This window comes from Leptosomus discolor, chromosome 4 (genome assembly GCF_034619465.1).
Source record: "Leptosomus discolor isolate bLepDis1 chromosome 4, bLepDis1.hap2, whole genome shotgun sequence".
In the NCBI taxonomy this organism is placed as follows: Eukaryota; Metazoa; Chordata; class Aves; order Leptosomiformes; family Leptosomidae; genus Leptosomus; species Leptosomus discolor.
Genome location: NC_141394.1, coordinates 24,709,722 through 24,832,911, shown reverse-complemented (window position 1 = coordinate 24,832,911; position 123,190 = coordinate 24,709,722). Strand labels below are relative to the sequence as shown.

The following is a 123,190-nucleotide window of genomic DNA, read 5'->3' as shown; positions in this document are numbered from 1 at the left end:
TTAAGAGAAGAGGAGACGGCACAATGTGATGGTGCATAGGATGGACTGCACATATTAGAAACCTGTGTTTTGACCGACAAGTACATATAAAGTCTGTATGGTCTCTCATTAACTGCTACTCTAAGTCTGGAATCCTATCTGAATAAAAATAGTAGTGATTTGCTTTTCTGAGACATTCAGCATTACAAGCTCTGACTTCTATGGAAGCTGCAAGATCTGAGATGCTTTTGAAAGTCTTGCCAAAGTTTCAGGGGAGGAAAGCAGAGATATCACATTACCACTCTGCTTTTATCCATCAAGGCAGGACCATGGGGCACTAGGGAAGTGCCTTCATTGCCAAACAGATCGTGTTTCCTTTCAGAACCCTCCCACCCTGTTCCTCCCTAATCCTCTTCTGACAGGAAAATTCTGTAATACTGTAAGTTCTCTGAGAACTGTAAAAGTGTAGATCCGTAGCATTAAAGAAAATACGTACTGGTAGAACTGAGACACATGATCATCTGTAGTAATGATGACTAAATGTTGTGATTTCACAAGTTTTAGATCAGAATTTTCTTACCTTTAGATTCAAATGGGTGAAAGAAAGCTGAGGGAATGCTCTGTGAGTGTTTCTTGGGTTAGAGAAGGGGAGAGCTCTTTGGGTATGCTTCCTTTGTAGGGGATGGCTTTATTCCTCAGTACTGCCTGTGTCACTACACCCCTTGCTGCTTAGAAGACACAGCCCTGGCCTGAGAGCCTGCTTGAGCTGCCTGTGAACTACATACAACTGAAGAACCACTGGTTGCTCATCCTTGTCACTTTTATACCCAGTATGAGTACAAAACTGGAGACAAAAGCTGTATGAAGGGGAACTGGTGGGAAATACCTTCTTTGATTGCTTATACTGATACTGCCTATAAGCTCTTTGGGCAAAGGCTTATTGCAGTTCCTGTTTATGCAGGATTTTGTAAAGGGTCTTTACTTTTACTGCTACAGAAGAAAATATGAGCTTCTGCTGCTCAAGGCTTTGGAAAATGCTTAATAATTTTCTGGCCAGAAATATGCTTTGGGAAATTTGCCCAAAGTAAGCTTACCTGTGGGTGTTTGGGAGAGGGAAGATGTTTAGACTTGTAAGGCGTATTCAACAACCGTTTTCTGCAGACCAGAAATGTAGCAATTCTGCATTTTAGAAATGTAGCAATTGAGTTTTCTGAAAGTTTTCCTTCACTTTAGAAAACACTGGGCTGTGTTCTTCTCATGTCTGTGTCAGCTTGAGAGTTTAAAGTCTTGAAGAAGTAGGTCTTTAAGGATTTGAAGGGATGGACTGTAGAGTAAGAGTGAATTTGTTTTTAAAGAAATTGACATTTGTGTCTTAATGTCGTGCAGTGATTTTGTGTGTTCACTGTGATGATGGGAATTAATTCCAAGCCAGGCTGATGACCACTGACCTGAGCCAACTTTTGTTGAGGTTTTGGAAGCATTGCACAAGAGGTTTGAAGGAAAAAGTTTGGGGGCATGTGACAGTTAATCTCTTTAGCAGTAAGAATGAAGTTTAAGCATACTGTTGGAAACGTACTTGGTTCTGTGCTGCTCTTTGTTTTAGTTAACAATCTCCTGCATAGATTGGGAGTGTAAACTTCTTTGCACTTTAGTCCAATTAAATCGTGCTTGGAGGCTCTCAGTGGTGGTGGGAACTCCTCCCTACCCCCCTTGTTTCAATTGTTCAGTGAGTCTGTTGAATAATGAAAGAATTTGCCTGACAGGGTTTTGTAGTGTTTCGTCGTCTTGATGAATTATTGCAGAGGATAGACGACAGTCTATTTTGTCCAAAATGCATTGGAATGATTCATCCAATTCCTCAGAAAGTGACAATGAAGCTCATTCAGCCTTTACACAGACTGAGCACAACATAGTTGCAGCTTACTTAATAACAGCAGGTATGGGCATTGGCAAATTGTTGCGTAACTTTTTGAAATAGAACTGTAGATCGGAATGCTCATTTTGTGTAGTAACAGCGATGCTATTTCATTTTGTATTACACAAATGTCTGATGGCTTTTCTCCATAGTTTGCTGACAAGTTAGCAGTCAGCAAGCTGACTGAAGTGTGCAAAAACATCTAAGTTCTCTATATTTGAAGGTGGCGTTGTGTCTCAAAAAGTATATTTTGTTAATATGTAATTATAGAAGAGAGTGAGAATTAATTTCTGCCAGCTTGCAAAAGAGATAAAAATAGGGCATAGCAGTCACATCTTGCATTTTTCTGTGATGTGCTTGAAGCTATCTTGAGATTTCTCCTGGGCCACATGTTCGTAGTAGTATATGTGTAGTCTGAGCATGTAAGCGGGTGTCTGTCAGGGGGATGTAAGGGGAAGGGTTGGAATGTGACTTAGAGGGAGGGAGCTGGTCATTAATCAGAGAAGAGCAGACTCCAGTTGCAGCTGTATTTTTCACCGATGACACATTAGAAAAAGCACGCTGGAGGCTTGACATCGTGTTCATTCCCTGTGACTGCAATGGCCTTTGGCTAAACTTGAATGATTATGGAATTATTCTGTTTTCCTCGAAAACTTTCTCACTGATATAACCACAGCTGCTTCAGTAATGTTTTTCTGAAGCATTGAGTGATATAGCAATGAAATATGAACCTGACCAAAACCTGAAACCTGCTATGTTTAAAAACAGACCTTCTATACCTATATTATGGAAAATTAAATCAGTTTATAAAGACTTATTCATAGACTGTACAACACATTTTCTATGTTATAATTAGCTTTTAAAATACTTTAAGAGATTAATATACTTCAGGTTTATATGAAATAGTATTGCTGATGGTTGCATTTTATTTAGCGTATCTGAAGTGTGATCAGTATCAAATTGCTGTTCTGGTAAAGGGGGTATTTTTGAATGCAAAGGCAATACTTTATTTCAGGTTTTTAGAGAAATTGGTAGAACAGCTGCACAGATCAGTAGACTTGTTAAGAAGCTGTGGAAATGGATGGTGGTCAGGTATTGGCAGGCTAGATACACCCTGCAGTACTACCACAGTATTTTCAGGTGACCGGATCTGTTAGGTGCTGCAAATATGAATGATACTTGTTACATTTTAATTAAAATTGATTATGTTGTATGTAACAAGGTGGTCTTTTCGGATAGTTTGATCACTTGTTGTTAGGGATCAAAGCTATCATAGGTGATCAATGGGATTAGCCAGAATCAACCCAGCTCTTCTTTCTTAATCTTGCTTGAAAGTTAAATGTCTTGTCTTTTTTTTTTTTTCCCCCCCTCAAAAGAGGTTGGATGACTTTGTGGGTTTTGGGGGTTTTCTTTCCTTTTTTTTTTTTTTTTTTTTTAATTATAGTTGGGGGAGTCTAGTAGATCTTTCACCTGTAGCTTGGACTTTGCTTTCTTAACGAGGAATGTTTTTGATAGTAAGGTCTATAACATCTTTGAAAGTATGAATGATTGCTTTGCAAATGTCTTACCACAGCAAATCTCACATCTGGAAAATTTAAGCTGTGTTAATAAGCAGATATCTAAGAATAAGAATGAAGTACAGCTACTGTGTTCATGATTACGCTGCTTTTTAAAAGGTTTGAGTGCTTTTCTCTTTTGCAAATAATAGCTTTGTTTTCTGAGAAGGAGGTAATTGTTAAGTATTACACTCTACAGTGGTCAGTGTATTAATTTTAGTGATGACAACAGGGATACTCAAGCTGCGGGAAGCAATACTGCCTCATGGAAATCCTTGAGTTTGTAACGGTGAAATGCTTTCGTGTCGTTTTAAGATGCTAACTGGAAAAGTAAATTCCATGTTATATGCGGACCAAACCTTCGTTGTTTTGATGCTACTATCCATGTGTCTTGCTTAACTCTGTTAGGGCATGTATTTGCATTTTGTCTGCCTTTAGTATTCATTGCTTCTCTGGGAAGAAGGAAAATAAGAAATTCTTATGCTCTTGATCAGATGATGAGGTTTTTGTCTTCATCTTCACAAAATTACAAGGTTGAATTAAAGAAATACGGGAATAGTTGTCTAACCCTAAGATGCTTCACAGGCCAAGTGGCAGCATGTATGTGCTTTTTCTCAATCATGTGAGTTCTTCCCAGCTGATGATTTCAGGTTACTGAAAGTCTTGGGCTTGGTCTGCTCTCCATGCCCTCTTAAGAAATCATAGAATCATTTAGGTTGGAAAAGACCTTTAAGATCATTGAGTCCAACCGTTAACCTGTCCACCACTAAACCATGTCCCTAAGTGCCACATCCCCAAGTCTTGTAAATACATCCAGGGATGGTGACTCAACCACTTCCCTGGGCAGCCTGTTCCAATGCTTGACAACCCTTTCAGTGAAGAAGTTTTTCCTAATGTCCAAACTAAACCTCCCCTGGTTCAACTTGAGGCCATTTCCTCTCGTCCTGTTGCTTGTTACTTGGTAGAAGAGACTGACACCCACCTCGCTACAACCTCCTTTCAGGTGGTTGTAGAGACTGATAAGGTCTCCAGGCTCCTCTTCTCCGGGCTAAACGACCCCAGTTCCCTCAGCTACTCCTCATAAGACTTGTGCTCTGGACCCTTCACCAGATTTGTTGCTCTTCTAAGGGGCACTGCTTAACTGCTGCCTGGCGAAGCTTTGTTCTTCTACTTGAACTGATTGTCAGAAACGGGTAAGAGAGTATTTCTTGAATCTACATGGTTTTTCTCACTTTCTTCAAGATGGAATCCATCTTCTTTCTTACATTGTTGCTCCCTAGAACATTTTTTTTTTTTTGGCTGTATTAATTTATTTTAGTGAACTAAAATGTTTGAGAAATATAGGCTTAGCAATTTCCCACTTTCTCTTCCTTGTTTTGGTTTGGTTTGGTTCTCTCCCCTCTCACCCCACTTTATTTGAAGATTGGGCTCTGAAGCACTAAATTTGTGTCTAGCAGGATCTTTCCTTCCACCTGAGTATATGAGTTTACAGTCCTGTTGTATTTCTGATTTCATTCTTGGTAGCTGTAATATCTGTTAAAGCATGCCTCATAAGAAAACTGTACAGGTTTATAAACGTGTAATTCTATTTTGCTTCCTCTCTCCTGAGAGATGACATACTACCTGTCAACAGGAGAGCTGGCAGAACTGGCACTGAGAGGGCTTTTACTATGATATTGGTTTCAGATCAAATATCCAGGTCCCTGCTTTTGTTCACTTTAAGGGCTTGTAGCATCACAGTGTCATTCCTGAAATGTGTGAGTATATAAATGTGATAGGTGATGGCATCTGTGTGGCTATGCACCTCCAACATCACCTGTAATGTAATGTTTATGTACTAAGCAGGAGACTGGCACCTGGGAACAAATGTGCTTGGTGGTTTTCAAATGAGAATGGAAAGAGAGATAGCCAAGAATTAATTATAATCTTGCCTCGTTTGATTTTTGAAATTACCGAATCTGTTAAGAGCATTTCTGTAATGTAGGAGATTGGAACTGATTGATAAAATGTTGCAGTGAAACTCCTTGTGTTAGTTTCAGATACAATAAAAAAGGAACCAATTTACATAATTGGAATGGAGAAACTCCATTTAAAAACTGAAAAATCGGTGTTGTCCTTAGTGTCAGTTATCCAAAATATCATCTTTGTTATATTTTTATGTATGGTATTATGATTGCACTGGCTTGCTTTCTGCCCTTTTTCATGTCTGACATGGTATTAATGTAGCTCTTGCTGAGCACAGTGGTTCAGATGGTACCTCTGATGTGGATTTGATTCTAGAATGTCTGCCTCAGTTTAATGGACTGGGGTGTGTGCTGGTATTTGTAAATCTATGGATTCTGTTCCTGTGGACTGCCAATGATGGAGTCCACAGGACTTTCCATGATTTGAAGGAATCTTCATATCGATAGCAGTTGAAATCTTCAAAATTCAGCTGTAGAACTGAAGTGCTTGAAACTGATTCTTGCCCTTAGGTTTTCTAACCTTGCTGATTTGAAGTTAGTTTTTGAACTGCAGTATGTTTGTAGTCTCTTTATAAACTGATGTTAGAGATTTTTAACTCTGTGCTGCAGCATTGACAGTAATAGAAATGGAAGAACATTGTGTAATACTTAAAAACCTTATTGCCGTTTCTAAGAGGCGTGTCAGCAAAAGTTGAACTGTGCGTGTCAGGTTTTTGATGGAGCTAACAGAGGAATAGAAATCCAATCAGAGAAGGTGATAGATTGCCAGGGGACTGGAGCAGGATGGGCAGTGACTGTGAAAGAAGATGGGTCAGCTTTTGGAAGTCCACATTCAGTATGACAGCCATTCACTAAAAGTCCTTGCAGAATTATGCTTCAGATCTGTGATGATGAAAACTACGGCGTTTTGATTCATAGGTGAAACTTTCCAAACAAACAAACAAAAAAAAAAAAAAGAAAAATTCTGAGGGACATTTCCATGAATAATGTGCTGTTAGACTTTTACCAAAATAACATTCCACTTGTAATTTAAGGTGCCCAGGCTATACAAACATTTGTAAGTTTAGGATTTGGTGCAGTGATACTGTAACAGCTGTGCTAGACTAGGAGTCTACAAACAGCTTAAAAATTCCTGTTATTGTTTACAAATTACTTATTTAGTGTTGGAATTCTCCATTTGATTGATAAGACTGTGAGTCTTTCTCTGCTGAGGTGCAAGGGGGAGTTTTTAACCTTATTAGCTATTTATTAATGGCTTGTATTAATAATGGGTTAGTAAAAGTTTAGCGGATGGGAGTTTGCTCTGGGTATCTCTGCAACAGGCTAGAGTCTGAAGAGAATAAAACCACCACAACAAAACCCCCTGTTTTTATGGGAGTGCTGTGTAAACTCCCTCCAAAAGCCATGCAGTAGGCTTTGGCTAGGAAGGAGGAATAGCAGGAGAAGAGGAGGATCTGGAGATTTTAATCTAGGTCACCAGAATCAGAAAAAGCTTGCTGATGCACAGGGTCCTGAAGAGTGTCCTGAGCACCTTGAAGAGCATTAAGTCCAATGCAAATTTCAGAGGGATTGGACATGAAGCTGGGAGAAGGTACATTTTAGCTTTAGTACTACATTTCTTACAACTCTTGGTCTGCTGACAATTTCTTGTGTTGCTTGATAGTAGACTTCAGACACAGTTTGAGTCAAGCCAGACCAAAGAGACTTAAAAAACACAGGTTAGCAAGGCAGGAGCAAGTTTGGTCCAGAGCTGGACTTTTACCATGGCTGTGACACAGCCCTAGAGCTTGTCAGGTGGAGGAAATAGCTTTGGTGCAGGCCACTGCGTCAGGCTGTGCAGATCATGCAGACTGCTTGACAAGGCTTAGAAAATACAATTTGCAGCAACCTGAGCCAACTCTGATGCTTGCAAAGAATTGGAACCTCATGAGCAGAGAGGAGAATTAGTCTGGGATAGTGGTAGCAAAGTCAAAGCTTCTGTATTCCTTTTGCCCATGATTATTGTCTGAATGCACAGAGGAAGCTCTTGGCTGAGAAAGGAAGCTCTTGGGTGGTGGCAGGGGCTTTCTACTAGATCAGGAGCATCATAAGCTCCACACTTTTGCCAGTCACCAACCTGCATTCTTTTTGCCATGGAAGACATCACTGTACTTGGTGGCTGGAGTGTTTGAATTGTAATCCTAGATGCTTTTGAATTTCTGCTGTGCTGCTAAGTCCCAGGTTCGGCAAAATGCTCCACTTTTGACCATTACTGAATCCAAGTGAAAGTTACCTGATTGGAAAAGCTTTTCTCTCCTTCCTTCTTGCCTTGCAAAGAAATGTCTATTCTCTTTGCAAAATTGTGCTTGACTGAATATAAAACTTTTTAGGACTTGGGTATTACAATAGGCTGTGTTTTCTTCTGCATGTGTATACTAGCTGGTGTGTATCTTTTGTAAAGTTTCTCTTTTTCTGTTTTTACAGGAGTGATAAGCATTTTCAGTAACATTGTTGTGTTAGGCATCTTTGTTAAGTACAAAGAGCTTCGGACAGCAACCAACGCAATTATTATCAACTTGGCTTTTACTGACATTGGTGTTAGTGGCATTGGTTACCCTATGTCTGCTGCCTCAGACCTGCATGGAAGCTGGAAATTTGGATATATTGGATGCCAGGTATTGCAATTCAGTCAGAGATAAAGTTTTGAGCACTTAAAAGCACTCTGAGAAATAAGTAGTAGCTCTACCTGATATTAATTCTTTTAAGAGGTAAGATGGAGATGCAAAATTTGACTCTAGCCCTGAAGTTGATGTTTTGTAATGTCAACAATTTCTGGATATAGGATTTCATGGGAATTTCATTCCAAACTTACATTTATAATCCGAAAACGTTAAAGTGTAACCTTATATTTATCCTTTAGTGACTTAAAAATAGCTTTAAGAAGGCTTAGGAAATTAAATCCCCCAAATGAGGAAGGTTATAGTAGCACGTGCACATTTGATGACTTATTTGATAGTTAAAAGACTTTAGATGTGGCTACTGTTTTGATGAAGAGCTTGACAGATCTTAATGAGTTCTGCTTGGCAAATACATGTTCTTTTGGATGGGACTATCAGGATATCCAAAATGAAGGCCTGCAAGGCTATTGGTCTCCATTAAAGATTTAGCCTAGTTTTAGCTGTCTATTTTTAAAAATAGAATGACTGAAAAATTATACTTCCATAGCAGAGAGATGGTGCCCTTTGCATGTTGCGTACTGTGATTTAAATCTACTTTTTAAAAAGACTCTTGGGCTTAAGTGCCTGGGAAAATGAGTGGTAATGTGAAGGTGGATGCTGAAAATGTGACTCAAGGAGCGTATTAGCAACACTATACATTTTAGACCTTTATATAATGGATGTTTATAACAATCTGACATCACTTGGGTACACATTCATTTAAAGCTCAAAATTCAGTCACTGTTTGACAGGAAACCTTACTTTTAACATCTTTGGATCTAGACTGACTTGTAGTGGGTTGAAGTTGATGCGAAATCTCACTACCAATGCTTTGGGAGTTGAGATCACTTGAAGCACAACTCATGGCAACATAAAACAGATGAATCCTGTGAACTGAGGTGGCGGAATATCATGTGGTTCTAGTACTGGCAGCACATGGCCTGGCACAGGGCTCTGTATTTCTGGGGTGCCAGTGGAAACAGCCCTCCCAGTCATCCTTCCTGGTCAGGCTGCCCATGGGATGACTGGGCAGATGCATTTAGAGCATGTTGGGATTGCAATGTATGCCACTCTGTTCAGTAGATCTGACACATGGAAAAATGGGGGCCGATGAGGAAAATCAGCATACCGTACTTGTGGAGTAAGTGTGGTTATACAACAGAGGAAAGAGGGACAATTCAGGACCTCACTTTTGCTGAAGCTGTAACTTTTTTTTATGAATCAAACGCTCCTCAGGTTTCTTTAATGTATGTTGAGAACATGAAGTGATTCCCACCCAGAACTCTTTATCTCTGAATCACAAAATTTACTTATTGAAGTATGGTGTTTGCCTTTTAGACTGCTGTCTTTAGGATTTCTGATGTGCACACAAGCATGTTGCTTTTGAAATGTTTAATTTTGAGTGAGCCAGCTCCAAATTGCCTGCATTGAATTAGTTCCTTCAGTACCTTGCTTATGGAAGAGAATACTGACTGAATGTGATGTATAGTAGTGCCTTTGATTCAGTCCACAAATTTGTGCTTATAGCTTTGAAAGATTTCTCAGAAAGGGTTTGTTTGTTTGTTTGTTTTAATTTCAGATCTATGCTGCCTTAAATATCTTTTTTGGCATGGCGAGTATTGGTTTGCTCACTGTTGTTGCAGTTGACCGTTACCTGACGATCTGCAGGCCTGATATAGGTACCGTACTTATAGTCAAAAATTGTTTGCTATTTGGCTTCTATGAAATAAGATTCTACCTGTATTGTTTTTTCATGAATGACTCCATAATTACAGGGGTGGGCATAATCTGAATTGAGGGCATGATCCTATAGTACTTGGTTAAGTAAATTGTCTAGTTGGTATGGGTGGTACTGCTTGTGAAAGTGAAAATTTCACAATTAGGCTGTTACTGTGTTTACAAGTTGTATTTTCATGGCTGTTTCCAGTCTTTAGAGGACCACATCTATCTACAAAAGCCTCTAGCTGTGGGAGGTTTTGGCCTCTGCCAAGCAGGTGTGTGCCTCTAGTGTTGTCTTAACGCCATACTGGATGTTTTTCTCTCTCCTCTGTTACAGCTGTATTGTAACAGTTAATTCCTCCTCCCGCAATTGTGCAAAGATGTACTTGAATGCATTGTTGCATAATAAGCTTTTTTGGAATGGGGTTAGGATTAGACATTGCCTGTACGCTGTGGGTTGGAATGGGTGATGGTATTTAAGTGGCATTAGAGGTTGGAAAGCTTGGGATGTCATTCAGCAGAATGAAACAGGTATGCCACAGTGTTCAGGGGTGTTGGCCTTTGAAAGGATCATTATTGACCTGGTATGTGCTTGCTGGAAGCCATTTGTCATTGAAGTTCAACACTGGAAAGAAGCAAAAGATGACAATGTTTTGTGATTGTATGTGCTTGGCCACAGGAAGAAGAATGACTACTCGTAGCTATGCCACTCTAATCCTTGCTGCTTGGATAAATGCAGTCTTTTGGGCTTCCATGCCTACTGTAGGCTGGGCTAGCTACGCTCCGGATCCAACTGGAGCAACGTGCACAGTAAATTGGAGGAAAAATGATGTGTAAGATTCCCTTTCACCCTTTCTTTTAAATTTGCTGTCTCATTGGAGGCTACAACTATTTAATTCACCACTATATGAGCATAACTTCTTCTTTCTGAAGTATGAAGCCTAATTTATAAAAATAATTTTAAAACAATGGAAATAATACAGAGCAGTTCTAGAAAAACGTAGGAATTGAGCCATGCTTGAAAACTGCAAGACTTGTAGTTGCTAGTAAAAAGCCTGAAGCTGAAGAAAATTTTCCTAATTCTTTAAAAGCTTGTTTTAAAATTTCATAATCAAAACAAAGTATCAAATTCTTTAGTAACTTATCCTGGTTGGCTATTTGTAAGTTACTGTGTTTTGTTTTTCTGTCTTATCAGGTCCTTTGTTTCCTACACAATGAGTGTAATTGCTGTTAATTTTGTTGTACCCTTAACAGTCATGTTTTACTGTTATTACAATGTTTCCCGGACAATGAAACAGTATGCCAGCAGTAACTGCCTGGAGAGCATCAACATAGATTGGTCTGACCAAGTAGACGTGACAAAGGTATGGTAAATAAGGGCATGTTTTGTTTTAAGAATGTTCTTTTGTGTTAAATTTTTGGGGGCAAAAGTAACAGCGCAGCCTTTTAAGCATTTCTGTTTCCTACATTCCCCCTTTTCCACTACATATTAACTGAAATTTAGCCTTGGTGAAAACTCTTGTCTTGACTTATAACACTAGATTCTTTACTTTTGGCCTAATACTCTTTCCAGATGATTAGCTACTTTGAAGGCTGGGAACAATGTGAGCTTTCCTTGCCTCTGCCCTCTGTCATTACATAGAAATGTACCTCAGAAGTGTCCTAGGAAGACTTTCACTGTTTGTGTCTGCAAAGTCCTTAGGCTTTCTGCTAGGTTCATGGGTGTACCTGGTCTGAAATGGATTGGCCAGCTCTAATTTGAACTCGTGGCCTAGAAATGAAACTGCCTTTCCAAGCTCCCGAGCTGTGTGATTCTGATCCCTTGTTCTTCTCACTCTGTCGAGCTTATCTTCCTTATGTAAACAGTAGCAAATGTGAGTTATGGCATAAAATTGTATTTCCTGCCTGGAAGGTTGACATTCTTTTAATGTATAAAAGTCCTTGAGAAGTCTTGAAGTTCACTAGCTCCTTTGATTCTGTGTAAAGGTATGATTTATGTTTGGGCATGATAAAAATGTGACAGAGAATTGGATAGAAGAGTATGTACATATGCTTTTGAATTACTTATCAATGCAAACTTAACATTCCCTGTGCTCTTCTGAAGAACTTTCAGAGTGCTTGAAATTGAGGATTCAGTTACAAATTTAGACTCACATTTGTGAAGAAAACGCATTTTTCCTGTTTTGCAGTTGCAGACACTAAGTTATATTTAAAAATTAAAAAACAAAACAAAACCTGAAGCTTTTGGAGTTAAGCAGTATCCTTCTCTAGAACTGGACTGCTTGCTTTTCCACAAATTAGCATCTTCTAAGCTTTCTATGCACCGAACAAACTTCTAAACGAAGTGTTCTTTCTTTACATTGTTATCAATAGGTATTGAGTTCATATTTAACTAGAAATCTTCTGTGGGGAGGGTCACTGCTTGTTTATTGGTCATACTCTAGAACACCTCATACAAAGTAGCCATTTACTTCTTGTTTCTCATTTTGTTCATCACCGAAAGACTGAATAAGGGGATAGGTAAACAACACGAGGGAGTCCTGTACATACAAAAGTCCTGCGGTTTGGTTTGATTTTTCTAGTGATTTGGTTTGTCCTCTCAATTAATTTGAGATTTCCATTCCAGTTTCCATTACTGATTCACATCCCTGACAAAAGACAAAAGCCTCTCCTACCCTCCCACTACCCCCAGTTTGTCACTGTTCAGTTCTAGCTGTGGCATGGAGTGTTCTGGGGTGTGAGCCCCAAGATGCCCAGATCGCTCTCTCTGACAGGCAGGCAGAGAAGACATAACTGCTCAGATATCTCCTCAGTATGATGCTTGAACATGGCTATCATGCTTCATTAAACCAAGCAGATGCCTCTGGGTTCCTTAAGTAAATGGACTGAGCCTTTGTGTCCTAGAACATTTACTTTGGTTTATTTAACTGTACCATAGTTAAGCCTTATGAAACATTTTTATTAACAGCCTTGTTAAATGTTTGGCTTAGATTTTTCTCTCTGTTCATATTTATTGTTTGTAATAGCACCCCAGAGTGACCTGTTATGGTGGTCATAATTCATGTGCGAAGTTCTTTCTGACCATTTAAACTTCTGATGGGCAGATTTAACATGATCAGTAGTGCTGACTGTGAAGGAAGATTGTATGTAATGAAATAACAGCATGCCAAAATACATGGCAGTGTGATGTGCTATTAAATACCCAAAGTGACATTTCAGTAGAACCTGTCAAAATTTGTCAGATGTGCTTGGTTACTTGTTGCTATTTGGTTCTGGGTAGCTGTATTTTCACACAGATGCATGTGCTTTTGAGGTTAGGTCGTGAGGTCTTCATCTTCAGGTAATACTGGTTATGTGTCTGTTCCTCTTGTTTTACAGATGTCAGTTGTGATGATTGTAATGTTCTTGGTGGCATGGTCTCCTTATTCTATTGTGTGTTTATGGTCTTCCTTTGGAGACCCAAAGAAAATTTCTCCTGCAATGGCCATCATAGCTCCTCTGTTTGCAAAATCTTCCACATTCTATAATCCCTGCATTTATGTCATTGCAAACAAAAAGTAAGTGTTCCTAATTTAGTACCAATCTACTTCATGATTTTAGCATATCATCTAACTATAGACTGATCGTCTGTAAAATATGACAAACTGATTAGCAAAGAGATTAAATGGTAAGGTCTACCAAAGATGACCATTTGGGCAGGAAAGCCTGAAAACATTGCTTTGATCATCAGAACATACTGAACTGATAAAGATTTTTTGAGAGCACATTAACAGAACTCTTGTAAGAGTTTTGAAAGTCCCTTTGTGGTTTCTCAAAGGGACTCGGTACAGAATTTGGGTTGCATTAGCAGTAGACTAGTTTTAATGACTGTGGCCAAAATGCAGCTTAGTGACATGTAACTTTTGCAGATTTCCTTGCTTGATTTGGGATGTGTCATATTCTGATTAGGATGGATTGACACTTTCTGTTAAAGTAAATAGGCTAAGCCTGTCCTTCTGTTTTGAGAAGCATATCAAATGCTCTAACCAAGCCAGTGCCTCTGACTGAGAACTAGGTTTTGCAAAGAGGTGTCCTTCCTTTCTGTACTACCAACTGAGAAGCAGAGCCTATGATCTCTGTCTAGGTGAACTTATCTGATCCTGCTGAGTCACTGAAAACCCATCTAATTTTTCCCACATTCTGTAAGTTTGTCTTTGTCATGGGTATACCCTGTCCTGAGATAAGCAAAAGCTTCTGTGACCCCTGTTGTAGAAGAAACACTGAACTTAACTGAATTATTCCTGTACATGGAAATGAAAAATACTCAGGTCCTTTTGAATTCCAAACACACCATTTTTTATTAAATTTTACTAAAATTGAAGGCTGTTGTAATACTTAAGGCCAGCTTACCCAGTTTTTCTTCGTATTTGGCTCTGCAGCTAACAATCTTTCTGCTTTCCCTTCCTTGTCTTTTGCAGGTTTCGGAGGGCAATACTGGCAATGGTGCGCTGTCAGACAAGACAGGAGATAACTATAAACAATGCCTTGCCCATGAGTGTATCTCAAAGTGCACTGACATCATAGAACTCGTGTCATTTGCCTGCATAAGTTACATGGAAAGGAGTGAAATCTGGGTTGAAGTTAATTAATCTTTTGGAATAGTAATCTGTCCCAGCCAGCCAGCTGTTTTCTGTTAATGACAGTAATCTTTTTAGATAGGTTAAGAAGACAAAAATACAAAACCCACAAAGACATTAGCTTTTGAGAGTGAGGTTTGTTGGCCCAATACGTCTGCCCCAAATAAAAAAGGCCAGTGAAGTGGTCGCTGTGACTCTTAGAGGGTTGGACAAGGTGGCACAGGGGCAGGGAGAGACTGAAGCAGGACGTGCTTAGGTTCAGTAGCATAGATTTTGCACCTGTAATTCCTTCCATGAATTACTTTCTCTCAACTTCCCTTGAAAGTTTTCCAAACTGGAAATATTCTGGATTCTCCCTGTGTAAATATATTTCTATACCAATTGTCCATGTTGATATGCTTTGCAAAGTTCTGTTTCTGTGAATATGTTAAGATATCAAAATATCTAGCCAAACCCTAAAGAACCTGTTATCAGCTTTCAGGATTTTGAAGGGGTTTCAGATATTTGATGTATTTTTAAAGTTCTGGCTCACACAACCAAATGAATTTGTAGGAAAATCCACTTTTATTTTAGTAGTGGTACATTTCCAGTGCTTGTGACTGCACAGCAAATCCTGGAAATGAGGCAAAGTGCACCCTAAAGCTTGACTTTCTGATCTTTTCTTATAATTTCTAAGTCAAGCTCGTGGTTATATAGGTCTGTTGTGTAATTAAAAAAAATACCTTTGGTGATGTGAGCGGTGGATTTATTGAGGATGGAAAAGAGGCTGTGTATAGATCTATTTATGAATGGTAGTATATGCACTCTTGATGATTCTCAGATTTTGAGAATAAATATCTTCTGTTATTATGTATGCATGCATCTGAAGTTTGGCTTTGCAGTGTGTAACTTATTTAAAATATATGTGGGTTTTTTTTGGTAAAAACCTGTTTTTACAGGATTTTTTAAGCGCTCTGGAATCTAGGCTTCCTATTAATTTGTAATTTTTAGTATTAAAGAAAATGCCATGCAATATCCTCATGCTGTGCTAGATTTCCTTCAGGAACCTTGGAACACTTTATGGACAGTAACTGATGCATTGCCTCTTGGAAGGAGCAAAGAGATATTTTATTACATACTAACCCTACAAGCTACATGTTAAAACAGCCTTGAAACATGCTGGGTACGATTTGAAACGGAGTGTGTTCTTCTGACAGAATAAAGAATGAGCTGGTTTAACTGATCCCTTTCAGGATACATTTGAAGGTTAAGCAACTACAGATCTCAGCTAATCTGATGTAATCTGCTGTTACTAAATGGATGTCTACATTCACATTTGTAGCATACTGCACATGAGTGCCTAGGAATAAAGTTTTCAAATTTTTTCATATCAGTTCTGCTGGGAGGAAGCCATGTATCTGTTTATTTTCTTCTACTTCCTAATGAGCTTTTTCGAAGAAGTGCATGGTTTTTGTCCTTCACAATGCACTTGCGTTTACCATGGCAGAAGTGATGGCACTGGAACAAGGTATATATTTTATTGTTTGCTATACAAGGCAATTTATAAGGAAAAGGGTTGAAGGAATTGGGAATAACCTTCACGTACATTGCAAATTAGTTCTAGCGTAGTTGAAATAAAGGTGTATTTTACACTGAGGTTATATGGCTAGCAGCGTTCCTGAATAGGAGCAGATGGTGATTATGGCTTTGTACTTAGCAAATAGCTACTCTAAATCTACAGTTTTTGCAGAAGGCAATTTCTTTCTGTTCTATGATTTTCCTACTATTGTAATGTTCTTTCTATTTCTACAAACTGGTTTTCTACTGTAAGATGATTCTGGTTGAAATAAATACAGTAGGTTTTTTATTATTATTATTTTTATTTTTTTTTAATCTGCAGCAAAATCATAATTTTTGGTAATAAAGAGGTTAATTTGAAATTTTGTGATCTGTGTATTGTCATGATGGGATGTACTTTTTGTCACTGCTAGATGTTTTGTGACAATAAGTAGTATAAAACTGCATGAGGAGAAAGTAAAGTAGAGGAAGAATATAGGGAAAAGGGGGAGAAAATTAAAGATAGGCTTATTGAGGGGAGGGGAATCTTCAAGCTGAAATATGCAAACAATATACCCCAAAGAAACGGAAACAAATCGATTGTTGATAGTGCTGGGAAATCAACGGGAGCAGAATGTTCTTAGCACCTCTAAAAAGCAGGTCATTTCTATGTAGACACCAGAAAGAGGGCTAGAAAGCTCTCCTTTAGAGAAACAAGCTAACAATTTCAATTTTCAGTCTGTTCTGAAAGGTAAATCTAGACACATACTTTGAACTTTCATCATGCAGAAAAATTAGAAATTAGTAATCCAATATTCTGAATTTTAGTAAATCAGATGGCAAGCAGTTCCCACTTGAGATACATGCATGTGTAATTCCTTATACAACGACTTCTGTTTTTTGGTTGTCAATAGAATGATGTGCGGAAGATGGTGCTTTCATGCTTTAGAAAAAAGGAAATCTGGATTTCATGCGAACGTATCATTGCTGTTTTGTATTCTTTTTTTCTTTAGAAACTCCACGTTTGTCTTTTCAGTTTTTAAATGCAGAGGACTGATCTTGATTTCACATTGTTTATTTTGCTAGTAGTGTTGCAGAAAGTAATAGCATTTGCATTTAAATCTGAAATACAAAGTTCTGATAAAGAAATGCCGTGTGCTGTCTCTTTTTTTTTTTTTTTTTTTTTTTTTTTTTTTTTACATTTTTTTTGATGCTAGGTCTGTGCTCTGTAATGATCCTGACATGTATGAGATCCCTGTGAATGTTCCTGTGGATACTGTAAAACTTCGTATAGAGAAAACTGTCATACGAAGGATTCCAACTGAAGCCTTTTACTACCTAGTAGATCTCAAATACCTGTGGGTAACTTACAACTGTGTAGCCAACATTGATATCAGCAGCTTCTATAACTTGAAACAACTGCATGAGCTACGGCTGGATGGTAATCTGCTCTCGACTTTCCCTTGGGAATCACTGGCAGAGATGCCCAACCTACGGACTCTTGATTTACACAACAATAAAGTGACCAGCATTCCTGCTGATGCTGGCCGGTACCTGAGAAACCTCACCTACCTGGACATATCCAGCAACAAGCTAACCACCTTGCCATCAGACTTGATGGACATTTGGCCCCCCTTCTCAGAAGCTGTCCTGTCCAAGAACACAGACATTGCAGTGACCCAGAGAGTCATTTTGGGTAGGTTAAACAGCCTGTCTCATTCCTTATTAAAAGGTGCCTAAATGTTAAGCTGCAAGTGAGAGCAGGTAGGGCATCAGCCTGGGATTCAGGAGAGTAAGTCAGTCTTCTGGTTTGTTCTGTGATTATTTATTTATTTATTTTCTGTTGATGACAGAAAACTATAGAATGAAGATAGTGGCCTTCATGTTTGTTGTTATCTCAAGGTTATAAAACTGAAGTAAAATCTATGAGATTCTGTTCTACAGGAATACAGGCCATATGGAGCATTCAGTATCCATGTAAATGCAGGACTTACAAAAGTTGTGGGTTTGATGACATTTCCCTCGTCACTGTATAAGGTTACTACTGCAAGCATATCCATTTGCAACTTTTTTTTTCCAGTGGCTCACAAGCCAAACAAGTAGTTAGGGTTGATGCTGGTATGAAGCCTGTTCTGAGACACAGTGCTGCAGATAGTGTTGGTGGCTCAAGAGAGGGCAACTCTGCTCTCCGCATGACTCCTGTTGAACTTGCTTTGCTTTAAAGCTGACTGATTATCCCAATTTACATACTGAAAATGAGAGAGAGAATAGGAATCTGATCCCTACAACTTCACAGTACTGTTTATAGTATTTAAGGTAAGTATTTAAGAATAGTTTGGCCAGACTCTGATTTTTATTTTTTTTCATAATTTTATTCCATCTCTCTAGTATACCATCACCTCATTTCTGTCTGCGACTTTGTGCTTTATCTTACACTTTCTGTCCACTTCCTAGTCTTGCAGGTAACCCCTTTCTTGTCTGCAATCTCAGAACATGACTGGAACAGCTCTATCAATAGTGTTCTCTTCTGTCACCATTTATATATAAGTGCATCTTTTGATATTTTTGTAGTGTAGCGTAGCAGGTGGAAGGGAGGAGAACCAGCTGGTTCTCTCTGCTGCAGTAGTTCTATACACACTGGTAAAGATCTGCCCTGCATTGTACCACCCAGTATTTCCAATTTCTTGATCTAAACCCCCTCTATTCAGTGTTCATTTGTTCAACTGCTTTGTTTCACAACAGAAGGTGCAATTTGAAACTCTCATTCAGGTGAGATTGTATGTAACTTAATAGATGCAAGTAGGCTGAATAAGTTCCACACAGAGATGGTAACTGCAGGTTTGTAGAATTAATAGGATCTTTATTTATTCAGGATTTAAAAAAAAAAAAAAAAAAAAAAAGATGTAAAAGTAAGTCCAGCTCAGCACCCCTTTCCCTGTCCCCATACCAAAGGCTACGGGATGCACTAAATTAGGAGCTGACTGTGCTAGATCTAATCCTCCTGATGATCTCATGTGGGAGTCCCAGAGGTTATTTGGTTTCCTTGTCTTACACAGCCCTCAGCACTTAAAAAAAACCCAACCCAACCCAAAAGAAACAAACAAAAAAACCCCAATACAACCCCCCCCCCCAAACCCATACACACTCTTCTCTTCTTCCCTTCCTGTGGCAACTATCTGCAGGCTTTGTTGGTGCAGGCAGTTTACTGGCCTCCTCTAGTCCTGGCAAACCCTCTGGTGCCAGCACTCAGTTCTCTAGATGTGTGGGATGTGATCTTTGAGTCATTTTCATTTATGAACTGCAACTGCGTTTGAACACAGACCTCCAGAGCTGGGTCCAAACAGCACCTTGCTTTTTTTTTTTTTTTTAGTGTTACGTGCCAAGAAAGGCTCTGTGCAGTCATTATAGATTTGGATTTGAGAAGGCAAAGTGCCAGGTAGTGCTTTCATTGTGGTGTGTTGACTAACTCTACCTTAGCTAAGCTGTGAATAATTAGCTGTATTTTCTTTCATTGATATCATAGCCTTCTGATGAGCATATCTCAATGCAGACAGGCTGTGCTTGCTCTATAGGAAACTCTGTAGTGAATAAGGAAATATCCCCTTCCTCTGGGGTTAGAAAGCACAGTGCTCTTTATGTCATGGGTTACTTTGACAAGCTTACTTAATCTCCACTAAGTGTTAGTTTTATTACCTGTATTACTGGAGCTTGCAAAGTGTAGATATGCCGCTCTCACTGCCAGAGGCTCATCCTTAGGTTGCTGTTGATGGACTGTTACAAAGCAGTTGATTTTCAGGAATGAATGGTTGATAGAAACTATCAGGCTAGAAATATGACCTAGGAGTTGAAATGTCTCTATAATGCTCCAACCATAGGAGATGTCGGCTTAGGACAACAGGGCCAAGATGTGCTCTGTGACATTGCTTCCTCTCTGACACCCCTTCTTGTCTCTACTGGATTTGCTGGGGCCTGAGGGGGGAGAAATGTATCCCATAGATACTCTCCTCCTCCTCTTCCTCCTCGGTGTAGATAAGAATCACAGAGGTATGTGACCAGGAAGGATTTTGAAAAGGCCTCTAGCCTCCTGGGATGCAGATCCAGGTGAACTGAACCGTTCTGGTTAAGTCAGTGCTGTTCTTAAAGCCTGTGGTCAGACCATTCCAGAGCTTTCTCTGGTAACCTCTTCCAGTGCTTATCTATCAGGATAGTGAGAAAGTTTCTCTTAATATCTAACCTCAATCTCCCTTACTGCAAACTAAGCTGATTATCTCTTGTCCTACATGAGATGGATATACAGAAAAACTAATTACTATCTCTTATAGTAACCTTTCATGCCTTTTCCTTCCCTGTTTGCCACCTTAACTAATCACACCATTTCTTTCACCAGTTTCTTATACAATGAAAGGGGTTTTTTGAAATTTCCTACCATAGTTAATTTTTCCCTTTGAAGTCCTTTGGGTTTTTTAAAAAAGGTTTCTCTTAAAATGGGATGCCCACAATTGCACACTTTGGTGCTCAAGAGTGTCCCATGTGCTCCAGCTGTTCTCTGTGGGAGCATTCAGGCTGACCTTTGTGCTGAAACCCAGAGCAAATAAATGCTGTTTTTGTCTAGTCAGGAAAACAGCAGTCCGATTCTACTTAGTATAAGCAGTTATAGCTTGAGCTGGTTTCTTTACTAGTTCTGGCAAAACAAGATTGTCACTTGTATTGAATTAACAAGATCAACAACAGCAAAGACCCCAACTCAAATGTTTATGCATATGCATTTTTTTAACACCAGGAGGCAATTTTATCTTCAGTGTCTTGACTGAGCATCAGGAAGGTTGCATGTAAGAGAAAGTTCAGTTTCCCCATGTTTACTTCAAGGACTCTTGGAGGAGCCATGGACTACTTTTGCCAGGGGACTGGCAGGTTAGCATTTCCTTATTCCAATTCATATTCTCTGTAATTACAGGTTTGGTTTTTTAATTACCTCCTGCTGTATGATGTTTCTCCATGTGGATACTATGCAAAATTAAAGAGGGTCAGGGAAGGATTCCTGGCCCTACGGCCAAGTGTCTCACTCTGACTCTCATCCACACAGTTTAGGGCCAGCTCTCTTTAAAGCTGTTTGCCTGTTCCACGCTTTGTGAGATTTAGCCCTTGGTTTTCCGTGGGCTCTACAGGGTGCTGCAGTGATCTTAAAATGTAACTGTGTGGGTGGGGGTGTCTTTTCTTCAGTTCAAACTGCTTGAAGTAATGTGAGAATTGTACTGCAACCCATAGAATTGTGCTTTTCTAATATAAAATAGCAAGGGTTTGTTGTATACCTGGTGGACTGACAGACATGCAGGGTAGTTTGGAGGATGCTGCACTTATGTTGGGGGCAAGAACAGGATAGAGAGAGCTGTCCTTGGTGTGATCTCATCCGTAAGCCTTTTGGGGACCAACCCCGGGAGTGTGAACTGGCCCTGGAGCCACGTCTGGCTTTGTGTTGGAGAACAAACTTTGGAACAGTTCAAAACAAAGCTGTGGAGTGAGCTGGCAGTTAAGCAGTGGAAATGATTGAGAGTCCAGTGTGTGAGTTCATCCGTGGCCTCTCTTGGTTACTTCTGGAGCTATAGCCTAATACTTTGATCAAAATCACAGCTAAGTTTCAGCATTGGCTGCTGTACAGAGATGGAAATTTCTGGCGTGGATTTTCCATATGGAAAATTGTATCTAGTGAGTCACTGAGAGGAACAGAGGAATCCAGGATTTGATAGAGTGACAGTTAGATGAGATCTTGCCTCTGTTGCATGTAGAGGTGCCAAAAATTCAAAATGCTGCAGGTCCGTCAGGCTCCCAGCTGTTATACTGGGCCACTGGGTAGATGCTGCTTTTCCTGAAACCACTCCCTAGCAATTACTATGTGTAGGAAACACTGGGACCACTGCGGGAAGTGGGCTTTACTGTTTAGAACCATGGATCAAAAATTTTGCAGCTTCAGTTCCAAGAGAGCCTTGGGTAGGTTGGCCCAAGCTATGGTGAATATTTCAATATTCAATATTTCATATACTGCCATTTTACAGCAACTGAAAAGCAGATTATTATACAAGTTATGGTCTGAGACTGGTTACTGATTTACAAAGGAAATTTCACTGATAGCTATTTTGAATGCTAAAGTCCATATTGACACAGCATGGGGAAACCCTGCTTACTGAGAAGGCTGCAAAAATATGCATGCACAGACACACATATACATATATTTGCCATTGTACATGCAAGCATACATATAAATGTGTGAGTGTAAATTTAAAATATGCTTGATCTAGGATAAAGAAAGTTTTTTAGAGTAATTTATAATCCATATTTTATGTTAAAATACACTGCATTGGTATATTGCAATGCATAAATGTTTGTTTTGCTTTGGTTAGTATTTCTTTCTCGGGTCAAGAAGCTGCCTTAATATTTCTACAAAGAATCCAGGATTTATAAAGACTTGGTGTTCCATCAGATACACATGCTGTTGGAGACTTATCATTATTTTTATTTTCTTTTCTAAGGAATTTCTTCTCCTGAGGGGATTCCATCTCATTCCTTTATTAAAGTGCTCAATTTTTTCCAATTTCTTATTTTTTTCTTTTTTTTGGAAGATTTTCTTCATTCTTTCATGTGTTTGTTCTCACTTTTACCATCTTGTAAACACAAGCTGTTGAATTTCAGAATGCCCTTTGTAGTTTGAAAACTAGGTTTACATTCCCATTTCTATTCTCTTCAATAGCTAACTGAAATGTAATCAAATTCAGTGTTTTATCCTTGCTTCCAACTCAATAGTGCTTTCATCTTTTCATTTTGGGAATTCACATGACTTGATGACTTACAAGGGCTGTACAAGTTTACTAAAAGTAACGTGAATACTGTCAGATATTGGCAAGACACAAGTAAATAGAAGGGATGAGCTGTGGAGACAAACAAGAAATTCCTGTAGCTGTATATATTATATGTATTTGTATAAGTCCTCCTTCTTTAGCCACTTGCACTGGGAAGTATGATGGGTGGGGGAGATGAGGTGACTAACTGAAATAAGTCTTTCTTTGCACTAAGGCACAGAAATACAGAGTCTTCTGGGACTACAGCTTTCTTCTGAAGCTGAAACCAGGCTTTCAGAATGATCTCTGATAGTCAAACCTGTGTCCTAGACTGGACTAAACAACCATACAAGCTAAGAGCTGTCCATCTTTGCTTCATCATTCCTTCTATTCTGTCAATTTCTGATACTCACTGTAGCAACTTTGGTTCTTCTTTGAGACACTGGGAGAATATGAAAGCCATGTATTTATATATACTAGGAAAAATTTCTTCACCAAAAGGGTTGTCAAACATTGGAACAGGCTGCCCAGGGAAGTGATAGAGTCACCATCACTGGAGATGTTTAAAGGACGTGTAGATGTGACACTTAAGGATGTGGTTTAGTGGTGGACTTGGCAGTGTTAGGTTTACGATTGGACTCTGTCTTCTTAAAGGTCTTTTCCAACCAGAATCATAGAATCGCAGAATGGTTTGTGTTGGGAAGAACCTCAAAGATCACCCAGTTCCAACCCCCCCTGCAATGGGCAGGGACACCTTCCACTAGATCAGGTCGCTCAAATCCCCATCCAATCTGGGCTGCTAGTAGTATTAGAAACCATAATGAACCCCATCCTTTCCTGCAGTAAAGCTTATAGGATGCAGAAAGGTTGCAGAAGAAATATTTTCAGTAGTATTCAATGTAAGGGAGAATCTGCTGCCTGGTATGTGGGATAGGAGCCCCACTGATGCTGCAGATCTGTCCTGATTGACACTGTGGACCCAGAGTTCCTGCCCTGCTGCCTGCTTGTAGCACAGCTGCCTCATGCTTCTGTCCTTTAGATAGCACTGAGGCCATGCTGGGGGTTCACGTGCATTTTAGCAGCATTCCTTACGGAGGAACCCTGGAAGTTGAGGCCTTGTTTCAAGGGGATCCTGTCTTCCCTCTTACACCTTAGGGGAATTTAATTTTTAAATGCTCATATAGTCTCCTTCTTAACATAGTGAGGAAAATTGACCCCTTACAAACAAGTGACAATAAAAAAAATAAATTACTGGAACATTGTCTCTAACTACAGACTAAAGCTTGCCTAATTTAAAAGATGAGCAGAGATAGTTACATACATGTGCTTAATTGGGCAGAATTTTTATGAGCACAAACAGTTGATGTGCCTAGACACATAGAAAACAGTCAGATGGTATTTCTTTTGCTTATGAATATGTGTGAAATTCATACAAGAAAAATTTTTATATTTTGGAGGTTATTTTTTCTTTTTCTTTTTTTTTTTTTTTCCCAAAGAAAAGCAGTTGCTGCTACAGTTTCCTTGATTTCTCCTCCTCTGTTCCAGCAGGCAATAAGTAGTGAATAGATGCAAAATCTCTTATGTCTGGAAGGGGTGAAATTGGATTGTGATGTCAAAGTCATGGAATCTCTTCAGGTCAAGTCTTGTTTTAAAGAGCGGGGATTAATTGGGGTTTACCACAGTTTTAACCAATCACTGCCATCATGCTTAAAATAACCTAATCTTGGTCAGGCGATAAAAGGAAGCAGTAGTTAATTATTCATGTATTCTTTCATCTACAGGTTTCTTCTGGAAAAAAAAAAGCAGAATTTTTCTGTTAGCTGTTTTGATAATTCCTAAAAATACACACTGAACAATATTAGCAGTGTTTCAGGTTTTTTTTCTTTTAATTTTAGTTTAATTAATATGACTTGTCCACTGCACTGATCAGTAAATTCAATAGTGAGGGGTTCTTGCATACCATCCCTTGTTTCAGACTGTAAGTTCTGTTTATTGTTAATATTAAAAAAAAAAATGAAAAAGATATGCCCCGAAGTATAAGTCAAGTGAGAAAATATTAGAACTCATGAGTGAAATGCTTTTACTTGGTGAAGCTGCTGGTGCTCTATGAAGGTCAAAATAGCAGAGTAATCAATACCAGCTGAGGATTTAGACTTACATTCCTCAGAAATGGCTACCCTCTTTCACCATAATAAGTTCACCAAGAGGGAGAAGCCTCTCATTCTCAAAGACTTTGGAATCAAGAACCAAATGTTATAGTCTCTAATAGAAGAGGAGAGATAGCATTCTTGTGTGCCATCATAAAAATATTGTAGTCATCATCTTTTTCCAGGGTCCTTCCAATTTTCTACTCTTCTGCTATTCTTTTTGAATGTATTTCAGAGGTTGTCCTAAATTGAAGCCAGATTTCTAAGAATATTGCTGTAGTTCAGAGCCAGATAAGAATTTCATTGGCCTAAAGCTTTTTGTCCTTAGCCTTTATCCTTTTTTTCAAGGGGCAGAGATGTTGGTGTAAGCTCTAAACCCTTAAATCATGTTCTCTGCAAGCATTGAAAAAAAGGATCTGAGAACTGTAAGAGCCCAAAGAAGGACTAAGAGCAGAGGAGAGTGACAGGATGCAATAGCCCTGAGAAGCTACTGAAGCCCTCAGAAGGCACGTAAAAAATGTATCATCCATTTTAAGACATCCTTTCAAAATGTTACTTCCTAGATAAATAGCAAAGTTAAGGAAAGATAGTGCTAGTATATGACTATGCTCCTGTGGACTTCTGTGAAGAAAAAGTTTAGCTTAATAAACATTCATACTTCCTCACCTCTTCCAAAACTCCCCCACCAATTAGCAAAACACAAATCACAAATTGAGAGAAAATATTCACTGAGAATAAGTCCATGGTTCTCCTTGCTTGTACTTGGCGGTAGTCATGTGTCATGCTGCAATCACAGTATCCATACATTGCCTGCCAACATTATTATTTCTTTTTTTTTTCTTTTCCTCCCCTCTTCCCTCTCTGCTTCAGGTTTGCAGGACAACCCATGGTTTTGTGACTGTCGCATTTCAAAGCTAATTGAATTTTCCAAAATTGTGGACAACTCACTTGTACTTCTTGATCCATTGGTTTCATGTAGTGGACCTGAAAGCCTGGCAGGAATCTTCTTCCAGAGAGCTGAGTTAGAGCAGTGTCTTAAACCATCCGTGATGACATCAGCGACAAAAATCACTTCCCCGCTGGGAAGCAACGTTCTGCTACGCTGCGATGCGACAGGGTACCCAACACCGCAGCTTACTTGGACTAGGTCAGACAATATACCAGTGAACTATACAGGTATAATTGCTCTTTTATAGGAAATGGGAGAGCCTGATATTGTTGGGTTGCTTGTACTTTGAGATCTTTATAAAGAGTAACAATGGACCAGGTGTTGCACCAGCTGTTGCACAGATACAAGTGCCAGCTTGTGATGAAATTCTTTGTCTGGGTCTGAACAGGTCCAACAGACTGTCTTGATTCTGGATGTGGTCTGTGATAGGAACAATGTGCATGGAAGGGGAAAACAGCTGAAGCAGGTGAAGGATAAAGGAAAGTGAAGGTTGGGATAGTTGGGCCCTAACTCAGAGGCTGAAAAGCAGAAAGGAGAATTTGTTACTGGAAACTCCTTTTTGGTTGAAAATGTTCATGTTAAAAAAGCTAGTGAGGCCATAACTGAGCCACTTAAAACTCAGCACTGTAAACATAGGATTTTCCAAAATTGCGTTTTCTATGTTATTTGCAAATGTTTATTGTTTATTTACAACACCCATCTTGAATGCTGAAGAGGCTGTGATTTTTCTGATATTATTCTAGCTGCTATGATAGATATTTATGCAGTAACTTAAATATAAAGAATATTTCTTGCTAATGCCAAGTAGTTGGCAGTTATCTTAAATCATAGGTCTGAAGAAGGTAATAGTCCAAAGTACTGAAATATCTTAAGAGAAAGGTAATTTCCAAAAATGTTTTAAATGGCTAGTGTGTTCAGTGTCATTTGAAGACAGTAAGCCTTGTATTTCCTAGTCATTTAACAGCTTTCAGATATTTGATTTCTGTTTATGTGGTTTTGTTTTACTTAGTGAAACTGCAGATTATATTGTAATTCCTCCAGGCATTCAATTCCATTTTGACCCAAGCTGAGCACTTTTCTGTAATAATATAATATAGCAGGGAGTTCCCCAGTTTATGTGTGGAGTTTGGATTGGTTTTCTTTTCTTTGTTTGTTTGGTAGGGCTTCTTTGTTTGGGTTTTTGTTTTTGTTTGTTTGTTTGTTTGTTTTTTAAAGTGTAATACATGTGAATTCTTCTGTCTGAAATAAGGGAAGAAGTAGTCTAATAATGTTTACTTTCTCTTTAGCTCCCTTTTATAATGTGTTACTCTTTGCATTTTCCTGTAGTAATTCAAGAAACACCTGGAGAGGGTGTCAGATGGTCCATAATAAGCTTGACAGGGATTTCATACAAGGATGCAGGAGAATACAGATGTAAAGCCAAGAACTTAGCAGGAATGTCAGAAGCTGCTGTTACTGTCACAGTGGTTGGTGTAGTTACTACAACTGTGTCACCACAGAAGTATGGAAGGAAGCAAGAGGCAGAGAGACAGAATACCACTCAGGAGGAATCCAAGCAGGAACCTGAGAGGACAACCACACCTCTTCCCACCACACCAACTACCACAGCACTGACTAGCACTGAAAGATCAACGAGCATCAGGTTTACTGACAAGAAGCAATCCAGACCCATGTCTGATGGAAAGAAATATTCGAAGGCAGTGACAAATGGAAACAAAAAGCAGACTGGGGAGATAAGCAAGAAAGGTGAGGAGACTTCACTGAATACAGAAGGTATTGCTGAGCAAAATGTTACTGTAAAGAACCTAAGAGTGATCAGTGAAACTGATGAAAGAGTGACCTTAACTTGGAAAACTGTCAATGCCACAAGCAACTCTGCAGTGACTGTGTTATATTCGAAGTATGGTGAGAAAGATATGTTGCCTCTGAGCACTGATTCTAGCAAAAACAAAGTCACAATTGATGGTTTGCAACCTAGTACTCAATATATGGCATGTGTCTCACCCAAAGGAGTGCCACCTACAAAAGAGCAGTGCATTATTTTCTCCACTGATAGGTTAAATGACGAAAGCAGCTCTCAGTTTTCTATTCTGATAGTGGCCAGCAGTGCAGCATGTGTGGTTATTTTACCTTTGATATTTTTCTTGCTCTACAAAGTTATCAAACTTCATGTGAAACCAAAAAGTGCAAAGGAAGCTGACCTTGCAAAAGAGACCTATGTGAAATTTGAAACGCTGTCTCTGAAGCCTCGAGCAGTGAATGCAGGAGAGCAGCTCTGGGCACGAAGGTACACAGGCGAGTCAGAAAGACTTCTCCTTTGTTCCAGGTCAAGCATGGATTCTCAAATGACCTTCAAAAGTGAGGGCTCTAGGTCTGAGTATCTCTGTTGAACATGGGTTAGAGTGGAGGAGATGGAGTATACAATAGGTAAAATTAATCCAAAATGATGATACTGCATCTGGAAGCAGGTTGGTGCTAGGTGGTGGTCAGAATATATTATCTGATGTAATGCAGTCTGCTGGATGGGTAGGATGGTGGGTAGAAAGGCGAATAGAAGAAAAATGTTGCCTGTTTTCTTTTTTCATGTTTGTAACTTTGGATGTAAAAGAATGTTTTTCTTCAAAAGATAAATACAGCATGAAGTGGTTGCCTGATTAAATATCTTCTATTTTTTGTTTTCATTAAAACATCATTCTGATTGATGTGCTAGTTGCATGTCTCAAACATTAATCACAACCCTCAAAAATGATGTACTTAAAAATAATAGGAAAACAATTTAAACTACTTCTATCGAGGTCAAAACTTCATTTGAAAATACAAGTTTTCTTCTGACATCAGCTTGTGCTTTGAGATGTCATACAGTTCTGTTTGTACAGTGTCCTGAACTGAAAGTGATCTCAGGCCAGTCAAGGCTGAAGCTAGGTAGCCACAGCTTATGGACTCTTGAGAGGTACAATACACATCATATTGTCGTGTTGCAGATGCTATGGCAAAGGAGCTTCTTTAGTATTCTGAAGCTCACATAGGATAGCACTTTGAGTAGCTCTGGAGAGATACTAGATATTAATAGTGTTAATTTACATCAAATGATCTTGTTGCAAAATCTCAGCCTTAGAATTTACTTGGATGCATATGTCTATATACCTCAATTTCAGAAATCTCTGTGCAGAAAAGTTTGTGGTACTGTGTAACACAACACATACTCTTATATACCTATATATTACGTAGGTATTGCACAATATTATGTACTACACTGTAGTAATACAATACATTTTGAGATCCAGTAAGAGGAGATCTTGTGCTCAGGTCGTGTATGATGTGTAATGAAGTTCAATGAGCATAGTGAAAGTGCATCGTGAGCATGCTTCCCGATGTTTAAACAAAATCAGGTATTAATAGTAATGGTGAATGCAGAATTGCCTATTAATGATAATAATGAATTGTCTATTCTGAGGCTGCTTTTTTATTGCCTGAAGTAAATAACAGAGTTTTTATTGTTTTAAGAGATTATGATTAGGAGTATGTATGAATTGAGAACCACAGTTTTTCCTAAAAATTACAGCTGCATTGTTTTCTTAGACCTTTCTATGCCTAGAAGAACTGTTTGTTTTGCTATGAAACTGAGAATCTTCTCTTTCCAGAGGAAGAAATATTATTCAAAGCTACAAACCAAAGCTTAGTTAATTAACTTTAAAATAGTGGCATTTCTTCATGTCACTCATGTAGGATTAAATTTTGCCTGCTGGACTGCTAGAAAGCTTATCTGGTAAGGCATAGCATCGTGAGAGGCAAACACTTTGTCAAAAAATCTCCGGTGTAAAATCATAGAAGAAAATGAATACATTGGAAAATCTCCATAGCATTTACATGATGGGGCGTGGTGGTCAGGGATAATAGAATGAATATTTGAGACCATGGGAGCTGTAGTAAGAAAGCAGGTGAGATGTTCAAAAGTGCAAAATTAACTTACCTGCACATGCTTTTAGAATTAACCTTGCTGTTCCCTTCTGTATTACTAGTATGTGCAGTTAAAAAGTGAGCTTTCTTCTTTTTCCTTGGATAATTTTGATTGCAGTGAAAATGTTTTTAGTTTTCTAAGTGGAATATTTTTACTTCGGTAGGTATTTTTTTTTCCTAATTTGGGATTTTTTTTTTTTTTTTAGGAAAGCATGTTCTTTTTGTGTCAAAACCAAGGTTCATCTGACAAGCAGTTTATGATAAGCTAGGTTTTTAACAGGACCAGAAGTGTTACAATATTTGCCTTCTATTTTCTGTATAGATTGTGTAGCCAGTAGTGGTTGCTGAAGGTGTTTCCAGTTAAAAACACCATGCTTGTCATTAATGAGACCAATTACTTTAACATTTATTTTTTAATTCCTTGAGAATATTTGATTTCAGGTTTCAAAGGTTTGCAAGAAACTTGAGTCTAATTCTGGAGTTCAAAAGTGCTATTATCTGACTGGTAGATAATACATCAATATATCGGACTGAGGTGGTGCAAAGCTCTTTTGAGAGAGCTCACTTGGAATTGTGAAACCTTTTGGTTTGACTAATCCTTGTGGAATTAGCATGTCCTAAAGTTAGAAATTAATCTCTATGACCATGTGTGCTATCAGTATATTAAAGTTGGAATGTATTATAAAGGGCATGTTCTTTTAAGAAAACATGAGATACGTTATTTTTTTCAACAGTTCTTGAAACAACAGAGTTGTATAACTTGGGCATGCTTCTGTACCTAGTGTCAAAACAGCAAATTTGCTGGGGAATTTTGATAGGCCAAATCACACAATGAAGACTTATGCCCTGCATCACCCAGGATTGGTTTAATTAAAGAGCTGAAGAAATACTTCTGGCAACGGATGCAAAATTTTATACTGTAAATTGTTAATATTAATGATAGAATCATAATGAGATTGATTACAGGTGTATAATATGTTCTGAAATGCAATACTGAATCAATCATGACTGTGAACAGTGATGACTATAATCTATGCTTGCCTGGTAGGAGAATTCAGAGAGGATTTCACCAGTGTTGATGCATCGCCTTTCATATGTTTTGCACTTTGTTAGCTCGATTCATCCTGTATTTCACCAAAAAGTTTAGACCTCTTTTCATACATACCTACAATGGATGTGTCAAAATTGGATGGTTAATGAAATAACTGAGTAATACGAGCTGAATTCCAAATAGACCTCATTTTTACTTAAAGCTTTAGTGGACCTCAGCACTTGTCATAGCTAACAACAATACTGGCTTCAATGTGCACTTACTAAGCCAAACTTTAGACTTTCATACATCTATTCTAGACCTTGCCATTGCTCACAGAGGACTTTGTATTCCTTGTACTATCATCAGATTCTCATACTTTTCTCAGGCAGGAGATTAAGAGAAAACTCTTTCGTGTGTACCAGGAAAATGTCTGTAATAGCAAAATCGTTCAGACTTGGTCTATATCTAAGAGGCTAAACAAAGGACACTTTAAACTCATTACCTTCTCAAAGAAGTAATTAAAATAGAAGTTGTTTTGATGTGGAAATAAAAGGTTGTTTTTATACATGACTCTGTTTGCCTGACCCTTTCGTCTTTCTTTGTGGCTTTAGACACTATGTGATGAGTGTAGCTGTGGAGACAAGAGGAAATCTAAGAAATAAGAGAAAATACAAAAGGAAGGCTGAGAAACAACGGGAGGATAATATCCTAGAGAATGCTGGGACTGCATGCCACAGTCTTTTGCTTGCAGTTCTGCCATTGTATATGGCAAGGGTGCTGGGGTATCTGCAGACAAGTAGCTATAAAAGGACGAAGACACTGCCAGCTTATTGCAATGGGTGGAGCTCTATATATGCCCAGTTTCGACAAGGTGGGGGCAGTTACAAAATTGGAGTGTGGAACAAAGACACCAGGGGAATTTAAAGAATGTACTTGAAGCTGATCTTAAAGCCTGCCTGTGTCCCAATGAAAGTTGTGAGAACTTTTTGAAGAACATTTCCTACAAACTGAATAGGGGAGAGTGAGTAGTTTATGCATTTATTACAGGGAAGAGGGGTATGCATCAGTAGCAATTCTGGTTAGGGTGTGAATCCTAGATATAATGTACTACAATAGTCCATCATGATTTATGGTTTTCTTTTAAAAGCAACAAATTTGTTAGATTTGTGGCTGGGAGGTAAACCAACTTGAATTTCCTTCCTGAGCAGACATGAGTTTTCAAAATTAACCTTTTTTTTATTTTATTCTCTAACTGGGTGTAGACCAGTAACATGCTGACCTGGATGCCTTCACTCACAGAATTCATTGCTTTGTTCTAGGTGTTATGGTCAGCCATAGAAACTCTAGGCTAGCATTGTCACTTTCCTTTGTTGAAAACAAGAAGTTTTCAATAGAACAGGTGCTTTCTATTTTCTTTTTAAATCACTGAAAAAATTTTGCTCTGAGTTTTGAAAGATCAAAATTCATATCAGACTGGGGGTGTGATTAATGTGTCATTTTTATAAATATTTTTTTATAAATCTGAAAGGCTCCCTTGCTAAACAGTGGCAAAATCAAGCTGAAATATCAGTACGAAACAGCCTATAACAATGAGATAATTCTTTTTACAAAGGTGTGTATATTATTCATCAGTGTTCAGGATGAGAATCTTTTCAATCAATAAGGCAGAAAGCAACTATGAACGAAAGAATATCATCTTTCCCAAGACCTAAGTAAAAAAGATGCACTTTTTTCCAAGTTTCTATTTTTTATTAAAAAACCATCCTAACCTTGTGTTTAGAAAAGAATGGGAAATTGCTCCGATTATTGCAGCAAGTTCAGTAGCACCTGTCAGGTATGTATTTTAAATATATTTGGTCTAACTTAAGGTCAGGTATTTTTGAAAGACACTTGATTGGCTGAAGGGTGTTATAGAAGGAGCTGACTGTACAATCGTAACTTCAACCTCTCCCAATAGCAGAATACCAGTTTAACAGCAATGTGTGAATTACTACATTTTGGAGAGGACACTCTGACAAGAAAGTACTTTATTCTAAAATGCGATGAGTAATCAAATATTTGACACATCGTTTTAAGGAGGAGTCAAAGGAATTTGGTAGTGGTGTGGGGTTTCTGTGGGTTTTTTTGTTTGTTTTGTTTTGTTTATGGAACTAAGGTGAGTGGGAGAGGACTTTGTGAAATATTTCATGTCCAGAGAAGGCTAAAATGGAATCTGTTTTCTTCTTCTCTCTCAATATAGGAGCAAAGAACTTTATGTACGTGTGTATTGAGGGCAGCAATAGAGTATTCCAGTGCTGCCCAGACAGAGTCCAGGTAGTTTCTTCTCAGGCCTTTGGTATGCGCTGCTGATACTTGAGAGATGCTACTGAACTAGATGAAAAGTAAGAACAACCCAAAATGACAATTACTAGTAGATTCAGTGCAACTATAATTTAAATTCAATGGGTTGCTTGTTCAGTCAACTAAAGAAGTGCTTTGTTGATATGTTTTTAGTCTTTTCATTCATTTAGACATACAATTGTAGGAAAAGTTTAGAGGCCTCAAACAGCTGTTTCTCTAATCCTTCAAAAAGTAAATTCACAAACAAATCTCCAGATCATGTTCTTGCTTAATTCTTTCTCACTTGTTCTTTCCAATTTAATATTGTTTTGGAAAACAGGCACAAAGCAATATGTATAGTCTGCTTTGTAAGGTTTTCCAGTCTCTAAAACAATTACACCTTTGTCAAAGAAAAAGGAAATTAAGTCAAATACCCATAAGTATTTTTTTTAGTAAGAACCTGATTTAATTAATGATGCTGAAGTCTAATGCCATGGGCTGATCGGATTGACTTCTGAGTCATGTGTCTTGAATTTTATGCTGCTAAGGTTTGGCCATCTTTGAGCCTCCAAAAATAGCTTGTACCAATTATATTTTTTGTTTCATGGCCCAGTCCCCCCCTCAGTGTTTAAGATCATGTGGATGTTAAATCACAGAGGGAGAAAGAGGACAATATAAGCGTATAGTAAGCAGCCAGCTATAAAGCATGGCAAATTAAATTGAGAATAATATTACTTTCTCTTTCTTTTTTAAATTTTACCTTACTTGACTTTGGACAGAGCCTTCTTCTACATTAGACTAATCCTTCAGTGTCCTGCTAACTTTGGGTTGTACATGAATGACATTATCCATGGGTATTTTTCCAGAGCATGCTCTCAGGTCTTGAGTGACCTGTTCTGGTTTCTCACTGGTTGGCTGACAAAAGAAAAATACTTAGTAGTTCTTGTTCTCTAGCGTAAAAGTGACATGGTGGATTGATTTCCTTCCTGCTGAAGCAGGAATATGAGAACAGGAATTGTAACACTCCTGCATGTTCTGAGACTCAAGCTTCATAACTGAGGATCACTTACACTTTGCAATTGTAATGTTTGTCATCATGTCTGCATTGCATCAATACCCACGAAACACTCAATTCCTGGAGTTCTGTGCCAATCATTCTGAGTTCAGCCTAAAATCTGAGCACACCGTTTTTTAGTAGAAGATGGCCCAAATTATTTCTCAACATTAGGAAAGAATCTCTCTAGAACGGCAGAGGCACATTTGCGTGCATAAGTGCTGCTTATTTGTTCCTTAGCTTGCCTGAGCATTCTTTACTCTTTGACAGAGGACCAGACATTCCCTTTGGATAGAGTAATCAGCAGCAGAAACAATGCAAGCCAGAAAAATAACGGTCTTTGTTCTGAACAGGCACAATGATTGAATAGACATTATATCCAATATCTATATGAACGATTTCTTTGTAACAGGGACTTTATGAGGAGAGGTAACTAATAAAGTTCTTTTGTTTATTGATAAAAAATTTTCTTGTGTCTTTAACAATGACTTAGCTCTAGATATTGTCTGAATGTGAATTGGTACAGACAAAACTTCATCCTGTCAAAAGATGATTAAGTTTTCAGTTTCTTACTACTGAATATTCATGTAGAAGTGAAGTCTGGATCAAATGACATGAGAGAAAAAATGATGATTCTTAAAGCTTATTGACCTTCATAAAGAATTTAGAAGAATGGTTGTGAAAGTTCTTTTAAATGTTAATCAGTCAAAATTGATCCAAAAAAAGGAATAATGATTAAACAATTGCTTTTTTTTTTTTTTTTTTTTTTAATAGAAGACTGGCAAGGACCAGAATCAGCAGATAGACATTTGTAAAGGTGCTCAGTACAAGCAGAACACATAAATGATATTTTAGTGGCTGGGACATGAAACAAGAATTTTTAGTGTAAGTATTTATGTGGAAGTCTGCCTTGGAAGAGAGCCTTAAATTGGCAACCTGATCAAACACAGATTCTAAACAAGCAAAAAAGCTGTGGTTAAGGGGAATGTATGAGTAGCAAAGAAGAAATTCCTACAGGAAACACAGAAGGAAGGTTAAGTAAAGAATAAAAACACCCTGCTGAAGAGTACTCGCTTCCCTGAGTGGAAAGACCTAATTTGCTAATCTTTTGGCTTACAAAATCAAGGACAAGAACTGCATGGAGAAGGATAGTGAGAATTCACCAGTTCCGCTAAATGCGTCCAGGAAAGATCTTCAGTAGAGTTAAGAGAAATCTGATCTGGGGGACAAAAGACCATATTCTTGTACATGATTTGTTCATTATATTTAACACTACTGCAGGAGTTGAGGTAACTGCTTTGTAACAAGATTTGTGGAAGGGGAAACCCTAGACCTAGGCTAAGTCTAAAGAGATTTTTCTCTAAAGAAAAGGATTGGTTTTCTGAGTCTGATAAGGCTACATAGGCAACAAGCCATGTGATTGACATCTTTGCCATCAAAGGAGTCTAACTGCACTGTAAAAATTAGATGGACCACATGTTAAAGGGGAAAACCTAACAGTATATGATGATGACTGCCAGCTAGAAAGATAGCAGGAGTGAACTTGGACAGCACTGCCAGAATGATTATCATTCTTACTGAGAATACTGAAACAGAAGAGAGAAATAGACTATGAAGATGATGTCCTTTTATAGGATCTGTTATAGTCAAAACATATCCCTGCATATCTTTCTGATCCTTCACAGTTATAGGAAGTTCTTCACAGAATGAATTGACAAAACTTTGACTATAAGAAGTGCATTACAAATAACTTGTGATTCATCAAAAGGGCAGGGGGAGATGCCTGGAGGAAGTTGAAGTCAAATGTCACCACCTAAAAATATATCTGAAATTATGAGGTTTCTTCCTCTGATGAATATTTGGAATAAATTCCACAAAAGGCCATGCTCTTTATGAACTGTGTGATGCCGACCTTGCGTGGGCTGGGGATAAAGCATAGGGATGGTTTCTGAAAAGATGCTCTAAATAATTTATTGACCACATCCTGGGAACTGGCATTTGACAATGTTTCTAAGCCCACAGCCATTTCAGCAAATGCCAGTAGCTCAAGACTTAGTGGAGTGGTACTCTAGCTACAATGAGGTGAATCCTGTCACACATTGTTTCAGGCAGCTTTCAAACACCAAGAGTAAGTATGCACAAATAGTGAGAGTGTCTGGCGAGAGGTTGGGCCATGGGAGAGATTCAGAAGATGCTTCCACATCTTAATATTTTCAGCAATGTGACAGGTAGATCATAAGCCACTTGCAGTATTGATAAAATAGTAAAATGTTGGACAAAGTGCCTCTTACTAATGTGTTTCAAACCTATCTCAAAAAATATTATACCAGGAAAGTCTCTAAGGATGACTGACTGTCTATTAAGGAGATTGTAGAGGACTGAGATTTTCACCATGGTAAAGGAACCCATGAAGATGCAACTGAATGGTCTCCTTTCATCACTGAAGAAACCTGGTGTGTATAAGTAAACACTGATGACCACAGACAAATGAAAACTATCCATGTTTTTTTGAGTTGGCCTCAACAGCCATCAGGAACCTGTGTTTTGCCTGGCACTTTTGTGTAAGATGGGGAAGCTTTTTGTTTATGTGCAGCAGTTTCACAGCAGTTCCACCACCCTCAAAGGTCAGCAGTTTATGAGACACAGCCCTGCCAGCTGCCATAAAGTTGCCACTCACAGGGCTTAGCAAATACACTCTTTAAGCTGCAGAAAGGTAAAGTGACTGCCATTTACATGTAGCGTACCATTTCCTTCCTTGGTATTGGCTGGCTACGTTTTCTAGTTTTGTGGAAATGTGGCTTCTCAGTAACTCTGCAATTCAGATGGTCACAGAAAAGCAATTGCTTTGGGTTTAGCACTCCAATCTCAAGAGTATTACTTCAAGCCCTCAAGCCCTAACCACTTTGCCTGAGTACTGATTGCCAAGAGCTTTGCTGCATTAAAAAGACTTGGGTTTTGGTTGTTTTTTTTTTTTTCTCTTAAACTACTGAATAGTGACCATATTACTTCTAGGAATAGTTCAGCTTGTTAGTCAGGAGAAATTCTGACAAATTTGGAGGTAAATTTTCATTGTAAATTGACCTATATTATACATGTGAAGCTAAGATATGAGTCTTTTCCTGTCTCTATACGTGTGAAGCTAAGATATGAGTCTTTTCCTGTCTGTATACGTTTCTGCATTAAACAATATGCTTAATCTGATGGGTCCTGGCAAAAACAGTGTTGTGAAATATGAATGTTGTCATTTATTCATTGTGGGTGCAGCTTAGCAAGAGTTCTCAACAGCCATGCAGCAATACAAGCAAACAATTCAGCCTTAAATACTTATAATGCTTTCCTCTTTTGAACTTTTCTGCACTTAATAGATTGTTCTGCTTCATCTTATGACAAAAGCATTAGTAGTAGATAAATACTTGATCCACAGAGCACTATGACTTGAAGAATTTTTAATAACATATATTCTGAAGGTTTAATTGCTTTGTTGCATAGTGGTGAATAGGTGCTTGTTACTGGCAGGAGAGGCAAAGGCGTGTTCATGTCAATTGCTAGTTAATGTTTGCTCATGGAACCTCTCCTAAACTTAAGACTGGGGAAAGAAATTCTCATTTCATATGCTCACACAATGGCAACTTGTGTTTGGGACAGGTGTAAAAGTGCATAGCTAGCATGAAAAATATATCCTGAAGCCTTAATCATATTGCCCTCTTATTTGCATTTATTTTTACTAATGTTTACTAAAATATTAGAAATGTTTTTCAGTATTTCTCTTATTTCTGAGTATCAGGCTTAAGGTAAATTACCCAGGTTTCAAAATATACTTCATATACTCTCCAGGGGCTACTGATAGAGATATTCTCTTACCCAGGGACATAATCTCTTTTGGTTTCTGTGGGAGAACAAAGAAACAAACATATCTAGATCTGTGTTGACATTTAAGACAAGAACCTGTCCCTTCCATAAGAAGGCCTAACCAATTGGCCTAGTCCAATGTTTTTAATGCAGTTGATGGGAGTTTGATATTGACTTCAGTGAGCTCAGGATCAGTTTCTCCTTCATGTCTGGAAGCAAAGAGCTGTCACTCTGGGTATTTCATCCTGGAATGTGAAACGAGCCTGTGATCCAGCAACATTTGAGGAGAGTCCCCGCCCTTGGTCCGTATGTTTTACAGCAATGAGTGGCTATGAGCATTGAGAATGTGTGCAGGAATGAGTGTCTTTGACTTCTATGCCGACATATATAAGGTAAGTCCTTCTGCAAGTCTCTCTATGAGACGTATAGATGATACTAGAATTTTACTGTTTAGCTCAGATATTTTAGGTATTTGCATTTCTTCTTGTGACACGTTCTGCCTTGCCTGTCAGCCCAGTTCTAAATAAGGCAGTCAAGTGCAAATGCACAAATGGAGAGGTAGCTTTAGCATTGGGAAACACATGGAAACTCTCAGAATAGATTTCCTGTGCCCCTCTCCCCTTACTAGAGTCTTGTTTCATTTCGGAAAACTGGGCACCTATGGCAAATTTTCAAAACACTGCCCAAGGGGTACACCAAACCCTCTCCCACAGGCATTGCTGAGAAGGATTTGGGTGGGTACTCCTTTTTATAACTTTGTCCTAATGCCCAGTTGATCTTAACTGCAATAGGATATTATACAGAATGGCCCTGATGTACTCTAGTTTTTAACAAAGATGCTATAGAAGCTTGGGATGTATCTTATTGACGGTGATTTTGGATTAGCTACTGTGTTTGCTATTCTTGTGGTTTTAGTTTGGTGACTTGTGAAGTGACTTGCGAGTGTCAAGCATTTTTTTAATATAGTATATGAGGAAACGCGTCTCAGAAACACTCTCATTACTAGCTGGTGTATTCCTACTGATATTGTATGTTAGTTCTAGTAAAGTCATGGAAGGCTTCTGTGTATTTAACTCATAGCACAAATAGGTATTTTATTATAATAAACTTAGTTTGCACTTTGAGAAATAAAAGTTTCTACGACATAGTGTAATGATTTTTGGTAGAAATGCAGTATAAACATTGACATAGCTCCTTTGAAGGAAGTGTATTTTTACTGTGCTTTTCTGTATTTTGAGAGTAACAAATGATATTTAAAAGCTTTCAGTGCTTTGCAACACCACTTGGCAAGAAGGTTTTTTTTTATTTCTGACGCAACCAATGTACAAATCCAAATCAATTTTATCTTTTTCCTTCTATTTTGTGGCCTTACTTGATCTCTCTATGTGATCTTAGCAGTGATAAATTAACAATTACTTTGCAATTTTGAATATTACATTACATACAAGCATCTCAGTGCACTTTATAGCAGCTATTAAATTAAGTAACTCTCCTTCACACAAAAGGGAAGTATTCATCCTTTTTATTATAAAAAGGTAAATAGTGAGGTGCACAGATCTTGCACAATATGCAAAGATCACGCAGGAAGCCTGTGGCAGGGATGTCGGTGGAATGAAGGAGTCTTTTAATATGCTGTGCATATGGTTATAGCATCTACAGAGTTTGTCAGTGCGTCCACAGACATTTCAATTTACAAAGTCTAACTCTGCCTGATTTCACTGTTGCTTTTCCTGGTTTGTAAGTTGACAGCCTAGTGTAAGGCAAAGGCTATGCCAACTGATACATACTGGCTGCTATAAAGGAGGTAGCTATATCTTTCAGGAATCTGTTCATTCACTCTTCAGCTAGGCAAGCATTGCTTGTCACCGTGCAGCTGAGTCGACATTTTGTAAGAATGCATGTGACTGTTAATGACGACTTTGCTTGCTGTTTGTTGGTCATACAATCATTTGTATGCTGCTCTGTTACAAAATTATTTTCCTTGGTCCATAAAGCTTAACCCACTGCTTAGTACTTGCTTGATCAGTCCCGGAGACCAAGCCTTTGTTAGGCTGTTTCATTTTCTTCAAAACCACTGTGGGAATACTATTTCTGACTCCTACAGACGATCTCAGGGAATTCCTGTAGTGTAGTAGTATTCTACAGGGCTCCAGAGGCAAAGGAACTACTGTGAAGGACTGTTTCTTCCATTTCTGAAATCACCACCTGAGTCTGAACTGGAGCCGCCATATTCACACTCTCACCAGCAATACAGGATCTTCTGAAGCTTTGGAGTATGCAGAACCATTGTCTAAAACTTAAATATAATGTGAGCTATTGCTTGTACTTAGTATGCCTGCCTTTTTCCCCACTGCTTTTCTCTCCTTGTCCCTGTCTAGATGGAGAATTGACAGCTGTGGCCTCAAGCAGGGTGTGTTTGGTAGCTGCAGGATTTGGATGCCAAGTTCTGGGGTATCATGCTCTCAGCGGCATTTGGGTCTGTGATAGGCTCTGGCATTGCACTGCCTGCAGCTGCGAGGCTCTCTCTGAGGTGGTGTCAGGTCAAGCTGCTTCCTCCATGGCAGAGCCCCTTTCTGATCAGTTGCCATTTTCTGTACCAATTACTTCCTGATATGGTATAAGAAATCCACATGCAGGACTCTTATGTCTGCTGCGGGTAGGGTCTGACAACCATATATGTTTTGCTTTAGATCTGTACTGCACCTGTAAAATTATCTCACGCCGTAAATGATATCACATCAAAAACTTCCAGTACTAGTGTACTTTCAACAGGCTGTGGGGAAATTCTTCAGGAGATTCTCAATGCTGAAATATTTATTAATTAGGACACATTTGCTTCTGGAGATCTCTTGAATTTGTTCTACGCACTGTAGGGAAATGAACATTCATTACAGTTAGCAATGTATTTTATTACACCTGCTCTTGGTTGCCCAGCAATTCACTGATGAATCCCTCTGGCAGCAGCTGCATGGCCACATCAGGAAAATGTTAAATTTCCACAAAAAGAATGTGGTTTGCAACATGCTCAGGAAGTCATTGCCTCCTTCAGAGCATTTCAGTCTGGCAGCAACTGGGAGCATCCTGCAACCTGCTCGCAGAAGCTCAGTACCAGGCACTGACAACATCTCTGGTAATTCCAGTCTTTTGAGTTCATCTCAGGTGCTTTTGCTGTGGAAAGCTGACTATAACAGTGCCTGTTTCTATTTCTACTCCTATTTATTGTCCATCTTGTTTGATTCCGCCTTTGGGATGTGATACACAGATGTAAGTTTATGCAGGGGTGTGTTTGTGTAGGTACGCCAAACTTGTCTAATAGATGCAGCAGGTGAAATGGTAATCTTAATCTAACGAAGTAAATAAGATTGGTAAATGCAGTGATTCTATTCCACATAGCCAGTGAAACAGCTATAAAGCAAACACATAAAATGTTCCCTGGTGTTTATTTTCTAAAAAGCATCATGGCCACAAGCAGTGAACCATCTGAAAACGTCTGTAATGTGGAGACAAAAGTTGACTGAAAAAGTAATTTTAAATATTCATCTTCCAAGCCCAGATTTCATGAGACAAAAAGAGTAAAAGTAGCAATACCTGTGATAGATGGACTCTAAAGAAGAACCTACAAACTGGTATTTAAAATCCTGATCTCTTACTGGTATCAGTGGAGATGGTGAGTGCTCAGCAACTCTGAAAATCAGTGAAGTCAGATTTCAGCCAGTGCCTTTGTTCTGAGAAATCTGTTAGAGGGGCTGTCTAGTACGTGCACTAGAAATTATTTTGCTGTGGGCAAAACAGCGCTATGCCTGGGATGGAAACAAAGCAAAAAACCGTGGGGAGGATACATTTTTTGACCCTGATAGTGAAGTAATGCCATACCTGTTACTAAGATCCTTTCTTAAACTTGGCAAGCTGTGAAGACCTTATTCGTGGTAACAAATGACTTGCTTTATCTTCAGTTTTATCTCCAGTTCAGAGAGCCAAATGACTGTTTCAACATGCTATTGTAACTACTCCTTTAAGTCTGCTAACATAGAGGCCTAATGTAGTCATCTAACATTGATAAATGTCATGTCAATAATGTGCTATGTGGCTTCCCCAGAATGTTTTGCTCTTGTTCTGACTGTCTGGATACAGAGAGAGCATATTTAACTTTCTTTCTGGATCCTTCTGTGGATTCCAGTGTGGCCTAGATGATGAAATGAGTATTCACTGTACAGCAACTGCTGAAAGATGCCTATCAAAATGTTAAACGTAGAACTGCTTTAAAAAGATAATATTGGTTATAATTAGCAGTATGGTTTTAACATGGATTTTGGGGGTCTTTTTCTTTTCCTTAAGATCAGATTGCAACAGGAAAAATTGTAACCTTAGCAGAAAAGACATGGGACTCAAACTGCCAAAAAAATCCTGTGGGTATTTGTTGTAATTGCTGCTGTGAAACAAGTTAAGACAACTGGAAAGAGATTACCTACAATAGCACTTGGCTTTCATAAACATTTTATGATTTAAAGCCCTGCTCATTAATCAGTTTTACTAATAAATTAAGTTACAACATCCTGCCAGCCAAATATCTGTAAATTGTTGAAAAGAACAATGAATGACATGCTTGAGGACAAAACCAGAATGGCCATCATACCTTGGGAGGAGATTTCAGGCATTCCTGGCTTTTAGAGATCACTGCAATATGCCACTCTGTCATGCTGTGCCTCCCCCTGCTCTGTCTGACAGGCAATTTAATATCACATAATGTCCCTTTTGTCAAAATTATACACAACGCAGGCTCAACCTGATGAAATGACGTTACCAGTACTGAATCAAACACTGTCATGTCAGAGAAAGTATGGTGATCAGAGTCAGCCATCCCCACGCTGACCCTGAGACCAGGCTTCAGTAAGTAGGTGTAAGGCATGGCTTACAAAAATGTTGTGTATTTTTCCTGAAGGCTATCAGAAATCCCCAGTGTCATTGTAAAAGCTGCTTGTGTCAATCAGCTACTGCTCTGGTGGCAATACCTTTTCTGACAGAGTGACACACACATGAGCATGTTGACCCAGGGGCTGTCAGATTCCCTGGGGCCACCAGGGAGGGTTGGAAACTGTTTTGTGGGGTCCGAGTGTTCCTCACTTCTCTCTGCTATTTGTGCTAGAGAGAGCCGCTACACACTTCCTACGCTATTTCAGTGAACACTTGCATTTAATCATTACCCTTTATTGGTGGTATTTGGGATTGTGATGGTTATAAAATATAATTTAAACCAGATCAGAGTATGCCTAAAGCCAGAATCAAGCTTTCAGAGGCTGACAGGAAAAGAAGTCGAAGTGCTGACAAGCTAGTGTAATGTGCAGTAAGTGAGAATAAAAACCAATATATGATTTTAAAAATGTGCTAATTAATACAATACAGATACTGAAAGCCCTGGGAAACTGAGGAAGTGCTCTATTTCCTTTACAGTTTAGAAACAGCCAGAACATACTGTCCTTGAACTAGGCAATGGCAGCTCTTTCCCAAGAGAAGACCCTCTCCATCTGAATCGCAAGTTGGTCTTTACGAACTTTGGCAAAGAAAGCCTTCCAAAGGTAGCCGAGGTAGCAGGAAGTCCAAAAGAAAGGAATAGAGCATTTATTTATTGTTAGTTCATCAGTCTCTTGAGTCAGCAGGTCAAATTAAACTAAGTCAGTTCTTTACATTTGACATACTGGAAGAGATATTTTTAAGATCATTTGGACTGGTTCTGTGATGAGCTCTACAAATGAGACTACTGTGCTATTTTAGTCTAATTTATTGTATGAGTGCTAATTCACTAAAGTAAATTGCTGTACTTAATACCTGTAGGTGAGCACAACAGTTTACTTTGTAGAAACACATTTAAACAACTTCTTAAATGCTAAATGACTTTAGGTGTGAAAGAACTATTTTGTGTGGTATGCTGAACCGCTTGGTGAAAAATGGTATGTTTGAAAAGTTGAGGTGTGGTACAGTCTGATGCAGTTCATATTTTATTGAGAACTTTCTGTTTTGGTCTGAGGTGATCAGTTCTATCCACTTTCAAGTAACTTATTTACATCCTTAGGCCTAGATCATATCATATCGTGGGTCTGGGGGTTAGTTCTGTTCTGAGCTATATTTGGTTTTTGAGGGTAAAAAAAGAAAAGGTAATCCCCCTATTAAGAGATTTTTCCTGGTTTTAAACTATTCATATACTTCTAGGACAGTAAAATTAGTGACTTTAACCACTCTTTACCTGACTGTAGTGAAGGGATGTCTTCTTCCAGAAAAGGTTATCGTGGTACTGGCATATTAGATAGTTCTGTCTTCACTTTTACTTTAGAGAAAAAAGAGAAATTCTGGGACATGCTTTTGACTGTGTTTTGAGTAAAGGCAAAAAGAGGAAACAGAGCAGGTGGCAGAAGATTCAGGGAGGCGTTCAGAAAAGACAATGTGTGTAAATCAAAGAATATAAGCCAGAAATTGCTTCTGGGTTTTAATAGGAAAGAGAGAGCTTATTAATTTTGTCCTCTTCAGTGAGTTTGTCTGTGTCTGCCCTGGAAGAGGTCAGGGCTATGCTGGGACGATCACCCTCACGGTCTAGCAAACACTCTGCTGACGGTTGCTCACAAAGAAGTGACACATTTCTTTTGAGCTGTCTAGGTTGTGTGCTCCCAGCTTGAGCACTGAAGAAAATTGTGTGAGGAGGAACAGAAGGCTGCAGAATTAGTAAAAGAGGTTCATGTGGAACATACCACAGTTCCTGGGCAGGATCCTGTAATCTTAGATGGGTTGGCATTACACTGTGCTTTCATATTGGTGCCCTTTTGTATTCTAGAGAACTATTTGGAGAAGCAAATACTGTTTGGCATGAGTCTGGCCCTGCATAATTTCCATTGCTGTTATTGTATTTTATAGCATGCAGAATAAAGACTTGGTTCTGAAGAGAGTATGTGGAAATGTGGCTGCCATTTGTCAGTCCGGATTTAATTAGTTGCATTAGCTGTAGCAGTGAAGACTGAGCAAGCGGAATGTGCCTACACACAGGCAGAAGCACCAAGAAACAGTTGATTTTAATGGAGAATGGCCCAATTTATAATTGGGTTTCATGTTTCTTATTTTCTGACAGTACAAGTCTGGACTCTTATTGATTCAGACAAACATGGTGGGGGAGTGAATTCCCAGAGATGGAACTTGTACAGCTGTAGGTTACTGTCTGATGCTGCTGCTGTATCCAGCTGTTGTATTACTATTTATTCTAGCACAACACTGCAGAAATAAATAATTTTTTTAAGAAAAGGAAATAAAAAAGCAACAGAACCGGGATGCCTCACAGTAGTTAACTCAACAAAGCCTGGCACAGTTGACCACTGAAACACCTGCTTAAATCTCAGCACATTTAAAATTCAGCAAATCGCTTATGCTTGTGCTCTAGAGCTTTGCTGGTCTGGGCCAAAGGACCAGGAAAAATGGGATTTCTTTTTCAATACTGGAAGAATTATGAGCTTGATACACCTGGAATTTCTCTATGTTATGTATCTCAACAAAACTGATGTAAAAGAGCACTGCATCACAACACTAGGCTCTTACGTATGGCAACATGTGTGAGAGATGCAGGCTTGAAACACGTTGCCTGAGTCTCTGACAACAGGTATTTTCCTGGAAGTGCGGAAGGGCCAGACTCAGACCAGAGTGAGATGGTTGCAACTTCCTTGAAATCAGAATTACAAACATACCTTAGATCTGAACTTGACCTTAAGCTAATTTGTATTTCCAGTTCAAATGTATCGAAGAAACCAGAGGGTTTTTTTTCCCCTTTTTGTGTGAAATGTTTTGATGACAAAGTTTGTTTCTGATGGTAAAACACATGACAATGTTAAAATGAATGAAACAAATAATGATTGAACAGGCATGGTATAAACCTACCTACAATCTCTGAGAAATAAAACTTAGCTGGCATGCCGCAGGTACTCCTCAAGCAGGAGGGGCTGCTTTTCTAAACAGAGTGTATTTATTATGGGTGGCTGGGTATCTGCATTCTGGCTCAGTTCCCTGTAGTAAGGAACTGACCACATTACTATTTGCAAACACAGGGTTCACTCAAGTGGTACTAAAAAGAGAAGAGGTGGGGCAAGCAGAGCTTTATAAATAAAAGAAGAGTCCGTCCAAGTTTCTGTGTAAATGCAACTGTGTTTCAGAGAAGGACGGTACCTGAAGATCTCGCTCCCTGTATTCCGCTGAGGGCTGTGGTGAACAGTTTTCCAAATTTGCTGCTTTTAAGATTTAAACAGTAGCTTTGCCTGTTGTGAGGAAATTCGCAGCGATCCTTGTGATCCTTGCTTTTAAGCTGTGTTAAATTCGTAACAAGAGTGTCAGGCATTTCATACTTGGCTTCCAAAAAAGAAAAAAAAAAAAAGAAAAAAGAAAAAAAGAAACGAGAGAGAGAGAGAGAGAGAGAGAGAGAACGACATGCGTGGGGAAGAAATCTCCAAGGAATTTCTTCAAGGTTGTAGTCAGACATAGTAAGGGCTAAAGTGACAAGAAAAGCAAGGCAAAGATAAAACTTGGTATTGTGATAAGATGTCTGAGTGTAAAGTGGGAGACTGCAGAAACCTTTTGGGATTACACATGCTCATCTTGTCCTGGATATGACTGATTACAAGCTAGTTTTTTTCTAGTGACAGTTTAAAAAACCCTCAAGATTATGTTTCTCTTCCTTGTTGCTTTTTTGCCAGTGCTTTTTAAAATTGGTTTTGTCAGCCTCTCAGCTCTGCAGCACTGGAACTGTCCTAATGGATACAGATTAAAGACTGAAAACTCTGCTTGTATAGGTAAGTTGCTGATGTTTCACAGATTAAGAAGACTGTATTTGTATTCTCTATATTGAGCTTTATAATTTTCAAAGAGGTTTTTTACAGATTGTACGTTGTACTGGCAGAATTGATAAATCAACTTCTTGATTTCTTTTGCTTCTCATAAAGAACAGAGCTCATTTTATTCAGTTTGTTTTTCAGAAATCAGTCGCTGGTCTGTCAGTTTAACTATCAGAAAGTGGGATAAACTTTTATACGATCATTAAGACATCTGAACTGTTCCCTAGTAACCAGAATTCCTTTCCATAACATTAGTGTTTTTGAAAATAACTCCGTATTTTTCCATACGTGTGCATGCACATATTTGTACTTCTATATATGTAAAATTTGTGCATAGGTGTATTTTTGTATTTCTATATGCATATAGAAAGTATTTTAATGATTATGTATTAGTATATACTTAGATATGGGATAGATAACTGAAAATTACTATTTCTGTGTTTATATGTGCATGTAGATAAGTGTGCTCATATTTAATAATATGTCTCACACAACACGAGTCATGTGTGTTTGATAATGTAGTACTAAAGTCTGGGTGAAATGTATGACACTAGCATAATCGCCTCCATTGATACGGAACATGTAAAATGCAGGTTCCTATTCTTCACAGTGTCAGACAAAGAATTGCAGAACCCTTCTCCCTACCCTGCTACCATGAAGTCCAATCTTTTTTAGAAAGCCAGAGCCGATGAAGTCATGGGCTTTGCAGTAAGGAGATGAGGAAACACTCTGTAAGGATTCAAGCAAACAGACCTAATACTTGGAGTTAATACTTTAGATTGCTTGGGCTTCAGAGGCTCTGACTCAGTTCTTGACATGATTCCAGTGATTTAATAACAGGTGCCGCCTCTGTGCATTCTGCCAAGAAATACCATCTTGTAAGCAGAAAATAGAAGTATGCATGTTAAATGGTCTTGTAGTAAGAGAGGAGGAGCTCTGCATTTTTTGTGTACAAATGATAAACTTGACTGAAGGTTTATCTGAGAGCTAAACACACCAAGGGTGCTTCCACACTGATGCCTGAATTCAAGTGAGAAGCATTCTGAAATGCATCTCCAGATTGCCACTTCTTACTATGCTTGTCTTCACATTGTGGAGCACTCTCAAAGTGCACAAACTGAATTCCCTTTAGGCCAATCTAAACCAGAAGACTCTCATAGGAGAACGTCTATCCTCTCTGCTGTTAGTGGCTGTTCGGTCCATGGGACCAGACTGGACCTGGTTCTCCGTAACTTCAACCTGAAATATATGCTGTGTCTATGTCACATCCTCAGCAACTGTTGCACTTTACACAGCCTCTCATATAAGTCCACACTGTTTGCTAATATGTGTGTAGCTTTCACAAGCTAATTAGGATGTACATTAGTTACAGCTTCTACATTACTGGGTTGCCCAATTAAAAGCTCACGTATAATAGGAGAATCCTATGACATGAAGGGAATTGCTTAGCTGTTGTTTAATGAGTCAAAAAGCACTCTAAATATTGACATGCAAAAGGCTGCAAAGATGTACTTTTTGTCTCAGTTGACATATTTTGCATATTGATGTACATCACTCTTACATTAACGGAGACATAACCTGCCCTGCATTATATCTTTTCTGTTGAAAGTTAAATACATTCAGCTGCTGTACGTTGTACCCACTCTAGGTGAAGTATCAAAACAGAATGGCTGGTAGCTCACCAAACTCTGCAAGAAGTGCTTTGCATAAACGCTAATGTTACTATGACATACTCTGAGCAATTCCATGTAACAAAGAATAAATGAAAACTGAGATGTGCTAGGGTATCTTTTTAGTTAGAGACCACTGGACTACAGGGGACTAAGAAAAGATGAAATTTTTACATGAAATGTAAGACTGAAGGATGCTTTGGTGGAATGGATTTCCTCTGTTCTTTCCTTTGTGTGCTGGATACTCAAGTCATGTTCTGACTGGGAGACCGGATGTATGACATTCTAGTTCATTAATTATGTGAGACAGAGAGTGCAGTGGAAGCAAGTGTTAGGAAGCTGGAGGGAGGCTTTGAAGGTAATAGTGGGGATAAAACTGGTGAGTGGGAGACATGACTCATACCACTGAACTGTGAACAATGACAGCAAGCTGAACTGTGGCTTGACGACCATTCTTGGTGAGCTGTAATAAATATATCAATTGTAAAATGTTCTTTATTGTCTGTGACTGTGGTAGCATCCTGCTGGCCATAAGGGCTACCCTGAACTGAGAAGATGTCTGCTCTCCATTACTGAACTGTTACAAGCAACTCTTACTGGAAAGTGTGTGGGCTTTTCTAGATTTGTTTTCCATACTGCCACTACAGATGAAGGTCTAATGCGCGCTCTTCTTACATTGCTAAATAGCTCACTTCTTAATTAGTTCCTTTTATTTCTGGGGATATTCAAAGATCAAAGACCTTTTCATCCTGTGGAAGGATAATGAAATCTAACCCTAAATGTCTCACATAATTTTATACAGTTATTTTAAGAGAGATTATTTGAATCCTGACTTGGTATGCCAAGAGAGGAGAGGCCTTTCAGAGGGGCCATGTGTCCCACAACAGCAAGATTTATAAGAGTGAATGTATAGCAGAACAGATCATGAGGTCAGGATAAGACTGGTCTGGTGAATGAATATACCAATTTATCAGCAAGTTATGGTAGGTTTTGAAGTATTTCTGCAATTTTTGACATTGCTATCTTGATTTAATAATTTATTTTAAGCTGATGTCAGACTGGGGACTCAGTTACCTTTAAATAACTCATCTTTCTTAAACCCCAGTGAACACATAAACCTTCTACCTCTAAAGAACAACGGTCTGGGCTACACAGGAGTTATTATTCCTACAAGGTAAAAACATGTTCATAGTTGGTCCTGGGAGAGCTTTGATTTCTACCATATTCAACCATGTAAGCACACAGGGTATACACTGGGGGATGAGCCTTATGCCTGTTGAAATCGGTTGTCTGTGCCCTCCAGAAGTACTGCTTTAACAACACTTTTTTTTTATTCTCTCGTGGTGTATAGATGCTTTCCCCACTTGAGACAAAAAAATTTTGCCACATGGCACTGTTTATCTGAAGAAGCCCTTAGAGCAGCCCCTTGCATTATCAATTTTTGACTAGATACTAGCGCCTGTTAGTCTTGGGCTACCCTAGGTAAATATATTATGTTCTGGATATCGCAAGACTGGAGGTGTACTTTGGCTTCAGGGCTGACTTTGAATACTCATTTTGTAAGTTTTAAAAGTGAAGGAATATGATTATTTTTAAAACAACACCAACAATGTTGTAAAAAAGCTTTTGAAGAAGGCAAAACACAGCCCACGTTATTGAAGATTTACCTAATCATAGGTTCTTAAATTCTTCACACCCTTACTAACTTCTGACATTAACTGATCCAAACTTGTCACTTCTTCAGGGCTAACGTGCTGCACATTCCTACAGAGCTACAGCCTGAATTGAAGGTGATAACTGCGGCTATCTAGGTCAGCTCTTTTGGTCAGATGCTTCTTTCTGTATCTGAAGCTTTCCTCCTTTCTTTCTCACTGTTCACCACTCCTCTGCTATGGAGCACTGGTGACACAGAATGTTAAGTTATTTCTCTTTGTCCTACATCTTTAAATCCACCTTAATTGGCTAAATTCTGGCTTCAGTTTGTTCCATACAGCCTTCTGAAGACACACAATTAAAACTTCTCGTGTTGTACTCTGAGAAATACGAACTGCCAAAACTTTACTAATTCACAGCTATCCTTTTCAAGCATCACATAAGGAGCAGTAAGAGACAATGAATCAGGGAACCGTGCTGTTTACCCCTGTCGTGACATAGGGATAAACCTGTTGAGACCCCACTGTATCCCTCTGTATTTCAGAAGAGCTGCAGTTGAGGCATGCTTATTTCCTTATTTTCAGTAGCTGTCTTCCAGGTAGCTCACTTCATATTATACTGCCTTGGAGAAACATGCTTGAAAATATTGTTACCAAATAGTAGTCGGGAATTTTTGAACATGGCTCTGAATCCACAGACCAATTCATGAGAAGATTCCCATTGAATTCTGTTGAAATTTGATCCATCTGAATGTGGGCAAATACTATATTTAGCTGTTAAAAACTTAGATCAAAACAGGAAGGAGGCAAATATGTTACAAGAAATGATAGAAATGGCATCACACATCACATGAAGCTTAATCTCGAAGAGAACTAAGGGGCAGGCTCCATGGGCAATGGCTAACGCTGCAAGACTCACTGGAAAATAGCAGATATTAATTTTGTGCTCTGTTTTAAACAAAAATGACTACTTTCTAATATCTAATTTGAAACCTAATTTTAAAGAGAGCTGGATGGCAGCATTTGCTGATGCCTTTCAAAGAGGGCCAGATGATAGCCTCATCTTCATCTTGGAAAGGCAAACCAGTAACAGGATGTTGAAGTTGCATGATCCGTGAAGTAGAGGTCTGATTTTTAGTTCTAATTTACACATAGAATTTATTTCACAGACAAAACCAAAATACATTTTTTTTCCATTTTAGTGCCCAAACTCTTGAGATCTGAGTCCAGAAATGTAGAAAACTGAAGAGATTGTAGTCCCTTGGGCTCTTTTTTGCCATTTCTCTTCAAGATGTCTACAAGGGATTTCTGAATTTTACTTCAGTTATAAATTTGGTTCTACTTTATATCGATTAAATCATATGATTGCTCTTGCTGTCATATCTGTGATATGATCACCTCTGTGGCTCTGGCCTGGAAGAGTCCAGGAGTTGATAACCACCTTATCGTATTCACATTGTATTTCTTACCATTGTATTTGACTGCTTCACAGCCTCTGTCCTCTGAAAAATTGTGAGTGATCAGGTTGTACTTTAAACCTCATTTAAAATTGGAGAGAGAAGATACTGAGCGGTGCCTCATCTATTTTATTGTGACTTGCTGATAGACGGAGCATCCTTTTCCATTTCTGGCTGTTTTCTCTTCTTTGAGCTGTATGCTTTGAACAAAATAAATAAAAGAGGTGGGCTGCTTTCTTTCTAACCCAGATGAAATTTCATGTTCAACCTTGCTGAAAAGATTATGGTGGCAGCTAGATATAGTGGATTGAATTAATCCCCAGTCCAACTCCACAGGAATCAAATTTTAATGAGGCTTTTTGAGTGTGTGTATCTGCACATGTATATTTTATGTGTATAATGTATGTACTTGGGGCCATAACAAAACATAAGTTCTGGCTCACTGTGGTTTCTCTGTATCCCTGCCAGGCATACTAATGCTCCACCTTCTGCAATCAGAGCATTTCTCAGGACTCTCAATAAAGTAGCATATTTGTATGCAAAGTCATTGAGAGCTGCCAACATCATGATGACATGATTCATCGTTTTTGCTGATTCTCAAGGCATTTTTTTGCATAAAGAAGCCTTTGAGAACTGAGCAGAACCTCATTCTTCCTTTCAGGGCTGGCTGTCAGGGCACTGCAGACAGCTTTTGTGTTCGCTAAGCCGATTTCTTTCACAGGGTAAAGTTCCCACTGGGGGATGTGGTTGCCAGGACACGTAAAACAGCTACAGCAGGATGCAACTCTGCGCTTGGCTTTGGCACTAACTGCAGGTGAAGGCACTGCTGGTTACACCTGATGGATGGTTTTATGATCAAGTTCTCCCAAATCTTAAGAAACAGCCTTTGGGGGGGGTGGTGGGGTTGGATTTTCTTGTACTTTAAGCAAAGAGAGCATGTTAAGCATAGGACCCTCTTCCATTGTTAGTGCCATAAAAGCTGAATGTTCACAGCACTGCGACGTGTTTTACAATAGCACTGTGTCTGTTGGCGCTTCCTATTTACTGCTGGAAGGGGCATTCTCTGGTGACCGAGCCGCCTGCCACTGCTGTGCCCCTGGTCTTTTATTGGGCAGTTATTCTTCCACGATAGCCTTTCTTCAGCTGGAGCGATTGCGTGCTTTTCAGTGTGTGTGATTTGCTTTATTGTGTGAACTTTGGTGGCAGTGAAAATGGACGGGCAGATTGATAACCCTGAAATCCTCTCTTCACATACAATTACTGGGGAGGCAGTGTAAATTCTTGTAGCCTGATCAGTCAGTGTGCTGTTTCTTGGAGAGTCGCTTTTGCACACTCATATAAAGCAGGAAAATCCACCCTGTAAATAACAGGTCATTATCCAGTTACCTTGGTACATAGCTCAGAAACCTGTGCTTGGTTAAAACATGTCTTCCCAGTCTGATCTTGACTTGAGAATAGCCACTGATGTTTTTCACAGCTTCACAGTTTATCTTGGTATCTAGTTCCCTCAGAGAATCACAGTTCCTGTTGAAATGTGAATTTAATGTCTAAATATGATTTCCCTGGCTTCAGTTCTCAGCCATCAGTCTTTGTTAAATCTTTCCTGCAAAAGATTATACTGTCTTTTAGAAAATCTGGTACTTTTTCTTTGTGAAGGTATTTATATACTGTGATCAGTCCTTCTCCCAAGCTTCTTTCTGTTAATCTAAGCAGACTGAGCTCTTTAAGTGTCTCACAGAAATGCACTTTTCCTTACACTCAAATCAGGCTTTTTATCCCTGTTGTACGCACTTTCTAATTTTTCAGGATCTTTTAACAACATACATATGAGAAATATAAACAGCATGTCGACAGTCTGACCATTGCCGTATACAGAAGTAAAATTGTTTCCCTACTGTCAGTGTTTATACATATTGTGATTTGATATTTCTTGCCCAGTAACATGCTAAGAGGTCAGCCTTCTGTCCAGTATGAACATAAATAATTTTCAGATTAACCAATCTTCAGATACAATCTGCAGATCAGGCCTATCTTTCTTATTCTTATTTAACGTGTTCTTTATTGTGATTGAATAATAGTTCCTTCATCAGTGTTTCACACTGCTGGCTTTAGCAATCTTACATCTACGCCACTGCCTTTATCACCTGTACTTGCTATTTCCTCAAAGAAATAACATCAGGTTTATTTAAAAAGCCACTATTGTCATAAAAGCGTATTGACTAACATAAACTACATTATAACCTTTATCAGCGGAGTCTTGCATCTGCCTTTGTACTAGTGACTAGATCAGACTAACTGTCTGGCTTAGCCAGCCAGTTACTCCATTTGAAAACCAGTGCATCAGGGAGAGACACAAACAGTGTTCATGGCTGCAGACTCCTTCACTTCTCTGCTAACACTGACAGCAGCTGTGACAATGAGCTGAGGTCAACAAAGCCCTCCCGTGTAACCTGTCAAAGAGCCCTTTAGTTTTAATAACATCCAGGCAATATTAGCCAGGAGTAGCTAGTTTTAAACTGGCAACCTGGAACTCATAGTTTCTGTAGCCCATTAACAAACTTCTAAGCCAGTCAAACCTTTCTAGAGGAGATTTGGAGGAGTTACTCCTTTAATGCTGTGGAGAATGGCATGTACATCCCTAGTGCATGTGGGAAAATATGCTCCTGAAAGCTGATTGCTTGAAGAAGATTGTGGGTTAGAATTAGAGTGCTTTATGGAATTAAGGTGCTGAAAATGCTTCTGCTTTACCTTCATAATCTGTTCAACAGAAATCAGTTGCATGTGCTCTGATTACGTTTCATACATTGTCAAATTAGTTCATCTGCTATGTGGAACATAATGTTGTGGAAGAACTCTGAAAACAATATGGAAACTTTCCCTAGTCTGTACAGACACATTAGGTGGCTGTAAAGCATTGACGTTCTTTTTGAACAACTTTGATACCTGACACACAAAAAACCCCTCTGAACACTTCTGCATCATGCAGGGTTTTTTTAAGCAGTTAATGAGACAAGTTCTCAGACCCATGGGATATCAGAGATTTGGTTGCTCAGCTCTCCCTATGTTACTGAAAGAGAAAGTTTCTTTCAAAGTGCCAGTGTGAGCTGGTTAAACTGCATTTCCTTGTAGTTATCATGAGGTGCTATTTCTGACCTTCTTTGAACTAGGGGAATCCTCACCTAACACTCAAAGACCTCCCGAGGCAATGTGATAATTTATGCTTGATTCAAATGGTCACCTAAGGTAAGTTATCCAAGGTGAAGCTCTTCTTCCGCTGCCCTAAATTCTTGATTAGGAATACAGAGGGAAAAAAAAAAAAATTCTTGTGAGCTAACTTGGAATAACTCAATACATATATGTAGTTTTGGTTATGAATCAATGTCCTTTAGTGACTTAGTCAAATGTATCTCTTTAAAATACTTTGTGTTGATTCCTTTTTACTGCATGTGCACAATCAGATAATAAAACCCAGAACAAAAGCCACTGACATTAAATAGATCTTGGGCAGAGAGAAAGCTACTTCTTAGAGCAACCCTCGCAGTAGTCATACAAGAAATATGCCAGGGTATGGTAATGCCAGAGTTCAAGCATCTCGGGAAGTTACAGTCAGATTCATTTGTTTTCAGTAGGAACTGAAGTTTATCTAAATTTTCTGGGACAATCATCGATGGTACTGCCAAAAGAGTTAATTTCTTTCCCTCTTAGTGTAAAATGTGCTCCTCAGTGGTGACCTTTTTTTGAAAAATTATGTCCTTAATTTAGGACTTAATTAGTAGTTATTGCCTCAAGCCCTGATAAAACACCATAAATACATCAAATATCTTTTAATTCCTAAAGGCTCTAGCCTAATCTACCCGTTAAAAGCCCAGTTTCTAATTAGTTTGTTTGTTGCCTTGGTTTGGGCTTGTTGCTGTCAGAATATAGTGGGGTTTTTAGCGTTTTCTATGTGTTTTTGAGATTTGACTTAAACCAAAATGAGCTCAATGTGGAACTCAGTGCTGTGGCAGTCTAGTTGTTGCTTTCTTATTTTGCAAAGTTTGTTGGTTTGTTGGCCAAATTGTTACTGTGGAAAGAGGGTTAAAGACAGAAAGAAGCAGCCGCAGGCAGTATATGCATGGCAAATGATAACGCAAATTACAGAAATGGAGTTCGAGACAAGTCCGTTCCCTATGTTTAGGCAATCGGAGACCAGAGGGCCCAGACACTAGAGAGAATGGTAATTTCCCTGGACAGCCTTCTAAAAAAAAAAAAAAAAAAAAAAATCACTCTGCATGTGACAACAAACAAAACAATAATTTTGAAGCCAATGCATGAAGCAGTACAGCCATCCTGATCTCCATTTTTAATGATGGCATTTTAAATTTTGTGACCAATTTATTATTAGATAACTATGTCAAGGTTATTCTTTCTCTTTGCTGCTTTTGCTAGCTGGATTTTCCTGATCTGTTCAAAAACATGTTTCAGATATTGATGAATGCCTTGAAGGTGGTTTGGGAACCTGTGGCCAAACCTGTGTCAATGTTCCAGGGTCCTACATCTGCTCCTGTTTGCCTGGCTACACTTTGGATGTTGACAAACGGTCTTGCTATGTGAATGGTAAGGTCATTTTCTTTTTTGATGACTAAAAAGAGCTCTAGAGATTTAGTCAGCATTATTTTTCAAAATGAACCTGGCCCAGCTGGTCGCTACTGGACAGTGACTGGGGTGCTCTGGTTCACTGATGGAAAAACTGCCCCTTCTACTATGTGGGTAAATGTCATCTAGAATCATTATTGACAGTAACACATGACTCACAAAGAGCCAAGCTGGATTTTTTTGTAGTTCTGCCTAAACCTCTCTAGCACCTTAAACAGAATTTTAAAAGTTTTTTTAATAAAATATTTTGTAAACTCTTCACCTCTGAACTGAAGTGAAAACAAACATGTGACCTCGCAGTGATATCTGTGCGCAGGTGTCTTTCAAAGAATAATTCTAGCTTAACACTGCAGGACTTCAACTTTTTAAAACATTATTACTAATGTTTATAGTACCAATAGAAAGTGACTGATGGTTCGGGAGCTACTGTGATGGATAAGGAACACTTATGCTAGGTGTAAACCCTTCTGTAGAGGATACACCAAATGAAATACCCTCATGTTTTAAAGACAAAGAGCTCTTTGGTGCAGATGTTGTTTACCTGTTCATTAAACCCCTGATAAAATTAAGTCCCAAATCTGACTAGTGCCTCTGCGATCAAAGTTAGATTTGTTCAGTCCCTGTTCCATTTAAAGTCCTCATTCACAGGCACCTGAAAGGAAATTCAGAGAGTGGAAAGGACAAAAACAAATTATATAAATGCTCTTGGTCAACTAATTGGCAAAAATGCAGGCAATACAGCTGTCCAGTTCCTGAGATAAATCAACCTTGCTACACTTCACTGTTCATTTACCATTTACGTAAAGCAAGTCTTCATAGTTTAAATATTCTCACATGGGGTTGCTCAGTGCAAATACCAGCAGAAAAAGGGAGTCGCTAAAATCCTAGAAGCAGCTGTTATAACTGGGTGATAGCTTGAAAACTTGAGATACAAAAGAGTCTGTTAGTATAGAAACAGAGTCCTGATCATCTTCCTTGTGAACAGAAGAAAATTATATCTTGGGTGCTTGACAGATCTTTCTTCACTTGGAGAAATCAAAATTCGTCTCGTTCCTCTGCTGTGAAAGCAGTTGAATCAAACAACCTTGCAACCATGACGAAGGTGGAGCATTTGGTTAAAATTTGTAGAATTGATATCTGTTGAGTTTAAAGCCTCAGGTTTCATGCTAATAGTAAAGAAAGATATTTAATTAAAATATTGCAAAACCTGTTTAATTTTCAAAAGTATATGTGTGAGAAAACTGGTGATAATGTGTCTTTGATGACATCTATCCCTGATAAACAGAGAGTTGCTCCTGCATTGCCTGAAGATCAGTTCAAGGAGTTATTAGACAGGCTTGAAAGCTGTCATTCTGTTGGATATATGTCAATAATTGTATTGCAAAGTCACTTCTTTAGAGCATTACTTGTATGTCGTGCTGTTTCAGGCAACCATGTTATAAATCCCCACCACTACCACTGCAATGGGATTTCCTCTTTGAATGTTGTTTTAGTGGTAAATTAACGATTAGGGAAAAAAACCCATTTCTTTTTAATATGAAGGCTAAAAGGTGACTGGTTACGTAAAAACTCCACTCCTCTTCTACACATTTGACAGACATCCATAATATTCAAATTGCCTAAATGAAAACCATTTTGGTTTGGAAATGCAGATTCGTTGGGCAATCTTAACCCTGCCCTGTGGTGATATCCTAAAAATAACAAAGAGGACTTGATAAAATGGGTAGTGTAATCTGCATCCCCAAACACTGTGTCCTACTAATTCTACTTCCATACTTATCACCTGGTTTTAGGGCTGCATTATGGCTATTTGGACCATCCTAGTTGCTTATCACATCCAACTTTAATTGGATTTTTAGAGTTTGGGGCACAATTGGAACACCTTTCATTTCAATGTATTTTACGTTAATTTACTGAGACGTTCTTACCCTTCACTCAGTACGAACACAGTTTTTGTCTGGAAGGAGTTACTGCTGTTGAGCTGAGGAGTTTTAAGTACAAGTCTTTTGGTTTCCTTCGGCCCTCTGCACCACAAGAAACGTCCACAGTCTGTAGCTTCTTCATTGCCCTATCTTGGGATCTTCAGTTTCACTGTTTGGATAGTTAAAGTGAGACTCCAGAGCACCTCTCTGTGATACATTCTTGCTATAACACAATAGTTGGAAGCAGTCTTCAATATGGCGTGATTCTTCCAACCTCTGTTGGCATGTATGCAATGGTTCTTCTGACCTCCAACCAGGCTGTAGGATTTGGGATTTGCAGTAGTAACCACTACAATCTCAATTTCATGACTCAGATTTTTGACCTATTTTCAGCATTAAATATGAAAGAACCTTTATATCTATATCTTATTTGTTCCCTGTGATACACCTAGAAAGTTATTATTAAAATATAAGAGAGATGGTTAGATCCTAAACTTTCTCTTTAGGTAGTATAATACCAATAAGGGCTTAATGCAGCAAAAATATAATACTTATCTATTAATTGGTCTCTTTTTGTCTTCTCCACACCAGACCCGGCACCATTCCTACTTTTTAGCCATGGAAATGCCATCTTTAGAATTGACACTGAAGGGACAAATCATGAAAGATTGGTGGCTGATACTGGTCAGTCAACGCTTATGGATTTTCATTATACAGAAGAGAAAATGTATTGGGTAGACTCTGAAAGGCGACTACTTCAAAGAATTCACCTGAATGGCACAAAACGAGAGGTAAAGTAATCAGTTCTCTGAAAGTCTCCAAGTTAAGTGTCATAAAACCCTCTGTAGAAACCACCTGCTCTTTAGGTACAATTCTGTGATTCCTGTTCATTGATTAATGCTTCAGACTTATTTAATAGTTTTTGCTGTCATAATAGCTATGGTCCTGAGTCTGGGCTGTTTTACTAGCATTCACAGTACATTTAGTATTTTCTGTGGATCAAGTAAAGGGGAGTTAAAAATGAAGGAGAGTAAATTCAGACAAACTAAAGCTTTGAAGACAGTAATGTTTCTATCAATTTTAAATTAATCCCTGACATTATGGAATTTTGTCTTCCAGATTACTGTAACTCAAACTGGCACAAATGGTATGAGAAGAATGTACTTGAATTCTTACTCATTCTTTCTCAAACCTTTTATTGGTTTCTATGGTTGCATAAATGCTTCTTTTAGCACTTCATCCTTTGTTCAGAAAAAGCTGTGCAGTTCATTGCATCTGGCTGATTAAGAAGGGCAGACAGGCTGTTGTGGTTGAACTTTAATGCTGTGAGGGCCTTCTTTTGTTCGAGAGAGATTGCCAGTGTTTGTGTACACATGTGGAGTCTTCACTGATGTATTTTACACTGATTTTTAAGGATCAGGGTCCAGCAACATTGCGTTAGGAAGTCTTCCATCCTTAACAGTAGAGTTCTGGGTGCCTCTTAGCGTGCCAAATGCAAAATGGTGTAGCCAAAATAGTAGTCCAGTGTATTTCTCATGGAGAACAGTTTCCCATTTTGCAGGGGGCCACTCAGTTCAGAAGGGGTATGTGTATGTACAAAGACTAAATGAAAGTGATTAAAGAATAAGAAAGAGAAATATCTCTAAGTCTGAGAGAAGATGAAGCAGGTGAAGGAATAAAATGGGGGGCTTCAGTCTGGTACTCTATTCCCTATATTGAAAGTAAAGTTTAGGGTAATCATTAAGATGCTGCTTCTTGTCAACATTTTTTTTTTTGTTTGCAGAGATTATGTTACATAGACAAAGGCATTTCAGGATTTGCTATTGACTGGATAGATCAAGACATTCTCTGGGCCAACAGACAGAAAGCAACCTTAGAAGCAACAGACATGAGTGGAAAGAAACGTCGAGTTCTTCTAAGAGATGTTGGTCGTCCCACAAGGATTACCATTGATGCTGAGCAAAGGTAATTTTAACTAGGTTAGTAATTTAGTTGAAATGGACTCAAAATATGCAAAGTACTATGATTGCCATTTATTGGCTGCTGGGCTAGTCTGTGCACAATGTATTACCTATACTCCAATACTTCCTTGAACTTTGACAAGGGGATAAAAGGTTTAATAAGCATGTAAGAGAGAAATAGAGAAGTGCACGAAAAGAGCCCACTGAAGTTTAATGTAGTATCTATACCTCTTGGTCATCAGGGAAAATTTTGCTAGTGAGCTGAAGGAAAAAGGCACTGCTGGTCCTTTCTCAAAGACAGCAAACTTTCATGGCAGCAGAAGGCAGGATTGGAGCGGCAAGGGAAATGATGCCTGCAAATGCTGGGCATCCCTTGTGCTCCAAACCTGGCACACTTAGAATATAAACCGGTATGTTTTCTGAAAAAAGGTCTAAACTTACAGTTTTGCTCCTGTTTCCCTTGTCTCTTTGTCTGTTTCTTTAAATATTGGTTCTGAATCACGGAATCACAGAATGATAGGGGTTGGACGGGACCTTTGAAGATCATCTAGTTCAACCCCCCTGCTAATGCAGATTCACATAAAGCAGGTCACATAGGACTGCCTCTAGGCAGGTTTTGAATATCTCTAGGGCAGAAGACTCCACAATTTCCCTGGGCAGCCTGTTCCAGTGCTCTGCCACCCTTAATGTAAAGAAGTTTTTCTTCATGTTGAGATGGAACTTCCCGTGCTCCAGTTTGTGTCCGTTGCTCCTTGTCCTGTCACTGGGCACCACTGAACGGAGTCTGACCCCATCCTATTGACACCCACCCTTTAGATAGTTATAAGTGTTGATAAGGTCCCCTCTCAGTCTTCTCTTCTCCAGGCTAAACAGACGCAGGTCTCTCAGCCTTTCCTCATAGGGGAGATGCTCCAGTCCCCTAATCATCTTTGCAGCCCTCCACTGGACTCTCTCCAGTAGCTCCTTGTCTCTCTTGAACTGGGGAGCCCAGAACTGGACACAGTACTCCAGATGTGGTCTCACCAGGGCAAAGTAGAGGGGGAGGAGAACCTCCCTCGACCTGCTGGCCGCATTCTTCTTAATGCACCCCAGGATACCATTCACCTTCTTGGCCACAAGGGCCCATTGCTGGCTCGTGGATAACTTGCTGTCCACCAGGACTCCCGGGTCCTCCGCAGAGCTGCTCTCCAGCAGGTCAACACCCAGCCTGTACTGATGCATGGGATTATTCCTCCCTAGGTGCAGGACCCTACACTTGCCCTTGTTAAACTTCATAAGGTTCCTTTCCACTCAACTCCATAGCCTGTCCAGGTCTCGCTGAATGGCAGCACAGCCTTCTGGTGTATCGGCCACTCCTCCCAGTTTTGTGTCATCAACAAGCTTGCTGAGGGTGCACTCTATCCCTTCATCCAGGTCATTGATGGATATATTGAACAAGACCGGACCCAGTACTGACCCCTGGGGAACATCACTAGCTACAGGCCTCCAGCTGGACTCTGCGCCAGATCACAACCCTAAGCCCTGCCCTTCAGCCAGTTCTCAATCCACCTCACTGTCCCTCATCTGTCCCACACTTCCTAAGCTTACCTATGAGGATGTGATGGGAGACAGTGTCAAAAGCTTTCCTGAACTTCAGGTAGACCATATCTACTTCTTTCCCCTCATCCACCCAGCCAGTCATGCTATCATAGAAGGCTATCAGGTTGGACAAGCATGATTTCCCCCTGGTGAATCCATGCTGACTACTACTGATAATCTTATTTTCCTCCACATGCTTAGAGATGCCATCCAGAACGAGCTGCTCCATCACCTTTCAAGGGACGGAGGTGAGGCTGACTGGCCTGTAGTTTCCTGGGTCCTCCTTCTCGCCCTTTTTGAAGATTGGAGTGACATTGGCTTTCCTCCAGTCCTCAGGCACTTCTCCTGTTCTCCATAACCTGTCAAAGATGATGTAAAGTGGCCTAGTAACAGCATCTGCCAGGTCCCTCAGCACTCACGGGTGCATCCTATCGGTGCCCATGGATTTGTGTGTGTCTAGTTTGCCTAAAAGATCCCTGACCCAATCCTCCTCAACCAAGTTTCAATCTTCCTTTCTTCAGACTTCCTCCCCTATGTCCAGGGTCTGGGATTCCTGAGGACCAGCCTTAGCAGTAAAGACTAAGGCAAAGGTGGCATTCAGTGACTTTGCCTTCTCTGTATCCCCCATCACCAGGGCACCTGCCTGATTCAGCAGTGGGCCCACATTTTCCCTGGTCTTCCTTTTGCTACCAATGTACTTGAAGAAGCCCTTCTTGTTGTCCTTGACATCCCTTGCCAGCTTTAATTCCAAGTGGGCCTTATCTTTCCTCGTTGCACCTCTGCATACTCTCGGCAACGTTCCTATATTCCTCCCTAGTGGCCAGTCCCTTTTTCCACATTCTGTAAACTTCCTGCTACTGTTGCTACTTTGTGTTACTAGTAATTTGGCCTTCATAAAGATGATTCTTTCAGCTTCAAGCTGTTTGCACTGAGAACCATGCTCACATAAGTACTTGGCATCCTGAAGAGTTGTCAGTATGAATTGTCACAGTGGTCTCTCCATGCTAATTTTTTTTTACACATAAACCTCTTCCATTAAAGTTGCAAAAATAAAAGCTTGAGGAGACTTTGGGATGTTTCTGTTTTGTACAGCAAAAGCATGTTTCATTGCTACTTTTGTTTTGCAGTAAAATTGCTCAGCAGTGTGTGAAATTATTTTAATATGAAGGCTTATGTGTCCTTTCCTAGTACATATACGCATAAACAATCTTCTGATGCTAGTACCATTACTAGTATTCTTTGTAGTCTTGTCATTTGGGTAGGATTTAAAGGCCTGAACATCAGCCTTATATATTTTTTTTTTTTTTCTGATTTGCTTTTGAATGTAGTGTTTACTAATCTTGGAAATACTCACACATCCTCAAATCCACTGTCAAATACCATTGAAACACATGTTACAAGTGGCATTATAGGGATATATTTGTTGAATTTATGTCAAAGTTTGTGGAGACTCAAGTGCGTATATTCACCTAGGTGTGATTCACCATGCATAAAAGCTGTACTCACATGCTTACAGGGAGGCCAGTAAACCAGTAATAAACTAAAGAAAGTAGACTCCAAGAAGTCTAACATACTTTTTATTCCCTATGGTAATTTGCTTGTATGAAAACTCTGAGGGCTTTACTTTTAATGTGAAGTGAGTTAAAACCTCCAGTATGTTTACGTGAACAGGTATAAACATGAACTAAATCTGATATTAACAATGTCTTCCATCAAATGTGTGCAACTCTTATGTAATATAGGTCAATGTGATACCCTAATAACACATTTTTTTCTCAAAAGATGTGTCTGGACATTAGCAGTGGTAGGATTGTTTTCATAGTAATAATATAATGCAAGCAGATATTGATAAAGTGTTTTAAAATGGCAGTATAAAATGGGCTGGCCTTCCAGAAACATGTTTTCACCTACACATTAATAAGCTATGATAACTGTAGACTATGTAACAGTGAGAAAAAGCTGTGAATCAGAGGCTGGTTCTTCCTAAAGAAGTATAGTCCCTTGCCAGTGAGACCTAATCCATTTTGGAGCCTTTAAAAATTATTGACATAAACATAGTGAAGCTGGTTTTATGCTACATTGTTTTGTACATATAAATTTTGCAATTTTGTGAAGACAAGGCAAAATGATGGTGCATCTTGGAAATTTTGTGCATAAGAAACCCAAACAAAGAATCTGAACCCAAACATTAAATAAAATACATATGAATGAGGCATAACTTGCTATTTTGGAAGAACTGTTGTTAACCTTAGTCACATCAGTAAATTTGGGTTCTGATCCATGAATAACTTGACATATAAGTAGCTTTAGTGCATAACTGTTGTAAGTATTGGAGCTATGTTTTAACTGTGTCTTAATTTAATAACAGCATAGTCTGGCTGCTATAAACAGCAGGAAGGTAGAAAGAAATGAGAGCAATAATAGAAATGGTATTTTTAAGTTAAACACTTAAGTCATGTGTTCAACTAGAGTTTCTGGAGATAGGTTCCTCCCCAGAGGCAGAGGACAATGTGGATCTGGCTCAAAGACATGCCTTTCCCAAAGTTTGCAGGAGTTCTTCACAGATTTGAGAGGTTATTCCAGTTTCCTTCTCTGACTGTATGGCTGAACAAAGCAGAGGGAGAGACAATAGTGTTTCATCGTTAAGCTGGGCTGATTCCTGCTTGACCTACATGAGATAAATTTCTAGTATCTCATTGCTCCCTGAACAGAGTCATACAGTCTCTGATAGAAATGTGTTTATTAAAATAAGAAAACAACTATAACAAAACTTTAGTGGTAGCATTGCTCCTATTAAACAGACAACATTTTGTTGTTGAAAATTATTTCCATTCATTATAGAGCTATGTTAAGGGGAGATGTATATGGGGCTTTCCTGAAATAGGTGAGTATGTATTAAGGAAGTCACTTGCTTTATTATTTGTTTTGTTTCTGAAAGCACTGTGGTAAGACTGCAAAATTCTATATACAGAAGCAACGAAGCAAGGAATCTGTAGCAGTGATGTGATCTTGCAAATGTGGGGTTTGGTTTTTTGGGGGTATTTTTTAATTGTGTTTGATTTTTTTTATCTTGTTTTTTCCCCAAAACATACCTCTCTTGCCCGCAGGCTGTTATTTTGGTCTTCAGATGGTACAGTTTCCAGCATACACCGACTGTCCCTCAGTGGAAATAATGTGAGAAATGTTTTAAGTACCACAGAAAAAATAAAGGCCATCTCACTTGATTTGGTTGACAGAAGGCTCTACTGGATCCAACAAGATCATGGGAAAGAGATTTCCCATATTGGATCATGCAACTATGATGGCGGAGCTGTTCGTTTGCTCAAAAATTCTGTCCGGTAAGTTTTCCTGAGCTTGTCAGAAGTAAAACACTCATTTCCAGGGATGTAGTTAAGCTCTCTTTCTCATTCTTCCTTTTATTTTGTCAATTCATAACACAACAAGGAGTACAAAGTGTAATGCAAATGGCCTGTAACTGAAAGTCTAAAACTACTGATAGGAAAATGGAAAAATGTCGTTGTTTGAAGGATAATACTGCCACTCAGTACTCTCTATGTTCCAAGCTTTTAACAAATGATAACTACTCAGTCCTTAGAAAGCCTCTCTGAGTGTTTATTAGTGGCCTTTTTCTGCAGATAGAGAAGCCAAAAGCAGAGATTAAATGATTTGTCCAAGGTCACAGTGGGTGAGCTCAGGTGTCTGAGCTGTGCTCAAGAGACTGAGCTAGATCAGGCCTTTCCTATCCTCCTCTAAGCCTGTTGTCCTCCTTAGCTGCCAGTGGGGAGGCTCGGGCCTGTGCTCAGGCTCTCCAGCAAGCATCAGCAGATGTGGTGAAAACTGTCCTACACAATGGACTTGTTCCCTTCTGTTCCCCGGTGCCGGGGCTAAGCAGGGCTGAGGGGACTGTTAGACCCATGTGCTTTTGGGTGCCTTTAATATTTGGTGTTCAAGGTTTACAGTGGTACAGATGCTCTGTGGTGGGCATGTTTTCAGTGAGGTACTTGGGGAGAAGGTTATCCAATACAACTGCAGTTTCTGTCAGTATGGCTGGATTTGCATATGTGTAATAGGGATTGCTGACTGCAAAATGAGAAAAATACGTGGTTTTGCTGGCCTGCTGTTTTAAATATGCAGTACACTATTTGCATCTGATGAACACAAAGCTGGTTTCTCCCTACATTGCCAGCTGTCACATTGGATTTTTCATTTCCCCTTTCTCCCTCAAGTTGGCTGATGTTCACTAGGGCATTAAGACTTTCCATTTGAGCATGGGTGATATGGATTCTCCATTTTCCACCTGGAATTTTTACTGGAAGTTGGAGGCAAAAAATCCCTCTTTCAGTATTTTTTCCTCTTTCCCTCTTATTTTAAACTGTGTCCTTTTATGGTTCCCGCTGGCTGCTATAACTGACCAGAGAATGGGAACTAAATTCCTGTGATAGGAGAAGCAACAAGATGGACTTTAGGAATGCCCTACTCCTACCCCTCCATCTTCAGCCTGATTTCCTGAGACAGTCAGAAGCATCAGGGCAGGCACTGGAAATTTGGAAACGGGGAAACTTATCCGGCCCACATCCTCCAACACAGCAAGTGTCCATTTTGGTTGCTGGGTTCACCAGAAGAAGGGTGATACCTAGGCTTTTTCTGTCAATTGAGTCAGTCCTGAACAGCAGCTCATATAACGTGTGAGAAATACAGGTTGTCCATATTACATTTATTTCTTGCAAATCTGCAGGATTCTGGGTGCTTATCTGATTCTCATATACATAAGATAAAATATATGTAAGAATACAAAGAAAGGGTATTTACAGTGAACTTGACTGAACTAGATGCTCAGAAAATGTATGAATGAGTAAATATATAAGTATCAGGTAATCTGCCGCATTTTGCTATTTTCTCTTTCTTGTAGACATCAATTGCTTGGTATGTCTCTCTTTGCTGAGCACCTCTACTATTCAGAGTTGAAATCCGGTATGATATGGAGAGCCAACAAGTATACTGGAAAAGTCGTAGTCACAATTAGTCTGAAGCCATCATTTTTTCCACCAGTGGACATAAAAGTGGTACATCCATTTAAACAGCCAGGTGCAAGAACAGATTCTCAGGATTTCGGTAAGTAAACTGTAATGGTACAGTTGTATGTGTGAGAATAATAATGTCATACACTCAGATTTTTCACAGTAATAAATATCTTTGGCAAAATTCCAGGCCTTCATGAAGTCAAGGAAAAAGTTTCCTTTAACTTCAGTGATCCAGAGTTCTGCTTGGTGTGTGTAGCTCCAGCTGGAGTATCAGGCTGGAAGTGTGCTAGCATGAACTGCTTATTTCGTTAATATGAATACATATGCAGAAAAATGTGGTTTTCTCCTTCTCTTCCCTTTGTTTACACAAAGATGTTTTTATACTTTCCTACTAAATGCACAAAACATACAGCTTTTTAATACACTGTGTAGATTAACTTCATCAAATGTCTGTTCCCTTCTGGCAGTTTTATTGTAATGTGCATTTAAACACCTCTGATTATTATGGCACTGCAGGATTTTAAGTGCACAGTATGCCCTACGAGTGATTGCTGTGAAATGGCTGGATTAAGAGTCAACCCGTTTTAGACAGACTTGAAGTTGCCATAATCACTATGAAGTAGGAGACTTGGCTCTCTTTAATTGTTATCTATTGCAGCCTATAGCATGACAGTCATGTCACTGCCTTTCTCTGCGGATCAGAAAATGAAGGTAGTTGACTATGCATAGCTCACTCTCCTTGAGGATGCCTGCTGAGGCAGTAGGACATGGGCAGCGTCCAAGTGAAATAATGTCTTGTTCTCTGATCTCTGGAAAACAGACACAGAGTGTTCTTGCTTCAATGGAATAGCTTTTGTCACCAGTTTCGCTTGGATACGAACAACTCAGTAAACAGCATAGAGGCATTTGTGTGTCGAGGAAATGTTGCAGAACTCCTAAGGGAAGATGGCCATGGGTTCCCAGAGGTAGAGGTGGTATAAAGACATGAAGAGAAAGTAGTCTTTGTTCATATGGTTGAAAATGAAACTGTAAGAATCTCTTTTGAACCATTTCTGTCTACTATGAAATAGGCTTTGTCTTTCTTCATGCCAACCTACAGCTTTACATGGTACCATGCTGTCTCTCCTTCCTGAAGCCTGGTCTGAGTGGGACAATCAAACTCTTCAAGGGAACTTTCCCCTTCAAATGCAGTGCAAAGAGCTGTTGAGATGCAGAAGAGAAAGCGTTCCTGGATATCAAGCTTATAGGTGTGAACACAGGGAACCTCCATTCAGAGGCAATACCTGTTCCATGCTCCCTTCGAGGAAAACTGTCATGCTGGCAAATGGAGGCACTTTTTTCAACTAACGCATTTGGTGGTCTCACACAGAGTAACTAGGGAAGGATACGTTTGTGGTGCAGACAGTGGCATGTCCACACATCTCAGGGTTGTTAGATTTGGAAGGTCTCATGAGGCCTCCTTTGGTGTCTGTCATCACGTCTGCATACGCATGAAGATGGAGAGGAAGAAACAATGACCAAGAACGGTAGTTCATGATAATGGTCTCTTGAATCTCAGGGGCTATTGGTTGTGTTACATGTGTCCTCTCTACAAGAGTGTGTAGCATACTTTCATTGGCTATGGGCATTTAGCTTTTAATCTCTCTCAGAAGATTAACTCCACTTCTTCCACCAGAATATGCTGCTTTCTGGTGTTTCTCTTTCCACAGGAAAGAGGGTTTCCCCACCTTTATTAGTAAACAAACTACCAGTGTTTTAAAATGTTTTGTAGTATATGCCCCTATATTTCCAACATGTTTAGTAAATTTTTGTATGACAGTAAGTTTTGTCAGCAGTAGGCACTTTTTTTTAATTCCAAATACCTTCTTGTAAAAATGTCTGGGAAGTGATGGAGTAGAAAGAAGCTTAACAGGCTGAATCCAGATGAACCTTTTGGACTTTGCATGTATGTTACTTGGCTTATTCAGTGCAAGAACTGGGATGAAAGGAGGACTAATGAGCCTGGAGTACAAATGAGATTTATAGCCAATCTTACAACAGAGAAACCTGGAGATAAAAGCATACCTAGACTAATTGGATGCTCTATACAAGCTAGGAAAGTGTATGTTGCAATGTAGTGTCAGCTGTGAATTATCATCAGGGCTTCTTTAAAGCAGCTGGCAAGTGAGTTCCTTTAGATGAAAAGGGAACTGACAAGAAATGCTCAACTGACGTGTTTTGATTTTTTTTAACTGGAATTTGGATTATTTATTTTAGTACTTAAATTCCTCATATCCCTTCTTCACTTTCTCTTTTGAAAGACTTTCCTGGATTGGTCAGGGCCAATAATTGCAGAAAAAAGCATTAATTCAGCTACAAGTTTGCTATAACCCCTCACAACAACTTCAGTACAGCAGTATCTGGAAGATGACCTCTAATTTTCCTCAACTCTCTTTGACAGCTAACCCTAGATTTGATGACAGTATGTGTATTTATAAATGCCTGATGGAATGTTCTTCACACTTTTATTAATGGCTCATAAAATATTTTAATCACCTTAAAATCTCAAAGGCCACCTCTGGAATTTTTTTGAAGTATATTCTCTGACAGATTAATGATATTCAGTACACTCAGGATATTTTTTTGAAGAATTACATTGTGTTTCTTTCCAGTATAAGATACCAGCACCAGGCTATTATCTGAGAACACCCATTTCCATGTAAGAGAGGTTATGGGAGGGAAAAAGCTGACAACAAACAAACAAACCAGAAAGTACGGCTCATAATGGTTGTTCTTCCAGAAAAAATTACCTTAACTTTGTGATTCATGGAAGCGTTCAAGTCCACATTGGATGGGGCTTTGAGCAACCTGATCTAATGGAAGGTGTCCATGCCCATGGCTGGGGGATTGATCTTTAAGGTCCCTTCCAACGCAAACCTTTCTGTCCTTCTATGATTCACTTTAAGTTTTGAAATATGATTATTTTTTTTTTTTACATGTTGATTTGACAATATCGAGTTCTAATAATTATTCGATTAAAAAAAATATTCTTGAGATTGCTCAAGTGGCAAAATTATTGCTTCTGTTATTTCTTCTGCAGTTCTCAGGTGTCTTAGATCTCATTAGACCAATAATGGTACAGCAAGGGGCAAAACGCCAGCAGCAGTGATAAGCATAAGCCTTGAATGCGGTCTTGTTTCTGTTTTGTATTGTTTTGTGATTGCATGCACTTGCACTTTTGTCATTCTAAAGAGCTCTGTATCTGAAGATTAGACACTCCACTACTGTATGTTCCTGATTCAGTGTCAGTAGGGACAAAAATTAAGGGCCTAATTCAAAACTAGTTCTACAAAAAGAGAGGCTTAGCTAAAACTATGTAAAAGTCAAGTCTCTCAAAAGATGACATGCTTAATAACATAGATAATATCCCTCTAGTCATCCATTCATCATTCCTCATTTAGTGATACAACTTTTGTTAGAGAAGAATTAATCGTTTTGACGCAAGTAAGTGCGATGTTGATTTCAGCCAAGCTGAAGTGTCTGTCTGGGAAATTATTTCAGTCTTTTATAGATGTGAAATGTCCAGCACCACAAATGGCCACCATTTTCTCTGTTGTGGCTAGCAGAAGACTGAATGTCAAGCTTAAATATTATGCTGCTTTCCATCTCTTGGAATTTAGAGGGTAAATTGGAAAAAGCATAAGGAAATTGTTCATATAGAAATTTCTTTGCCTGTATGAGCCCATGATTTCTTATATGTTACACAGGCAGCACAGGGCAAAAATGGTGTTGTGTGTGGGTGGCTGTATACCCACATTCAGTAGCAGCAGTTCAGCTATTCTTTGCTTGGGAAAGGGGTAAGCAACCCCAGAAGAAGATTAGGAAGATTAAAACAAAAAGAATAGTTTGGGAGACAAAAATAAAACCATGAATGTTGCATATCTGCGAAAACACCAGCTCTAAAAGATAGCTGAGCGTGGACACAAGCCTTTGCAAATCCTTCCCATGAAAAAGGATACTTGAATACCTGTTCGTCTCTTTCTGTGAAGCAGGTGAAATACGAAGGTGATCTATTGGGTACTTTTTGCTGCTTCCTTTGAAGAAACTTTGAGCATATCTTGTTGGACATCAGAAACGTTCTGAGTTTTAATCTGAGTTCAAGATTTATAACATTTATATTTCTCGTAGTCAGAAAAAAGTATCCACTCCAGTACAAAGATCCTCTAGACTATGCTAATACTTTTTGTCCAAATGAAACATTATGATCTGTCCAGCTATTTTTTTGTTAAATAATGTGAGACTTGAACACTGCTTTGTGTTAATAATTTCCAGTCTTTGTATACTCTCTCTCTCTTTAAAAAAATTTCTCCTCTCTCTCTTTTTGTGTGTGCCCTCTTACTGTCACTGTCTTTGTAAGTTTTTTACCAGAGCCTTGTAACATATAATACTGTGCAGGACTGGTGGCATATGAAGCCTGCTACACAGGGTTTCGCTTTCATAGTTGCTATAGCTGTGCACCCAAATGAAACCATCACCTGCTTCAGGATCTCTCTAGGTTTGCTTGTGCTGACATAGAGATAGAAGTGATCATTTGCACAGACCTACTCTTAGTCTTCCAAGTACTTTCATTTTTATAGTGACTTTTTGGCCTGATTTTACCAATAGAAAATAGTAGAAGTTATTTTTCCATTAATAAGAGTTCCTTGGGTTGAGCAAGCAGCTGTTGAGAAGAAGACACATCACTGAGCATCTTTGCTCAAAATAGTTTCTCCTTGAAGGCTGATACGGTAAGAACTGCATTACATTTACATCATATTTGTTCTTCCAGAAAAAGGAACCTGTGATTTGAACAAAGAAAAGTGCAGAAGAAGAATCTGCAGGCCAGACTCAAGGAGTCATCGGTGTAAATGTCCTAGTGGTTTCATTTTAAGTCGAAATAAGCAGTTTTGTGAAGGTATTATATGAATCTCCTGTCAGCTTTATTCCATCAGATGAAAAATTTCTTCTGTTCTTTTACTTTACTCATATCTTAAGCATGAAAAATACTATGAGTTCTTAAAAATTCTGGTGGTGCCATTTAAATTTTGTGTCCTTCCAGGTTCTGAAATAGTCTAGGAGACCTATGAAAGTGTCATGAGTGCTTTTCTTGTGAGAAATGTTGGTCACAGCCTGAGTAGTTAAAGAGCTTCTGATAAGCAGATATGCTTCTTTAATTTTTAAATAAAAATTAAACCAGATATATCAGCAAAGGTGAATCATTGAAAAATCCTGCAACAAGATGGCTGTCTTAAGTCCCACTTTCAAAAGATACTAATTCTTAACTTGCTTCTAAATGTTTCAATCTCGATTGTTTTAATAAAAATCTAACATTACTATTAATAATAGTTAACATATCACTTTTAGAAGCATCTTTTTCACTACATGGTCATATTTGAAAAGATATAAAGGCACCAAAATTCCTAGTTTACAGGACTTACAGACCTGCCTGAGCAGCAGCCATCCAGTTCTCAGGAAATTCACCAGGATTGCTTTCTGAATTTCAGCTTCTAAACCACTTCTGTGTTTTCAGAATTTTATTTAAGTCATGTTGGAGACAATTTCTTTTAAAAGAATTTTTCTCTGAAGAAAAGGTCCAATGTAAATATTTTTGGTGCTTAGAGGATTTAACTGGCACTGGAATCTGCATGGGAAGGCATACTTTAGAAAGTCCTCTGGGCACCTATGCTGAACTCATGCAGCCTGAGTAGGTTTTGCTAGAAGGTTTTAAAATCTTATTTGAATAAGGTCTGCAAACTTGCCTTTTATCATTTATTAGGACAAATATATTTTTTTTAAAAAATATTGGGAAAAAGAGGTACCTCTTGAAGACTGTTAGTTTGTTTCATTAATCTATTCCCTGACACTGGTTGATGACAGTATTCTGACATTGCAAGTGCTTCTTTTGGCAGATATCAACGAATGTGGCTTCTGGAATCATGGCTGTACTTTGGGCTGTGTGAACATCCCTGGTTCCTATTACTGCACCTGCCCAAGAGGTTTTGTTCTGTTGCCTGATAGGAAAACGTGTCATGGTAAGTAGCAGTAATACATAAATGCTTTGAGTGTCATATTGGAGAGAGTCCTCATTTAACACTGGAACTGCTGAAAGTTTGTCTGTTGCATTGCTTCGTCCAATCCCTCATTATGTAAGTAGGATCAGCTTAAACAGAGTGAACCAAATTCAGATGTCATGTTTAAGGAAGTGTAAGTTACACGTGAGTAATCAAGTGTGAGCCTCTTCAGGAGAAAAAAAAAAAAGGAGTTAGATCTCCAGAGAGACCTCTTTGCTCACATTAAGCTCTGTGACACATTGCAGGTAGATAAGGATTTATATCTTTTTAAATGTGGTCTCTGGATTTGGCTCACTCTGGCTATCCTACATAAGAATTTACGCAGTCTCTGAATGAGCAGCTTACAACATCATCTTTTTTCTCTTCAGATCAGGGTTGATAGCATCGCTAATGGGTATGACATTAATGAAATTAAATGCATATGCATCTGTTTACAACAAGCAAGACACACAGAAGTACTCATAAAGTCGTTTATTCTGGGGATCTGCTGCACCTGTGTAGTGGTTTTTTTTTTTCTTTTATCTATTAAATTGTGTATAAGAAGCATGTCTGAGAGAACTTATCCATACAACATAGGTCCTTAAAGCAGGAAGTTCTCTGAAGCTGGTTAAATGTGAGTAAACTAAATGCAGAGAACACAGAGAAGTGGAGGCAAAACCCAAAGATCTGTCTTGTCAGTAAGCTTCAAGGACCACATTTTGGTCATAGTAAGAAGTCAGAGGTGAAGGGGTTTTCTTCCGTTTATGTAGCACTGTATATATTCAGCTTACAAATGAATTAATCCTTTCTAAAGTAAGTCTAGAACATAAAATGTGACATGCATCCAAGTTTCGAGGTCTTGGGATATTCCCAGTCACTTTTCTATTTCACAATGAAGTGAAACTTAGCCATAGACAAAGGTCCTTCTACCTTGTTTCCATGGAAATAAAACACTGGTATATGCCTCAAGTAGACATGCCAGTGCACACCAGTGAGTTCAGTCTGGATCATGGTGGGATCAGGACCTAGGGTATATTAAGTATCACTATTAGAGAGTGAATGTAGCCATAGAGTCTAACAGACTCTAGCAGTCAGTCTATTTTAGACCTCCAAGAGTCACTTCTCCCTCCTTATTGAGAGCCAGAAGCAGGATTCAGTAACCCAAATGTGGACATCCAGGACATGTGGCAGCTGCAGAAGGCCGGCAGAATACCTGTGGGAGACCTGTAGCCAGCGACTACTGGGAGGTGGGATATCCTTTTGTGTCCAAAACAACACTTAGACACTCTGCAACTCAGTCCTAGCTTGAACAACTAGCTTGAACTACACGCCTACATTTTGAGCGGCTCGAATTAGATAGAAAATAATGTTTTTCTAACACAGGCTAGGGATGCAGCATGGACAGTATAACTCCTTAACTACTGCAGCACAAGGCAGATATGTCACCAACTATGCAACTTGAGAGAGAGAGAGATGAAAGGTGAGACGTCCGCATGCTGACCAGACATTTTGATGCTTTGTCCTCCTAGTCTTTTATGAAGCTTTTCATCTAAAGTCATAAGCTCTGGTCAGAAAGAAATACGAGATCAGTTTCTTGACCCTCTTCACTGTGCTTAAAGGGTTAGAACAATCCAGTCCAGAGCACAGTTGCCCTGGAGAAGCAGTATTTGCAACAGCTATGCACCATTTAAGCCAGTGTATGCAGCTGACTCAAAGAAGCAGCTGTGGGAAACTTGCATTAGTTCCAGTCTTCCAGGGAGTGTTGCCATATGGCACTAGAACTGGCATAAAGAGATGCAGCACTGCAACACAGAAGGTGGAAGGAGCATATCCTGTGAAATTGCATTAAAGAAATACTCAGAAAAAATATTGGCACTCCAACAACTATAATGGAAAATAAAGGAAAACTATTGCCAGGTCCTCATGTGGTTTTGTCCCTACAGCTTAAAAAATTGCCACTAAGGAACATAGCTTTATTTCTGGAAGGTTCATCTCCTGTTTTCATTCATTTTGGCTCCGTTACCCTTGGAGTAGTAGGAAAGTAGTTTTTCCTCATTCTGTTTGTGTTTTTTACTTATCCATTCAGTATAACTTCCTTGTAGTTTTCAAAACCTGATTTATTTTTGATGAAATGTAAAAAAGAAAGTTTTCTAAATTATTTCTATGTTGATAACATGTCTTCATACAACTTTGGAAAAGTTAAAGCTGATCAGTATAACGGCTTCAGGAATTTTGTCATTCTTCTTTGCTATAATTAGGAGAAGGTGGGAAAAATAATTTTTGGAAAAAACCAAAACAAACCCCAGGAAGATCACCGAGGTGTTGTACTCTCAACGTCACTTTTTCTTTTTTTCTTTCTTTTTCATTTGCTGTTTAACAAAATGTTAACATCTCTTCTGGGGGGCTTAGTAAAAACCTTAATCATAATTCAAATTTTTTTTCCTCTTTAAACCACTGTAGAGTTAATTTCCTGTAGAAGTAATGACACCGAATGTAGCCATGGTTGCCTTCAAACATCTAAAGGGCCTGTTTGCTTTTGTCCTGAAGGATCTGTGCTCAAAGCGGATGGCAAATCATGCACAGGTAAGTAACATATTTTCTAGCTGTAGTGACTGACAAACTCTGTTTACTCATGGCACTGAGAGCCAGAAGTGAATGAAGGTATTTTACACTCACTTTGCACAGCTGCAAATGATTGTACAAGATAGGAGGCAATGGAATGTCAGGCGCTTTGAGTGCCAAGACCAGCAATATTCATCTTTGTTTTTTAATAATTGTTTCTTAGAAGCAACATCCAATGTTTACAGGCCATATTCTTTTGTTGTCAGCACAGGTAAGGCATCTCCCAGGTGTTTGTTGCAGGAGACATCTAAAATATATATTTGAGTGGAAATATAGGTACAAAATTAGGGCTTGGGTGAAAGCTGAAGATGACTTTATTGACATCATGCAGCCCAGGATCAGTCACTCTAACTTACAGCAATTTCATCTAATTACCCACAAATGGAATTTTTGCAGTCAGAATATTTGAAGCTGCTGCGCCCACTAATCTAACCCAGCAAGCTTTCCAGATTTATGGAAAAGTTACAGGGATTGTAACTTTTCAACTGTATCTTTTCAGTCTTAGGGATCAAGGTAGCTCCATTAACGCCAGATTTACAGCTCAAAAAATACCCTTCCCTTTTTACATCCCCTGAGTATTGTGGACTGTACTGTATACATAGGTTCAGTCATTGTTGATGTTTTTCTAGGGACACTCCACAGGGTAAGCTCAGGTTGGCAATCTGGCTATAATCATTGTACAGCCCCAAGAAGAAAGAGGTGGTTCTTTTTGCCTGAAAGTAATATTAGAAAGTATCAATTCACCATCCTAGCCTAATTACTTCTGGGGAGAGAATGGCATTAATTTGCTGTTTATTGCATGGAGTGCAAATTCTCACAAAATTTGTTACTCTGCCGTAGATGGGACATGTAGACGGGATGAGATTTGCGTGGGAGAAAGAGTTCTCTGAAATAATGAACACAGGGAAGCCCTCTTCATACATCCCACCCTGCCACCTCGTGTTGTGAATTTTCAGGAAAAACACTAGAAGAAGTTACTACTAACTTGGTTTCACTTCACTGGACTTCTGCTGTCAGCAGGAAGCCTTTCAGCAAATCTATCAGGCACTAATGTGCTTTGCACTGTAGAAATCCTAAGCAGAGTGAACTGTTCTCTTACTTATATCTCTGATTTTGTTGGTTTTTTTTTTCTTTGAATGGCAAAGTTAAACTGTTCAAATGCTCTGTTTAAGGTTGTACATCTCCAGATAATGGTGGCTGTAGTCAGATATGTTCTTCTTTAAGCCCGTCCTCTTGGGAGTGTACATGTTTTCCTGGATACAAGCTTCAGCGAGACAGGAAGCACTGCACTGCTATAGGTCAGTATCTTGGCATGCCTGCATATTTCTGCCAATAAAAGCAAAAACATTTGAGAATCCTTTAAGGAGGATTGCATAACTAGGATCCGTTTGTGCACTGGTTTTAGATTAGTTCGTGAAACTTGGGAAATATTAGTTGTTGGAAAAATAACCCATTTCAGAAATATACTAGTACAAGCACCTGTATACAGTTCAGTCTTCCTCACAGGCAATTTAGACTATTATCTAACCTCTGCATTTCACTCTGGACTTCTGTACTGTGAAGGTCTATCTGCAGTATTTGGGGTTTTGTGCCTCCATATAAATGTGGGTGTGGTTTCTTCCCACTGTTACAGAATTGGGGTTGAGGTGTCTACATTTGGAGAACAGGGCAGGGAATAGTCTGTTGAATAATCTTCCTTACAAGACTATTTCTCCCCCACTGGTCCCAGGAAGCCCAGGTATTTGATGTGCATGTTTGGTTTCCAGACCCTTTTCTTTCTTTGGAGAAAAGGGCAGACCCTGGTGAGAAGCAAGGTATAAGCAATTGCATGAGATAGAGTAGGAAAGAGAAGTTTCTGGTTTGTTTCAGGTATAATGGAAAAGCTTTATCTTTTGGAGCACAGCATTTTTCTTGCTTTTACTATGAAAGGCTTCTCATGTGCAGAAGTGTTCTGGCATTTATGGTGATGCTGTGAAATGCAGAGGGAAGATTGTCTTGAGGCTAAGTCACTCAGCATGAAATGCAGCGAGGCTAGTGACTGCTTTTATCACAAATTTTGAGGCTGATCTTGAGCAAGGCACTGATGCTGAAAACCTATATTCACGTTTATCTTTTATTTCTGAGGGAAGTGAAATGTAGGACAAGGGTCTTCCATTTCTTTGTGCTTCTGTTCCTTATCTTGTCTTCTACAGTTACTTACTTAACAATGTTAGCTAGGTAGTAATGCAGGCTCGAGATCACTTTGAACCTAGTGGAATTAACATATGTGCAAATTTTCATCAACAGGTCCTAAGCCATTTTTGTTATTTGCAAATGGCCAAGATATCCGCCAGATCAGTTTTGATGGAACAGATTATGCAAGTTTACTTGACTGGCAGATGGGAATAGTCTTAGCTCTGGACTTTGACCCGGTGGAAAATAAGGTAAGGCATTAAAAATGAGAGGATTTTGAAGTGTTGCAAGGACAAATGGATTGAGCTTTCACGTGCCTTAACCTTTCTGCTGTCAGTGATCCAGATTATATGTTGTGCTGCTTGTTGTTCTGTTGCCTGTCCAGAAGCACAACTGGTATAGTATGCCAAACATCAGTTGAAGAGTGTCATCCTTTAATTATCGATTGAATGTGGTTTGTACATTGACATGGCTAATTCAAGGGAATTTGGATTTCTAAATTCACTTGAGGCATGATTTAAATTTCAAAGAAATATTATGTGATTGATAGTTTTGCCCCTTAATATTTCAGTGCTGTTTTCTGGAAATATACCGTGAGTTTTTTTTTTCACTGGGTAGCTCTAAAAACAGCAGTATCTTTTTTTCCAGTACACCTACAACCCACAATCCCTACTAAATATAGGAGTAATTTTAACAAGAATTACATCCCATGTCCTGACCTTATTGAACAAAACTGTTGAACACTCGCTGGGTTTATTGCTCTTATGAAACGTATTCCTCATATTACAAGATATTGCTGTTGGAAAAGGAAGTCTTCTTTGCATAAAGAGCTGTTTGTCTGTGTGGCTGCATCCCGGTGCCCCTTCTCCTTGCCAGCAGACTTGGGAGGAACAGGGATTCAGCTGCGCTTTGCTAAACCTCCTGTGGCAGATAGTTCTTTTTTCCCACAGTGAGACTTACTTATACTGTAAAAGTGTTACAAAAAGATTCTGGATGGCACAGTGAAAGCTGATGAGGAGCTCAGCTAAGTTGCTGGAAACATCTCAAGGTCTGGATGGGCACAGCTAAAGAAACGCGAATGTTACCAGAGCTGTGTTGCAGGAGGATTGTTTCAGGCACTGCTGGAACATCGCCACTTGCTCCTGAAATAGGGCCCTGCCGGGGCTCTAGCAGTTGTTCTGCGCTGTGCTGAACGTAAATCAGTGGCGCTGGTGACGCCGGGTGTGTGCCCTTGTCCCGGTTCGGTGGGGAGCCTCTGCAGGGTTGGCAGCGAGGAGGCAAGGCACGGGGCAGCGGGCCAGCCAGGCTGCAGCAGCCTGGTCCTGGCAGTGCAGGGCTGAGGTGCCAGGTGAATTAGCTCCGCGTCGCTCTGTGCTCCCATGGTAGCTGAATTAGCTGGTTTAGTGTGAGAGGACTCCCTCCTGCTTTGTTTGGCCTCGTGGTTAGTGTCAAAACAACATTATTTGTTTCATTGTTACCATTTGCAAAGAAAGCCTTAGCATTGCTTTGCGTATGGTTCTGCCATACAGTGTTTGGCTCCCTCTGGGTATCAAATAGAAGGCAAATGTTTTTTCCTGATCCTTGGAAAACACAAACCTAATTTCACCACCAGCAGAGAACTTTTATTTTGATCCAAAACTAGAAGCCTCTTCTGGAAATGTTAGAGACTTATGGAATAGACGCCTGGTAAAAAATTAAGGCAAGCGCAGGCTGAAAGAGAAAATAAATAGAAGAAAATTATAGAAGTTCTTTTCCCTTCCCAGCTCCTTGACACATATACACTACTACTCTCTCCTCCCCGTGCCCCGCTTCTTAAAATGAGCAGCCAGTGAAATGGTAACATGCTTCTTTTTGCCTGATCCTACTTTTGCTTCCTTGGCTGTGCTTCATGTGAGGTAGCTGCTCGCTGAAACAAAAGCACAGGGTATTCAGAGGGCTGTATATAGGGCAACCAGGATTTACAGCTAAGCACAAGCTGCCTGTAGAAGTCATCCTAGTTGAAGGATAAGTGCCTTTTTATTTGATCAGGGATCACAGGTTACCCGCGCAGCTTTGTGTGAATAAGCAGTTCAGGGAACTTTCAAGATGAAAAAGCTATTTTAGAAGTGGAACCATTAGACAAGGGAAATAGAGCAGAAAGTGTGATGGGAACTAATAACACCTCATCTGTTATTTCTTCACAGATTTACTTTGCCCACACTGCCTTGAAATGGATAGAACGAGCTAATCTGGATGGCTCAAATCGTGAAAAAGTTATTCATGAAGCTATAGACGTACCCGAAGGCCTTGCTGTGGACTGGATTAATCGCAAATTGTATTGGACAGACAGAGGGTACATGCTCCTCAGTGCATTTATGTTGAAGCATGCCATAAAATATTTAGAATAAATGACTGGTGATACAGAAATAGCTGAGATATCGCTCTAAATTCAGGAACGCTTCACATTCTGATTGGGTAGCTTTAATCTCAAGTATATACAGTTGGAAGGTTCTTTAAAACTGAAACGCTGGAAGCTCACTTTGAGTCTGCTATTCTATTTTTATCTCTGTCTTTCCAAGAAGCAAAGGTTTGGACTGAGTTGCAAGGAGTCTAAAGCATGTACTGCATATATACATATATACATGTGCACACACACATGTGTATATATATGTATACACTCATATTTATATACATACACTGCGTGTGTGTGTATATAGGTTTATCTTTATATATACATATGTAAAATAATGAATATTACTGCACTGAGTACAACTTGGGCAGAAGTCAGCACTGTTGACAGCCAGAATCATGCCCTTTTAAGCTACTGAAAAGTCTTTGTCAATTATCTCTAATAGAAGAGGAATGACCACTGGCAGACAACATGACTTCACATTTCCCCTGATACCTAACCTTACACGCAGGGAGAAACCAAATTTGCTTTGGTGAAAAGGCAGTGTCAGATCAGAACACATCATGAAGACTCCTTCTCCCTTTTAAATATGCTGCTAGTCCACTTCCTTGCTATTAGGTATAATCTTCTCTACATGACTGTGCTCTTGCATAAATATGCCGGTGTTTCTTGTGAACTGGAAAATTGTGGTGCTTGCCTCTGAACACAAGAGTCAAGGGTGAAGCTGCGGATTTGTATCTGCCACTTCCTTCTCAGATGCAGCATTTACCTGTTTGTATTCCACATTTGCATGAATATATTTCTCCTTCCACATTTGTGTGGCCTTTCTTTGCAGGTTCAGATAGGCATGGAAGACTGTAGGCTTGCTTTCAGGTAGAGGCTGATACTTGTTTCACAAGGTGAAGTTTGTAGCAATAAGTACAGTTTTCTGGCAAAAAGTTGGATTGAGAGACTGGGAATGTAGATTCTGTACTTGACTCTGCCATAGATTTTATGAGTGATCATAAGGACCTCAGCCTCATTTTTTCCTGTAAAATAGATACAGTATGTAAAAGGCTTGGTGATTTCTGTATGACAAATGCTATGTAAAAATATTTTTTAAAATTCTTTATACATTTGATAATGTCACTCAGTTAGGAGCTGGTTTTCCTCCTGACTCCATTTCAAGCTAACATTTATCTATTAGCGATCATACTTCCAACTCGTGATTTGACCGAAAAAGGAGAACTTCACGTCTCCTGCAGAGCAGAGGGTATTTTATCATCATGCCCTGCACCAGATAATGAGTCTGTGACGTGAATTACTTGTTGATAAAACAACTAGACATCCCACACCAGCAGGATTATTTCCTGTCATTGTAAAGTTATTTATGACAGTTTTGTGCTAAACTAAAACAGTGCAAAACCAGTACATTCTGCCTGAGAAGGTAATTAAAAAGATAGCAAGGAGAATCTAACAGTGCCGTGTGCATTGCAGGAAGGCACGCATCGAAAGGAGCAATCTGAATGGAATGCAAAGAAAATTGATCATCTGGGAGGATATCTCCCAGCCCCGAGGGATTGCCATTCACCCGTTTGCTAAGTAAGGAGTGATGAACGCGGTTAATTGTGTAGTGCTCGGGGAAGCTTTTTAAAAATGAGCATGCCAGCCTTGCCCTTTTGGCAGTCAAAAAGTGCATTAGTCTCATGTTAGGATAGTCACTGCCTTGCAGAGCTGTGTGAACTGCAATGTTTTATTGATGAGTTTCTTTTGTGAGTTGGGATGTGTTCATTTTTCATATCGATTTAAAAAAATACCAGATGCATTAAAGATGTCGTATGCAGTTTAAGCTAAAGAAAAACACGAGCAACTGAAGTCATCTTGACAGTGGTAAGCACCACACTACAAACTTTCTTGCTTCCATATCTATTAGTGTGAAGAACATAGTCACTTTTAACAAATGGTGCTTACAAAGGTTTTTTTTGACCATCTTTCAGTTTCTGAGGAAACTAAGCCAAATCTACTGTTGTGGAGATTCATTGATTTAAATGCACCTTATATCTTCTTATCTAGGGCTGAGATGATCACAGGAGTTTTGGATGTTTAAAATCCTGATGAAATTCTGGCCATTTTAATCAATGGCAAACCCCATGGACTTCAGTCGATATGCCTGTAGTAGGATGATTTGAAATATATTGATTTCTTTTTTTTTTTTTTTTGGATGCTCATATCCTGCTAGAACTAAGTACTGATGAATGAAGGAATGAAACTGAGTTAGGGAGCGTGTTTTGTTAGCTTCACTCTGGACATAAAAGATCTGAAAGAATCTTTCAGTAGAGGTTGAATGTGGTACAGCCATTTTTCCGGAAAAATTTTAAGAGCAGGTAGGTTCAGGGAGACTGATTTTTACAATTATTGGTAGAGGCAAAGGCTACAAGAGGCATGGGAGGAGCAAACATCATTAAAACCTTTCATATTAGAAAGTTAATAGTGAAAGGAGGAACAGACATTATAGCAATGTCCATAATTATAAAGTCAGTATTAAAGAAGGATCTGAGACACAATTAAGGCTATTGAAAATACTGATTATTTTCTCACGTAAATACAGCTAGATGAATCTGTGGCTTATTTCAGTAAACCTGACAGAGGCAGCTGATGCCTGGAAAGATTGGAGTCCAGATTTCAGAAGTAATTTGTGGTTTTGGCTACCCCTATTTTGAGCTGCCATCTAGCACTGTCTGTTCTTTGAAAAACAGTAACACTCAGGACTCTAGAGGGAGACCCTGAGAATCATGATTTTATTAAAAGAAGGAAAGAGGCTGGGCCTGATACTGGTTTAATTTTTAAAAACAAAATAACCTGAGGACTCTTGCTGGCTTTCTATGGGTGATAGGTAATTTTGGTTCCATTTGTGCATTGTTACGCCCTTATTTAGACAAGGGGCTGGCTAATGCATCATATTCTGTTGTCTGGGTTTGCTAAACTGCTATTAGCAATCACGTGGAAAACACAAAAAGCAGATATGAAGAGTTGGCAGTTAGCATAGGCGGGAGTTGTTTTTCAAAGTTTTTGTGCCAACAGAGTGGGGATTCTGCATAAGTCCCAGTGTAATCACCTGAAGTCTTATGACAAGTGTGAAGAGATCAGCAGCCAATATATTTGCTTGAAGGATGCACTTTTTCTCATGTGCCTCAGGCCTGTATTACTCTGATTTGATCATTCTGCTTTGAAAGAACTCCATGGAGAGGAGGACAAACATTTACTTACTGACTTCCTGTATGCATTTTGTTTTCTAAAGGAGATTATTCTGGACTGACATGGGGGTCAATCCCCGGATTGACAGCTCTTCATTAGAAGGCATCGATCGTCAGGTTATAGCCAGCACTGGTCTGGTGTGGCCCAGTGGAATAGCTCTCGACTACCTAGCCAACAGGCTGTACTGGTGTGATGCTAAGCAGTCGGTGGTTGAGACTGCAAACCTGGATGGTTCTGATCGACGAATTCTTGCACAGAATGATGTAGGTGAGGCTTTGGGGTTGATAATTACCTACTGCTGCTTGGCAACGTGTGTGTGTATCTGCATACGTGCATGTGAATTACTGGCCAGGCTGTGCCGAGTATCCCATGCAACTCTGTGTCAAGGTTAATGGCATCACTTAGTTCTTCATTCTGTTATCCTGTTGACTTCTATTTACTCATTTTAGCAAAACATCACCTTTCTAACACTCTCTGCTTTTACTAATTACCCACTTTGCATTGTACAGAGAACTTCTCTGCTTTCACAGAAGAATGAAAAGAAGGAAAAAGTAAAAAATGTTGTTTGCTTGTTCCATGCGTGGCTGCTTAGTGTAATTCAGGTTTTGCTGTATTTATTACACCAGTGAGTTATGCTGACGTAAGCTGGAAGAGAATTAATCTTGGCCGTTAAGTTCCTTGAGCAACAAACCTGCATTTGCACAGTGTTCAACACTGGGACGAGTCTAAATACAAAAGAGACACTGAATGGAAAAATGATTTATGCAATAAGCTGGTAGTTTTTATGGCTGAGATTTCTGTTATTTGATACATAGGTGTGCTGTTCTGGAGTAAGTGAACAGAACTATTAGCAATGAGGAACTGATGTTTTAGCACATCTAAAGTAAGCCATGTGTTTAAGAATCTCTTACATGGCAAATTAGTTTCTGGAGAGGACAATTCCATTTGTGCATGAAATCTCTCTGGGGACTATTTTGTAGGTGTGCATACAATGTGTGGGCAGAATGAGGATGTTTGGCTCAATGCTATGACTGCCATAGATAAAGACTATATGGCTACTCTGTTGAGCAGCTGCTGTTCATCTTCTAAGCCAGATGCCCTCTCACTTGTTTGAAGGTGAGCAGAGTAAGGTCTTGGAGGGAGCATTAAAAGCCTTGAGTAGAGTGACTTCCCAGCATTCCTGTCTTTTCCCCTGTTGAGCGTATTCTGCTGTAAGCTCCACCTTGCAACTGATCTGCAAAGGAGGACCTTGAAGCCTGCTGAAAGTTTCACTGTGTTCCTCCACAAGGAATGAGACAGTGTCTTACAGGGAGAAAACAGAAAAGGAGAGCTAGGAGTGCTGGAGAAACACAGGGTATGGGAAAGGAGGTAGGCTTGGAGCAGTGATATGGCTCTTTGGAGGTGGGAGAAAAGTACATCAACAACTGTAGTGAAGTGAAAGAGATGAAATACAGACCTGTATGGCTATGAATTTAGAGAGGCAGAGAGACTTGGTGTCCTGACGTTTTGCTAATGCCCCTAGTGAGACCAGAATTCAGCTTCAGTTCTTTGACAGCTGTACACTGGGCGACGGGCATCTCTTCATAGGCGTTCTGCTGTAACACGAATTTTCGTCACAGCAGCTCCCTCTAGTGCCCCTGTACTGACAATTCATTCAGTATAGCTGCATGCAAAATAGGTAAAGTTATTTCTCCTCTTCTGCAAACCTTGTATTCAGCTGTAAATAAAAGAGCCCGTAAGCACCCGCCCAAGGCACTGAACAACACAACCATTCCTTCTGTTCATGCAGTGGGTCAGGCTGCACTGTTGTGGGAAGGGTTCGTGTGACTACTCACTTTTCTGTTCCTACTATCTCCACTGATGACACAACACTTCTATTTTAAATCCTCAATGTATTTATAAGCTAAGAGGTTAAGGAATTGCTGATCAAAGCAGGGTGATGTTTGTTGAGAGTGAAAGCTATAGACCCTAAAATTGTAAGTAAATATTTGGATGGGGACAGTATCTAGATCTTGGGCTGGTATCGTGGAAAGGAAAACTAAGATTCACACCCAGTGATTAAGCACGGTTCAGTAGAGGTAGTGACCTGCTAACAGAATAACAATATGCTCTTCAATTGAACACTTAAGAACACTTAAACAGCGTCTTAGAATTTTTCTTATGTAGGAAAGGGGTTTTTTTTCAGGCTGTTTATCACATATATTTAAGATATACCAACACATACTCCTTCTCCAAGGTTCTAATTTAACTGTTGTTCTGTTTACTTGTTTGCTCAGCCTATTTTTTTAATTATTATTATTTTTAAAACTAATACCTTTTGAGATCTCAATTTCATTACTGAGATTAAACATCACCTAGCTGAGGTCTACATCAGAAAACCAAAACCACAGATCATAAAGTCACAGAATCACAGAATGTTAGGGGTTGGAAGGGATCTCAAAAGATCATCTGGTTCAACCCCCCTGCCAGAGCAGGACCACCTAGAGCAGGTCACACAGGAACGCGTCCAGGCAGGTTTTGAATGTCTCCAGAGAAGGAGACTCCACAACCTCTCTGGGCAGCCTGTTCCAGTGCTCTGTTACCCTCACAGAGAAAAGGTTTTTCCTTATGTTAATGTGGAACCTCCTATGCTCCAGCTTGCACCCGTTGCCCTTGTCCTACAAACCTGCCTTCCAGAGAGGCTCAGACTACAGCGGTACAAAGTGAGGTGCATATTCAGACTGTGAGTAAAGACCAGGACAAAGCAAACCTGCTTCAGCCAGGAAGCTCCCACTCTGAAACCAGGTGGACATCTGTGGAAGAACAGTATGTGTTCTCACCTTCCATTGCAAAAACCTTGCCCAAAGGCTATCTTGAAAGCAGGAGATTTCTAAATGTACAGAAAGAATGCATAGTCCCATATGGACTAATGACAATTTTCTATCACAACACAGGTATTGAAAAGTCACAATCATTTTGCAAAGATCTTTGTATCTCTAAGTGTGTCTGCCTTTATATATGAAAGTGTCCTTTGGATTCTGAATTTCTGAGCTTCTTCCTGGAAGTCAAACAAGGCATATGAGTTTTCCTAGTGCAGATAATTTTGTGCTACCAAGGAAAAATTGCTGTACTCTGAACTTGGGGTGGGATTTCTCTCACCTACCATTAGTCATGTGTTAGCTACCTGGTCTAAACTGGTGTCTCGGTTCCTGTTGTCGTCAGTGAGAAAAGAGGAAGCTACCCGGATCACCTATTGCATCCTGTGGTTTGTGTTAATTGTTACTGTTAGTTAGCTGGCTAAGCGACAGTGACTACCCAGTCACAGCCTACTGCTGCTAGTTGGCTGAAGTGAGGAAAATTAATTCCCTTCCTGAATTTGGCACTGTGATGAATTGTCTAGTTAATGTCTGTACATCATTCAATGTATATGTGGAACCACTGTATTGCACTTGAGTGTACTTTTGGCACTTCCAGAGGCCACACACTGGCTTTGTGGTCCTTCCATGAGTCAGCGGCTATAGTGTTTGTACTTCCCAGGCTGCCCTGTGCCGGTACACTTACACAGGACAACAAATGCCATGAGATTCCTCCTTTCTGTTGTGTGAAGACTGCAAAAAGAGCTGTGTACCTCAGCAGCTCTGTGCTGGGCCGCTTACTAGCAGAGAAGGGAGGCATTCCACTTCTGAAAGGCTGGTCCCAATGACGCTTCAACAAATGATGATGTCTGAGGCAGAAGCAACTTGTGAACTTGATCTTGTTGGAGGTCACCAGCAGTGTAGAGACTGTACTGAGCCAGATAAGTGTCATAGTCTCCTCTGTTAAGAGCGTAACTAGCATGTGCCCATGGTTCATCATTCATGGTCACTTATCCCTCCCCATGAGACATCGAAGTGGAGAAGTGGCTATAACTGTGCCACTGTGTTAGAAGTAGACCTGTATGCAGATACTGCTTTTGTTTACATGTTTTCTTGTGTATGTTCTACAGATATGGAAATGAGAAATCTAATTTCTTTGTAGGCCACCCTTTTGATGTCGCAGTGTTTGAGGATCATCTTTGGTTTTCTGACTGGGCTAGGCCGTCACTAATGAGGGTGGACAAGAAGACCGGCCAAAACAGGGTACGTCTTCGAGGCAGCATGCTGAGACCCTCATCAATGGTTGTAGTTCATCCTTTGGCAAAACCAGGTATACTGCAAAAATTAAGCAGTCATTCCCTTCCAGCCTCCTTTTGTTCACTGATATCAGTAGAATAGAAGTCCTTGGGGAAAGGTTCATCTTCTCAGAAATAGGTTCTTCGAAAGTCCTTGCATAGTCAGACTGGCATTTATTGAAAGCATCATCTGGGCATGTGTCCCAGGAATGCTAACAGACTTCGTATATTTATGATCATGCCCAAGAATAGATGCCGATCAATAGCCATGAGGCTACCATAGTCTTCTAATTCCTATTTATCCTAGTTTATCAGCACCCCTCACACACACAAACAACAACAAATGACACAGAGAAAGATTTTGTAAGATTTATTATTTTGGGATCAAATAATTTGATTTTCTGTGGCAACAATCTCCCTGTAAGCAGAAAAGAAGTAATTCAATAGACCAAGATTGAGAGAAGGTAATCACAGGTTCCCTATGCCCTTGTAATGTTCTTTCAGGGAATGTTAGGACTCTAAATATTAAAGGAGAAATAATAAAGGAATATAAAAAAAAAAAAGTGATACGTTTCTTAGAGAGTATGCAAATCTGCTTTTTTGCCAGAGTCTAGGTGACAGATGTATATAGCAAAGCATAGATACTGTTTTTAATTTAAAAAAAAACAACCAAAAACGATGTTCTAGTTTTTGTCAGTCCTTCTCCTCTTTCCAACTGCTTCAACTCTGCACAGCTAAAAGGAGATGTTGACTGAAGAAGGACCTTGTTAAGTTGCCTATTTTTCTGCATTAGGGGCAAATCCTTGCCTTTATGAGAATGGGGGCTGTGATCAGATCTGTGAAAACAATTTTGGAGTTGCTCATTGCATGTGTCATCCAGGATTTGGGAAAACTCAAGACGGAGGAACCTGTCATGCTCTGGATGCTTCCAACACAACAGCAGGTACAATCCTCCTGTTCCAAAAAAGACCATCCCCAAAACCTTGAGGATCCAGACAGATAGCACCAGAACATACTCACCTTGCTTTACGTAATGAATGATGGATTCTCTGAAGAATGAAACTCTGGGATGTTGTCCTGGGACAATAACATGTTGTGTGAACATTGTAATTTTTCCCTTGACCTTTTATCAGTAAGAGAGACGTGTGAAGTGCTGACAAGTATTGTGAGCAATGAGTTGCATTCCTTGTCTTTTGTATTTGAGAAAACCCACCAGTGAGTGGTTTTAGGAATAATTTGAGGCCAGAAACAGGGTAGTCTGGGAGGATGCTTATGTTTATTTTGAAAGGAAACCACCATGATCATCAGAAAGCAGACAAGCAATAGAAAATCAAAAAGTTCAGTAGATTTAAATAGTCCATGTCACTTTTTTCTCATCTTTTTCAGGAAGTGCCTCTGTGCATAAGGAGGTAGTGCCAATGCCAACACCAGAGACATTGCTTCAGAGCACACAAAGCAGTGGGATATTCAAGGATATGGACGGTGGGGAAAAGCAGAAAATCAGCATTTTGTTGGCTGAAATCATGGTATCAGGTAGAGTCTGATGATTGTCTTCCTTCTATTTATCGTGAGGCCCTGAATAAGTTCATCGAACAGAAAGAAATCACAGGCTTTAAAGGCTTGTCATCATTAACCCTGGGTTTCAAACTTTGACTGTATGTTCTGGTTTTCTTGCTGTTTTTTTGGTTGGTTGGTGGGTTTTTTTTATATATAGTACCTCCTTTAATCTGTCCAAATGCATCTAGTGGTTTTGTTTGTTTGTTTTTGTTTAAACAATAGATCAAGATGACTGCACTGCACTAGAATGTGATGTCAACGCACAGTGTGTTTTGCTCGAAGATGGTGCTATGTGCCAGTGTTTGAAAGGATTTACCAGGAAGGGAAAATCATGCTATGGTAATAAAAACATAATACAACCTTCTGGGTAACTGTAGATTGGGAGAGAGGAAGAAAATCTATTTTTTTCTCACATTGGCAGCTCTGCTGAGTGAGCCATCACGGAAAGGTCAATGGTATTGCTTGTTTTGAAACGGATGATGAGCAGAGAGCATGTGAGATGAAATGGCTGATTATCACATGCCTTATTTTCCCCTGAGTCATCGGTGTTAATCTTATTAATATTAATAAGAAATAACAGGGATAATAGGAATAATGTATGTATTTGTAAAAATTGCCTACTTATAAAAGCCCATAGACATGATGGTTGATGTATAATTTAGAAGTATGTATTAAAGAATCTCTTAAAAATTAGTATTCCTGATGTAATGTTTATATAAAAGTGCTGCTCTTGTTTCTCTCTAGCACTAGAAAGAGATGAACAATCAGACAACATATTGCTCAGAGTGGTCCTTAAGTTTTTGGACTTGCATACAACAAAAATGGAAGCACTTTGCTCTCTCATAAAGGCCAAGACAGGAAGGCATTAGAAACAGAACACTTTTTCATTTGGTGGCTATATATGAAGAGTCACAGGAGTCTGTGTTGCTATGGAAAGGAAAAATAATTGGAAGGTGAAATGAGTGTAAACTTTTTCATTGTGGTACCTTTTTTTTTTTCTTAAGCTTATGTGTTCTTTCTTAAATCAAAGTTTCTCTCTGAGTAGGTTTTAAGAATATAAGGCTAGTTTTGAATAGGATCATTCCCTCCAAGAGAGATTTTTTTGAAGCAAGTGGTATTTGTGGAACCTCTAGGTCTCCTGTTGAAAGTAGCTGGTTGACTATCTTAGGTTCTTTAGAACATCCTCATCAAGTTTCATACCGAGAAAAGATCACAGAGCCCTTCTCTTCCCATTGGCTCCAGATACACAAATGACAAGTGACAGCATAGTCTGAGGGAGATTCAAGATGTAGAATTTTCTTTTTATCCAAGTCCTTTAAGTGTCCTTTCTCCTTGTTTTGTTTAACAGATGTTGATGAGTGTGCTGTAAATATGGACCGCTGTAATCGAAACGTGTCAGGCTGTATCAATACGGAAGGTGGCTATGTCTGTAAATGCCTGGAGGGCTACACTGGAGACGGAGTCCATTGCTACGGTACGGGCATATGTGAGGGCTGTGCTGTGTCTGGAAGGCTGAGGCAGGATGAATGAGGCAGAGACATGTCTTATGATTTGGCCCAGCCCTGCATCAAGCTGTGAAGCTGTCAAATGAGGCTGTTCTGGTTCTTTTTGAAAAATCTGGTAGGTGTATGTATCCTAACAGTGGCTCTTCCAGGCAGTTGATATTTATAATGTATTTGGTTTTGATTCTTCCTTTCCTGTTTGAAGTATGGTAACCTCAGCAACTGATCAATATGCAAAGCCTGTAGTTGTCAGTGGATACCTCCTCTCAGTGTTTGCACTCTTTTTAGTAGCTGCAGGAGAGAGAGGAAGAGGGAAGGGGAGGAGGGAAGTGGAGGTGAAGCGGTAGAGCTTTATTGGAAATCGTTGCCATGAATATAAACGAAAGCATGTATTGAGTGTGTCATAATACTCATCAAATAATTCCAGGTCTTTTTAATAGGCATGAGGTTCAAGGTGTTGACACTGACAACTTGAGTACATTTAGAGTCTTGTTAATAATCAGATCCAGTGATACTCCCATCCAGCTCTAATTCCAGGTCTTTAGTTCATCCCATATATTTCTTAATTTTTTAATCCATTTTAGCCGCAAATATGAAGGAACAGGAAGCTTCCCCCCCACCCCCCACCCCCGCCCCGGTATTTGACTAGCACACAGTTTGTTCAGAGCTTTATGAGAGTCTTGGCTTCTATTTTGTCCTTTTCTTTTTCCTTTTTACTTTATAGCTTAATTCAAAGCCCATTAAATATGACCCAATTCTTACATACTCTTTACTGGACTTTGGTTCTTCGATACAGATAAGGATGACTGAAAAATAAGGAACAATGTCATTATTATGCGGGAAGTACCAGAGGTAGGAAGTTCCAGAAGGCATTCTGCCTACAGCAGTCAGAGATCCAGAGCTCATGTCTTTGAGGATGTTTGGAAGCGCAGACAGAATTGACAAGCTGTCCCAGTACCACCTACAAGGCATGTTCCCAGGCTCTTGCTGTCTGTGGTATACTTGCTCAGCTAGAACAATTGTGATACCTATCACTATTATTGAAAAACAGTCACAGTATTTTATAAATGGTGTAATGTAAACAGAATTGAAACTAATTCTGTGTTTCATGACTTGAAATGTACTATAAAAACCAGAAACTGGTAAGAGATTTTGTACTTCAGTTTTAGATGCCTGCATGCACAGTGTCCAGAAATGTATCAGTACATTCAGACGTGGTACAAGATGACTTCATGTTATGCTGTTGACATCACATTTCTTGGAATATGCTGCAACAGTTTTGTCCTATATTTTTGCTTTTAAAAGTGCTCTGAATTTTCTATACAGTTTTGGGCCAGATCCTGTTGATTTTACCATAGAAAAAGTCCCAGTGGTTTAGGCAATAATTTCACACAAATTGGGATGGTAGATTTGTGATTTTTGTTTCACCAAAGTAGATCTGGCACGTGTATTCAGCTGACAGTTCATAAAATGAATCAGAGGCTCCCAGGCTGTGGTATGTGAACCCTTTCAAAGTCCCCACATTTGAGGGGGGTGCTTAGGCACCTAGCGCCATGCAGGTGCCAGAGTGGGGGGTGAGTGCTGGCCTGGCAGGAGCTGCCACTGTGGGTGCTAGAGAAGGTGTGGAGAGAGAGTGAGAGTGTGCAGCAGGATGTGGGTGGGAGGTGTGTTTATGGGCCTAACACAGCCTTTCAGCTTGGAAATTCTTGTTGTAATCAGGGAGCCTCTTCATAGTAATTCGGAGGTTCACTTCATTTAAAGATAAACCTGTAGATTTCTAGACCCTTTCCTTCTGTCTAAACTTTTTTTTTAGGCTGGACCAGGAGGGTGGTACAGGGGAGGGCAACTCCCCACTCCCAAATCCTTCTGCTGTCTTAATGCAGGAATGCCAACTAACAGTACTGTAGTACTCATCCAGGGTTCAAGCTATGACTAGCAATGCCAGGAGTACAAATAAGTCTTCAACTCTACTGTACTCATTACATTTCATGGGGAAGCCTTTCCTTCCTTCTGCCTGTGGAGAGCTTCTGCAGCAGCACAGCATGCTCTGAGAGGCTGGGGAGGCTGTGATTACTTGGGGAGGCTGATTACATACATAGAAAGTATGCTGTTTTCTTTTCCGCTATGTTTTCCATGAAGGCATATTTGCAGAGGGAAAGGCTTTGGCGTTTTTCCCCACTGCCGGGAAACTGCAGTGCTGCAACTGCTGTCCATTTAACCGATGCTCTGAGGCATTTCATTCTTCTAACTGCATACTGTTTGGGTGACAGATATTGATGAGTGCAAGATGGGGTCCCACACCTGTGGAGAGAACATAACCTGCACAAATACAGAAGGAAGCTTCACTTGCTCATGTGCTGATGATGCTTCTGGAACTGGCATCAGTTGCAGTGAGTAAATGGAGTGAGCAATTAAAATGAAGTGGCCCTTAACTAAGAACTGTGCTCCTGGATAAATTGTTATACCTGGAAATTAAGGAAGCCCTGTATAGTCACACTGGGCAGCTTGCGGATCTATCTAGCATTTGTTTAGGAGGCTGTTTTGAGGTGGGTTGAGGAGAACAGATCTGAGTTCAGTTTGGAAATATCTACATTAAGGTTCAATGTTAATTTTTACTGCCTAAACGTAATGACACATCTGTCTAAAGGCCTTTCAATCAGCAGCAGAAGTAAACGCTCCTTGGAGGTAATATTTTTGGAGGTGATTTCAGTTTGTGTAATTTTTCGAACTGTGCCTTCTTTCCCTCTGCAGAAGGCTAGCACAAGAACTGCACATAGTTTAAGACCCATTTAATTCTTCAGAATAAACTAGTGTTTCAGATCCAGTGGCTAATTTTTCAAAAGGGCTCTGAAACTGGTTAGACAATCTGGTTACCAATTGAATGAAGGGAGTTGCTGAAGTTTCAGCACTAGTGACTATCTGACCCTCATTTCAGTGCCTCAATTTGACAGCAGCATTCTCTGAAAATGTGAAGCTGAGTGACTCATCATCTTACTCTATGTCAGCCCTCTTCATCAGGGTGAGTTTTACTGCAGATCAAGTGACTGTCTGATGACGGAGGGACACTGTGTGATTATCACAGATCTGTTTCTGCAGAAAACCAGAAGGAAATGATGGCTTTTTTAAGTAGAACACCTATCAGGATCCCCACCCCCTTTTCAGTTACTTAAGCTTTCAGTAGTTTCAGGTGTCACTCAGGAAACGATGATTTTAAATGATGCATGACTTGGAAGTAATGCCTTCTAGGTCCCTCAGCTGTAAGTCTGATCCCATATCTTCATGGGTGTGAACACATTGTTTAGTTCTTTGCCTAATAAGCTCTTTCAGCAAGCTGAAATTTTCTTTGCAGATGCAGTCACACCTGGGGTTCACTAAAATCACTCATCCCTTTCCATTCAGGCTCTTTGCCATAGCAGTTCTCCTGCAAATGAAATTTCAAAAGACAAATGTCACTGAAGGTCACGTTGCAATAAAACTGGTATGCATCATACAACTGATCCCATAAATGTAAAAGAGTGATTAAGCGCATTTCTGCTAAGCCATACCTTGAGAAGTTCTTTGCAATGTAGATGTTTGGTTCTGACCTATAGATTTTCTGTAGCATCAAAAGAGGCAAGAAAGTGCTCCTTTTCTATAAGGGTGTGTCTGCACCATAGTGCTATTAGAGCTACATTTAAAACTAGCTAGTTATGTAGACGGCAGTGTACGCGATTCAGAGCAATGCTTTGAAGAACTGGGTCAGTAGAGTCCCCTGCTTCCCCAGTGATGCTGTTATCTGTACCTAAGCTAGCTTGAAACAATAAAAAATGTGATCTGCAGTCACACACTGATGCAATCAACTGGATGGCAGCAGAGTGGAAATAATCTGCTTAAGAACAACAAGTTGCATGTGAAAACTTTTCAGTCTGAGATCCAAGTGTGCAAAATAGTCACCCTTTACCTGTACATCTGACTCTGGTACTTTATGCATGGTAAAGATTTACCATACCCTAAAGCTGCATAAGTTACAAATATTATTTAAGCATAAGTAACTAGACGGACAGTGCAGTTTTTCTTCAGAGCTATGCTCACACATCTAAATAGACAGAATGCAGCCAACCTCTGTGGGTTGCAAATCTAGAATCGAGCATATTTCGTATTTTGAGCTAAATTTTTGTGTGCCTAAATTTGATAAGCAACATAAGCAAACAGGTGAAACACAAGTAATTAGTCAGAACTAGAGACTTTTACGTACTTTCCTATCTTGAATTTCTGGAACTATTTTGAAAGATCATGTTTCCAATGCAGGCAAAAGTTTCATATGTCCTTGTGAAATCCTGTGTTTCAGAATCTGCTACATCCCCCACTGTTGGCAGCAATGAACACTCTACACACCCTGTGCAAGGTGATATTGTAGGATGCCCTCCTTCGTATGAGTCATACTGCCTCCATGGTGGAGTCTGCAATTATGTTTCTGATCTAGAAGACTATGCCTGCAAGTAAGTACAGAAACTTGTGTTGTCTGTGCTGATGAATGGTATTCTTAGGTCTCAGTTGAGTGCAGGCAGTGAAGTGTTTGTCCATAAATTATCTGTTCCTCACTCATACTAGCAATTATTATTAGACTCTTCTTTTTTCTGTAAGTGATCACTGTAAGTTTCTGTAAGTGGTCACTCCGTTCACACTGATTGCAATTAATAGTAGGATTGGATTTGTTCCCTAAGCATGCGATTCTTTGCTCTGGAAATGTGCGATAAGTTGTTAAATGGCTTAGTGGTCATGGCTTTATGAAAGAGATGCTTGCTGTCTCTCCTGTACATATTGTACTGACTTGTACTTCCCTGTTGGCCTTGCTGTTCAGTGTAGCACTCACTGGGATGGAAGAAGACACTTCTGTCTTGTCTTCTCTGATTGGAACCAGGGAGAAGACTGGTGTCAGCATCTTCACTTACAGTTTGAAGGGTCTTGGTCCCTGGCAGAAAGCGGTACAACATGATGGCCCTCTTAAAACCAGGGAGAGTAGCAATGAGACCTCAAATATGAGATCTCCTTCCTCCTGTCAATATTTTTGTGAAGTCTAATCCCTGGTTGCCTAGATGTAGTTAATGACAAAAGCAAAGAAAATTTCATAGCTCCAGAAGTCAGCCTTGGCCTGGCTGATGTGACAGCCTAGTCCCATGGGGTAATTATTGCTTCAAAACCATTAGTGCTGGAGTTTAGTTGTGTAAGTTGATTATATTTGAATCTGTGTTATAGCTTTCTTCAAGCATAAGTGTTTACAGTGGGACGACTCCAATGCCTGCTTCCTCCCTTGGGGTCACCTGATGAGTGAGAAGCTGTGCAGGGACAGATGTTGTTCCACAGTAGGCAAGTCTCGCTCCATGTCTCAGTAACTCAGACTGCCCTTGTGTAACTCTGGAGTGAGGAGAGTAAGCTTTGTGCTGAAGGATTTCTTTGGCCCACTATTCCCCCAGATCTTCCTTGTACTGCACTGCAGGAATCTCTGTACAAGGCCATTCCTGAAAGCATTATCAAATCCTAGGCTTTCTTACTTTTAAATAGGAGTGATCTCCCCTGCCTACAGACCTCTGTACCTGCAGGAATATGAAAAGAATGTCTCTTGTGTACATATATCGGAATGAAGTGGATGCTTTGTGCCGTGGATTCCCTAAGCTCAGCAAAGCCCTTGGGCAAAGCCATTGCAGGAGATGGACTGATGGTCGCCTCTTGTATTTGTTATGAATTTTTAGCGCAAATTTTAGAGGCATTGAAAACGTTTTTTACCTTATTGAGTTTCTGCTATTGAAACTAAGAGTGTACAACTACAGAACTTTCAAATTGGTTCCCATCTTGTTTTCTTTTATTTGTTAGGTGTTAGTGCATAAAAAGAATCCAAACGTATGTATTCTTCAGTTCTGGAAGTGGAAGACGTTTGAAAAAATAATGCACAACTGTGCTTAGCAGTGTTCTTGGGGCCAGGGTTTGTGTGTGGACCTTGCTGAATTCTCACATTGCTGAATTCTCACTAGATGGCAGTATGCATTCATGTAGGATGCCATACGTTAAATACCAAAAAGAAGTAATGAAAAAAATGTTATCTAGCAAAAATATCTAGCAAGAATCACATACCAAATGTGATTTGTATTTTAATTAATGAAGTCTCTTACACCAGAAAGTAGATCTTTGAGCTTGTTTGGAATTTATTGTGATCTTACGTTTTAAAAGTAGCATTTTTCTGCCTTCCAACATATACGCCTTCTAATTCATGACAGAATGAGAGTGCTTGTGCCTGATTTAATAATGGATGCTGATACAATATTTTCAGGACACTAGTTAAAAGCTGCCACAAGTCAAATCCTGCTTCTTTTGCTTATTGGACTAGCTCTTTTGACTTGAGTAAAATTAGGCTGATAAGAACTGTGAGAAGGATTTGAGCCTATGTTGCTGAGAGATTGTTATGAATTGAGCAGACTTATCATTTTTTATGTTTATTATTTCATTTTTTACATCTCTCACCTTGGACAGTAAAACTAGACTGAGATGCTTTTTGATTTATTTCTCACTTTCTAGTAATTTTGGTTTGAGGGCTTCATGCACTGATAAGATATTTCTATGTTGGGTTTTAAAGCGGTAAAAACAAACAAACAGAAACTGCCTACAGATGAAGCTTGTTTTAAAACTGAATGATAAAGATATTTCTAACTCACATGAGTTTGGTTTTTTTATACACTTTCTTCTTGTCTTTTATTTTAAAGTTGGTATTCAGACTAAATTTGATTCCCTTAACCAAATCACTCTGAAAATACGAGCAAGTCCTATATTACCTATTTCAAAGAAAGGGAAGCTTGCTGCTGGAAAGAGTTAAATGGAAAATCTTAGGGAAATACTAATCATGCAGCAAGATTTAAGAGAAAATTATATTTTTCTACTGTTTACCCATTGGAATCTGGAAATGATAATCTCGCTGTATGATTCTATAGGTGATTCAATAGCTTTACAGTAAAAAACGTGTTTTATGATTAAATTCTACAGGTTTTGACAGCCATTTCTTTACAATGGTTTTGTCTTCACCACTACTAAATTCAACCAGATATTTCTGTAGCAGTTGCCAATGGTAAATCAATGTGCAAGGTGACTGAAGTGATGATCTGGGATTTCTTCTCCGCTGCCAGTTACAAAGTGTGCTTACTTCCTTTTGGCAGCTGTGTGACGGGCTATGTCGGGGAGCGGTGCCAGTTCAGCGATCTGGAGTGGTGGGAGCAGCAGTATGCCAAGCGGGTCAAGATGCGAAATATCACCATCACAGTGTGCGCAGCAGTGCTGGTCCTCCTGCTACTGCTGGGGTTCCTGGCTGCCTACTGCCACAGGTAGTGCTTCCAAATGTGCACAGGGAACATGTGACACAAGGACCCAGGTGATACCGACTTTCACAGAGGTCTTGTGGTGAAGAACATGAGATATTCCTCAGCTGGTGGAAATCGTCATGTCATCCTTGCTACTCTTTTGCTTTTCAGTAATTGGATCTACAAGTAATTCAGAAAGTTCTGGCATGTGCCTTGCCTGCAGTACTTGTGTTGGTCTTAGTGAGTGACATGTATCCAGGTGGAAGTAGAATAGACATGACGAGGTTTGAAGAGGAGCCATAATTTGTATTGACGAGAGAGTTCAGGAGCATGTTGTTTACTTTTTCCTTGGTTTCCCTTAAGAGCTCTAGATGTCTGAAACTGTCATGGCAGGGTTTGGCTCTTCTCTGCTAGCTATCCCATGGTTTGGTTTTGTTTCCCTTTCAGGTTAGAGTGGCACCTGAAAGTTTCCTTGCCATTGAGAAAAGCAGCATACTGACCCTCCAATAGCAAACTTCCACAGTGATGCCTCCAGCAATGAATATGAAAGCAGTTTTCCTGGCAGTAAAAAGAGTAAAATCAGGGATGTGAGCCTAAGGCACATCTGTTGTAAAAGTACTCCTTGGCATTTTCCATTGTGGTAATGAATTGTGCAGGTTTGGGATTCTTCTCATGGCAAAAAGAATCTCTACATTCACTATTTGAGAACCCAGTCTGATGTGGAATTAAATGTCATTGATGTCCCTTGGACATTTAGCATTTAATAGGTTAGAGTCTTTTGGCCATGACCTTGGCAGATAACCATTCTCAGAGGCTCTTGTTTAAATGCATATTTATATTTCAAAGTAAATAAACAAAAAGCCAGACAGCAGCCAAGTCAAGAGTCTCCTGCTGCATGCCAACCTGCCCTCCATGTGCAGGGATTTTTTTTGTGGTTTAGGTTAATTTTAAAATTAGGCTCTCCTAGGCATAAAAAGTCAAGCTACAGAAGAAGTTAAGTATGGAAGCTAATATTTTCCATTCTTATTTAATGGTTCCTAGCATATTTAGTCCATAAAAGTACAAAAGCTGCCACGTTTCTTGTTTTCTATTAACTAATGGTAGAGGTCTAGAATTAAAGCTAAGCACAGCACGGTTTGTTCTCATGACCTGGGATTCAGAAGCTGATCAATGGAATGATATATATGACATGCACAAATTGTGAGATTCTTATGTTTCCCATATATGTCATATAAACTGTCAAGAAAAACAGCCAGAATACTGCTGGTGTACATGTGTGAAGACATTAATTCTCTTCCCTTCCTCTCTTTTGTCCCTGATTTACCTTTGTTGCCAAATGCTTTTGATTGCTATAACTATTTATCTCAACAACAAGTTTTCAGTTACTTGCTTGACTGAATTTATACTGCAGCTATTACTAACATAACTAGATCAAAATTATATGATAGACCTAAAATCCGTATTCATCTAGAGTCTGGAAACCAGTATTTGAGTTGAAATGGCTATACTGCTTTTTTGCATATCTACTGTATTTTGAAATGTACCGATAATCTGTAATAGTCCTGTTCCTTCACCTCTAAAATAGAGACACCTATCTCCTGTTAATTGGAGGAAATGAAGCTGGAGATCTACGCCTGACATTTTGAAAAAATGTGTGAACTGGAGGCCAATAATACCAAAGTATTGTGTTGCTTTGTGCAATGACCCCAGTCTGCTGAAGAGCATTGTGTTATTCTTAATATTAGGTTTATGGAGTCCGATGTATAGTATGCCAAGTTTCCTATCTTCCTTGGGAAGCAAGGGAACAAGAAAAAGTCCGAATCACAGATTTAGCACCCACAATCCCTCCGTCTCAACTGGCCAAGGACATGCAAAAATTGACAGTAAGAACTGGGATTAGGATTGAGAAATTCTTGGCCTCTTGTCTGTTCTCGGTCAACTAGATTTCACTGCCTTGTCTGCTTGTGCTCAGTCACACAGGAACAGTCCTGTACCCGCCAAGTCCATCTGGCATCTGTTACCCTGCATGCTGTAAAGTAAGATGCAGAACTAGTGATCCTCTTGAGTGGGGCATCCCACTGAGGACCACGCTTGTGTGTGAGCTCTGTGCCATGGATTTTATAACTTTTATCGGGCTCCAGTTTTGTCAGCACTATGAGCTGCAATGCAGAACAGGCACATCCAGGTGACAACACATGAACAGCAAGCAGCCTTGCCACAGTGTCAGAAAAAGTCAAAATGGACTAATATACCTTATTTCTCAGCATTCTGCTCTGTGGGTATATCCCCAGATCTAACACCTGTTTGATTTTGTATTAGCAGTCCCAGTCTTATCCTCTACCAGTGACAATTGCTTGATTGTTGATGCTTGCATACCAGGAACATGTTATAGAGAATCTGGGGAGAAAATCCAGTGACAAGTCTTTTTTGTTTCTAGCAAAAGGCAAATTTTATTTATATTGTATTTTCATGAAGGGAGCAATGTATGATACTTATGGCAAACACACTTTCACAGTTAGCAGATGAATGTGGTGTAGAAATAAAAGGAAAATTCCCATTTTCTTTACATGTCTATTCAATTCCATTTAAAATAGATCAAGTAAAAGGATGTTATAACTTCATACTTCTGGAATTTGATGAGTGTAATATTAATTTTGTTAGCTGATGTCTAGCAGGAGATAACATGTGTGTGTGAAGTCAGTAAAGTTGTACTGGTTTGGATCTCAAGCAGCATAAATGAGCTCTTTTTCTTATGACTATTTTCTATGTTGGGAGCTATATGGGCTTTTAATACTGCCTTATAAATGCTTGCTGTTCAATTGCAAAAATCACGATTTTTGAATTTATGGAACTGGCCACTTAGAGCTGATTATTCAAACTCCAGGTTGTACTCTTGGCTTTTTTTCTCCTTGATTTAATTCTGTTGGACACGCTTTTTCCTGGAAATGTCTTAGTTCCAAGCTTTTTGAGGCTTTCAGTTTGTTTATTTCATAGTAATTTCTGAAATCGTTTTTTTTTAATAAACAATGCAGATGAATGCAGAAACAACTTTCACAATTGTAGCTATCAATGGTGTATAAAAATACAGTCAGACTTTTATTTCTGATCTTCACCCACAGATGCTATTCATTTTATTGGCTGAAACCTAGATCATTATAAATAGAACAATATAAGAAAATGGAACGGGGTAGTTAAAATTACGAGGCATATTGTTTTTTTTCTAATGAATGACCCTTTGCAGATGGCATCTTAGAACAAACACTTGTTCACTTCTTACTGACTTCTGTTTCTGACAAGCTGTTTGTTTTAACCATTGTGCAGTAATTGACAGTAATACACACTTTCAAATCAATGAAAGAAAACAAAATACATGTCCTTTCTGTAAATATCTATAGAATAATGTGCGAAAGGAAGCAGCATCTGTTCCTCCCAAAGCAAAATAATTTGTTTCATCTTTTGTTCTGTTGCAGAAGTCAAAGCTTGTATAAGAAGAATCTCTATGCAGAAGCGATAAGAGATACCAGCAGCCGCGCTGACAATAAGAACGTGACACCTACTAGCAACGCGTCTCGGGTAACTATATTAATGTGGAGTGGAGAGCGAAGCAGGAAGGATCAAAGAGTGTTAGGGATCCACTTGAGATTATCCATCAAATAATTCACATCTTAAATATATTAAATAACTGCTAGAGTCATCAAGTGCTTTGCTGTGAACCCTAGTTCATCTTACCTCATTGTTATCCCTCAAAGTTCACAGCTGCTTGGATGTATTGCAGCCATTAGCCAGTGTTATTGTTAGCTTTGAACACAACAGTTGGGGAACTGTGTTCTAAATTAAGGAAATGGCAATGTGATGACATGGCATATCACAGAATTATTTTCACAGGAAAGTATGCCCTCTGTAAAAGAGTCTTCTTGGAAGCCAAGTACTGTGTGTGCTACATGAGACGCTGAACTTTATTTTGGGGGTTGATGAAATTAAATGTCTTTGTATTAGAGGCTGCTGCCTTGTAGAGAAAAACAAGCAGGATGTTATTGGTCAGTTTGGGAGGGAATATAAAATACCAATTTTGCACTGGGGTAGGTAGAAATGCCATCACGATGTAGTTGTACTGGCCTGTTTATGTTGTAGTTTTTGAATACGTATCAGAGAATTTGGCCCATAAGATCTGATCTCAGGACATGATTCTCACTGCCATTAAAATGACATTATGCTGCTGAGTGATGGCAATTGAAACATCAAGTTGGCAAAAGTGATATAATTGTTATCTGTGGTGACTTCTGTGCCCAGTCTGAAACTCTTTTCTCAGAATGGCATGACTTGCCCTGAGAGCTTGTCTGCACAAATATCATTCAGCTCTGAATAGGCTGCTGTAATGTGGATATCACCATACTTGTCCAGGTAGTATTACATTAGCTAAGCAGATACATTCTTCAAAACAAGCAGAGTTATGCCAGTGGAAAAGACTACTGGAAGAGTTTCTGCATGTACAGGATTGGCAACAAACTCTAGTGAAGCGCATACCTTTTTAGTGGGGTAACTGCAAGCTTTTAAAGCTTTCCACACCCAACTGTAGCTGGAAAGGTACAAGAACAGTGTGCGTAGTAGTCATGGTCACAAAAGAATTTGACTACATGGTCTTTGGACTCTGTTCCAAATCTTTGAGTCCAGAAAGAGATGAGTTTGTTCTACTTGGGAGTCTGTTTGAGGGGTTGAATATCATGGAATATTTGTAGTGCAAATCCAAGGATTTTTAATCAAACCAAAGAAGGCCTTGCAAATAATTTAGATTGAGTGTCTGGCAAGATTTGTGAGTGGGTAGCCACTGAAACACACTATCAAACATAGGTTGGGGGTACTGAATTGACTTGACTCTGGTTATGATGTACTCTTCCTTAGCTGGTCACCTGCAAACTCTTATGGACCTTTTATTACCAGCACTTTGTTCCTCCAGGTACTGGACAGCAAATGTGCTGAACCGTGGCAATGCCATCATTTGTTCACAGCAGAGAAAAAAAATCACAGCTTGCAAAATATCTGAGGCTGGGAAAATTGGAAACATTTGTTGGGACAGAGAACAGCTTGTTGCCTGGGAGCAGTGCTCTAGGAGGCCTGCAGCTCGCCAGTGCTATCCCCACCTGCTGTTGTCCCCACAGTTAATGCTAGTGGTCAGTGACGTTTTTGCTGAATATGGGATTAATTAGACATTTAAACAATGGACCGAAACAACATAACCAAATCCTACATACTCATCTATTACACATTTGTGTTAAATTTCACCGTGCATTCTCGCACTGGGAGGCTTCAAATACGCTAATAAAGTAATTTATTGCAAACGGCTTGTTGCAGGCTGGAAGAGAAAATCACTGACCCTTTGCTAATTATTGCTGCTTACACAGAAATGGATTCCTGTAGTTTCATGCACGTGATTTTTGCTGTACTGATGTAGCCATTGAGTGTTATGTTCACTGGGGTTTCACGCATGCATGCATTCAGGTTAGAAACTCTAGAGTTGCCCAAAAGCATCAGGAAATTGTCCATTTCTACTGTTCACTTAAAGTGGTTTATTGCTGAGCTTTATGTAAAAAAAGAGATTGTACTACATCAGGGCTAGAAAAATTTCAGCTCCTCAACTCTTAAGGTACTGGAATAGATTTTTTCGGTGCTATTGATTTATACAGCATTATTAATCCTAATGAAGGACTTTGTTCGGGGACTAGATGATGTCTATGTAGTAGCTGTAAAGAGCTCGTGAAATTCACTCCTTTTGTGGCCCACAGTGCTACTGCTCATTTGTGAGGCTGGGGAGATGGAGTACAAAGATTTTCTTGTTCTTGCCCATCTAGGTTAATGTAGAGGACAACAAGACTTTATGCTATCACCCGTATCAAGTGCTAGGTATTGTGATACTGAAACTATACCTATAAATTGTCCAAGTGTCATTCACTTTTCCCTTTACTTCTGTGATGCCAGGTAAGGCTTCATTTAGCTGAGGGTATGCCTGGGTATTTTTTCACATTCATATTAGAGTTCCATAAGCCAGGCTAGGTTTGTCCTAGGGATATGTAAGCCTTGGTAAACTTCTGCACGTGCCTGGATTTTGGTGCTATTCTGAGACTTTTTATCCAGCAAGTGTTCTGCTTTGCACAGTCAAAGATATTTTGCAGAACTGTGTGTAGCTGAATCTCCTCTGGGGGTCTGTCACACGTGGATTAGCAGCTATAAGCCTAAGATTTTATGTAAATGAACTGATGCCTAAATAGTCACACCTGCTACATCTGTAATCTAGCCACATAAACCCACCAATTATCCACCTGGACCACTGAATCTGTCAGTCCTTCTGCCGGAACATCTTACTTACAGTCGTTTTCTCTTCGTCCCTGTCTCTGCTCTTTAAACACCCCACCTTTACTGGGTTTCCCTCTTTCTCTCTATACTCTGTCAGCACAGTGCTTCACATTGCTTTCCTCTACCCCTGTTCTTTCTGTTTTCCCCTTGGTCTTTTCAGCACATTCCCCCAGAGGGTCCTGTCTCCTGCTTCTGAAGTGTCACTTCCACTGTCACTGTGGGACGATGGAACTGCCCCCCCCAGGTGGTGGCGACAGCCAAAAGGGAGGCTCACTTCCTTCACTGTGTCTGACAGGGTTTCCTGTTTTCTGCTTGCAGGTCTCTTTAATACTTCAAAAGTGGTCCTCAGCGCTATGGAGAGGGTTGATTTTCATGAATTTAGGTTGTTGCACCTGGAAAGGTTGATTTGCAAGGCAAGGGAATTGGTAGTTCTTTACTAGACTGGGACTGCACACTTTCCAAAGAAAGCCTGGGGCTGTCATCAACTCAAAAGTTTAATTATCTGCAGGGGAAGGGTCACCCCAGAAGCCAGGATGACCTTTTTCCCCCTGCTGTGGTTGAAGTGTGTGGCCCTTCTAGTTTGCCTCCTGGTTTTCAGAAAACCTGTTCATTTTATGTTAGTTTGGGCTCTGTATATTTTGTGCATATTCTATGTATTTGCAGTTTGCGGTTGTAAAGGAGTGTAGCAGTTCTCTGGGGACTAAAGTGGTTGATCTAATTGAGTGTGAGACAGCAGATCCTCATCCTGCCTGTCCTTCAGAATATGGTGAGTAGGATTTCCTTCCTTATTAGATCTCTCCTCACCTTTGTACCAGCAGGAGCAGTGGCTGATAGAGGTGACAGAGAAATCAAAATTCTATTTCTGGCTTGTTTAAAGCTGCTGGGCGCTGCAGAAGCTATGTTTGTATTGCTGTGAAGAGACCATTCAGTCCTTCACTTTGCAGATTATTTACGAGAAATTACACTACAACAGTGCTTTCACACTCATAAGAAGCCAGATGCTTCTTGTTATAGTAATATTATCATATTTTTGCATTTATATAGGACTTCACAGGTTTGCTTCATAGCAAGTGAAGTTACGCCCGTCATACTGGTGGGGAGTGTATATCCGTGGAACAATATACTTTGGCAGTCCTTCTTCATTCAGGCAGGATAACTGAAATAGCGTGAGGAATCCAGGTCTCCCCAGAAACCTTTTGCCCTGTATCAGCAACTGCAGTTCTGTTTTTTTTTTTGTTAAACAAGGTGTTTGACTGTTTGGTGCGTGTTTGGTGCTTAAACAAAGATGAGATGAATGAAGATGTTCCTCCCATCCCTGGTGCAAAGGCAGCAGGCAGCACAGAAGCATACAACAGGTTCCCATGGCCCACAGGTTACCAGCTGGACTACTCTGAGTTTTAGGAAATGCTGTCTGAAGCCCCTAATTGCTCAGATGGTGAGAACTGATGGAGAAAAACTGATAACCTTAACCACTTGTCTTATTTGCAATACATACCTCCTAACTACAGCATTCACTAGAGAACCCAGTTTGCATCAGTCATTTAAAAATATGCAGGCAAATGTTTGAGGATACTTGAATTGGCAAGCATCTTGCAAGATTTTCAAAATTGCCCATCCTGTCCTTAGACACGTGTTGGGAAGTCACTTTATTCATCAGTAGAAAATATGCCTCACATTTACTTTGTTGGACTAATATTGTGAACATGTGTGGAACTGTATTGTCCAGAGAAGGAAGCCTAATGTTTCCCATTAGGAAGCTCTGTTTTCATTTATAGTTTTATCAGATCCAGCTATTTGAGCAGAAATTTCCCATGACAGGTGTCTGATTTTTTTCCTAGCTGAAAATTTTAGCAAAGGTGGCTCAACCATTTTAGACAAGAAGACTGGTAAATAATCTGGTGTCTTTTCTAACATGTTAAAGAATGTTTTTATATGTCAGTGAATAAATCTAAGATCTTTTTGACTTCGGAGCAGGGCTTTAATTTTGCCAGGCAAGTAGTCTTACTGTCACAGACATGCTTTTTCCTGTTCTTATGTATTAAAACAGAAACCCACGAAATTTGCCCGGGACAAATGATTTCTTAAAATCTGAAGCAAGTTCTTGACTTTGCCTCCTTTTTTTTGTTCTTTTGACATGAGTTGGTTTTGTAATTTTCTGAACCCAATCCTGTGCTTCCTTTCATATCTTTCCTCTCTGAAAGCTGCCATTAGCTTTCTTTTAGCTTAGTTATTGTGAAGCTTCTCAAATGGCTTTCAGTAATACATATCTGTTTTCTCCAGTGGAAGAACAGCCTATAACATACGATGAAGCAGCAGAGACTTTGGCAGAAGAGGAGAGAGGACAAGGCTGTCGACAAGAGGTTCCTGTTAGTGAGAAATCGTGTCAGCCCATGCGAGTGGTGGAGGGCCCTCCCCAGGCTCCCTGGAGCATCCACCCCAAGCCCCTGCTGGAAAGGGAGCCCTGTGAGCTTGCCCCAGCCAGCCTGCTGATGCAGCCTGACTAGAAGCAGCCTGGGTTCAAGTGGAAAAAAGAAGGAAGGATGAAGTCAGTAGAGAATGGAAACTCATGAAACACTGAAGCAACCCTCATTTTTTCATTAAAATCTGCTTTAGAAAAAAAACACAAATCAAAACAGAACAGAGAAGTCCTTGTCACTTCTTCCCTGTCATCTCTGCTTGGAAGAATTACTGTGAGCAATGTATTAGCAATGAGTACTCTATAAGTATCACTTTAAGAGTCACTGCTGCTAACTCCATTAACTGCCTGCTAAAAGGACAGATGAGTGGGTGATCTGTCAGAGATAAGTATTTTCTAATAGAGTTTGTTGCAAGCAGTGGTCTTTACACATACCCAGAATCTAGAAACTGCCTAGGAAATGGGACACAAGGACAACTGCTGAGAAACTGGAATGGAAGACGATGCAGGAAAAAGTGTTAAAAATTAATCTTTTTATTAAAATATTGCTCACACACACTTCAAGCCTCTCCCCAGTGCCACTGTCAGGCCAGTGTAACTTCTTGGACTTCACCAGAGATATTCTTGTACCTACTTCTGTAAGTGAGCACCAAATCAGATCTTGCATTTCACAGGTTTGGTGGGCTGGAGGATTGTGTTTGAGCACACGGTATTAATGATGGTCACATCTATGAAGTGAGAGGTAATATTTGAGGGGAAAGGTGATTCTTCCATTAAATTTGCCAGTCTACACTGGTCCTTCAGATCATTACAGGATTGTTTCTGGACCAAGGTAGTGGGCCTGAGTCTGCTTTCAGCCCTGCAAGGAAGCATGTGCTGGAGCTGTCCTTGCTTCACAGAAGGGTGTCTAGCAGCACAACCTGGTCCTTTACATAGGACTTAGTGTGGGGCAAGAAGTCCAGCCAGTTGCTGCTCCAAAAGAACAGAAGGAGTGGGACAAAAAACCCCCCACACCTCAGTTTGGACTGACTTCCACGTAACTGTGCCGCCTGATATAATCCATGGGAACAACTGGAAAACAACACCATTTTTTCTTGTAACTGGCTTTCTAACAGCTACAGTTCCCTTACAGCTATTTGCTAAGAACTAAGAACTAACTCACTTATAAAGCTCTGTTGTATACAGAGTCATAGCTTAGTCGTTTATGATACCAAGTGATTTTCACCACTGGTCTAGACTTCCTAAGGTTTATGGAACATTTTGGAAGATATCTGGAAATCAGCTAGATTACTAATAATGTTTTCATTGTAGGGGAACTCTCAGTCCTCTGTCTTGGACGTCTACTACTGTAACTATCAGCCACCTGCTTTAAACTCTGCTACAGTGCCCACCACTAGCTGGATAATAGTGGCAAATGTTATTAATTTGTGTGTTTACCATCCTGCTTTTTGGTCTTTTTTAGAATGCTGCCAGGAAGGTATGGGATGTTGACATTTGGTTACCAGCTTTTGATGGGGAAAGAGTATTGGAAGGCTTTTAACTCTTGTCCAAAACAGTTACACACTTGAGAAATGAGAAGTCAGTTCTGATTTCTGTTGGTATAAACAGTAAAAATGTTGAGCCTGAGGTATCTGAATTACAAAAAATATAATGCTCAGTCAGGTAGAGAGTTGTCACTTATTTGTTTATCCTCTAAAGTGATTTTTGCTGGTGGTTTTGAGTTGTTGAATCTGTTTTGTAATCACATTTGTCCTGAACTCAGTATAAACATATAAAAAACAGGCATTTCCAGAGGTTGGTTTGAACTAGTAGCAATGAAGACACGTTCTCTTGTGTGAATGGCAACAAGGGCACTTCCATAGAAAGAGAAGTGGTTGAGGAGATTTGGCATACTAAACTGTGTTCAAGAGAGGTTCAGAAGAGGGTTGAACCATAGTAGTTGGTAGATTTGATTTTAAATTCAGTGTAGTTTAATTTCATTAATGTTGTTAAAAGTATCTAGTTTGGATTCCCTGGACTTTCACAGTTCATCATCGATCTTGTGTATTTTGATGGGAGGAGAGTCTGGCTATAAAAACCCCAATTCAGTAAAGCATTTTGTTTCTGTGAGAGCTGGACAGTAAAATGACTTTGATATCTGCACATTGATTATCTCTGGTGAAGTATGTTTGTGTGCTTAAAATCAAAGTGTTGTGTAGAATGACAGTCAACATTTAGTTGGAAGTTTTGCCAATCAAAGGAAATAAAGATTTGTAACTTTGAATCTTGTCTAAACAAAGGTATTTCAGACACCTTACAAATTAGTTTCATATTCTATCCTGTGTTTTCTTTACTTTGGTTTCCTTTAGTCTAAGATCTAATTTTATATTTGATAGTGTTCTTTACAGAATTAAGATAGCAAAATCAAGATGATACGTTTTGGTAATTAGGGTATTTTGAGTTTTAAGTGTTTCCTAAACTCAGCTCTAAACTCAAAATAATCTTTAGTGTAAAACCTTGAAATGATATTCCAACACAAATATAATATATTTGTTTTATTTGTATGTTTACAAAGGTATTGATTTATAAAACAAAATTTAAAAAAAGATTCTGGTGTCCCTCTTGTTTTAAAAGAAGAGAATGCAAAATTCTGGTTTCAGTTAACCCGTGTCATGTTTGTTGATATTTCCATTGGTTTCATACAGCTGCAGTGTGTAATGTGTTGGTGCAGCACATGCAGATATCATGGGTTTTTTGTTCACAGCTCAGAGAATCTATACTAACGAGGATTGTCTTCTGTAGCTCACAGGTAGAGATCCCAGCTTGAATACAGTAAGCTTTTATTTATTATTTATACGTTCCCATAAACCAGCAGAAGACATATGCTCCTTTCTGTGCAGATATAAATGACTGTTAGGAATGTTGATGTTTGTTTGTCTAGAAATATTATCCATGGCTTCACAATAAATATGTTTTCAAACTGATTTCCATGATATTATTCTCAGGCTTTTCATGCAGATCAGTTGAAGTCAAATGGTTGAATCCTGGAGGTTCCTCGGGGTTTTTTGGCTAAGCTTTTTTCAAGTGTGCAAAAAAGACACAAAACCTTTTATAATTATTAGAATTTCTTGGTATGTAGCTAACTTAGTATTCACCTTAAATCCTACTGGTATACTCTGACTTTCAAAAATGAAATTAACATGTGTTATATTAAGCTGTAAAAGAGGAATTCAGACACACAGGGGGAAAAAGCTTGACAAGTCCAAAGTGAGAAAAGTATTAGGCAATTCTGAAGAGCAAGGGAGAAAATGAGTTTGTTTAGTTTAGTAAATCCTGACTTTATTGAAATTGACATTTCTGTTCTATAAAGCTGTATTTTCATCATAAACAAGTGAGGAATGATTTGTGCTCATTCGTAATGGACACAGTCAATGTAATGTTTCCTAGTCATGCGAATGTATGACACATCCCATTTTAAGTCCCTTTTGCAGTCACTTGCAGCTTGGCAGAGGTTTATCTGTTCAGGCAAAAAATTTCCGTCCTGGTAATCTCTTTCAGGATGAAAATTTAAAACAAAAAAAAAGTCTAGGGAAAAAGTAAAAAATTTGGAATGGGATTAGGTGAAACCTCTTCCTTGTTAACATACATTGTGTTTTTCTCTTATTGGGAGTAATTTTATCTCACGTATTTTCAGAGTGATGCCTGCACTGTTCCCTCCTCCTACAGTCTTCAGGACACACTTGGTGTTATTGCTTCACTCCCCGATAACTTGCCATCTTTATCTCTGTGCACGTGAAAAGGAAAGATGTTAGTGGCATTAGAAGCCTCCCTCAGAGCCCCAGGAATGCACCCCAAACACAATCTGAAAGGGTGATAGCCTAAGTTGGGTCACATTCCTCTGATCTTTTATTGAGACTGCTGTTTAATGCCAGTTTTGATGTGCACCAGGAACAGCCAACTTTGTGAAGACCATTCATCATGGGATTAATTTACAGGCACTCCTCAGTACTGAGGTGGACTAAATTCAGACAAGTGAAAAGCCTTAGTTCCTTCTAACCAGCCTGAGGGGCCCTCAATATCCTGCAGTTTCAAGACTAGAATTTAACTTTCAAGGCAACTTGCTACAATAGTAATCTATAAAGATGCAGACGCCATTTTGTATTGGAACCCTGGCCCCATCATGTCTTCTTCCTCAAGCCTAGGTGTTACAACCAAAATGCTTTCTCCCTGCGTAGTTTCTTTTCGGAGGGGATGGTTCTGACTCGTTCATTCTATTAGATGCAAGCAGAAGTTAACCAAAGCCTAGAAGGAATTTCTACACACTTCATAGATCAAGACACTGTAGTCTGGCAGCTGCCTTTTTTCCAGGTAAGAAGATAGGATACGTCTCCAAGATTTGTTTTAAGAACATCTGAGTCCTAGACCCTTGTTTTCACTTGCACCTGCTTCTGTATGGTGCTGTTACCTTTCCAAGCATTGAGCTTTATACCACATGCCTTCGAGGAGCTTCAGTTCACAGATTGTCTTGTCCATGTTACTCCTAATCTGGCCCCATCAGTCTGCCCGTCACTGTATGCTCATTACAGGTTATGGGATCCTGTCTGACAGCCAGTTTTCAGTCTGTGTAGCAATATTGGCCTCACCCACGTGGCCTTTATCCAAACCAATTTGGAATGGTTTTAAAAGTAAGCAAGCCAAAGACACCATGTAAGGGAATTTCTCACTTTTATGTGAGCAGCTACTGGAAACAGCAGCTGGAGTCCTGGTCCAGTAATAAGCCCCCAAGGTATTAATATGATGCAAACAATGAAAAGAATACTTAATAATTTATAAGAGAATTAGCTACTCATGCCCATATAAAAAAGAGATTTTTTTTTTTTAAAAAAAAAAAAGGTTTAATACCTTCATTGTTTCATGACCCAGCAATTTTTGTGCAGCTCTGGGCTTTTTATTGATTAAAACCAATAAGTTTTATGTGCTGTGTTCAGTCTACAAAACAGTGTGCACATTTTAATGGACATGATCTTTGTTAATATTGATTGCACAAAACAATACAGTGTGTGTGATGTAATAAATTGAGAGAATGTACAGTTGATATTTCATTAGTCTATTAGCAGTAGTTAGTCATAATATGAGTAGTGAAAGTGTGCTATAGATAAATTTAGCCTTTTTCACTCAAGAAAGAAATAGAAGTATTTAGACTCAGATTTTAATAGCCATTTTGCTGTTTACTTCTCATTTACAAAAAAAAGTTGAGCCCAGTTCTGTGCAGCCTTTGTGTAGTGTACACGCCTGTAAATAGTAAGTTAAGAAGAAACATGTATTTTAAACAGCTCTGGAAAGGTCAAAAAGATTTTTTTTTCATTAATTCATTTAAAAAAGAAATCAATAAACTAAATACAGCCAGATGCTGAACACCTCACTGGAGACCAAAATCACTAATAATTATAGGAGATTCAAGGATCCCTGCAGTATTTGTATGAAATAATAATAGAGTTCAAATTTATTTCCGCTGACCTTAGTGTTGCTCATTAAAGGTTTTAGCAGAGACCTGGATACAGTCACCTTCAAGCGAGGTGTTTGGAATTAAAATACAGATAAAAGGAAAAAGGTTAATCCAGGTCAAGGGAACAGACCAAAAGTGGGATTGCGTAAGATTATAGTATCTTTCCTCATTTCTCCAATGGTCAACAGCAGTTAGTTTTAAGCAACACTCTTCTGTGCAAAATCTCCTTAATGAAGGCCTAAACATGGCATTAACTATCTATTTTTTGGCTTTGTCAGTATCCTTAATCACTGTACAATGATTTTTGACCTCTAAGAGAGTTTTGCTTGCCTAAATGCAGAAATGTGCTAAGCACCACCTCCAGGAGGCTAAGATATATAATGGGGCACCCCCTACTGCTTATTATATGTTGCAATGATAACAGTTCTTTTCTCCTTTCTCATACCGAGTAATCTGTATCAATTGTAGGAAGTACATCAAAATACACTATGAGCCCATTTTCATAACAGTGAGTGAACCATGACCCCAGAGCTGAACACTACCAAATGCTGAGGCAGTTGGATTTGGATCTGATCTATCTTGTGGCTGAATGTAATAATAAACTAAACCTAAGTCTTCATCCAGCCCATGGTTCCCTACTCGTCTTTGCATCCCATATAACATACCCTCAAAATGCAAATTCAGAACTTTGTGGCGAAGGATGCTGCTACATTACAGAGTGCTAGTGAGCAATCAGGAGCTCTTGGTTCTGTTCCTCACTCCACTACTCATGGGGTGGCGTCAGGCAAATAACTCATCAGGTCCTTGCAACTCTCTCCCCACTCAAAGAAAAAAAGAGGTGGAAAGAAAGAGAGGGAGAGGGAAGGACACAAGACTTCCTATGTATATTCTAATAGGTCTCAGTGTGGCGCATTTTTTGATCTTTGAAAGAAATTCCCACAGAAGGCCTATTCATATAAACAAAGCTAACATTAAAATTGTCAGAGCTGGAATCGGTCTAATTGAGATTTATGTTTCTTGCTGCTCCAGAGACGGATTAAAACCTGTTTGAAGTGGACACAGCTTTAGCACAGTTGTTAGTGTTGACTCATTTTATACCAGATCTGAATCTAACCCCATTCTCACATTATTATACACAAAGAGTGGGTACTGTACACCCTAACTCACTCAATACTTTATTTTTGAGTGATGTTAACTAATCTTTCTTGGTAAAACTCAGCCCATTGTCTAAAGCTTGTTCGCCATAGTGTCCAACTTAAATCCTAAAACAGTTAAACTGCTAACTTTTTGTGTAGAAGTGAATTCACCCTCTGTTTATATGTGTAATGATAAGCAGATCCAGATCTAAGATTTTAGAAATGCTTTACAGAGCAGAAGTGCTGAAGCTCTGCATCAGGAGGCTTCAATAAGCAAAACACAGGTATGTTTGCCTCAGTGTGTATTTTAGGATGAAGGTAGCATTAGAACATTCGAACATATCGGTGCGAGGTCTTCTGATCTACAATAACACAAGGCATGCAGTGTGAAGTCTGGTTCAAGAGTCTTTTCAATTAAAGATTTCAGCCAAACCCATACTGTATAAGCTGGGGTATGTGAATGTGCTGTATACCACCCAGCTTGCTATGAGCAAAGGAGAGAAGGGTGGCTGGGTTCTTCAAACAGTTAGACCTAACAAATGACTCGTTTTGAAGTCTTAGGAAAGAATGTGTGCTAGAGTGCACTAATACTGGCAAACAATAGAAGAGAAACGGATACGGCCAAAAGTTGGCAGATCTTCTCTTGGAATGTAAAGGGGGGGGCAGGGGGGAAGAAGCCAAGAATAAAAAGGCTAGGTGTTATTCTTTCCACATGTGTTTATAGAAAAGGGATAGATTTCACATTTCACCTTTTTCCAGTTTAATGCGTATTTTTTCTTCTGGGTTGGTTTTTGCTACATTTTTTCACCATCCATTGTTCTATTACAGGTCATTCGGCCTTATGTTTAGATGGCTGTGTAACCCAGGTAGAATCCTTCTGCTTCCCATCTGCAAAATCAAAGGGTCATATTTAGTAGACTATTAAGCATTTGCATTTATCCTGCATGCTGTGCATAGATAACAAGCATCCACAGTCTGCTTCAAAATCATAAAAGCTAAACAAATGCCCAGAAGGATGGGAAACATCTTAAGTGACAATGGCTGGCAGGTTTCAAATCTCCTCACCATAAAATTAAGAATTAAATAGGAAGTTTGTTTATTCTGCAAATGGTCGAGAAGAGAGAGGGAATGAAGAAATAGTGGTTAAAGGCAACGGTTCATCAGAACAGGCCTTCCTGAACCAGATCATCTTTCATACGACATAAAGTAATGTAAACTCTTCTTTATAGACCTCTCCTATTATCCCGAAGTGTGAAACTAGCACTCCTGGTGCAATGTTTTGAGGTTCTTTTGTATGCATGTTTATGTCTTTCTGTCTTCACATTTGCATACAGTGAATTAGTTCAAGGATTTAATAGAACAGACTATGTTATTATATTAATGGACAATGGATATATCCAAGAAATATCACAAAGCTGAATGTAGTGTTCAGAGAACTAAGGTCTTTCCAAGGGTATGGAGTCTCACTCCTGCCCCAGCCTGTGGATGAATGCGGTCTGCACTGCCTCTGTGAGTTCAGTTCAGTAGCTCTGGGCAAGGCAGTGACCAAGCCACTCTGCAACCTGTAGTCACGCCAGATCGTGCTTTACACACATGCCCACTGTTGCATTCAAGCTAATAGAGAATGTAGGTCAAATATCCACACCCTTTTGTTGGTTACCTACCTGAACTGTATCTACTTACTATATACTGTCTGTCTTATTCAGTGACCACATAACCCCGTTGAAACACATAGATTTATGTAGGAAGACCATTTGTCGTCTTCACCACCACGGCTAAGAAGCAATATGAATTGACACCTTCTCAAGCAGGAACTCTAGATATTCCCAGAAATGTGTAACTTAAATTAACTTTTTCCGTCGTATCAGGTGAAAGGGACAGAGCAGAGAATTGCATCAGTATTTCGGATGCTAGATGAAAGTGGCATCCATCTACTGGTACTCTGAGCTGTAGGATACATTTTTCTTTATAACTCTAAAAGTTATATATAATTGTGAGTGTACGATTTGTTTTCTTGGCCACTGGATAGAGAAGTCATAGTAAATTTGCAGTAGCATCTCAACTGTTGCTGAACATACGTAATCAGTGTTGCAAAACCAGAGAGACTGGGTAAATGTATGCAAGATTTCCAGTCACAGAACCAGTCCTGCAAGGTATGAGACTTTCAGCCTTTTTTTTGTTTGTTTGTCTGTTTCAGGACTTTCTGAAAAGTTCATTCTTGCAGAACTTTGTAGGTAACAAGTGTTTGGCTAAGCTTCAGAGAAGAGTCATGTGAATATATAGGATCATAGCTGAAAGTAACCTGTTGAGGTTCTCTTTAACTATTGTAAGTACCACTGGAGCCCCTGGTTTTGTAGAACTCTCAAATTGATTTTAGATTTTAAGAGTGTTTGAGGTCATTAAACTTTCTTCCTGTACTTTGAAACTCCATTTATTTTCTTGGGGACGTTTTGGGGTCTATTTTTCAATCAAACTTCTAGCTGAGGGCATACCTCAGCTGTAGAAGCAGAGAAAAACCTCAGAAAATAAGATTGAAATTAATGAGTGAATGCTAGATATATAATAGAACACTCACAACCCCTCCCCCGCCAAGTTAAAATCCATTTATTCACTAGCAAAGCTAATCAATTGAAAATTATTAAATGTGTTCAAAACTGTCTGTCCAACATTAACTTAATCACTTTGTTTATATGCATTACATTAATTTATTTTTCTTTGCTTCTGTGGATTTTTTCTTCAGTCACAAACAAAACAAAACAATTTAGAATAGATTTAAACTAAAAAATTGTGTGCTCAATCTTGGTTGTATTTTCCCAGCAAAATCCCTATTGGTTTTAGAGAAAGGAAGCACTAAATTAATTTAAGCAGAATCTTAGAAAGTGTTAAATCATTGTCAGATAGAGCTTGGATTTGAAAGTTGAGTTCAAACGTGCCTGCTTTGCAACGTTAACACCATTGTGTAAACTACTAGCGATGATGTTCTGTGTTGTCTCTTTGTCCTGCTCTACTACCACTGTTCAAGTTCCTCCATCAGGAAGCCTGAAAAAGTGGAATTGCCCTTGGTACATCACCTAACTCCAAACCTGTGTGCCTGTTGTGCTTAGCTTTCAGTAGGGGCAATGAGACTTTTGTAGAACCTGTTCAGATCTGAGTTGCAGAAGTTAAACGCAATGAGTTTAGGAAAGGATGGAGTTCCAGCTTGAACTATGAATTTCCTGACTTCTGATTAAAACCAGATGCTCGGTACTGCTATAACATGGAGTTTTATGGGTGAATACAGCAATATTTTATTTCATAAATGTGTGCTTTACAACATATCTAATGGGAATAGTAAAGTAGTACCTGACAATATCAATGTTTAAATGTCCCAGCATAGCATATTAAAACAATAGCAATTCTTTGCTCATGACACAGCTGAGGTGCAAATCCATATGCTGATACCCTCTGTAAAATGTGTCAGATGGAAGACAGAAACACAATCTCTCAGGACAATATTTCAGGGCCAAATGCAGTCTCTTATGGGATGTCCTTACAGATCAATTTCTCGGGGCTATGAAAAATAAATGCAAACATTCTTGCAAAAGTCTGTCGGGGTTTATGGCTTTGCATTATGTATAACTTCTGTCCATTTACGGCAGGAAGAAACACCACAGTGTGTCATAAAGACTTTTCTGTATGACATGCTAAGTGTTGCATCAGTGTGTCAATGGGATTTCGAAGAATATCTTGTCTAGCTCAATATTTGCTTTCTTGTCAAGAACTAATTGTACATCCACATCCTTCTCCAACGGGAAAATCCCATGTAAAGCACTATTTTTTTCTTTTTTTTCCTCCATCACCCTGCTCTATGAAGGTATCCAGCCATGTAGCAAGAAGAGCAAAAGCACTGAGAGATGCACTCCCAGCCAATAAGTGGTGGAGCTGAGCTGGCAGCTGTCAGTCCAGTTGCTGTTTCCCTGCCCAACCTGTTCATGCCAGTGCCACACCCAGTGGCCCATATAACAAATAAGAAGGCTTTGGTTGCGTCAAGACTGCTTGAGTTTCATGCCTCGAGTTCTCACCCTATATTGCATTTTATAGCAGGGGAAACTGTTGCCTCCAGGGTAAGGTAAGGGCCGGACCCAGCCTACAAACAGGGGTCAGAGTGCCATGAGGTGTGATTTGTGACTGAAACAGCTGTACTGGCAAAAAGTCCTCCTGTGAATGCATATACACAGATTAAACTTTCCTTAAATTGGGGTTGGTGGTGAGATGTGGTGCAAACCTGGCTTTCTATGTCCCCCTTTCCTTTTTGCTCTTTTGCAGGAGCCACTACCTCTGCTTTCATTGATGTTTCCCCAAACCCAATATGAACATGAGCATATGAAGGCAGATTTCAAACCCACAAGCATGGTACCATATAAGCAGCAGATTTAAGTGTTATAGTGTTTATTCTATAGTGTTTACTCCAAAATGTTGGAGGAAGAGAGCTGACACAAAGCATCAAACACCATTTTTCTTTAGGCATAAGAATCAGGAAAAAACACCACCATGAAGTGTTTTCCTCATTTCAAAGCTACAGCAGTCAAAATGTTGCAGCTGTTCACCTGTAAAGCTCAATTCCTAAACTGGGTATTATGCTTTTGTTCCACTTTACAGCCGGTATGGCTGATATCGAAAGTGCTGGAATGGGTTGGTGCCTTCAACCTGTCTCCTGATTTCTGTGCCAGGGAGTCTATATTTCTATAGGGAGTGCAAATGAAGGCATTATATGGACTAAAGTCTGGATCATCCTGGGCAAGGTCCATCACTGTAACCTTTTGATCTATGGGGAAAAAATGGTCCTCTTATGTTAGATCTATTTGGTGTTTGTGAAGACATATGGAGTGAGAATACTGGAAACCACATGCCTGCATTTATCTGAAGGTCGGGGATTACCTTCCTGACGGGTGAGAAAGAAGCTGTCTCAAACCTCATTCAAATGTTTCCTTTGTTTCAGTAAATCTTGGAAGAGAGACAAATTATAGAAAATACATATTTTTGACATGAAAAACAGTCCAAAAGGGCCCAAAATGAAACCACAAATTCCCTTCAGCTAGGCACAGAGATTGAGCATTGCTCTGTTGCAAGTGATATGCTTTCACATGTTGAAATTCTAAAGGTTGTTCTCTTTCTTTCTTTTCCTCTTTTTAATTGGAAAAAAGGATCATTGCTCCCCCACCTCATTAACTCTGCCAGTCTCCAGTGGTATTAAATCTCTCTTCCTGGTAGTTCAAAACAACCCTTTTACATCATATACCAACATCAGCTTGTTGAGAGTCCTGTGTCCAAGTGTGAAGCTGGGGGTAGTTGTAAGTGCAGGACCGCAAGGAGAGGATCTTCATGTTCTGTCAAACTCTTTCTGTCTTTGACCTTAGCAGAGAAAATATGGCCTAAGGGACTGTGCGAATCAATGTAATCCAGCACCTTCATGTTCTGGTCCCAGAATGTTGGACAATGTGGTGCTTTATCTGTGTCTCTTTTCTTCTCTGTGTCTGTACCTCTTCAGACAGACAGCTTTTTTGTGCGTAAGACTGGATGCTGCTGCAGCATGGTATGGCTTAAAATTGTCCTAGCTGATCCACAAATGGTAATAATAAAAATAAAATGTAGGGTGTTGCTGTAGGATGCAGCACTAGTGTTTATCTAGAAAATAGAACATGAGGGGTTTTTTCCACTCATCTTCCATCTGAAACTGGCAGACATGTTCTTGTTAGGAAAAAAGTGTACCACTGAAATAGCTATGAAAATTACCCATCTGAATGATTGTTTGCACCAGCTCACTAGTCCTGTTGCAAATTCTAATGTTAAACATTAATTATTTCAGTGAGAGTCAGCTGCCAGCATATTTTTTATTAGTATATAGGCTGTCAAGTCATTGCTCTCAACACTAGAAAGTAACGTCAGACTAAGAAGCATAGAAAGCTGCTGTTATTTCACCATCGTCTCCTTCCCCACTGAAGGTCCCTTTCCTTTATGTTGTACCATTTGAACTGGACAGCAGCATTTTGCCTTGCTGTGGATTCACTTAAGGCAGATGTTGGTTCCATGTGAATCAGTGAGAGGCTTTCTGCTAACAACTGTGATGCCACGGCAACTTTGTGACCACTTCACTTCTGTTTTCAACTTCTCCGGCATCACCCTTTAGGACGTGCTGGGGAAAAATAAACCAAACCCAACCATAAAGTTCCTATGTAAGCAAAAGAGGATGATAGGTTAAACAGTCTGCTAGAACTGACTGAAAGCTCTGCATTAAGGGGCAAGCCGCTTGTTGGACGGGTTGGAAATGGTGTGAGGAGGAATTTGCAAAACAAGGCGGTACTTCTGTGAGCTCTGTGCAGGTCTCCGGAGGGAGGGAGAAAGGGAGGGAGGTCTCCTCTTTTATTATCTGATGAACATCAGTCCCTTTGGTCAGACTGCTAGGCGCCTTCTGGAGCTTAACCTCAGATTAACATCTGCTTCATTTCAGTGTCTGTCTGATAGTGATATCAATAAACATCATCATCTTACAGTAAAAACTGATAATTAAATCTGTGCCTGCTGACTCACTATCTATTGTGCCCTGGGGAATAATTATAGATAGTGAAAATTTAATAGATTAAAAAATATATTATATTTCACTGAATAATGAATATGAAGCTCTTGTAAGCATGATTAACCACCTATGATATGTATCTATAGATCACATGATGTGCAGCCAGAGGCAGGCTGAGTTTCCTTGTGTTGCTTTAGACCTGCTGTAAATGGGTAAGTCCTGTTGATCAGATTTCAACCTGTCATACCAGGATGGTACCTGCAGCTCTGACCCCTGCCTCCTGTCTGCTTTGTAAAGATCTGTGGTAACTGAAAAAAGAGTATTGGAGGAAAAACACAGGTGAGCATGTTGTCGCATTGCATACACATTTGCAGCTAAGAGCTTTTGCAGTCTCTAGTAGGCACATCTGCTGTCAGGCTTTAGTTGGACAGATCTGCTTTTGAGCTACAAAAATCCATTTTTCATGACTTTCCTGACTGCCCCATGTTGTTTGGTAAACAGTCGCTTGAAGTGATGGGGCTGCACCTCCCACCAGTGACAAGGAGTAAGAAACACCGTGAAGGAAAGCATGAGACACAAAATGCTTTGAGGAAGGTGAGGTCTGACAAGCACTTTCTAGTATTACACGTGAGGCCCTGTTAAGAACTGAGCGTGGTTCAGCGGGCAGACTCCTCGCTGGCAGAAACAGCTCTCCTAAGGCCCTCTGCACAGCAGTGGCTGAGCATTCTGCTGAAACCAGTGCGCAGCCCCCAGCAGAGTGACTAAGTAGTGCTCCTATCAGCCTCAATTCATCACTCGCCCCGTCTTCTACAGTCAATGCCACGCTGAACGGTAGAAACTAGAAGACAGAGAGGGCTCAGTCCCAGGCCTTGGAGAGGTTTATGTAGGTGTTCAACTCAGTGCACTGCCAGCAGTTTCTTGGGTGGTGCTGCGGCCAGGATCAGAGCCTTGAGCTGAGAGGTTTTGATTGGTTTATTGAGAAGACAGAATGGGAAAAAGAGAGAGACAAACAAAACCTGAGTATTTAATTTTGCTTTCCTAAACAGCCAGCCTACATGTTTGTACATTCAGAAAAAGTCATTGTCGGGAAGTGAAAATGCAAAGACTGAATCTGAACAAGAACACAACAATGTAGTTCTGCTGTAAGCAAGAGAAAATGAGATGTCGTTCTTGAAGTTTATATCAAATTCTCTCCTGCTGATCTGGGAAAAAAGACACAGTAAAGGATGTTAAACTTCTTACATAAGCACTGATATATATATATATATATATAAAAATAAGTTAAAGTGTAAAAGGCATTTAAAATACTTCATTTGTGTGCACATTTATCTGCTTCAGTCTACCTGTTCAAGAGGGGCAACTCATCTAATGTCATTACTTCTGGAGATGGATCAAGGGACACAAGTTGATCCTTCTGTGATTGGGGCACCATGACACCAAACCTGCGTGAGGATTTAGGATCACTTCTGAAATCATGTGTGCAGGGCATTTCGACACAGAAAATGTGCCTTTGAGTTCGGGATCTGCTCTGCAGCCCAGATCAGAGTGAGAGTCGTATTTGAAACTGCCCCTGGAATCTTTCAGGGTTTAATTTGAAGCACTGAATTTGGTGCAGTTGGAGTTGTTTATGAGCGAGGATATTTAAATGCCTTTGCTAGACATTCTTAGATTGCAATACAGTTGAAGTTTATTTAGATTTAATTTTAATACACAAACACTGACAAGCCCCACCCCGAAACCCCAGTTCTGCTCTGCCAGTGGCTGTCAAGAGATTAAAGCAGAGCTAGGTGAAATATCATGGTGCTCCAATGTGACTACCCACAAAATAGGGATCTGAGGACTCATATTTAAGGAATCTTCAGAGATCTGAGATAACCTGTTGCTACTTCAGCTAATCTCCATCATTAAAACATGTGCGTTTATTGTGGATTAATACGTATCATGTTGTGAAGGCCTGATCCTGTTAAAATCAAAGGCAATTTGGCCTTTGATCTTGATGGGCTATCATTTCAGTTATTTAAATAATTCTGTTGTTAAAAAAAGAATTATGTAGCTCTACGTGTGTATTCAATGCAGAGACCCAACCAGATATCAGTAACTTGTACCAATATTTTATGTAATGCTTCAAAATGAGGCCTAGTTGGCAGTGAAATGGGGTACTGAAGAAAGAGAGTAGGACACATTTGTCAAAGTTTTTTGACAGGACAAATCTCCTTTGCCGAGGTTTAGGCTAAAAGCTTTTGCTTCACTATTCCCATGTGGATGGTCGCTGTGGTTCAGCCATGTGCATTAACCCATTTAGCTGCCTAAACACATCTGTTTGTTGAGAGAAGGGAGAAACCCTCGCTCTTACCCTCTCCCCAGAGGAGAGGAGGGGACACCTGAGCTTTGTTTGGCTTAGCCTGTTTATAACTGTATTTTGCATTAGGAAAAGAAACTTTATGTTTAGTGGTAGGTAAGAGTGGCAAAGCTTTGGGGAGACTGTGTGTGGTCTCGGAGGGTCTGAATTTTGAATTGTGCTCTGCTACAGATTCAGGAGTTTCCCATTCCACAGCGATGCCCTGGGCAACTTGGAGAGAACCAGGTGCTCCTCACTGCTTTGAGCACATGGGGGCACCTTGCAGTTTTGATTCTCAGGCGCATCTGCACCTGATAGCGTACAGGGGAGGACACTACCCCATCCTGCCCTACTTGCTAAGTCTGACACTCAGGCAAGGGTTTGCTCTTTCTCTGGGGCTACGTCTCATGGGCTTGCAATGCTGTGCTGTGGCCTCCTCCCTGCTCCAGGAGCCAGAGGACCCTGTGAGGGTATTTAGCAGGTCCTGCCTGCTGCTGTCTAGATCTTCCCAGCACGCAAAGCCACAGCACTGCTTCGCAGCCCTGCGAGGGTCAGCTTCTGGTAAGTAGCTGTGCATGGAAAAGCTTGCTAGAAAAGGTGGTCTTTGGCTTGATGGAATACCATGGGTGGCCAGGTGGCCTCAAGGCAGCTGGCCAGCATATGCGAGGTCGTGCCATCCATCTTCCTTCTGGCACAGGGTCCTGGGCCACGTGGGCAGGCACAGAGCTGGCCAGTGCAACGAGCAGGAGAATCCTGAGCAGCTGGGATTAAATGGATAATTTGTGCATGCTGCTTTGAACATACAAAGTGATATAAAATGCCAATTAATATTATGAGGTGTCTAACAAGCCTTTTTAATTTACTGGTGCTGTTTTCTTTAGCGTGCATTTGTAAAGGGCTTCTGGCAAAACAGACTGTTATTGTTAACATTCAGAAAGGAAAATTTTGGGTTACATGTCCAATGCTGTCTTGGAAAAAACATATCTGATAACTTGCCCAGCTAAAGTGAGACCAAAATTAATGGAGCAGGGCTTACATTAATGGAGCAG

The 123,190-nt window shown here is 39.5% G+C and overlaps 3 protein-coding genes across 3 annotated transcripts; all 3 read left to right on the top strand.

Annotated features, from left to right (window-relative positions):
- The first annotated feature begins 1,810 nt into the window (after positions 1-1,810).
- Positions 1,811-14,392, top strand: RRH (retinal pigment epithelium-derived rhodopsin homolog). The gene is made up of 7 exons (XM_009961865.2): positions 1,811-1,916; positions 7,878-8,068; positions 9,690-9,789; positions 10,509-10,662; positions 11,025-11,193; positions 13,208-13,386; positions 14,287-14,392. The coding sequence occupies exons 1-7, from the start codon at positions 1,811-1,813 to the stop codon at positions 14,390-14,392; spliced, it is 1,005 nt and encodes a 334-aa protein (XP_009960167.1).
- A 1,444-nt stretch (positions 14,393-15,836) lies between these two features.
- On the top strand, positions 15,837-28,297 carry LRIT3 (leucine rich repeat, Ig-like and transmembrane domains 3). The gene is made up of 4 exons (XM_009961866.2): positions 15,837-15,952; positions 17,199-17,677; positions 25,829-26,134; positions 27,234-28,297. The coding sequence occupies exons 1-4, from the start codon at positions 15,837-15,839 to the stop codon at positions 28,295-28,297; spliced, it is 1,965 nt and encodes a 654-aa protein (XP_009960168.2).
- Positions 28,298-46,805: 18,508 nt separating this feature from the next.
- On the top strand, positions 46,806-106,717 carry EGF (epidermal growth factor). The gene is made up of 25 exons (XM_086464332.1): positions 46,806-46,932; positions 56,218-56,349; positions 58,902-59,101; positions 60,094-60,275; positions 64,957-65,187; positions 66,759-66,961; positions 71,678-71,803; positions 72,798-72,920; positions 75,399-75,521; positions 76,733-76,858; positions 77,847-77,983; positions 79,916-80,064; positions 81,598-81,702; positions 83,399-83,622; positions 87,352-87,519; positions 88,278-88,427; positions 88,871-89,017; positions 89,264-89,380; positions 90,390-90,515; positions 92,814-92,933; positions 94,871-95,021; positions 97,725-97,889; positions 101,336-101,438; positions 104,877-104,979; positions 106,494-106,717. The coding sequence occupies exons 1-25, from the start codon at positions 46,806-46,808 to the stop codon at positions 106,715-106,717; spliced, it is 3,762 nt and encodes a 1,253-aa protein (XP_086320458.1).
- Positions 106,718-123,190: the final 16,473 nt, after the last annotated feature.

What these genes read in the sequence shown, in the direction of transcription:
- RRH (XM_009961865.2), top strand. Translation starts at nt 1,811, where the DNA reads ATGCATTGGAATGATTCATCCAATTCCTCAGAAAGTGACAATGAAGCT. An exon ending in AGCTTACTTAATAACAGCAG is followed by an intron (nt 1,917 to 7,877) that starts GTATGGGCATTG and finishes CTGTTTTTACAG; the next exon opens with GAGTGATAAGCATTTTCAGT. An exon ending in TTGGATATATTGGATGCCAG is followed by an intron (nt 8,069 to 9,689) that starts GTATTGCAATTC and finishes TTTTAATTTCAG; the next exon opens with ATCTATGCTGCCTTAAATAT.
- LRIT3 (XM_009961866.2), top strand. Translation starts at nt 15,837, where the DNA reads ATGTATCTGTTTATTTTCTTCTACTTCCTAATGAGCTTTTTCGAAGAA. An exon ending in AGTGATGGCACTGGAACAAG is followed by an intron (nt 15,953 to 17,198) that starts GTATATATTTTA and finishes TTTTGATGCTAG; the next exon opens with GTCTGTGCTCTGTAATGATC. An exon ending in TATACCAGTGAACTATACAG is followed by an intron (nt 26,135 to 27,233) that starts GTATAATTGCTC and finishes ATTTTCCTGTAG; the next exon opens with TAATTCAAGAAACACCTGGA.
- EGF (XM_086464332.1), top strand. Translation starts at nt 46,806, where the DNA reads ATGTTTCTCTTCCTTGTTGCTTTTTTGCCAGTGCTTTTTAAAATTGGT. An exon ending in TTGCTCAAAAATTCTGTCCG is followed by an intron (nt 65,188 to 66,758) that starts GTAAGTTTTCCT and finishes TCTTTCTTGTAG; the next exon opens with ACATCAATTGCTTGGTATGT. An exon ending in CTAGAAGACTATGCCTGCAA is followed by an intron (nt 95,022 to 97,724) that starts GTAAGTACAGAA and finishes TCCTTTTGGCAG; the next exon opens with CTGTGTGACGGGCTATGTCG.